The sequence below is a fragment of the Jaculus jaculus genome, chromosome 14 (genome assembly GCF_020740685.1).
Source record: "Jaculus jaculus isolate mJacJac1 chromosome 14, mJacJac1.mat.Y.cur, whole genome shotgun sequence".
NCBI lineage: Eukaryota > Metazoa > Chordata > Mammalia > Rodentia > Dipodidae > Jaculus > Jaculus jaculus.
Window position 1 is genome coordinate 76002787 of NC_059115.1, and position 144179 is coordinate 76146965.

At 40.7% G+C, this 144179-nt stretch overlaps 1 protein-coding gene and 1 long non-coding RNA gene across 8 annotated transcripts; both read left to right on the forward strand.

Moving 5' to 3' along the window:
• Positions 1 to 11448: 11448 nt before the first annotated feature.
• Tmem161b (transmembrane protein 161B) lies at positions 11449 to 73667 on the forward strand. 4 transcript variants are annotated; one of them, XM_045134370.1, is made up of 12 exons: positions 11449 to 11603; positions 35040 to 35143; positions 48621 to 48704; positions 52239 to 52336; positions 57001 to 57157; positions 61111 to 61262; positions 61728 to 61788; positions 62356 to 62496; positions 65064 to 65177; positions 70126 to 70300; positions 71166 to 71262; positions 72576 to 73667. In XM_045134370.1, the coding sequence occupies exons 1-12, from the start codon at positions 11601 to 11603 to the stop codon at positions 72851 to 72853; spliced, it is 1464 nt and encodes a 487-aa protein (XP_044990305.1). In that variant the 5' UTR covers positions 11449 to 11600; the 3' UTR covers positions 72854 to 73667. The 4 variants fall into 4 exon arrangements, with proteins under 4 accessions (XP_044990305.1, XP_044990306.1, XP_044990307.1 ...); XM_045134371.1 differs by lacking the exon at positions 11449 to 11603 and adding an exon at positions 34663 to 34682; XM_045134372.1 differs by lacking the exons at positions 11449 to 11603; positions 52239 to 52336 and adding an exon at positions 45789 to 45854 and having other exon boundaries at positions 35041 to 35143.
• A 24817-nt stretch (positions 73668 to 98484) lies between these two features.
• Positions 98485 to 123627, forward strand: LOC123454842. 4 transcript variants are annotated; one of them, XR_006633509.1, is made up of 9 exons: positions 98485 to 98791; positions 99040 to 99320; positions 105308 to 105458; positions 106583 to 106791; positions 112430 to 112499; positions 113369 to 113507; positions 114205 to 114268; positions 122804 to 122879; positions 123257 to 123627. It is a non-coding gene; the product is annotated as an uncharacterized LOC123454842 (long non-coding RNA). The 4 variants fall into 4 exon arrangements; XR_006633511.1 differs by having other exon boundaries at positions 123288 to 123627; XR_006633510.1 differs by having other exon boundaries at positions 113369 to 113399.
• Positions 123628 to 144179: the final 20552 nt, after the last annotated feature.

The following is a 144179-nucleotide window of genomic DNA, read 5'->3' on the forward strand; positions in this document are numbered from 1 at the left end:
GTCCTTGCATAAACATCCATCATAGACTACACTTACATGAGCATAGAAGATACACATCGACCACCTGATGTGGCTTCTGGATGCGATCATAAGATGTGGAACCCATAAGATGTATGCAGGTATTTCTGGCTTAGCATAGCACAGCTTTACAGTAAACATTGTAATAAGTAGAAGCACACTCAAAACAATTAAAACATAGTAAATTCAAAGTTATTTATTCTTATTATGTATGGGCTACAGCTCTGTATAATGAGCAGTACAGTACATTCTGTAACACTGGAATTACCACAACTATGTAATATTTTTAAGCCACGTTAGGATGGCTGACATCGCTAGGCAATAGAAAATTTCCAAATCCATAGTAATCTTATGGGACCATAATCATATATGTGGTCTGTTGTTGACTGAAATGTCATTATGTGGTGCATGACTATAATTCAGAATTTAATGTTTCCATTTTCACCTGGAAGGCAGGCGTTTGCCAGTATTACACGTTCTAGGACCCATTTTGTTTCCCATAATTCCTCAAATATTTGATGTCTACTGTTGTCGAATTTCATTTGTACTTTCTCCTCCAAAGGATGGAATGCACACTATTTGTAGCAGATGATATGATCTAAACTTAACTATTAGATACTCTCAGAATTTCTTTCACTGCTTGGGAACAGAACTGCTTCCTGTGAATATTTATGCTACTGTTTTGAAAAATATCAGTATGTTGGAATTTCTGTTTATTAAGATGCTAATATTAAGATATATTAATGTTAGCATCTGAATCCTAATAAGCCTAATTCAGTGTTTGAAGTCTATTACTTCTATCATACAGGAAAACCTTAGGAGAAAGATAATTGTATTTATTTTACAGAGGGGAGAAAGACAACCCAGACTACTAAAATTACTTAAGTGTTTGCAAAAGACAAAAACCTCAATAGATGCATTTAAAAGATGAAACTGGCTTGTATTAATAATTCTAGAGTTGGGAGGTCTATATAACAGGTGTCCTAATGAACTGAGCTCAGAAGTAGGCTTAATAGGCAGAAAAAAGGCTAAAGAATGTATAATAAAGAAGGAATGGGAAGGGATCAATTACTTCAAGCTCCTTTCCTAGTGGGATAAAGAAGGTGGAATTCCTTATGATGGGATATGCTCTAAAACCAGTCTATTTGTGGAGTCGGGCTCTCTCCCCCTCTCTGAAGTTCAGATAAACAACACATTTTCAGTTTGGGGTTGTTGACCTTTAGCATGAGTGACGGATCTGAGGAAGCTCAGTTCCAAACAATGGCACCCATACATTTTGTTTCATACTGCCCAGGCTTGTCTGACCCGTGTGTCAGTTATTTTCTCATGCCTGGGACAAAATGCCACACCAGAAGCAGCTTAAGGAAAGGGCTTATTTTCAGTTTCAGAGGGTAGAGTACATTTTGGTGGGTAGGACACAGCAAGTTTCGACTGTCACATCAACAGGTAGGAAGTACAGTGATGGTGGCAAACCTGCTCAACTATAAGACCTCAAGATTTGCTTCCAATGAGACGCTTGCTGAAGCTAGGCTCCACAACCTAAAGGTTCCACAACCTACCCAAAAGGTAGGTGCCGCCAGCTGGGGATTAAGTATTCAAATACAAGCTCTATGGGGGTCATTTTACATTGAAATTACTACAGCCCACAAACAAGTTCCTTCACTGTCAAGTTACTCAAGCTTCCCTTGTAAAGGACACAACAAAATAAAGAGCACCACATTCTCAGTTCACGCTAAGCTTTCATTACAAGCTACAAGTGGGCTTTCTCCTAACTACCTACTGGGTTCTGAACAGAATCTTAAAAAGTGCATTTGTCCTTTCTTAGATTCCCACCCTTCCCTCCCCCCCCTTTTTTTTTGCAAGTCTAACCTCTTTTAAGGGCTTCAGATTTCTTAACACTATTCTTTTGGAGCTCATGTTACTTTCTTTTAATTATCCTTGGTATGTTATTGCTTTCTTCCAAGGTTTCTGTCACTTTCAATTAGCCAAGCAATTCCTCCTTGTTGTCTGGAGTCAGGTTCCCCAGGTGCATTGCTAAATCATGGGAAAGGCAAGTAAAATTTTTCATGTTTTTTAAAATTTTAGTCCAATGAAACTTTTACAATGTGTCCAGTTATCTGAATTTTCTGCTTTGAGTAGTACATGGCTAAGGTTATCCAAAATTTGTATACTATACATGGCACTTTCACTTTACTTACATCCCCAGTCCCATTTTTTTTTTTTTTGCAAACTTCTAAGAAAAATTTAGTATCTATTTCAATAGTGAACATAGGTGATAAATTCCTAGTGACTTTTTAAAAAATATTTTATTTATTTATTTATTTGAGAGCGACAGACACAAAGAGAAAGACAGATAGAGGGAGAGAGAGAGAATGGGCGTGCCAGGGCCTCCAGCCACTGCAAACAAACTCCAGACGCGTGCGCCCCCTTGTGCATCTGGCTAACGTGGGACCTGGGGAACCGAACCTCGAACCGGGGTCCTTAGGCTTCACAGGCAAGCGCTTAACCGCTAAGCCATCTCTCCAGCCCCCTAGTGACTTTTTTGATTATAAAATCACAAATATTTTCTTATTATAAGTATCTTAAGTATCTCAAGATACAATTGGCACTTATTACTGCCAAACCATATTAAATCCTTCATTGCATTTAAAATATTAATAAAAAGTATACCTAATATTTTGATCACTGTATCATGAGGAAATGATTTTACTTATAATCCAATGCATTCTATATATTTTAATATTTTTGTTTATTTGAGAGAGACAGAGTGCAAGAGGCAGATACACAGAGCAAGAGAATAAGTGTGGGTGTTCCAGGACCTCCTGCCACTGCAAATGAACTCCAGACGCGATGCATGCACCACTTTATTCATCTGGCTATACATGGGTACTGGGGAATCAAACACAGGCTATCAGGCATTGCAAACAAGCAGCTTTAAACACCGAGCCATTGCTCCAGCTGCCAATACATTATATTATATGTGCTTATTTTGAAAGGGCTTATAGGCTTCACCAGACTGTTAATAGGACCCACTGCACAGAAAAAGTAAAGAATGTGTATCATACTCATGCTCTCCTAAGTATACTATGACTTTGGCAACATGCACACACACACACCTACCTAAAGTATTTGCAAAAATATAATGTAGCACCCGAAAAAAGGGTAAAATAATGCCAGGCACATAGCATGTTATTTATCTATACATCTGCAAAGATGATAACGGTTTCATTCAGATCCTATTTACATTTATCCTACATACAGATATTTTAAAAGTATATTTCCATGGGCTAAGCTCTACACTTACACTATTTGATACTGACTAGTTTCAAATGAGTATTTATGAATATATGGATGAAATATGTGCATGGAATAGAACAGAACAATAATTCAGTGAAGAGCCACTTGTATGTCTAGTTTAAGATAAAATGGGGGCCTGGAGGGATGGCTTAGTGGTTAAGGGGCTTACCTGCAAAGCCTAATGACCCAAGTTCAATTCCCCAGTACCCACATAATGCCAGATGCACAAGGTGGCTAGAGTCCCTGACACACCCATTGTCTGTCTCTCTTTACTTGCAAATAAATAAAATAATTTAAAAAGCAGCAAGAAGAAAATGAGGGTAAATATTTACATTTTTAAAAAAAGATAAAATGGTACCTTGGAAAGAATATAAAACTTATACAAATCATGGTAATTTTAACAGCAAGAATAGGAAAATATGCAAATTAGGACTGGTAGTCAAACCAACTGCCCAAACTCTCCTGTATAACCATATTCCAAAAGTTTCATGTTATTTCCATCTTTTTCCTTCTGTGGAGAATGTCATTTTTTAAAATTTTATATTTGTCATCCTATTGCTTGATAAACTATTGTGTTTTTACATTTTTTTATGTTTATTGTCTTCTCATTCTTTAACTTGAAAGTAGAATCTTGAAACATACTTTTGTCAATTCCTATGTCACTCAACATTTTGCAATGGGATTCATCCACATCTATAGACTTGTCATTTATTTTTTCTAACACACATGAGGACCTACAATGTACATAACTACTTTATTGTTGAAGGACAGGATTGAATCTAACTTTTGTTGTCTGGTACTATGAGGAATAATCTTATTCATATTTTTGGTTGTTTTTCAAGGTAGTGCCTCTCTCTCTAGCCCAGGGTGACCTAGAATTCACTATGTAGTCTCAGGCTGGCCTCGAACTCATGGCAACCCTCCTACCTCTGTCTCCTGGGTGCTGGAATTAAAGGTATGCACCCCAAGCCCCAACCATATTTATTGGCAGGCATTTTTTCCTGGGCAATAGATGACGCTAACCTTTAAGTTTAGTAGGAATGCCAAAGTGTGTTTCAACCTGGTATAAATTTAAATTCTTATCAGAAATGTTATATGTTCTGAAGCTAGGTGTGTGATCCAAGTCAGTCTGGGCTAAAGTGAGACTGCCTCAAAAAGTGCCCCCTTCCCAACAAAAAAATAAAAGAGAAAGAGAAAAGAAAAAGGCAGGGAGAGACATAAGCATTCTAGAGTTTGTCAGTATAGGATTCTTTTCTGGTGGTAGGTGTGAAATTATATCACTTATGCTTGGCTATTTCATTAGGATTTCTTCTGTATGAATTACCTACTAGGGGTAGACATAGTGTAGAATGCATTATCTATCTCTTTCTACACTTATTTTTTCTTTTCTATGTTTTTAGAAAATGTCTCACTATGTAGTCTGGGCTGCCTCTGAGTGATGAGATTATAGGCATGCATTGATACCACACACAGCTCTTTATACTTCCTTTTTAAATTGAACTGTGTAGTTCCTTTTTTTGTTTGTTTGTTTTTTGAGGTAGGGCCTCACTCTAGCTCAGGCTGACTTGAAATTCATTATGTAGTCTCAGGGTGGTCTCGAACTCATGGCGATCCTCCTACCTCTGCCTCCCGAGTGCTGGGATTAAAGGCGTGTGCCACCACGACTAGCTTTTTTGAACTGTGTAGTTCTTTATACAATATGAATATTAACCTTTTTGCTAGAAGTATCTTCCTAGCAAAAGACATGTTACAAAATACATGTAAGCACACCAAATAGAATAATAAGCTTCCATTCACTCATTACTCAGCTTACACAGTTAGTTGTTAAAAATATTGCTTCATTTAGACTATTATCCATATTCTCCACGTGTAGTTGTTTTGAAGTATACCCCAAACAACACAGGCCTACTCAAAGATCAACTCCTTGAGAAGTATAAACTGGAAATAGGCCTACCCAGATTCTAGTCATTATAATAACTCACTTGATTAAGATGACCTTGGATTACTGGGGTCCCAACCCCCTGGCAGAGCTGAATCTTTTTAGAACAAAATATTATATCAACCTTAACATATAATTTTTTATGGCTTTAAATGTTGCTTATTTACAAGAAGACAGGGAGGCAGAGGAGGGAGAAGAAAGTAGGGAGAGAGAGAAGAAGAGAAAGAGAGAATATAGGTGCATCAGGGCTTCTTGTAAATGCAAATGAACTCCAGATGCATGTGCTACTTTGTACATCTGGCTTTGTGTGGGAACTAGAAAATTGAAGCTGGGGCCTCAGGCTTTAAGTATATATATATTTTTCATATAAAATCAGACAAAACAGTTCTGTCATTAGATAAAATATAATGAAACAAACAACATAAAATAGTGAAATTTTATAAACAGAGAAGTAAATAAAAGAAGTAAAGATACTATGATAAATGACAAAACAAATAAATAGAAGCTTTCTATACTAGCAGGTTCTATAATAAAATAGAGCTTTATAAATAACTATAATTAGGGCTGGAGAGATAGCTTAGTGGTTAAGATACTTGCCTGCAAAGCCAAAGGACCTCAGTACAATTTCTCAGGTCCTACGTAAGCCAAATGCACAAGGTGGCACATGCACGTGGAGTTCGTTTGCAGTGGCTGGAGGCCCTGACATGTCTCTCTCTCCCTCTCTCTCCCCCTTTGCGTCATTCTCTCTCTCAAACAAATAAATAAAATATTTTTTAAAAACCTGTAAAGTCGGGTGTGGTGGCTCACACCTTTAATCCCAGCACTTGGGAGGCAGAGGTGGGAGGATCGCTGTGAGTTCGAGGCCACCCTGAGACTCCATAGTGAATTCCAGGTCAGCCTGGGCTAGAGTGAAACCCTACCTCAAAAAAACAAAAAGAAAGAAAGAGAGGGAGGGAGGGAGGGAGGGAGGGAGGGAGGGAGGGAGGAAGGAAGGAAGGAAGGAAGGAAGGAAGGAAGGAAGGAAGGAAGGAAGGAAGGAAGGAAGGAAGGAAGGAAGGAAGGAGGGAAGAAACGGTAACTGGATGCTAAGGATATGATTCATAGGGTAAGAACACTTGCTGCACAAGCATGAGGGCCTAAGAGGGCTTTGGTCTGAATGCAAGCACCCATGTGAAAAGCTGGCCATGGCCACTCACCCTGTCACCCCACTCCTATGTGTAGGATAGGAGAGTGGACAGGAGGACTGCTGGGGCTTGCTGGTTAGCCAGTCTGACTGAAACACAATGTCAGGTTCAGTGAGGGGCAGTCTCCAGGAAATAAAGTGGAAGAGCCACAAAGGACAATACCTGCCATTCTACACATACATGTGCACGCACAAATGCAGACATTTGCCCACATACATGTGCAAACACGATACATACACGCAAGCAAAAATATAGTAAGAATGCTCAAGAAAATAAAAGATCAGATTGAGGTAATGGGCAGGTAACAGAAAGAAATAGAACTAAACAGAAATATTTGAATAGATAGCAATTAAAAAGATAAAAACTGACATGCTTCAAAAATGTATGATTTAATAGATAATGGGCTATAAAGAAGATAATGGTGAACCAAAGGGAGATAAGATTTTATAAAATGAAAGAAAAGCAAAAATATTGAAAATATAAAGGGCAAGATATAGTAGTAAAGGCAATCAGGAGAGTACCAGAAGAAGAGACTAGAAAGAAGAAGCATTATCAGTATTGGGTCAGATAATTTCCCAAATTATCTGAGAATTTTCCAAAACACACTGAGAACACCAGACTCAGACTCAAGAATCATTAAAACACACAAAAGGAAAAACCATCACCAACAAAAACAACATGTTGTCATAGGTAAACCTAAGATAAAAATTTTATATGTGGTCAGAGAAAACAAGAAATTACCTTTAAAGAGACAGAAATAAAACTTATTTTTCAGGAAAAATAATGGAAGTCATAGCAAAGGACTGTATCTTCAAACTGATAAAAATAGCTACTAATTCAGTAAAAATGTTCTCGGCAAATGGGAATAAAACTTTCAGGATATAAAAATTCAAGAAGGGCTGGAGAGTTGGCTTAACAGTTAAGGCGTTGGCCTGCAAAGCCAAAGGATCCTGGTTCTACTCTCCAGGACTCATGTGAGCCAGATGTACAAGGTGGCACATGAGTCTGGAGTTCATTTGCAGTGGCTGGAGGCCCTGACGTGCCCATTCTCAATCTCTCTTCTCAAATAAACAAACAAAATATATATTTTTAAAACTCAAGAAGGGCTGGAGAGAGAGAATGGTGGTTAAGGCACTTGCCTATGAAGCCTAAGGATCCAGGTTCAATTCTCCAGGTCCCATGCAAGCCAGAAGCACATGGTGGAACATGCATCTGGGGCTCGTTCACAGTGGCTAGAGGACCTGGCACACCCATTCTCTCTCTCACTCTCCTCTCTCTGTTTTATTTAAAAATAAAATCTTAAAAAAAAAACTCAAAAAGCAAACATTCATAAAAGCAAATACTAAAAAGCATGTCTTTCTGGAAAAAGAAACATAGTCCCACATGGAAGCTCAGATTTGAGTAGTTACAGCTTACAACAACAAAAAGGTCAGAGCCGGGCAGGGGCGCACGCCTTCCATCCCAGCACTCGGGAGGCAGAGGTAGGAGGATCGCTGTGAGTTTGGGCCACCCTGAGACTACATAGTGAATTCCAGGTCAGCCTGAGCTACAGTGAAACCCTACCTCGAAAAACCCAAAAAGAAAAAAGTTTAGGTGTTTATCCTCTTTAATCTACGCTGACCTCACTCTTCTTTGGAGAATCTGTTTTTCTTTTACAGAAGGTGCTGGTAAATGGGGACAACCAAAGTCTTCCAACAAGACAAAAAAAGATAGCTGACTCCCTATCACGAGGTCAGCAACCCCTTGCACATCAGCCAAAGCCCAGATGAAAGCAGAGAACCTGGTGAGATGAGCAAGTGCGCTGCTTTCGTGAGAGCCTGACGAGCTCAACCAGGGAGACGGCAGTAGACACTGAGGACACTCAAAACTCGCCAGAGCAGAAATCCAAAAGCTGCTGAGAGCGCGACACTGAAGTAGACTGAAAACCCACCCACCAAGGCTCAGGATACTTTGCAGAAAAGGGGGCAGAAAGACTGTAAGAGCCACAAGATGGGAGGGACTACCCAGAGGCCACCGTCCCCACAAAGACCGACTGCTGCTCTCACAGTTCAGATCCCACAACTCCATGGCGAATACCAGCACCACAGTGAGGAGGGCCCTCAACGGAATAGGGCCGGGGAGGAGGGACATGAAGGTACCAACACATGTGTCCACACAGTTTCTACCTAATTTTTTTAAAAAATTTTGTTTATTTTTATTTATTTATTTGAGAGCAACAGATAGGTACAGAATGGGTGCACCAGGGCTTCCAGCCACTGCCAACGAATTCCAGATGCATGCACCCCCTTGTGCATCTGGATTATGTGGGTACTGGGGAATCAAGCCTCAAGCTGTGTCCTTAGGCTTCACAGGCAAGCGCTTAACTGCTAAGCCATCTCTTCAGCCCCTTTACTTAAAATTTTTTTTAAAAAACGTTAGCTAGGGGCTGGAGAGATGGTTCAGTGATGAAGGCACCCACATGCAAAATCTAATGACCTGGGTTCAATTCCCCAGTATCCATGTAAACCAGATGCACAAAATGGAGTATGCATCTGGAGTTCCTTTGCAATGGCTAGAGGCCCTGGCACAACCATTCTCTGTCTGTATCTCTCTGCTGCAAGTAAATGAATAAAATATTTTTTAAAGATTAAATATGAATGTGCATCATCTTGAGAATTTAGGAAATAGTTTATATAGAACATGGAATAAGTTAGTAAATAACTTATGTTTTCAAGACCCTAATATCACACAGAAAGAGGTAATTTTTGGAGGCAATTTGGTAATAAGTGTCCAAAAGATGAGGTCTAAACTTTATGGGGGAAAAGAATTCCACACCAATGGGTCTTAACAGAGCTAAGTTTTTGTTACTTACTTAGGGCATTTAATTTAATTTAATTATTACTCAGGATATTTTAATTTATCACAAGGACCTCATGATAAAAAAAAACTTTTCTCAAAGCTTGTTTTCATAACTCCGTTGCCAAAACTGCTAAGTATCTTTTAAACCTGTGTTATATTTTTTAAATCCCTTTCATAAGTCTTTTCTTTCTCTAAATCTTTTTCAAGATCTCTATTTTAGTAATGGAAAGGGGTGTGTTCTCTTACTTGAAGACAGGTAATCAATAAAAAATAAGTCATAAAATATATACCTGCTACTATTAAAAGCCTACTTTTACAAACAGATTTTTTTTCATGTTGTCATAGAAATAACTGAAATATGAACACCAAAGATTAACTAAGGAGTATTTATCAAATGCGCCATGCATCAAGTTAAGATAGAGCCCCATGGTCCATTAAAAGTTATAAGCTGATGACAAAACCTGACTGATGTTTTTTCTTAGTTTTTACTCTGGCAGGAATGGAGTCTATCCTGCTAATAATTCCCTTCTTAATTGCCACATCGAAGGAGATGCTCCCTGAAACTCAATAAGGCTGCCAGGTTTACGACAGACAGAAGAACGACAGTGTCAGAAAAAAAAAGAGTAAGACTTCACAGAATGTGTTCTTGCTGACAGGCTGATAGCCACTTTCCCTTCTCCACCTGTTTTTCCTCAGGATAGCAACTGCTTCCTAAAGATACAGCAGCAGACAACTCCAATCCCTCTCTACCACACTTAGCCATCTGCAGTTGCCCTGGGGCTTGTCTATTTACAATCTTGTCCCTGAATAGTGGGAGCAGAACCCTCAGGGAAGTTCTGGATTGATCAGCAGTAGGATAAGAGTCACCAACTATTCCTCAGCCCACGCTGCCACGTGCAGCTGTTTCTGTCAATAATTATGATTACTGTATGTCCATTTACACCACTTATCACTCACCCAAAAACTTTTAAGTAAAATCAATTAATGCATATACACCCAGCTTCTAACAGAAAACAAGGTCCCTGTGACTGCTTCTTTCCCACCCTCAGAACTCTTGAGTCCCAGGGTCTTTAGGCCATCTACAGATCAGTTGTCATTCCTTCCAGGTACTTTGACAGGAATGCCAACATGAAACACCCAGAGACACCTCTGCTTGCTCAACTTTCGGAAGCTCTGACGCTTAATTTCCTTCTCCAGTTCTAACTTCGTAACGAAACTTCGCATTAATGGCAGACAGAGGAGGCGACCTCGTGGACGACATTAAGACAGGCAAGATTTCGGTGAGGAGCCCCGACCTGAGGCACAGTCCTGGGTCGACAGCGCTCTGGGTGGGCATTTCAAACCCGCCTGCAAGGCCGGGTCTCATGGCAATCACAAGGCAGAGAGCAGACTGACCCGGGTTTGGAAGAGGGGACTCGCCAAACTAGGTGGCATATTGGAAATCTCACTTCTTTCCTTTTGATAGTCTTTCTTTTGACTCAAAACGAGACCATCCGTGTTGTCACACTTTAAACAAGGCAGAATTTTCTTCCTGGGTATCCTGTTCTTGTTAAGATGTCTTCTGGCTTCATTCAGCTGGTGACTGTCAAGAGCGAAGGAACTTCTAAGCAGCAGGTTCTACTGACCTAAGGGAGGGCAGAACTGGAAGATCCACCAAGGTGTGGAGCCCAAACGACAGGGGGACCGGTCTCACGGTAGAGATGGCGAGACCGCCCCCCCCCCCAAAAAAAGGAGGGAGCTTGTGTCAGGAAAAGCAACGGGCAGAGAGACAAGGGCGCTGGCTCAGCTGAGGCACCAGCAGAGAACAAGGATGGTCTTTATCGTCACTAAGCCGACTGGGCGTGAGAAGAAGTACTCCTACCGGGGCCGACGTCCGCGCGCCCGCCTCCCGCGGAGGAGGCTGCGCTGAGCATCGTCCCGCAGCCGCATCCCCGCGCAGCAGCATCCTCCTCCCGGCGGCGCGGCGCTGCGCGCGCAGGCTCCGCCCACCGCCCGCGGCGCGCATGCGCCGGGCCCGCGCTCTCTCAAGGTCAGCCCCGCCCCGCCCCGGCCCCACCTCGGCACCCGCGGAAGTCGCCGTAGAGGACGTCCTGCGTCTCCTCGCCTCTGCGTGACGTGCGTGGGGTCGCCGACGTCCGTCGGGGGCGGGACTTCCTGTCCCGCGCGGGGAGAACTTCCGGCCGAGCCGGAAGACCTTTTTCTCCTCGCGGTTTTGAGGACGCTTCCCTCCGCCGTCTCCCCCACCTTCGCCCCCGGCGCAGAGCCCGCAGGGGAGACGCGGAGGAGCGCGGAGGTGCCGGCGCCCACGACGTGCCCTCGGCGCCATGGTGAGTGCTGCCGTGGGCGCGGGCGTGGCGGCGGGGACCGCGGCGGGCGCCGAGCCGTCGCGCGCCCCGTGCTGGGCAGGGAGCGTCGGCGTGCCCGGCCGCAGTGGACCGCCTGCCCGCGGGTCGCCCCTTCGCCGTGGAGGGTCCGTGGCGCCCGGCGGACCCACAGTTGGCCTTGCCCAGGGCTCCATCACCTTGTCCACCCTGCCACCTTCTTCAGCCGCAGGACTGTGGCCAGAAATTTTAAGATCACACAATGTCTTCTGAGCACAGTGATCCCTTTCTTGGAGAGCCAGAAGACCATTTACTTAATAAGTAATAAGTAAATAAAACTTCAGCTTAATATTTTTTTAACCAAAAAAAAAAAGAGAGAGAAAACTCAGCCACTTCCGAATTGGAAATATCAATGATGTCAAATGAAACTGAAAATTTTAGGTTTTGTAGGAGCAAATATCGTTCAAAAGGAAATTGATTAAAGGTATTTAGGAAAGATAGCTGCAATGGGGAGAATACCCCCATCCCAGGATTTGCAAGCGTCCTACAGGTTGGGCAGAAAGAGGTTCCCTTCCATGGGGAGGGGTAAATGAAAATGGAAAAAGAACCTGATATGGGGAGGTGGGGTGAATGAGTACTGTGATGGCCATACCCCGAAAATGCTGTACTCTTGAAGCGAGCCGCTCAAAGGAGGAAACAGCTAAAGAATATTCCTCTGCTGTTTCAGGTTGAAGGCAGGACAAAATTCAGCGATTCGTAGAAAGAATCTTAATCAAACTTGGGTCAATAAGTATTTTATTTTGATCAGTGAGTCGCTTGCAGAACAAATCACAGGATTTTCCATGGCGGGTCTGCGTCTGGCGCTATCACAGGAAAGGAGGGGAGAGTGAGTGGTTCTCACCTGAGTTGTGTCTGCAAAGGTGATTGCAGTAGGCCATCCTCCGGAGCAGAAAAGGAGAGGGTGTTTTGTTGTTGTTGATCTTTGCTGTTTGCAAGATCACAGAGTTCTGGGAACAATGTCACTTGATTATATGAAAAATTTCACACCTTCCTTAGGGAGTCTTAGTTTCAGTTTGCCATGCTTTTCTCAAGGCCACATACTGCCGTGATCAGTAATTGTTAACTTTAGAATGACTTAACTCAGCTTTTTTTTTCAGGATAGATACATGTTTCTGACTAAAATTTAGTTTGGTTTCCTTGCCCTTTTCATTCTTAAAGGTTATTGTCGCTCTCCACTCCCCCCCCCCCACACCCCTTTTTATGAGAGAGAGGATTGGCGTGCCAGGCCTTCCAGCCACTGCAATTTTACTCCAAACATGTGCACCACCTTGTGTGCATGCGCAAACTTGCACTTGAGTCATCTTGTGCGCCTGGTTTACTTGGCACCTGCGGAGTCAAACATGGGTCCTTGGGCTTCACAGACAAGCACCTTTACTGCTAAGCCATCTCTCCAGCCCTCATTGTCCTTTCCATGTTTATATATCAAGCACATGAGCGGTATTGGAATCCTTATATTTGGCTAAGTACTTTACTACTGTTTTAAACAGTTCAGAATGGACATTTTGGTTTTGTGTGTGCGTAATTGATTATAAACTCATTTTATCCCCTCATTCTCTGATACCATACATAGACCAAAACTTCATAGATGCCTATTCATATAGTTAGATTCTTCTGTTGTGAGCAAATGGACAATAGGATTGCAATGTGTTCTAAATATACTGAGCATACGCTTAATTTTATGCTTTCAGGTTGTAAAGTTAATCTGGGGCGTGGGTGATGGTTCAGTGGGTGATGTATTTGCCATGCAACGCAGAGGAGTCCTGAGTCTGCGTCCCCAGCATCATGTGCGCACGTGCGTGCATGCCTGTAATTCCTGTATTGGAGAGGGCTCGGGGCTTGCTGGCCAGCTCATCTAGCCCTCTCTGTGAACTCCCGAGTTCCAGGAGAGAACTTGTCTCTTAAAGTAAGGCGGACATCTGATGCTGACCTTTGGTCTCCACATACAGCTGCACACACATGCACATGTAAAAATGTACTGTGGAAAATTTAATGAAGGAATACGATTATGATGTTCTATTATCTGTTTTGAAAAGTACAGGCTAATTTTAATTTTAGTCAAGTCAAGCTCTGTCATTCATGCTGACTCGAGGGAGAACAACAGGTAGAGCTACCACTTGGAATTGCAAGCATCTTGTGGTTTTTAAAATCTGTGTTGCAGTCCACAATAAGTTGCTGCTATGAACAGTGAGGAGGAGCTTTTAAATCTCTGCCATAGACAGAAAGTTTTTTTGAGGACATTGAGTTGCAGTATTGGGAAGAGATAGCATAAATAAGAATATGCAGTATGCTCAGAGTAGAGAAGAAATAAACTGATTTTAGATGACTTCTGAATTTTGAGAGTGTTAAGATACTTGAGCTTACAAAGGAATATTTTACGAATTTTTTTATAAAATGCCTATCTGTGCCCCATTACTGAGAGAGGAAATTGTTTTGAGTTTTGTGGTTGGGTTTGTTTTATTTTGTGAAAGAGATTCTTAACTTGACTCCATGCTGGCCTTGGAACATCCTGTAGTCGTTCTGCTTCACCTTGAGTGCTGGGATTACAGTGTGAACCAAAATGCTTGGCTCAGAATCTAATTTTTAGTGAGTTCTACAGTTAAGTCTGAAATGAGTACATCCTAATCCATTCCTAAAGAAAAATATAAAAATAAGAAACTCTGATGAATATATTTGAGGTTCTTTTGCAGCTGAGTGAAAATCAGACATACAGTTTGAATTTAACATTTAGCACATAGTGACAGAGGTTTGCGGTTCTTAGGGTTTTTTTGGCTTCCCTTTACTCTTGATTCTTAATTGCTTCCCCCCCTCTTTCTCTCTCCCTCCCTCCCTCCCTCCCTCTCTCTCTCTCAAGAAGCCTAGTTTGGGGATGGAGAGATGGCTTGATGGTTGAAAGAGCTTGTTTGTAAATCCTGCTGGCCCAAGTTCAATTCCTAGCTACCCATTTAAAATGAGAAGGTGTTTGAGCAAGAGACCATAGTATGTATGTGTAGACACACACACACAGTCAATCCTGAACCAACCACATATTAACTAACACAACATCAAGTCTCCAACTAGCATCTTGTTAAACAAATAGTTCCTAGTTTGTGTGTGCGTGTGCATGTGCGCACATGCACTTGTGTGTGTTATGTGTACAGGTATGTGGCATGCATGTGTGTATATGTTTTTATGTATGTGGGTAAATATGTGTCCATGTGTACAGAGGACAGCCTTGGGTGTTGACTACAGAAATACTGGCCACCTCCTTTGCGGTAGGGTTTCACATTGACCTGGAGCTTACCAGTTAGGCTAGACTGAGCAGCCAAGGAGCTTCAGGAATGCTGTCTCCACTTCTCCCATACTGGGATTGCAAGTGTACATTTCCTGACCTGGTATTTTTCATGGGTACTGGGGATTGAACTCTGGTCCTCATGCTTTCAAGACAAGTACTCTATACTTTGAGCTCTCTCTCCAGCTACCTCTCCACCTTTTTATTATGTAGCCTAAGCCGGCCGCAAAGCATTATAATACTCTCTTGCCTCAGCCTCCACAGTGCTGGAGTTATGGGTATGGGCCACAGTTACCAGCTCTGAGTGGTTTAAACTTTGAAATTTGATCCCATTAAATAAATTATTTCTTTGATTTACTCAGTGACAAAAGCTTAAAATGAATTAAGTTGATTTCAGAGAATATTCTGAAGTTATTTTTAAGAATCTAATAATTTCTTTTTGTTGTCACATAGTTTTATTCATGTTATTAAGAATGAATACAACTTGTCCCAGAGCAACTTGTAGGGATAAATGAGTGCAAACTACTTTTTACTTTCTGTATCACCTATTTTAGTCTGTTTTCTGTTGCTAGTGACAGACGGGGTAAATTATGAAGAAACAAGTTTATTGTGGTTCACAGTCCTGGTTCAGGGTAGAAGGACTTCCATCAAGTAAAGGCCTTCTTGCTGACAGTCCCAAAATCTTGTAATTACATGGCAAGGGACCGTGTGTGTGTGTGTGTGTGTGTGTGTGTGTGTGTGTGTGTGTGTTTTAAAACCACAAGTATTATCATAGGAGCTCCATTATAATGACTTTGACTAATTCTAATCAAATCTCACAGGCAATACTTCTAAACACTATGGTCATCTGGTTTCTACCTTCTTAATACAATGGAGATTAAACCACAGCATGAGTTTTGAGGTGGTGAGCCATAGTGCCATGTATTCTTGAGTTAGGTCAAAAACAATATTTTAATTTCTAGTAAAATGAATATTCTTTTGGGTTTTATTAATTTAATGTTTTAAGTTTTTATTTATTTATTTGAGAGAGCAAGATAGTGGACACAACCAGGGCCTCCAGTCACTTAAAACAACCTCCAGATATAAGAGCCACCTTGTTCCTTTTGGTTATGTGAGTCTTGGGGAATTGAACCTGGGTCCTTGGGCTTTGCAGGCAAGCACCTTAACTGCTAAGCTATCGCTCCGGCCCTTTTTGATTTTGATTTAAAGGAATGTAACTCTTGTTTCTTCCAGGCAAATATTTTAAAAGACCATAGTCTTAGTTCAAAGGTAGTTATCTAGTCTACCTACTCATTATTTTTCTACTATAGGAAAGGCTAGGTGCTGTTAGCCACATGGTACAACATTTGTAAAACAATAGGTATCTTTCAGAGCTTATAGTGGAAGCCCTGACATTACAGCTTCTTTCTTTACAGAACTGTATACCAATGTATTTCTAAATGGTGCATTTATCAGTTTACTTACTAGACAATATATTGATTGCATCCCAGTTTCAATAAGACAGAACTGTAAATGGACATCTGCGCAGCTTCTTTTGTTTAAAGTGTGTGTTATATGTTTATGTGAGTAATGCATATGTGTAAATATGCACATGCATGTGGAGGCTAGAAACAACATCAGGTGTTACATATTCCTCAGGTGGCTCTCCACCATTTTTTTTTGAATAAAATTTTTATGTAAGAAGAAAGAGTGTGAAGGAGCCAGATAAAGTGGGTGCACCAGGGCCTCCACCTACTGCAAACGAACTCATATGCATGTGTCACGTTGTGCATGTGGCTTATGTGTGTCCTGCAGAATCAAACTTGGGTTGTCCTTCGGCTTTGCAGGCAAGTGCCCTAACTGCTAAGCCATCCCTCCAGCCCACTATCCACCATTTTTGAGCAAGGTCTCTCTTTGGTCTGGGGCTCACTAAGTAGGCTAGACAGGCCAGTCATCGAGGCCCAGGAATTGACCTATCTCTGTCTTCCGTACCCTGGGATTATATATAGGCAGACACCACCATTGATCGCTGTTTTAGTGGGTACTAGTAACCTAATCCCATTCCTGGTGCTTGTGTAGCAAGCAAGCGCTTTACTGACTGAGCTACCTTCCCAGCATCTGTGTGCGGACTGGTTCCCCCCCACCACCATTGGTTTGGGGAACTGTCAAGAAGGTTGTATTTGTCATCACAGAGGTTAATTGCTGAAAAATAGGGTTAGTTTTATAAGAAACTTCTAAATTGTCTTCCAATGTAGATGTATCATTTTGCTTTTTATCTAGCCAAATAAGAGTTTCTTCTTGTATTTCTGTTCCAAATTTTTTTTTTTTTTAATTTGCAAGGAGAGAGATTGTGTGTGTGTGTCTGTGTGTCTGGGCATACCAGGGTCTCCTAACACTGCAAACAAACTTCAAATGCATGCATCACTTTGTGCATCTGGCTTTACATGGGTATTGGGTACTGAGGAATTGAACCTGGGATGGCACCTTTAACCACTTAACGCTCTCCACACCCGAAGAGTTTTCTTTTGCTCCTCATTCTTTAAATATTTATTTATTTGAGAGAAAAAGAAAGAGGCAGATAGAGAGAGAATGGGCATGCCAGGGCCTCTAGCCACTGCAGATGCGCTCCATACACATGCCAATTTGTGCATCTGGCTTACATGTACTCGGAATTGAACCTGGGATCTTAGGCTTTGCAGGCAAGTGCCTTAACTGCTAAGCCATCTCTCTATCCCTTGCTTCTCATTCTTGGCAGCATTTCTGTTGTTAGTGCTCCATTCACTGCCATTCTAATAGTTGTAGTATCTAATTGTGTAGTTTCTGTATCCTTCATGATTTTAGTTCTGGTGATACAGAGATCATTTGCCACCAGTATATCTGTAGTGAGCTACCTGTTAAGGTCTTTGGCCTATTTCTTCCTCAGATTTGTTTTATTGATGAGATATATGTGTTGCTATATTTTGGATAAAAGTCTTAATCAGGTTAATCAGGTATGTCTTTTGCAAAAATTTTCTCCTAGGCTGTGGGTTGTCTTCTCATTTTCTTGATAATACCTTTCACTGAACAGCATTTAATTATAATAAAGTTCAGCTTACCAACATTTTTTGCTTGTTTTCTTTTAAGTTTTTGAAGTTTACTCTTAACATCCTGCCACGTTTTCACTGTGGGCCCTCTCCTCAGTGGGATTCTGGTCTCCACTTTGGGGTTATAAGTGCGTCAGCTTTTGTGGGTAGGGACAATACTTAGGATACTCCTTCCCACCTGTAGCTCTTAACGTTATTTGTGCTCCCTCTTCCACAGTGTTCCTGAGCTGCATCAAGCTGGCTGTAAGTCTAGTTTAGTGTTGAGCTCTCTGTACCCTCTGGACTTTTGCTTTAATGAGCTTTGAGTGTCTTCAGTGTCTGTCACAATCTCCCTGGAGCTGGCTGTTAGGCTAGCAGTGAGAGCAGCTCTCATGTTTTAATCAGCACTTACTCTGTAATGTATCCTGAGCCCTGGCAGATGTGATAGAGGTGGCTCTTTTGGGGTTCGGCAGTTGGCTATCCTTTCTGGTCATATTGATGGATCTTGGTTCTCCCAGTTTTTGCTGCCATCTGTAAAAGAAAAGCACATTCTCCAATCAAGAGCAAGAGCAGCATGTGTTAAAGCACATAATGCGTAGTTATTTAAAAGGCTCTTTGACAGGGATAGCCATTCTTCAACAAAGACTAGCGGAGCTTCCCTTTGGTGTCTGATACCTTCTTACCCATAGGATTCTGACTTGTTTCTCATTACCAGGTTGGGTTCTCTCCCACTGAGTGGACCTCATGTTCCCTCAGAAAGCCATTGATTACACATGTAGCTTTGTGCCAGTATTGCACAGGTGTGTATATCTTGTCTGGGTCAGCACCATTTTTTTAAAAATGATCATCATGGTAAAGCCATAGATTCAACCCCTAGTACTGGAAAAGGGAGGGGAAAAACTATATAATTATATCTTCTATAGCTAATATATAGTTATATTTCAAGAAAATGTTACTAAACCTACTTGATACTTAGTGTAACTCATATTAGAACTTTAGTAATACTGTAAATTTAGCATAATGATTGACATTTCTTTCTCTCCCCCCCCCCCCTCTTTTTTTTTTTTTTTTTGGTGTTTTGAGGTAGAGTCTGACTCTAGCCCAGGCTGACCTGTAATTCACTATGTAGTCTCAGGGTGGCCTCAAACTCATGCCAATTCTCCTACCTCTGCCTTCCGAGTGCTGAGATTAAAGGCTTGTGCCACCATGTCTGGCTTATGATTGACATTTCCAACTCAAGTAAACATCTGCCACTGCTGTAATAATAAATCACAGTGCAGATTCCTTCATATCCCTTTTACCTTAACTGCACCTTGTTAAGGCATTTCTTCACACCAGAGTCTAAGTCTTCCTTAGGTTTAAGATGGGCTTACAGTGACAGTGGTGAGTCAGGAACAACTGAAGATGAGAAACTGAGGACTAGGATTTCTTAATCAGTGTAAGCATTCTGTGTCATACTTTTCTAAGCTTGTCTTACACCCATTTATTTAACTGAAAGCTCTAAAGATTATCTTGTTCCCTCTCTTCCCACTTGTAATCCCTTACTTGCAACTAGAACTTTGTTTCCTCTGAAGTTAGAGAACATGTCATCTTGTAGAGCACTTCGCTGTCACTAATGTAAGCTCAGCAGACACATCCCGTGAAAAGGTTGGTATTGGTAGGGGAGTTCTCAAAAGTCTACCTCTTCATGTTATTTCTTCATAACCATCAACTGTTTGCTTATCACAGAGATTTTTAGGGGAAAAAAATAGAAGATGTAGGTGATAATGATAGTCGTCACAATATATTCTTGGAAGTAGAGAGATTGCAGTGTGAAGAGGTGAGATTAGTATGAATGGTCACTGGAAAGAGAAGAGGAAACTTGTCCAGGGGAAAGGGCACATGAAGAGGGAACTTCAGTATGCTATTCTGTTCTATTTTAAATATGTGACTGCAGACTGCTACAGTTATTGCCACAGATACTATGGCTGCTTTCAGGTTTTAATTTTCACCCTGTTTTTGCAGTGCTGACAATTTGACCCAGGGTTTTATATATGCTAGGCCAGTGCTTAGCCACTGAGATACAGCCCTGTGTTTGCTTCCTAAGCAAACTTTACATTTTTATCTGTGATAAATCAAAACCTTTTAAAGTAATAACCTGAGCTATCTGAATTTTGTATGCTTATCCTTTACTTGGTGCTACCTGGTTTTTTTATCTTTATATGGTGATTGCTGCTGTTTGCCCTAATGTGCTTATCTCCTTACAAAGAGCATTGTCACTATTTCCTGCTTTGTTTTTCTAAAGAAAAAAGTCATGTAAGATTTTGTTCTACCAAAGCCCAAAGTCCATTAACTTGAATGTTTAGGTATGTTCATCATTTTAGACCACCTCAACCATTTATGATAGTTATAAGTAGTTTTCTACCAAATAGTTCATATGCCTGTGGTTTATGATGACCTGCATTTAAACATAAGTGTTATATCACTTGAGCTATTTGTTTCTGTTTAGCCTTATTCAAAAGAGAATCCATAAAACCATGGCTTTTGCCCCAGAAGTTTTGATTTTGGAGTTTTTGTTACAAGACCTCACCCATGCTATCCTGTAGCTCACAGTGTAGTCCGTGCTGGCCTTGAATTTAGCCCTCTTGGCCCAGCCTCTCAAGTGCTAGGGTGAGAGTTGTGTGCCCCTGGGTCCAGGTAAGTCTTGCTTTTATTAGTGGTTAAATTCACTGCTAGAATTTTCCAAGGTTTTAAAAATTAGCATGTTAGTTATACACAAAAGTGAGTCCCATTGTATTTCATGCATGCATATAGTGTATTTTTATCATGCTCACCCCCAGTTACAATCCCACTTCCCTTGTTCACCTTCCTCGTCTCGAACCACCTAGTCCCCTTCTACTTCCATGTCTTTTTGTTTGGATAGCAGTGAGTTTCATAGGAATGGTTTATAGGATTCTGGGTAAGGGATTATTTAGAGGAGCATAAATTCCTTATGGCTATGCCACTGATGAAAATTTTTCTCCCTCTACAAACAACCATTAGCTGCCTATATATACTCAGGGATTTCCCCCTCCCTCCCTAGCTACTGTTAAAGAATTTTGTATTTGATGTATACCAACATCAAATTGGTAATCTTAAATTGATGCTTACCAATTCTCTTCTCCCTTACTTTGTAAGATTAATATACTAGGAGAGTAAAGCTTCACTGTGTCATTAATACCAGATTCTTCAGTTGTTGAGGTACGTAGATGAGATGTGCCAAATTGAATATGGCTGTCCTGTACCTTAAGATTTTGTTTTTTAAAATAGAAGAGTCTAGACAACTAGGCTTGAGAGAACTTCACAACAAAACATTTTATAGTCAGTAGAGGAAGATAAGGAAACTGGAAACATTCATTATAATGATGCTTGAGACAGTTCTTTAAGATGAAAATTATGTTCTAACTTGATTTCAGCTAAAGTTAAGTCATTGCTTTTTCTTGGGTTTTATAGTTTCTCCATTGATCATTCCTGTTTTTGAGGTAGAGTCTCACTCCATTCTAGACTGACCTAGAACTCTCTTAACCCATCTTGGCTTCCCAGAGTACTGGGATTATAGATATGAGCCACCACACCCAGTTACCTAACCATTCTTATCCGAAGTGTTTACAATCAGTGTCATTCTAATCCTGCTTTCACTCCCTGGCATTCTAAATTTGTTGCTCAGGCTTGCCTACAAGTTAACTGTGTAGGTAGGCTTGGTGGCTCATACCATTAATCCCAGCATTGGGAGGTGGAGGCAGGAGGATTGCCTCAAGTTCAAGGCCATTCTGTGACTGCATTGTGAATTCTAGGTCAACCTGGGTTAGAGTGATACCCTACCTCCAAAAGCCTACCCCCCCAAAAAATAAAACAGGTTAACTATGTAGCCCAGGGTGGCCATGCACTCATTGTTCTGATACAGTCTTCCAGGTACTAGGATTAAGTTGAGCTGGTTTAGCAGTTAAGGCACTTGCCTGCACAGCCAAAGGACCCAGGTTCTATTACTCAGGATCCACATAAGCCAGATGCACAAGGTAGCACATGTATCTGCAGTTTGTTTGCAGTGACTAGATGCCCTGGCATACCTATTCGTTTCCCTCCCTCCCTCCCTCTTCTCTCTCTCTCTCTCTCTCTCTCTCTCTCTCTCTCTCTCTCTCTCTCTCCTCCTCCCTCCCTCCCTCCCTCCCTCCCTCCCTCCCTCAATAAATAAATAAGTGCATGCCACCATATCCTCAAAGAGTAAGCTGCTGTTTCGGTTTTTGTCCGGCGCTGAGGATTGAGGATTTCAAGCATGCCAAGAAAGCCCTTTGTTACATTCCCAGCTCCTCTTTCTTGTAATAGCCTCTGAAAAGAGAAAAGAACTCCATCATAAAGACCTTGTATCTGAAGTAGACTTCAAAACAAAAACAAAAATACAGGATTGTTGGACTTCATAAATCCTCTTATGATTAATTCCAAAATACCATGCATTGAGGTGAGAATGTTGGATGGCTATATTCACTACTTTACATTAATTTGGAACTCTGATTTCCTTTCAGATCTCTTAGACATCTTAGCTTATTTAGTCCTTATGAGGAAGGGATTATTCTTTATTACTACTACCAATAGACTATATTTCAGAGGCCTTGGTGGTGGCATAGAAATGTTAAAATTGCAATGCTGTTTGTGCCTTTAGTTAAAATACACCAGTTGGGTACAGTAAGATCTGCTTGGGAGTTAGAGATCATTTGCCAGCTCTTGTGATTTTATAGAGTAGCAATGAGGCCCAGAGAGAGCTTTTCTAATTGCCTGTAGCTAGTGACAGAACTGCTTCTAGTATGCTTAATTATTTAATGCATTAAAACAGTCATAATTAATGCATTTTCCTAATTGTTAGCATTAAGTTTTCTGGGCTTTTGCATGTGACTTTAAATTTACAATTAAGCCGAATTTTTTATGTAAATGTTTTAATGAGCTATTTTTAGTGCACTTACCAAGGTTGCAATTTTTAGTTGTTTCAAACAAAGTATTTGTGAGATAAAGCTACTGCATTTTATTGAGAGTGTTTTTCTCAAAAACAGACACAGCCTCTTCATTTGGCTAAGTGTGGTGGCACATGCTTGTGATCCTAGCACTAGGGAAACTGGGGCAGAAGGATCTTGATAGCCTGGGCTACATAGTGAGACTCTCATACACACAAAAGTAGATATACCTTGTACTCTGATACACATAGAAAGCATGATGCATTGTCCTTTCATTATAAGTGCTAAAGTTCATTGCTGGAGATACAGTAATAAATAAATTGAATGAAAAGATGGAGCAGTTTTTTCTGTATCCCATTATTTCATCAAAATGTAAATATAGGGCTGGAGAGGTTGCTTAGTGGTTAAGGCACTCGCTTGCAAAGCCAAAAGACCCAGGTTCGACTCCCCAAGACCCACGTAAGCACAAGGGGACACATGCATCTGGAGTTCATTTGCAGTGGCTGGAGGCCCTGGCATGCCCATTCTCTCTCTCTTTCTCTCTCTGTCTCTCTCTCTCTGTATTTCTGTATCTGTCTCTGTCTCTCTCTCTCTCTCAAATAAATAAAAATAAAGTATTCTTTTAAGTAAATATATTGCAGGCGTGGTGGCGCACACCTTAAATCCCAGCACTCGGGAGGCAGAGGTAGGAGAATTGCTATGAGTTTGAGGCCACCCTGAGACTAAATAGTGAATTCCAAGTCAGCATGGGCTAGAAGCAACTGTGCCTCAAAAAAACAATTAAGTAAATAAACATTTCAACTTAATTGATAATTACCATGGCATGTTTCTGGGAGTGAGGTGAGTATAGGGTGGAAATAAAGTAAATACAGTTTCTGTAGGTGAGATCCTTTCATTACTGTTCAGTTTTGCATGATGGTGGGTAGTTTGAAAGTCTACTTATTTTTTAGTAGAAACTGAAAAGCCATGGAAAATTTGATAGAGAAAATGAATGATGAAAACTGTGTGAACAAGATGATTTGTAAATATCACTTGTGTCTTGCTTTAGCAAGGAGCTTCATGGAATGTAGACTTGTTGGGTTATTTTCTACAATGTCAGGAAACAGGAAAAGTGGCAAAAATTTTGTGTGCCTTACTCTGTTGATCTTTTGCTTGGTACTTAGCAGTGCCATGATGGAACATTTATGCATGTCTTGGCTAGAAATGAAATGACTTGTTAATGGCTTTAAGCATACTTCATTCTTTGTCATCATTGTAATGATTGTAGCCTTGCTTTATATGAGATATTGCATAATTTATTCAAACTACTATAACTAGAAAATTGTCTTTTAAAATAAACAACTGTTAATTTCAACACCATTCTGTTAAAATGGTTAATGGTTTATGAATTGTATTTAATTAGAATGCCTCCTAGTCTTGTGAAAAAGTATGTTTATCTGTGCTCTGATTGCTTAGTCTTCCACTTGCCTTATCAACTTATATTGAAGAAAATGTCTTATTTCCAAATTTAATCACATTTGATAGATGACTTAATATCATAATCTTCACCAAAAAGTCTAGAGCTTGAATGTAATTATGCTAAATTAATATATTTTACTATTCTATAGGTCTAATTCATAAGAAAATTAGTATGTATTTAGGTATTTAATTGAGGAGTTATACTTTTTCATTTTTAGTTTTAAAATTAAATTTCTTATTTTTCTGAATTAGAAATTAGATTAGCAATAAGAACTTTTGTATTCCTTTTTTGGATTTTGAATTAGCAATAAGATTTATGCATGTACTTTTTCTTTTAAAGAAGATATATTGGTGAACTAAACTCTAAGCAATTCAAATTAACATTTGTCTACTTGAGCTTTTAGGTCATAGTTGGTAATGTTTCATATATGCTTCTATTTGTAGCATTACATGAACTATATGTAATTGGCTTTTATAGACAAAGATAGCAAAATATCAGCTATGTCACATGACTTAATAAGTTAATATTACAAGTTAGTTGCCAACCTTACTCTTTAACTACTTTTCTCCCAAATCTTTCTGATCTTTTCATTTCATACATGTCTCTTTTAGCTTTCAGTCCAGTTTACTGTTTCTAAGGGTTTAAGGTATTATGTTATAAAAACAGATCAAGGCAAGGCTGCTCTACTTAATGGACTCTAGTATACGGCAGAAATTCTACAAAAATAAACTTCTAGTCTATTCATTATTGTTTTATGCTACTTTTTTCCAGCATTTGCAGTGTATGGAAGGACTTCTGTTGGATTAAAAGTAAACTGCTCTTCATGCTATTGAAAGACCTGTTAGAGTGACTGTCTTCAAAACCCAGTGTGGGTTGGCCTGTTGTCATCTACCTGTTTGTTGATTTTATCTGGTCTTCCTTCTCAAATTTCTAGACCTCCTTTCTCACATTGATTTTGTTGGTAATAATAATAATTTGAGAATTTTGAAATAGTTTATAATGAGTTTTCCAGAAGAAATACACATACTAGGAAGGTATCTTGGCCTGGTTTTTCTTCTCTTCTGGCCAAGTTCATGTAACCTGTGAACAGCACAGTTTTCAAATGTAGTTCTTAACTATGCTTATTTATGCTTTCTGTAAGACAAAGACTCATAAAACTGTACTTTTATGTTTTTTAACAAACTTGTGTATTTATTTGCAAGAAGGAAGGAAGGGACACAGAGAGAGAGAGAACACGAGCCTGCTACTTTGTGCATCTGGCTTTATGTGGGTACTGGGGAATTGGGCACAGGCTGGCAGATTTTGCAAGGAGTGCCTTTAATCACTCAGTATCTTCCCAGCCCTACTGTTAGCTTTTGATCTAATCTCCTGATCATTAAGTAGTAACATTGATTCATTCCTTTTGCTATGTATTGAACACATGATGCAGGAATTGGGGTTCCTTGGAAATGCACCAGTATGTCTGTTTAGAGCCACAGAGCTTTTCTTGTCTTTATGTTAAGCCATAACCCTGAAGTTAGGGTGCAAAAAAACTCTGTCACACAAAGCATATTGAATCAGAGGCCTCTGTATTTCTTATGACTTTAATTCCAGCACCCTGGAGGCAAAGGTAGGAGGATCTCCATGATTTCGAGGCCATCCTGAGACTACTTAGTGAATTCCAGGTCAGCCTGAGCTTTAGTGAAACCCTACCTCGGGGTGGTGGGGGATTGAAGTGCAGACTAAATGGTAGAGTCACCGGCTTTATTAGACTGCAGATAGAGTTTAAGAAAAGGAGGAAATCAGAGCTTATGCCGGGAGGTATGAGTGGAGTTCGCTGAACTTTTTGCCCATGAGCTAGAAAGAGGGGTTTCCAGAAATAGGAAGTCCACCTAGAGAGCTGTATGTTCTGGGTGTCAGCTGAATTGATGAGTCTGAGGGGTGTCTGGTTGGCAGCGTAGGACTCTCCATCCTGGTGTAGCTTTCTGGGTCCATGGAGCTGTCCTTTCTAGGGAGAGAGTCAGGTAGGACCAAAAGATCCAGGGAGGGAACTTCTTACTGCCAGTACAGGCTCAAGGACATTATATTCCTTGCTTTTATGTTGGGGGACCCCTGTCATCCCTAAACTGTCTCACATACACCCCATTTACACATGTCTGTGTCATATGTATGCATGTATCTGTGTTCTAGCAACTATCAGGTTTTGCTTATTGTTTAGTTTCTTCAAGGAATAATTCCCTTTGATTTTTTTTTTTTTTTTTTTTTTTTTGCTTTTCGAGGTAGGGTCTTACTCTAGCCCAAGCTGAACTATAGTTTCACGGTGACCTTGAACTCACAGTGATCCTCCCACCTCTGCCTCCCAAGTGCTGGGATTAAAGAGGCATGTACCACCACTCCTGGCTCCCATTTGATTTATTTATTTCACAAAAAATGGGCGTGCCAGGGCCTTCAGCCACTGCAAATGAACTCCAGACACATGCACCCCCTTGTGCAACTGGCTCACGTGGGTCCAGGGGAATTGAACCTGGGTCCTTTGGCTTTGCAGTCAAATACCTTAACCATTAAGCCATTTCTCCAGCCCTCCCATTTTATTTTTATGTAATTACTTGAGTTTTATTTTTTTCCTTACATGGATAATTACTGTTCTTATGTCTAATTCTCTTTTTTCCTTAAATAAATAAAATAACTTACTACTCCTCACTTTGCTCTTGCATTTATGGCATTGTTTGGACAATGGAGCTAATTAAGTTCTTCTGATTTCTTTTGTCTTCCCTCCCCACCCCACCCCACCCCCGTTCTGAGGCTTGAACACACAGCCTTGTACATGTTAGACAAGCACTCTACCACTGAGCTCTATTCCCAGATCCTTTAATAACAGTGTTATACTTCTGAAATATTTTTGACTTGGCTACTCAACTTAAAATCAAGAAATATTTCCATAAACTTGCAGAAAAGTTCATTGTGTGTAACTCATACCACCAAAGTTTGGTCATGTGGGACATCTCATTATTTCTGCATCATGTTGTTTCTTTTCTGTTTGTGCAGGTAGGTATACTGACCTCAGGTTTTCTGCCTTTCCTCTTGTGACCTTGTGATAAATGATTTTAACCTAGTCAGGTGCTATCTCTGAGCCAATCTTTCTAGGTGTCCCTTGTAGATATAATTGCTCCCTTATCTTGGAGTATTGCCATAATGCTGGCACTGACCTTTAAAGCTACTTTGTATTTGTTTTATTAAACTTCAGGAGTTTGATAAAATCAACGTACAAATGAAACACATCAGCCCTTTTCTTTCACATTGAACTTAGACATCGATTGGTTCCAAGTCACACTGTAGAAAAGATTATAGGCAAATCAGTTGTATTTACATGTCAAAAGATAAAGTTTTTTCATTATGTTTAAACTAAAGAGATTATGGGATTAAAAGTTTCATTAGTTGAAAGATTATAAAAACAGTTTAGGGAGCCAAATAGAACACTTGTCCAGAACTACTTGTCATTAGAGTATTGTGTACTCTGAAGAGGTATTCTCTATACAGTAGTTTGTCATCATGCTGTAGCATCTTCTGAATGAAATACCTATCTTTCAGTGGCACTGGCTGCTTGCTTTCCTTTCTCTTTTGGTTTGTATTGATATGCATGTGTATGGATATATTCATATGTGTAACATGCATGCCACAGAGTGTATATGAGGATCAGAGGACAGCTTTCAGGTTGATCCTCACCTTTGCCCCCTCCTTTGAGGCAGGGTTTAATCTCATATTGTTCACCACTGCATTAGTCAGGGTAGCTGGCTCCCTGAACTTCTGGCAACTTTTCCTGCCTCTGCCTTCCTTCTCTTGTAGATGTGGCTGGGAATACCTACCGCCTGGCTTTTTGAATGGTTGCTGAACTCAGGAGCTTATGCATGTGCATGTGTACTTTATCCACTGAGCCTGTCCTCAGCACCTGCATGCCACTTATAAATCTCTAATCATCAAGCATTCTGTATGAATTTGGTTATTTCTGTATTAAGAATTATTTCCAGATACTTAACAGAAAAATTTGTTGGGTACAATTCATACTTTATGACTGTAATCAGATGGGTCTTAATGAACTTACATATCTATCTCATCTGCTTGGTACTTTTATATTTCACTCTACATTAATCAATAATAAAACTCTTACAAACCTGATGTTTGTCATTCTGTCTTGTGCACATTGATCATGCGTACCACAGTAGTGTGTTTTTTATGTTCTGAAAAGCTGATGCATCCAAGGCTCTCCTTGGGAAGTCTGTCTGATGCTTGTCAGCTTTCTTGAGTTTCTTTCAGTCTATCACTTTCCTGTCAGTAGCTCTAATATTCTACCAACCACTTGAACTGAAACATCTTGAAGTAACCTTTGAGACATTTTTGCTTTATTCCTACTCTTTATACTTCATGTTCAATCACATTCGAGTTTGATTTTCTTCGGAAGTCATCTCTTTGTTCATTCTCCTAGTTTTAACCACTTCTTGGCCTGAGGTTTTCTCTTAAATCAATTCATGGTATGTCTTATTTCCTGATATATTACTCCATCCCTCATCCCTGTATGTTTAGAAGATTCCAAAATGATCTTTTCATTAAATGTGTAAGTTAAGTACTTTCTGTGTTAGATTGTTGTTTTCTGTGAGGAAATACGGTAAGATTAAAAAAAAATAAGATAAAAATTTAAAGGAAGATTATTTTGGCTCGCAGCGTTAGATGTGTCAGTTTTTTGTCCACTTAGCTCCATTGCTGCTTCCCTTCAGTGAGGCAATATGTCATGGCAGGATAAAACTGTCTGCTTCATTGTAGAAAGAAGGCAGAAGGGCAGACAGGATGAGGTTAAGGCCAAGCAAGGACTCCCCTTTTCTGGTGACCTATTCCTCCAACCAATCTCTCTCTTTGTTCCTACTACCTCCCAGTAACATAATCAAAGTATGTCCACCAGTGGAGTATCCATTGATCTGAGGTCTGAGCCCTCATAATCCAGTTACCAGTTATTGATTGGATTCACCTGCTGGACATGAAGGCTTCAATCAGCACGTGAGCCTTTTGAGTGGGCATTTTACCTCCATGCCATAACACCTCTTTCTCTTCCCTGTAAAGATTCTCAGCAGTCTAAAGTTTGGTCTTCATCTTGTTCCTCACACTTCCTTACCACTTGCTAAAGTCTGTTTTGCGTAGCTTTTTACTGTTGTATGTACCTTCTAGCTTAGGTTAATGCTTGTCATTTAGCCTGGAACTGTCTTGCTTTTCTGTTTGTGTGGTTCTAGTTTCTGTTTTGGGCCTCATGAGTCCTATGGAACTTTTATATCCAGTTTTTAAATTTCTATGGCAGTTATCCATTATACGATGCAATTTGGAACTCAAATGTTATCATAAAATTTATTAAAAATTTTTGATGTATACATATAATTTTTTTATGATGGCTGCTTCAGTTAGCTTTTTCTTGTTTGGACAAAACATCTTACCCAAAGCAGCTTATGGAAGGAAACGGATTATTTATTTACTTATAATTTTGAGGGAAAGTTTCATCATTGTGAGGAAAGCATGGCATGAGCAGGAAGCTGCCACAACCTGAGTAGAAGTGCTCTGAGTACCCGGCTTGGAGCTTGACTAATAAACCTCAAGGTCTGCCCCGAGTAACACATCTCCTCCAACAAGGCTCTGACTCCCAAATTGTCATTATCTGGGCATGAAGTATGAGGTTTAATTACAACATGTTATATTCAGACTACCACAATGACATAATTTATACTTACAGTGGTGTTTAACATTTTCTTGAGGTACTGAATCACTTGTCACTATGTGACAGTATACATACCTACCTGCCTGCTTACCTGCCTCTTATCACCAAGGTAAGGTAGGCTGCAGCCCTACCTCTTGCCGTTAGCTCCAGTTCTCCCGTCACACTTGGGTGAGATGTTTCATTGATACCCAGTTGTTCCTCATTCAGTCATTACATGGAATCCAGAGAGATTTTTCTTGAATACACGTCAGATCATAATGCTTTCCATGGGTATTTTATTGCCTTCAGGTTAGGTTCTTAACCTGTTAGTTTAGTATTGGCCCATCATGTGTCCTATTAGCACCATTGACTTTCCAGGCTAGGTCTGCAGTTGTTGACTCATGCTTTGCTTTCCAAAATGACCTTTCCAGGTTTCTTACCCTCAGCAATTTCTCTCCTTTTGCTGTATTAAATGTTTAAATGTGTAGTCCCATCACTCTTTAATATAGTGTACTGTTCACTGTCCTAGTGATCAGCTGCTCTAGGAAGGCCAGGAACCTGTACTTTCTCCAGGTTGACAGTGTTCTGAAGCCCAGCTGGGCATAGTGGTGCACACTTTTAATCACAGCCCTTGGGAGGCAGAATTAGGAGGATCACTATGACTTTGAGGGCAGCCTGGAACTACAAGGTTAGTTTTAGCTCAGCCTGGGATAGAGTAGGGCCCTACCTCAAAACACCACCAACAAAACACACACACACACAACCCTACAGACTTAAGTGTAAAAGCCATTAAGCTGCTAATTAAGTACCTCGGTTCTAGCTATGTCTGTAGTTGGGTAGTTCTGTGATCTTGGTTGTTTAGATCCTGTATTCTTGATTGTAAATTGTCCAACACTGGTTTATATAAATGCTTAATATGTGAATTCTCAGGTTTACATTAACCTAGGTTGAAAAGACAAAATTTATACTTCTTTTTATAGTTAAATTTATTTGAGTCTTTCTTGAAGGCTGAGGAGATGACTTGGTGGTTAAAGGTACTTGCTTGGAAAACCTACTGGCCTATGTGTGATTCCCCAGTACCCACGTAAAGCCAGATGTACAAAGTGACTCATCCATCTGGAGTTCATTTGCAGGGGGCCGTAGCATGCACATTTATTCATTCATTCACTTATTTTCTCTCCCTATCTCCTTGCAAATAAGTACAGAAAGACAGAGAGAGAGGGAGGGAGGGAGGAAAGAAAGCCTTTCTTAACATGTCTACTATATCAAACACTAAAACAAATTGGAGAGGAAAAATGGGAAGGACATTGGATAATTGGGTAATATCCTTTGTCCTTTTATTTTTCTCCTAATGTACTCACTTGGGGTGATCTGAGTCCCCAGTTTACATGCAAATATACCTTCTAATGGTAAATAGTGTGTGTTTCCTTTGAATCTGGTTGTCAGCAGGAGAGCTAGATTAATGAAACATAGCAAAACATCAACTCCACTGAGATTGACACAGTATTCAAAGTTTGAATTTTATAATTGAGGTATTTGTATTTAAGTATTGGTATTTTGTTTTCAGTGGGTTGACAAGCAAGATAAAACAGTGATATTTGTTGTATTTTATATCTTGGAGAATTGTTTAATTTTTATTGGCAAGAAGTTTTTTAACCTACTCAGAAACTATTACTGACAGAAATTGAAATGGTCATTCTTACAGACACTAAAGGCAAATGACTTTTTTGGGGGGTTTTATGGCCTCAGGTTAATAGATGTGGAAAGGTTGAAACTTAAGTTAGCCCAGTGTCTCATTTTCTTGGGTGCTTATGAGCTATTTCATAAATTACTTCCCCCATTTCAGTTATTGAAAGAATCAACCTAGAGGAGTGAATGCAGACAGCAACCATCCCTTGGCTCAGGTCATTGTTTTGAAGCATTAATAAAACCATTAAGGCTGTTGAGTCAATGACCCATATGGTTGTGTGTTGTGAGATTTCAGCCATGATGGACTTAGTAGCTTCATTGCATTTCTGCTCAGTTTAGCAATTTTTTATTGTGAAATTTATGTTTAAATCTAAGATTAAATTTATTTAAGCATTCTCCTTTCATTAAAAATAATGCAAAATATTCATGATATTTGATTTTCAAACATGTCAAAGATTCTGCTTTTGTGTAAACTTAGGAATACATGCCAAGTTAGGTTATTGGAATGGCTAGTTTTTAAAAGATCATGTCTCTTAAGTAGATACTGTAATTGGTTCAAGTCTGATATGGACACTTTAATTGCAAATTGTATATTAGTGTCTTATAACTTAATCTAAGTTCAGTGTGAAAAATATATTAAGTTGATAACAAAGTTCTCAAAATTGCTATTTTGAAAGTGTGTTCCAAGGACTGTTCTATACTAGTGTGTGAAAAGAAATATCTTAGAGAAAATATTGTTTATGTTATTTTAAAATTCTCTTTGTAAATTCCTGTTTTAAAGTAAAAGTGACATTTTCTTTTGGTAACATATACTGACCTGACAGTGACACATTTAAGAAATACATTGATTTCTTTTATAAAATTGGAAGATTTCTATTATGTAATAATGTATTTGCAATAATATATAGATGAAATTTTAGAAAGGTATTTTCAACTTCCTTTCAAAAGAGGGAAAGGACATAGTAAAAAAAAAAAGAACTGATTAAGGTTACAGTTTTGCTTTGAATACTGTTCAGTACTACATTAACTAAAAATACCAAGAATTTACTAGCTTTTCTATAGTGTTTGCGTTTCTAAAAATGAACCTAATTTCCACTTTGCATTTATTTGATCAATCACTGAGTTCTCCAACATTATCTCTAGAATGCATTTTTCCTGTGGTCTACAAAAAATACCACCATGTTATCGTTTGGGATCCGAATTATTAGAAATTGGACATTAATAATAGTCTGTTTCCCTGATTTTTGTTAGATTATCTGTGTCTTAAACTAGTTTTCAGTTTTAATAGTAAGTCTGTCAGCAATATCTCGCTACAGTTAGTTAGTTGAAGGAAAGGAAGAGAGTTGGGCAAGATGACCCTATCCCTGGTTCATCATAGTCCGTCATATATTTCTTTTAGGTTACTCTTTCTGAAGTACCATTTAATAGTTGTGACTTTCATTAGCCATGACTGAAGTAGTTTCTACTATTAAGAAAAGCTACCTGTACTGTAATAATTTTCATGTTTGTGAGAGATTGTACTAGGTGACTTTGAAGAGTATGTGTTGTTACCACTGTTTACACAGTCAGGTTGAGGTTCACATTGCCCACAAAACTTTCCCTGACTAAAATCCAATCTTTGCCTTTCAAGTCTATAATCTCAGTATCCAACCTTCTGACTTAAAGTTCAAGGGCTCTCTAATTGCATTCAGGCTGTGAGGATTACAGCGCTTCTATCAGACAGTATAGAAAAAGTAGGATAGTAAATTCAAGTGTTAGGAAATGTGAAAGAAAAATAAAATTACCTTTGATGTTTGGTGAAGTTAAAAAATGATCTGAACTATAATTCAGTTGGTGGAGTTCAAGGCATTGAAATATTCACAAGTAAAAGTATACTTGGGCCAGGTGTGTTAGACAGATAGCCTGAAACAGTCCTATTTGAAGCACCACTTATAGTTGTTGCTTTTGAGCATCTATATATTTTCCTTTTTCTAAGTAGGTGATTGGCCCTTTACTAATTGACTTGTGAAAACTCTGTGTAATACCTGGTAAGTAAATTTTTGACAAGTTACAGATATTTTTCCTGATCTTTTAAAAAATATTTTTATTTATTTATTTTAGAGCAAGAGAAAGGGAGAGAATGGGCATGCCAGGGCCTCCAGCACTGTAAATGAACTCCAGACACATGTGCCACTTTGTACATCTGGCTGCATGGGTCCTGGGAATTGAACCTGGGTCCTTTGGCTCTACAGGCATGCGCCTTAACCACTAAGCCATCTCTCTAGCCCCTTTGTCATCTCTTGACATAGTTTATATTGCTTCTTCTTCAGAAATTAGATTTTTTTTTTTCCCAGCAGGTTTTGGCCTAAAGTTTTATCTGTTAGAAGACTAAAAACACTGTTTTTTGAAAAGAAAGTTTTAATGATTTGTGAGTAGAGAGAGGGAAAGGGGAGTAGGGGAGACATGCCTGGGTCTCTCTCAGGTACAGACTTTGCTTGCATCTTCAATACAGCTGCCTTTACAGGAACTTAGGCCAGTGGGCTTTGTAAGCAGCTGCCTTTAACAAAGTGCTGAGCCATCTCCTCTGCCCTGAAGAATTTGTTGGATGTTGCTGAAGACCTGCCCACTAAAATTTTCTTGCCTGGTTGCCTTTGGTTAAGTTCTGCCATCAGTCTGCATAGTCACTGTTCTTTAGGTATTAGTACCCATTTAGAACGAGAAGCCAGGTTTGCTGGTTGGTTGGTTTGTTCTTTGTCTTCTGTTGTGGAGAGAGGCAGTTTTGTCATGAAGTCAAAGTTGGCTTCTAATTCACTCTCCCAACCTCAGCTTGCTGGGTACTCGCCACCAGCCTTGGCTTGGTAGAGCACTCTCAGTCCTTGCCATGCTGCTGTCTTCAGTGCAGAGTAGATCAGAGAAGGGTGAGGACGCCACTACTTGTTTCCTCATACTGATGCCGTAATTTATTATACTCAGTATTTCCTGGCAATGTTTTTTGAATGTGTGTCTAATTTACTTAACTTTTGTTCACATGGATGTGATATTTTGGTAAGTTATAGAAGATTATGAGATGATAACACACACTGTTCTTTAAGTTTACACTAAGCATGTTTACCTAAACATACTTATAGCTAAATGCAATATTCAGTATTCAATAATAAATATTCAAATGATTGTTCTTAAAATGCAATTTTTTAAATGTACAGAAAGTTTCCTGGTGATGTCCCCAACTCCAAATTCATGCATTGTTAAATTTATTTTTTGTTTTATTCACACAGGGTGTGATAGGAATACAGCTGGTTGTTACCATGGTGATGGCTAGTGTCATGCAGAAGATTATGCCTCACTATTCTCTTGCTCGATGGCTACTCTGTAATGGCAGGTAAGGAAAGGATGGGTTGGATGAGATGGGCACTTGTTTTTTTGTTTTGTTTTGTTTCTTTTGAGACAGGGTTCCATGTAGCCCAGGTTGACCTAGAATTCCCTATGTAGCTGAGGGTTGCCTTCAACTCCTGACCTTTCTCCTTCCATCTCCTAAGTACTGGGATTATAGGCATATATTACCAGGCCAAGGTAGTGACTGGTACATTCGTTCTCTCTTTAATTTATAACCCTGATTAACTTCGTAGACATACTAATTCTAGTTTCTAAAGGTATAATAAAGGAGTGTTAATGAGAAAATCTTGTTTACTTTTTCCTCTTGTCTGACACGTTAGTAGTTGATCTACATAGTAGTATAAAGGTAATAGGGTCAGGGAAAAGAACTCAGTCACCATCTTGTCTCTTTTTCTTCTCTCCGGCCATTGAGGAGACTTGTCTACCTGTCTATCTTTTCTAGAATGTCTTTTAAAAACTTATGTTAGCAAGAGGGTAAAAACCAAAGTGCTTAAATGTTTTCACCATCTTTGGAAAAAGTTACTAGAAATTTGTCCGTTTCGGTGTTTCCATTCAAAGAGGTTCTTTGTTTCATTGCAGAAAATTTTATTTACACTGTTTAATTCATGAGGAAGAAAGGTGGAGTTACATTGCAGGATTTTTACTTTATCTGTGGCATTATAAACTCACTGCTCTGTAATGCTTCCTCACAAAAGACCCAGTGTTCCATGCAGAGATATCTACAGTGAAGTGAAGTCTGAAGTTAAAAACAGTTGATATCATTAGGCAAAAGATTTTTTTTTTTCTTACATCTGTATACAGAAACTCATGTTAAATTTTTTTGTAATTCTGAAAGGTACGTGACAAATTTTGTACCATGAGAACTTTGATTTTTCATTCCAAATAAATAACCAAATTTTGTTACTGCTTTCTGTGCCCACGTTCTTTTGTCTCTACCTTTTGATGCTGGAGCACAATGAGCGCTTTCCTATGATTGCACGCATATAACAAATCAGCCCGTAATTTAGGGTCCTTCTGCTCACAAAACTTCAATTTCTTGCAGAGAATTTATTTTTAATTTTAATTATTTATGCTCTCTAGGCTTTTTCTTAGTAATATTCACATATAATCTATTCAGACTTAAAACTATTTTATAATGATACATTTGTGTGAAAATATAAGAGTTAGCTATTTTTACGAGCTAAATAATGACTAAAGTTGTGATAAAGTTGAGAAGCCTGTATCAGAACTATTTGTAAGTACAAATCTGTCATCTTTACTGCATAGGTTTAATATAACTGCATAACCTTGTTTGTTTGATCTATTTCTTATAGATCACGGAGTGGTAAAATATTGCCGTGGTAAAATATCATTCATTAGTTCTAAGTAAATTAATTTGGAAAGTATGTGGAATACATTAGGGTAGCTTATTTTTGCCAGCTTTGTTCATTTCTGAAGTCTCTGATTGTGATCCAGTGACATGTTCAGATCCCCTTTGGCTGTGGAGTTCTGACCAGTCTTGTTTTGTGATCTTGTGCATTTTATGTCCTTACATATGGTACTTTCTATCTATTTGTTTCTGTAAAACCTATATTCTTCATTAAAAATTAAGGCAAAGACCACTAAGCTATGTACTCAGCACTAAGAGGTTTTTGTGTTTTTTTGACAAGAAGGTGTAAAGAATATTTTTTTTATTAAAAATTTTTATTTATTTATTTGAGAGCGACAGACACAGAGAGAAAGACAGATAGAGGGAGAGAGAGAGAATGGGCGCGCCAGGGCTTCCAGCCTCTGCAAACGAACTCCAGATGCGTGCGCCCCCTTGTGCATCTGGCTAACATGGGACCTGGGGAACCAAGCCTCGAACCGGGGTCCTTAGGCTTCACAGGCAAGCGCTTGATCGCTAAGCCATCTCTCCAGCCCAAGAAGGTGTAAAGAATATAAAAGGAACTAAGTCTTTAAAAAATAAACATGAAGTTTATTTTCTTTGTGATCTTGTTTTTATAAATATAAGTCTCTTATACCAACTGATTTTTGAGGCCAAATGAGATCCTGTTTTAGTAATGATACTTTTCTATAATAGCTTCATCTTCTTGATGTTTTGTTTTGTGCTTTTAAGGTTGTCTACTTCTTAAAATGTTAGTGCTGAAATTTCGAGGTCATAAAAACCACTTGCTTAGTGTTGTTACTAACTTGTTTGCATAAAATCATTGATAAGCTTTTGGAATAATTACTGTTTTACTTACCCTTTTCAGTTTGAAATGATGCTATTGTAATATTGGAAAAAATATCAAATCCCTTTTCAATTGCTTATGGACCATTGATCATAAATGCCACTTATATTTTAAACCATCCTAGCAGTTGAGTTAGAGAGAAATTTGAAGGCATATTGGGCTCTGTAAAATATTTAAAGAGTTTAAGGGAAAAGGTTCCTGTGGATATTTTATAAACTATATAGATATTACATTAAGCCAGGCATGGTGACTCATGCCTATATTCCCAACATGTAAAGGGCTGAGGTGGGAGGATTGCTGTGAGTTTGAGGTCAGCCTGGAGCTACACAGTTAGTTTCCAGGTCAGTCTGTACTAGAGAGAGACTCTAACTCAAAAACTAACAAATCAATAATAAATAAAATAAATATCTTACTACTAATAAATAAAATACATATCTTACTAAAATAAATAAATAAATGCTAAGTTTTACAGGATGACTTGGGGATACTTACCTTTAACAGAACTGTCTTGTAAGACTATTCAAGTAAGTATATGTGTAGATACCACAATAGGATTAATCATGAGTATGTTGAAGAATCTTGCTTCTTTCAGTTTTTATGTATACATCTCAATTTTTCCTCTGCTATCACAACTAGGAATCATAGATAAATAGTTCATAATTTTCTCAAGAGTTCTGACTTTTGTATCACATTAATTTCTGTCTCTATATCTCACTGCCCTGTGATCTTTTGAAATCGGGATGTTAGAGTGCTCAGCCAAGCTTTCTTCCCTGAAATGAAGATTTTTAAATGGCATCTGCTTGAGTGTATTGACTTTATGGGTTTTCTAATAAAAATAAATTCCTTAAGGAATAAACACTTACACCTAAATAAATAAGCAACCTTTTTAATATAAAAAGTTGGATAATTTTCTGTCTCTTACCAAATAATACATATGTTCCTTAGGTTTTTTTTTTTTTTTTACTTTTATTTATTTATTTGTTTGCTTGTTTACTTATTTTTGGTTTTTCCAGGTAGCGTCTCACTCTAGCCCAGGCTGACCTGGGATTCACTATTTAGTCTCAGGGTGGCCTCGAACTCACTGTAATCCTACCTCTGCTTCCCAAGTGCTGGGATTAAAGGTGTGTGCCACCACGCCCGGCTTGTTCCTTAGTATTTTAATGAACAGTATTTTTTCATTTTAAAAACTATGCAAAAATAATGTGGCTTAATTCCATTAATATTACCTTTATATCTGTGTAAAACATACTGAAAAAAATTTAATTTAGTATTAAGTATTTGGATCTGTATAACCTAAGCAAAACAGGAAAAATTCTGTTGAGGCTTGTTATGATTTCTAAAATATCAGTACATGAAATTAATAAGTTTGTCATTTCTGACAGGAATCAAGGTCAAATGAAGGAATCCTAGGTCATGTCTTTTTAGGTGTAATCTATACAAAATTATGATTCAAGGATTCAGTTTTCTTTTAAGTGGTGACTTAGGGATTCTAGCCTTCTGTTTTGTGACTGTTGTATTTTTCCTATGACCTTAGAACTTTCTGTTAGATGCTATGCCAGTTGAAAGTAAAAAGAATGTGTTGTATGTCAAGAGATTCTGAGTTATCAAACTTAGCAATAGCCTCGTCATCCACTACGTATGCTCTGGTCCTTGGACTAGCTCAGCTAAGGCACGGAAGAGGCAAAATGTGATTTTCATTGTACCTAGATAGTAAAAAAGATTGGGGAATACCTACTTCTTTTCTGAAATTGGTGATATTACTTCCATGTTTGCACATAGGGAAACATGTTGTAAATGACTGGACCCAAGACTACGTGATCAGAAATGTAACAGATCCAGATCCAGATCTCTTCCTTTGTAGTTCTAAGGTGCATTGATCATCCCTTAGCCTCTCTCTTATCTGTTTCAGTTGCCTGTGTTCCCCCACAGTCTGAAAATTCTAAGTGAAAATTTTAGAAATAAACAGTTTCATAAACCTTAAATCACATTTTGAGTAGCATAAAGAAACCTTACTCCGTCTATTGTGCTGGAGAAATGAATCTTGTCTTTGTACACTCTAAGCTACCTGCCATGAGTCACTCAGTAGCTGTCTCAGGTGTCACGTCTACTTGTGTGGCATTAAAGAGTTGTGTTCTAGTCACCTTTACATCGGAGGTCATTGCGCCTCACCTCGATCTCCTCACCGAGCATTGCATTATCTCCTATCATCACGTGAAGGGGTGGGTACAGTACAATGAGAGTAGTGGTATCAACCTAACTTACCAAAACCTCCTGTTATAATTGATTTATTTGTTACTTACTCTTTTCATTATGTCTAGCTTATAAGTTAAACTTCACCAACAAGTGTATATGCATAAGAAAAAAAAACATAATATACAGGGTTTGGTACAGTTTGTAGCTTCCGGCACCTGCTTAGGTCTTGGGAAGGATCTTCTGAGTATAAGGGGTGAACTACTTATGGCTGCTCATGTGCTCCCCATTGTGTCCTGGAACTGTCACATGAAAAAGTTTTAAATTTGATGGCAAGACAAGTACAACTTTTTTTTTTTTTTTTTTTTTGCAACCACTGTGACTTCTTGTTGACGGTTTGCGGAGTAATTTAAGCTTATTTTCATCTTCCTCCTTTTCTTTTTGCCATTCCTAATCTTTTAGAACAGATCGTATGTGTGTGCTTGTAATTAGTTGTAGCTAACATATTTCCCTTCACTTGCCATGTCTCAGAGGTACTCTGGTTGTTTAGCTGTCATGTATTAAAATCAAAAAGAGCATCAACACTGATTTGATTACCAAAAACATACAGTATGAAGTAGTTTAAAAACTATTTTCTACTGCTCAATCAATACCTTATCCCTTCCCATTTGAAATGAGCATTTGTCTTGTCCCTGAATTGCAAGTGTTTTATATTCCATCCTTCTAATTTTAATAGAAAAAATACACATTGATAGTCTGAAATTCCAAAATGTGAAATCATCCAAAATCTAAAACTTTTTGGACACTGATGTGATACCACAAGTAGACATTCCACCTATACTTGATCTTGTTTCTCAGGTAATAGTGAAAGTGTAGGGTGTGTTGAAAATACTTTGTAAAATTACTTTCAAGCTGTGTGTTTACAAAACATAAAAAATGGGTTTCATATGTAGATTAGGTTCTCACTGCTAAGATATCTCATGTGTATGCAAATGATACTTCTGGTCCCAAATATTTTGCATAAGGGATAAATCAGCCTGTTGTTAAATGTTAGTTTTCCTTTATTAAATGAGTGCCAGCCTTTGAGAATGAATTTGTACTTTCAAAATACAGTATATTTATTGGTAGCATCTTTTTGTCTTGTAACTTGGGAAATATGTTGTTGACTTAGACGGTGTTAAGACCCCCATGTTTTAGACTGCCAATGTTCTTCTCCCAAGAGGACACAGGACCTGACAAGTTACATTCTGTACACCTTGTGAATTGCATTTCCTAACAGCTCATTTGTAGCCAAAGTATTCTTTACTTTTGATTGTAATTAAAGGTACTTTTTGTTTTGAAGTTTGCTCGGCCCCTTTTTCCGTGGAGAGGTAAGTGGTAGGTGACGTGCTTTGTACATTCAAATAGTGGGTTTGCATGAAGCCCCCAAGGCTGCTTTGTCTTCATAGGAGCTTCCTTGGTAAGGCTGCTCTCATTTCCCTTGTTGTCTAGCTTTAAACCTTATGCATTTTTCTCTTCTCTCCATTTTCCTAATCTCTCACTTTGGTCTTGTTACCTCCCTTGATATGTCTGTCATCCAAAATATCTTTTTATTATTTTTATTTATTTATTTGAGAGTGGCAGACAGAGAAAGAGGGGGAGGGAGGAGAGAATGGGCACGCCAGGGGTTCCAGCCACTGCAAACGAACTCCAGATGCATGCGTCCCCTTTGTGCATTTGGCTAACGTGGGTCCTGGGTAATCGAGTCTCGAACTTGGGTCCTTAGGCTTCACAAGCAAGCTCTTAACTGCTAAGCCATCTCTCCAGCCCCAACGTATTTTAGATAGGCATGGTGGCTCATACCTTTAATCCCAGTGCTAGGAGGCTCAGGAAAGAGGATTGTCAAGAGTTTGAGGCCATCCTGGACTACAGAGTTGAGTTCTAGGTCAGCCTGGGCTAGAGTGAGACTTTCTATCAACTCCTTCCCCCCATTCCCTACTAAAGAATTTCATGTCACCCTTATTCAACCTGTCATTTCCCTCCATCTGTTGCATGTTGCTGTATCCAGCAGTCTGCAAATTCCCTTTGGCAAGAGAAACCTGCTATTCAGATGCATAGTAGGTGGGATCTGTATCTGCAGCTACTGCCTTTACGGAATGCCTGAGCCCTTGCTCTCCTTGCCTTCACGGTCTTCATCCCCAACCCCAGAATGTTAAACCTCTTTTGTGAAAAATTTAAATAACAGCAGATTATTTATGTATAACATGCTGTTTTAGCCACTTGTACTAAAATAGTCTAGGTTATTAGTATTTGTGGGTTTTTTATCTATATAATTTATTTTTTCTAGTTGCTAAGAATAAAAGGTTTAGAATAGAAAATAAACTTGCCTTTAGTTACTGCCGTCTTAGTGAGGGCTGCAATTACACAGTATCATAGACTAATTGGTTTATAAAAATCAGACGTTCATTTCTCATAGTTCTAGAACAAGTTCTGGTAAGGGGCCTTTTCCAGGTTACATACTGCCAACTTCTCTTTGTATCCTCTCATAGAAAGAACAAGCCAGCTTTCTAGACTGTTCGCCAAAGGGCACTAATTCCTTTCATGTCCCAGTTACCTCTCAAAGGCCCACCCGTAGACTTCGTTACACCATTGACTAGGTTTCACCATAACAGTTTGAGAGGACAGAAACATCTATCTGGCACATTACGGTGTCTTATTCCCTGAAGGAAAGTTTAATAGATTATGTTTAATAGATATTTTTGCTATTCTCTCAATGTGATGCTTTTGCATATTTGCTCACATTTTAAATTTCTGGTAGTTTTACTGTGTAAAATTTTAAGTAGTTTGCTGGAAATGCCATTTCTGCTTTTTAAAAATATTTTTATTAGTTGGGTATGGTGGCACACACCTTTAATCCCAGCACTCAGGAGGCAGAGGTAGGAGGATCTCCATGAGTTCCAGGTCACCCTGAGACTACATAGTGAATTCCAGGTCAGCCTGAGCCAGAAGAAGACCCTACCTCAAAAAAAAAAAAACAAAATATTTATTTGATGTATATCTCTCAAATACATACATTTTATATATGTATACACACACATACACACACATGCATACATACACGCATACATACATTGGAGAGAGAAAAAAAGAGATGATTAGAAAGAGAAAGAATGGACACATCAAGGAATCCTGTTTCTACAAATGAATTCCAAAAGTATGTGCCACTTTGTATATCTAAAACTTTATGTGGGTACTGGAATATCAAACCCTGGGCCATCAGGCTTTGCAAGCAAGTGTCTTTAGCCACAGAGCCATCTCTCCAGTCCTTAACTTTTTAAAATAAGTCTAGGTCAGTAGTTCTGTGTTTTCAACTACATGTTTTTTCAATGATATTCAAACAATTACAGTGATGTGATAATTTATGTAGGTGGTTTATATGAGAATAATCATTGCACAGTCGTTTCAGTAAAAATTTAGTAAAGTACAGTAGCAGACTGACTTTATTGTCTGAACTAACAATGTGAACTGAACCTAAGTCCAAAAATGTCTCTGTAGCCAGCCTAGTTAAACATCATTAGATATGCTGAAATGAATATATCTAACTTAAATGCAAGAAATAAGCTTATTATTATTATTATTATTATTATTATTATTATTTTTGGTTTTTCGAGGTAGGGTCTCACTCTGGCTCAGGCTGACCTGGAATTCACTATGTAGTCTCAGGGTGGCCTCGAACTCTCGGAGATCCTCCTACCTCTGCCTCCCAAGTGCTGGGATTAAAGGTGTGCGCCACCACACCCGGCTATTATTATTATTTTTTAATTTGCTTATTTGAGAGAGACAGACAGAATGCGCATGCCAGGGCCTCCAGCCACTACAAACAAACTCCAAATGAATGCACCACCTTGTGTATCTGTCTTCTGTGGGTCATGAAAAATTGAACCTGGGTCCTTTGTCTTTTCAGTCAAGTGCCTTAACCGCTAAGCCATCCCTCCAACCCAAGCTTAGTTTTTTAGTGAGAACCTTCAGCACTTTTTTCCCCATTTCAAAAGCAGCATATATTTACAATGTGGAAATACAAATTGATGAAAATGTAAATATAAGGTGGTAGCCTATATTCCCATTAGCTAAAGGCAACCACTTGTAAATTTTGTTGTACTTCCTTCTCTTTTCTATTTATATTTTCCTCTTATAGATTGTGATATATTGTACAATTTTATGCTGCTTTCGCTTAGATAGTAAACTTTTTTCACTAACAGCATTTTTGTGGCCATTTAACTTGTTTAATAAACACTTGTATGTCTCTTAAGCCTGTGTTAGGAAGGCACAGTGCAGCTGTTACAGGCATCAGTCAGTTTGTCCAATTGACAGTGTAGTAAATGAGAACCATGTGCTGTAGAATCAAACTGAGTGAGCGCAAAATACTGCGGGTTACTAAAGAAAGTCGTGCAAATCTGAGTTTACCTGTTGATTGGCTGTCCAAAGTACTTGTCTCCCTGCTGTTTACTCTTGCCTTGTGCTCATTCACAGAACACAAAATGAAGTATGAAATGTGAATGGAATGACTTCGTGTGCTTTGAGACGATCTTAGTATAGAGCTAAATTGAATACTGTTGCTGTGAAACTGCGTAACCTGTGCCTTTCTTATCTCCTTATCTTCTCTGTGATGTTTCTTCTTGAACTAACCCTCATTACCTTTTTAGATTCCGAAATATTATGTATTTTCCTATCTGTGCTTCTGGACATGCTATTATTCCTTGCTTGAAGCTCTCGTTCCTCCAATTTTCTTGCCCTTTGGGTTGCTGACTAAGTGCTGTTTCAGTAAAGTGTTTTCACACAATGTCTAACTAAGTTTTGCTTATCATATTCACACCACTCATTGGGTTCTTTGTTGTGATATCACAATTTGTAGTATATTTTTCAATTTTTTGATTGGTTAAATTCTATCCTGACTGGAATAGAAGCATCAAAAGGGCAGGGATTTTGGTTTTATTGGGCATGATTATGTCTGTGGCCTCACAGAGTACTTGCTACGTGGACTCTCCCTGAGTGGCTGTGGAATGAGTGAATGAGGAAGAAACTGAAGTAGGCGGCCCTTAAAGCACCCAGCGTCCGTAAGAGTTCAGCTCTGAGAAATACTGTAACGAAAGAGCATGGACTGACCCTTCATGATCTAAGAACTGTGGGAGGTATAGTACATTTTAGACAAAAGGGCTTAAAAAGTAAGATGTAGCCGGGCGTGGTGGTGCACGCCTTTAATCCCAGCACTTGGGAGGCAGAAGTAGGAGGATCACCATGAGTTCGAGGCCACCCTGAGACTACATAGTTAATTCCAGGTCAGCCTGGACTAGAGTGAGACCTTGCCTTGAAAAACCAAAAATAATAATAATAATAAGAAGAAGAAGAAGAAGAAGAAGAAGATGTAGCAAACATGAGTAAACTTTTAAAAAAAATGGCTTTTAGAAGATGTAAGGGTCTTACAATTTACCAGCACTTTAAATGCAACTTAACTTGCTTTACAGATATTTTCACAGATGATGTCATTATTTCTTCGAATTGTCTCGTCTGTCGTTAGATGCACTATCTTTACAGCAGTGGCCCAGTACTAAGATGATGCATTATTTCTCAAAGCTGAACAGCCACTGATATTCTTTGTAAATGAGTTATTGCTTATATGTTCTTGTGAATATTTATGCACTCATTATTATGTAGATTTTGTACTTGGAATCCCATTTCCCACATACCAAGACCCCAATATTAGGTCTGGGGTAGAGCTTTCCTAGTCTTCATGGTCTGCATGTGTGTTCCCAGTCCCAGGGGTAACAAGGAAATTCTGCCTGCTTCTTTTGACTTGTATAAATATGTATCCTTTGTGTGGGCTATAAATAGAGGTATAAATAGGGCTACTTTTCCCCCCCCTACACTTTAATTTCTTGTGGCTAATTTTGCTATTCACAGTGGCCTCAAAGCTTAAGACTGAATGTAATCCTAAGTAAACAAAAGTTGGGAGATACATTTATGGTGAAATTCACAGAAGTCAGGAAAGTGTCATGTTTATAATTGTAGGTATTAGATAAGTTTAATTCAGGCATGAGACATAGTACTAACTGGCTATGAATTTAATGTTAATGAATTATCATATGTTATATACAGTATCTATAAACAGAAACACACAGAATTATGTGTTGGTAGTTGATAACAGTGTTGTGACAAGAGTCTTGTAGGAACCTAACCCTGTATTTCCCCTAGGAGCAATGGTTCCATGTTCGCGGCGACTTTATAGAACATAACTACCGCGAATAACGAGACTTGACTGTAAGTTAAAATTCTGGACTTGAGTAGGAAATTCCTCCTCACCTGCCAATTGTAATTTAGGTACCTGGGCTGGGATCGATAAATACACACTGTTATTTATGAACCATTAAACTAAGGGGAGAGCTGAATTATTTTGGTTCAGTGATCCTTTTTGAGCACTTACTATATGCCAGTAACTATTATTGTGCAGTATACAGAAACCAAATAAGTCATAAAACCTTCAGGAAAGCATGCATAGCATTCCTTTAGTCTAATTGGCCAACATCACCCAAGTCTGCTGCAATTGACTTCTGACACCAAGTGCCTGGAGTTAACGCAGACCTCCCAGGTCACATGTGTGCCCGTACTTCATGCACCCCTTGTAAGTTCTTGGGGTACTCGGACCACCTTCACTTCTAACTGCCTGGCTACAAATCCAGGGCGTTCCATGGTCCCCTTAGGTTCATTAATCCACATAGAATGTTTTGCAGAGCTCAGAGAGCCTCTGTGCATAGGGTGTAGTTTTGTTATAAAGGATACACATCGGGTGAGGTCTAGGAAGGTCAGTTTCTCTGAGTGTGGAGTCAGAAGTCATCCCCCTGTGGGCACACCTATATACTAACCAACCAGGAAACTACTCGGAGCTTAGCTGTCAGGAGTTTGTGTGGAATTTCACTCATAGAAACAATTTTATGCCATAGGTACTATATCAGTTATTTATTAATTGATTGCATTCAATCACTGGAATTTAGGTGGCCAAAAGTCTTAACCTTCTAATTATGTCCTTGGTGTTTAAAGTGGGTGACCAGACCCCACACTGGACCTATTTATTGGCCTGTCTACATTACCTCTTTAGTGTAACAAAAAAAAAACAAAACCACAACAACAAAACCCTTTTATAATTTTGGGATTAAGCTGAGAGCAAAGAACATTTATTCTTTATTATACTACTGGGAAGCTGCCTTGAAACCCGTGCGAGTTAAATTAGAGCAAAGGTGTTTATAAGTGGATGAGTATATGCAAAAATACCAAGAGATCAAAGAATTTGTGAGAAATGAAATGTCATATAGTTAAGGTAGAATGTTTTTATTTTAAGTGGAGAAAGATTGAAAGTGAATATGGACATGTGGGCTGTGGTTAGACCATAAGCGCTTGAAGAAGCAGGAAATAACAGCACTTTACACACTTGGCCTTATAATATGTTTTCATTGCAAACTTTCAGTCATAAAAGGAGATGGAATAGTACAGTGAACTCCTGGGTTCTTATCACAGTAGCCTGGCAGGCTTATTTCATCTGTGCTTCCCTTTACCTTCCCTACCTCAGCATATCATGTTGTAAATTCTGAGGATATCATTCACACCTAAATACTTCATTGTGTATCTTTCTAAAGTATGTAAGCTTTTGAAATATTACAGTACCAGTGTGGTATGGTGGCACACTCCTCTGGTCCCAGCACTTGGGTGGCAGAGGCAAGAGGATTGCTGTGAGTTCCAGGCCAGCCTGAGACTTACAGTGAACTCCAGGTCAGTTTTGGCTTGAGCAAGACCCTCCTCAAAAAAATAAAACAAAATCCTGTTGTCTTCTTAAACTTATAAATTCTAATTCTTTAATATCAAACATCCAGTCACTACTCAAGTGGTCAATTCTGTAGTACTTTCAAAATAGCAGGCTAGTTTTGGATTTTGTTTTCATTGGAACGTTTTCACATAATCTAGATTTTTGAGGTTTAAAAGTTAGAAAGTTTAGAATACTAGGTCTGTTTCTTTCTGTATAACAGCAGGACCTTGGAGTCCTTATTTAGTTTTCTTACCCTTTTTTTTTTTACACTGTGAGAAACCTTGTAATAGATTTAAACAGTCATGTACTATGATAAGATTTCTATTATGGGAAAATAACGAAGGGTGGGCTCAAAGTGGCTTCTTGGAGGAGGATGTCCAGGAAAAGTAGTTAGGAGTTGTGAATCACAACTGCAAAGGAAGACAGTGAGCAAAGGTCTGAACTAAGGGCTTTGTAGAAGAGCAGACAATTTAACATTTTAAGAGTTGAATAGGGGCTGGAGGGATGGCTTAGCATTTAAGGCGTTTGCCTGAAAGCCAAAGGACCCAGGTTCAATTCCCCTGGACCCATGTTAGCCAGGTGCACAAGGGGGCGCATACATCTGTGGAGTTCATTGTAGTGGCTGGAAACCCTGGCATGCTCATTCTCTCACCCCCACACCGTCAAATAAAGAAAAATAGAACATTTTTAAACAGTTGAATAGAACTGATGGTAACATACAGAAAGAATACATGAAAGATGAGATTTGAATGTCAAATGGGGATGACTGGTGAATAGTGGGACCGCTAGATAGAATAAGAAGTTCTGTGTGAGCTGCTGGAGCTTGGGAGGGAGTGAAGTTTGGACATTTTGACTGTATGGGGAAGGAAAGAGTGCTTATAAATTTGAGAGAGCTCAAACAGCTTTCTTTTAAAGATAACTGTCAATCCTTCATATGAAGCATGGGTGGAAAATGACTGCTTTTGCCCACTTGCTTGCAATATATAGCTTAGGTTATTAGAAATGTATGCATACAACATAGCAGGGCCTGGCATCTAGTAAGTGCTTGGTAAGTGTTGGCTGGATTTGAATCTAAGCCCTTTCAGGGCTGCTTTGAATTATAGTTTTCACCTGATATTTCCCTACAGTGCCTGCATAAATTGGAAACTCAGTAAATATTTGTAGAGTGAATGAATAATCCTAGTGAGTTTAAGTGCTTTGTTTGAAAGCTGTTTTTTTCTCTCCCTTAGTTTAAGGTGGTATCAGCATCCTACAGAAGAGGAATTAAGAATTCTTGCGGGGAAGCAGCAAAAAGGGAAAAGCAAAAAAGACAGGCAAGTCACATTGATGAGCTTGTAAAGTGCTGAACATTTTACACAAGTTATGCAGTCATATTTTTGTGATTCAAAGAACATTTATCAGTTATGCTATACATAAGTTGATAAATTTGAATTTGGAGCTCATGCAAATTCCAGTAAGAGAAATTAGTTTATAAGCACAAAAAAAATCATTGTATTACTCAAAAAATTACTAACTTTATTCTTGCTTAAATTATGGACACGACATAGTCACAGTAAGTAAGATTTAGCTGGGGTTTGGTTGACAAGAGTTGTAACCCATGTCTTTACCCTCCAACTCTTTCAAAGATGCCAGTTAATCTGGGTTGTTTCCTATTGCTACTACTTCATATCATGTTGGTGGATAATTTGGCCTGTTTTGTGCTTCAGTCTCCTCATTTTTAAAGTAAAAGAGGTGGGCTTTAGGACCTGGCAGGTGCCCTTCAGCTAGCCAACCCCTCCCCGCCCTCCACACACGGTTCTGGGCAATGAGTCCTGGGCAATGAGTCCGTGGCCAGCCACTGAGCTTTATGGCCAGCCCTCAGCTTTTGATCTTTTCTCTGTTTAAGGTTCATGATGAGAAGTGCCTGCCAAAAAGCCTCCTTGAATGAACTTTCTGTGAACTGGAAAGACTGCACTGAACATAGTCAATTTGAAGAATTCTTCCACTTTAAAATTACATGTCTCTCATTAATCCTTAGAAATGTACATGTTGATAGCCTCTCTGAATGGGGCTCTATTTCCTCAACTGAGATTCCAGAAGAGTTTCATATGTCTTCTCTCATTCTAAAATCATAATTTATAAAATATTAGTGCCAATAAATTGTCCCCAGAATTTTTTTTTTTTTTTTTTTTTTTGGCTTTTTGAGGTAGGATCTCACTCTAGTTTAGGCTGACCAGGATTCACTACACTATGTAGTCTCAGGCTGGCCTCAAACTCTCGGCAATCCTACCTCTGCCTCCCAAGTGCTCCCAATTGTTGGATTTTTTTTTTTTTTTTTTTTTTTTTTTGATTTTTTGAGGTAGGGTCTCACTCTAGCCCAGGCTGACCTGGAATTCACTATGGAGTCTCAGGGTGGCCTCGAACTCACAGCAATCCTCCTACCTGCCTCCTGAGTGCTGGGATTAAAGGTGTGCGCCACCACGCCCAACTTTCCAAAATTTTTATATATATCATCAAATTATACTAACTTTGCCTGATAAATTTATAAAACTGCTTACAAAACGCTTTTTTAAACATTAATGATTAACTGACATTAAGAATTTGAAGACTGATATGTATTATCCTCATTATAAATACATCTTGAAGTTCATGGGAATGGAATATTATAAATCTTTCTTTTTAAAAAATTCAACAGTTCTTTACCAAAGTGTTCTTGTCCAACATTATATTATCCAAGATCATTTTTAAAATATTTATTTAGACAAAAAGAGGTAGGGAGAGCATGGGCACACCAGGGCCTCCTGCCACCGTTAACGAACTCCAGACACGTGCTAATTTGTATATCTGGCTTTATACTTTAGTACTGAGGAATCAAACCTGGGCCATCATGGTTTGTAAATAAGTGCCGTTAACCACTGAGCTAGCTATCTCTCCAGCTTCCCAAGACCATTCTTACATATAGGTGCATACAGCAACCCTCTGTTGGTCAGAGGTGGTAAATGAGTTGCTCAGGTTCATATATTTAAGGGTCAGGATTTAAATCCAAATTAGGTTTTAATTTGTTTTTTATTTTCAGTTCTTCAACATCTGCCAGTCATTTTACCATGTTCAACCCTTGTAGAATTTAGTTCTTTAGATTCCTTTCTTCTCTTTTATTTTTGTATTTTTGAAAATTTCATACATATATATTGATCTTATTTACCCTCATTACTCTCTTATCTACCTCCAGTAAAACCTTTTTCCCCCCGCTAATCCCTTTTCTACTTTCTTGTTTCTTTCCTTCTCTGTGTGTGTGTGTTTGTGTCTGTGTATAAATCCCCTCTCCCTCAAATTGAATTAGGGTTGCTTACTTGAACATGGATGGAAGTTTATTTACAGCTTACTTAGTGGCTATGCCACTAAAGAACATGATTCTTATTCCCATAGTAACCTTTAACTGCCAGTACCTACTTTGGGTGGCATGATGTTTTGCAAGCCCCATCCATGATGGAAAGTTGATGTGATCACTCTTTTGCTACAAACCACAGCTATTTTGAGTTTCTAAGTGTGTACTGGCCATATTGTGTCCACAAGAGAGCGTTGCACAGCCCTCCTCCCTCATCCTCTGGCTCTTTATTTTTCTGCCTCTCTTTCATTAGTGAAGTTCCCTGAGTTTTGCAGGTAGTGTTTTCAATATCCTATTTAGGGTTAAGAACACTGTGCTCATTTATTCTTAGCACTTTTGCCAGCTGTGTATCTCTGCATTTGCCACTTGAGCAATGGAGGCTGAGAGCACCATTGATCTATGAATATCAATATCTAGAAGGCAGTTTGACAGCCTGTCCATTAGTACAACAGTAATGGGAGGTTGCTAGGTCCTATGGCCTCTCCTAGCCATGGACCTTTAACTAGGCATGAATTTCCTCCTGCAGAGTGAGCTTCAAATCCAATCAGAACATTGCTGGTTAACTCCACAACACTTATGCCATTCTTGCACCAGCGGGCACTTGTCAGCTAGGGTAGTTGTGAAGTACACAGGTTCCGAGCCAGCTCTCTGTAAGACTTTGTGCCTCCAGCTATCTACCAGTACTATGAAAGGTGGGAGGCTCGAATTCTTTTTCGGTGCTTTGTAATCAGTATTATTTTTCAATAATTTGTATATATTGCTTTGTAATTACAAGAAGATGTTCTGGTGATACTCTCTTGTTCCCACTAGCTATAATAATTGTTTCATATATTTACATGAAATATTTTACTAAGATTTTCCCAGTTTATATTTATTCACAGGTAAATGTAAAATTGCCAGTATTTAATGCAGTGTTACTAGAGTTTAGTTTATTACTTGCTTTATTTACTTGCTTGTTTATCAAAAATTAATTTAGAAATGGTACAAATACACCTAAAGAATTTTTCTGCTTTCCTCGGTCTGTAGAGTTTTTCCAGAAACAGCTCCAGGGCTTAGACTTTCTCATGAATATTAACTTTAATATCCTTCCAGCTCTTATAGATAGTTACAGATATAGTCATATGTTTATGTCTATATACTTGTATATGTATGTCACTTCAAAGAAAATTGCATTTTTGTCTTCACTTCCTTTAATATTATGCCAAAAATAAGTGTGAAATACTGTACCAGCACCCAAGATTTTTTTTTTACTTTTGCTAATTTTGGTGATTCTTTTGTTAGCAATCTATGTAGTCACAAAATTTTAAATCAGCATTTTGTAGTTCTTAGAAATTGCTTTTGAGTCTCTTACTTTGTCTAGGGTGAAATATTGCACTTCATCTTTCACTGTGAAATTTTAAAATCTCTCATATTTAGTGTAACAGAAGCCCTTGCATAACAGTGTAGGTAACTTGTTTTTGTGTTACCTGTCTGATTTTTATAGGAAATATAATGGTCACATTGAAAGTAAGCCACTAACCATTCCAAAGGACATTGACCTTCATCTAGAAACAAAGTCAGTTACGGAAGTGGATACATTAGGTAAGGGAAATCTCGGTAAAATGTTCTGAATACCCTAGTTTTATAGTAGTTAAAGTACGTTCATTTTATCTCTCATGGCTAGATTTTCTTCTTTTGGCATACTTTTCTAATCATGAAGTACCTTACACAGAACATGAAATTTAATACCCAAAATCCTCAAAATGAACTTAGGCAGTCAAAACTACTTTAATTGTATGAATTTCTTTTTCTATTCACCTAATTTGTAGTATTATATTCCCCGGTTTTGAGAAGAGGCTGACTCAATATTGTAATATATATATCTTAAGTTGAAATCACCATTTTATATTCTGAAATTCTAAACTTATTTTAGTTTCCTATACTAGCCTACTTCTTTACAACATGACTTTCAAACTCTCTTTGTAGGGTGAGTGCAATAGCTCAGTTAGCAAAGCACCTGCCTCCCTTCATGCATGCGGACCCAAGTTCAATCCGCTGCATCTATTTAAAAAGCCGGGCGTGGCAGCAGTCAAGGTTGTCCTCTGGCCATGACACACAGTAAACCCACACACATGACCCTGGGTACATACACAAACTGCACTTGTGTATTTTTATTAATTTGCCTATATTTTCTGCAACTCAACTTTATTGTAATATTTCAATTTAAAGAAAGGGGTTTTTGTATTAAGTGGGATTAGTAATCAGAAAAAAAAAATTAAGGTTCACCTTTATAACCCATAGAATATCTGAATAAATCATTTAGTTTTTTTTTCCCCATTTCTTAGTCTCTGTAATAGTATAGTGATTGCAGTGATTTTAAGTATAAAATGAAATTTATATCAAATTATTTGAAGCCTAGAGGCAAATGTCATGTAAGGTGGTATTATCTAAAACACTGGGTTGCCTCACTATATATCAGAATGATTTGAGGATATCTTCATAAAATTAAAGATTGCTTACTCTTCCTTAGAGAGTAGATAAATAGGTTTTGCTATTTGTATTTTAAAATTTCTCTAATGTTTAATTTGACCACTGGGTTACATGAAAAATAAGAAAATAAAATAATATTAAAAGTAATTTAGGTAATACATAAAGTAATTTTGTATAATTTGTGTTTTTCTGGAGGTCATTCAGACCAATTTAAAAAAAAAAAAAACTTAACAGAAGTTAGGCATGGTGATGCACACTTTAATCCCAGCACCCAGGAGGCAGAGGTAGGATTATTGTGAACTCAAGGCCAGTCTGGAACTCTAGAGTGATTTCAGGTCATCCTGGGCTACTGTGAAATCCTACCTTGAAAAACAAATCAAAAAAGTAACAACTTTATCTAATATCTTACGTATAATTATTTTATAATGTAAAGTGACACTAAAATATTTGAAAGTTGAGTGTAACTTCTTCAAAGATGGTAAATATGTCTAGAAAAGAATCTTCTGGAACCTAAAATACCAGTGAAGACCAGAGTAAATTACTTTGTTTTACTGAGTTCTGTATGTGTGCTTACTTCTATAAATGCTCACAGATCTCTAAATGCAAAGACATAAACACATTTTCATTGATTTCCATTACAGTTTTTATTAATATAACTAATACTTATTGAAAAATCACCATCTGCTTAACTTTGTTACCTCAAAAATGTTGAGGACCAAATATTATACCAATATTAAGTTATCCTAAGAGCTATGAGTTAAGTTACTGTTACTATTTTCCACCCCCTTCTCTATTAGAAAAATAATTAGATAACTTAGACAGGATTATATAATGAATGTAACAGTGCTAATGACTGAGAAGTAGGCTTAATTTAACAATGGAAATTAAGTAATGTGGCTATAGCATATAGTTTGTTGATTTTGTGGTTTTACTTGCACAATTTTGAGAAATATGTGCAAAAGGTACCAGTTTATTAACTGGCTATTTACTATCAAGAACATTCTTATCTAGAATAATAGTGAAATATTAAAGTAATCTCTGTAAACCTATGCTGTGCATGTATGGTGTATGCATATTTGTGAAAAGTGAAGAATTTTCTCTCTAAACTTTTTTCTTCCTTTTGGATTTCCAATAATACATTAAAAAGCACATTTGTAATGATATTACTAAATATGAAAAGAACACGTGACTATATGAACAATGGGTTGAGTGCATGTTCAAGAATATAACTTGTGCATTGGTTGAGTACATACACAGTTGATGTCCTAATAACTATCTTAAAAGTCTATCTCAATTATAAGAACCTCTTGAGGAACATGAAAACTTTGAATGTCACCCTGCTGTTTACTGCGAGCTCCATGGAAGAAGCCTGCCCGTGGGCAAGCATGAAGAAGTAGAATACTTACTTCAGTTAGTGTTCATAAAAACCGAAGAAGAAAACAAACCAAAAACAAAAGACAAGCCGGGCGTGGTGGCACACGCCTTTAATCCCAGCACTCAGGAGGCAGAGGTAGGAGGATTGCCATGAGTTCAAGGCCACCCTGAGATGACAGAGTTAATTCCAGGTCAGCCTGGACCAGAGTGAAACCCACCTTGAAAAACCAAAAAAAAAAAAAAAAAAAAGACAAAAAACTGAAGACATTTAAATCAATGAAGATTTCTATATCAGTTTCACTATCCTCCTTCTAAAAAGTTATTCCAAAGGTTGAGTGTAGATATGTCTGTGTGCCACCCCTCATGGAAGAAAAGGATTGAGGAAGAAATTCCACAACCACTTTGGGATGAGGCGAATGTTGTGAAGTAGGGTATCCAGCTTTTTCTTTTCGGCTTCTCTGGGCCGTGATGGATGAGAATTGTCTTGGGAGTCACATTCAAGTGAAAAGCTGGTCAGTTAAGAGTGGTAACAAAGTAGAGCAAGTACAAAAAAGTGCAATAAACAGATTTGGATTCTTTTGCATATGTTTGTGTAGTATGTGTGGGGTATGCACATGTGTACACAGGTGTGTGCACCCTGTTTCCATGCACGCAGAGGCTCGAGGGGAGTGGTGGGTGTCCCCTAGCTCTCTTTCACTTGTTTTCCTGAGGCAGAGTCTCCCTGAGCGCAGAGCTGCTGGTTTTGGTCACACTTGCAAGCCAGGAGCTCCAGCGATTTCTGTCTCTGCCCCTCAGGACTGGGGTTGTAGATGGGTGTGACCATACTCCCATTTTACACAAGTGGTGAGGATCGAACTCAGTCCTTCTCAGGCCCTCCTGCTTGCCTTTGAGGTGTGCTAAGTCATTGAGCTATTTATCCAGTGCTAGATTCAGGATTTTTTTTAACGTTATGTTTAGGGAAAAAAATGGTTTTTTTGTTGTTGTTTGTTAATGTTTTTGGTTGTCTTAATTTAAGTGGTATTTTAATTTTAAAATACTTCCTCTATAAGGATGTTTTGTCTTTAGGTATTATTCATTACATCTTTAGGAATTTTTCAAAGTAGTGTTGATCACTTTATTATGTGTGTCTAAGAACATACAAATTGATGCTTATATATGTGACATCCACATTTGTAGGAGGCCTAGAAATCAATGTTGATAGTTTGGATCATACTAGAGGAAACAAACCATAATATTTATACTTCGTTAAAAGTTTAAATCAAGTGAACTGCAAAAGGCAATGGTACTGTAGTTACTATCAGCATTGTGTGTGGGTGTAGGCACACGGATGCCACTGTGCACTGGGGAGGTCCTGTGGTAACCTCAGGCCTTGGTCCTCAGCTTCCACCCTATTTGAAGTAAAGTCTGCTCTTTGCCGCCACCTTCCATTTTGCCATAAAAGTGCTGGGTTTACAAATGTGTATTACTGTGTCTGCCTTTGCATGTATTCTTGGGACCAAGCTCAGGTCCTCCTCACACTTGTGTAGCAAGCACCCGTTTTATTTCTAACATGAGTTATGAAGAATGAAATAATTTTTTAAAAATTTTTAAATTTATTTATGTGACAATGACAGAGAAAAAGAGGCAGATCGACAGAGAGGGAGGGAGAGAGAGAGAGAGAGAGGGAGGGAGGGAGAGAATGTGCACATGAGGGCTTCCAGCCACTGCAAACGAACTCCAGACGCATGCGCCACCTTGTGCATCTGGCTAACGTGGGTCCTCAACAATCGAGCCTCGAACCAGGGTCCTTAGGCTTCACAAGCAAGTGCTTAACCACTAAGCCATCTCTCCAGCCCTGAAATAAGTTTTTGAAGGGTATGATTTTATGCAAAGTTAACATTACATCAGCTTTTCTTACAGGGAAGAGAGAATAAAAAGTGGCCTTATTTCATTTACTGTTTTTGTCTACAGTAGCACTAGTTTTCCATTAAAGTGGCTAATAATGTAAGGCTGGTCTCTGTTACTTCACAGAAAGGAACTATACAAATGTATTTTTTTGTATCCTAAACCAGATTGTGTTTATTAAACTTTAATCATAGCTAGACCCACAATTTTGTTTGACTTATAAGTTCTCCTAAAACATAGTTAATCAGTTAAGAAAACACCAATACATTATAATCATATTTTAACAACAGTTTAAATAATCTGTGGTACTCACTTCAATCTTATTTGAATTATTAATTAAAGAGCTTTCTAAATATAATTTTGCATGCTAAATTTGAATGTCTCATGTCCTTTTCTATTCTTATATCTGTAAATTTGACACTGTAAATCAATTTAAAAAAAGTCTTAGCATCCTTAGTTGTATGCATATGTCCTCATAAACTGAACATGTAAGTGAAACTTTACCATTTCTCTTTCAGCATTGCATTACTTTCCAGAATACCAGTGGCTGGTGGATTTCACAGTGGCTGCTACGATCGTGTATTTTGTGACTGAAGTCTACTATGATCTCATGAGGCCTACGCAGGAGATGAACATCAGCTTAGTCTGGTGCCTCTTGGTTCTGTCTTTTGCAATGTATCCTTCAAAGCATCATTAATGTATAAATTTATCTTTTATAGTTAATACTACTAGACCTCACCTCCAATGTGAAAAAATATAGGTCATTAGGGAACTTTTTATTGTTGAATTCTTGGTTATGTAAGTTTTAAAGCAGGGGTAGTTTTTATATTAGGAGTAATGTAAATACAGGGAAAGATGCTTTCTCTCCACTTTGTTTCCAATCTGGTGTCATGGCAACAGCCTGCCACTTTCATTTTTAAAAGCCTCTATTTGATGACATTTTAATTTTGGGTTTTTTAATTAATTTCCTTCTCTTCTTCCTTCCCCAAATAGAGACAATATTGTATTAAATTTGTAATCAATTTTATCATTTCATGCCTATCAGGATATTATTTGTATCAAAACATTCTAAACATTAACAGTTCATAAACATCATTCCACTTTGTTGGGGGGGTTCGAGTTTTTGAGGTAGAGTATTGCTCTTACTCAGGTTGACCTGGAATTCACTATATAGTCTCAGGGTGACCTTGAACTCAACAAGGTGATCCTCCTACCTCTGCCTCCCAAGTACTGGGATTAAAGGCATGCGCCACCACGCGCGCCCGGCTTGGACTACCCTTTGCAGCCCTCAGTTCTCTGTAGACTTGTGTAAGGCTTTGTTCCTGAGCCTTCTTCGCTGTCATCCCGAGAATCCTTGGTGTTGCTTTCTGGGTCCCTTGAACTCTTCTTAGTTATTGTCCTTTTGGAAGACCACATTTTTCTGTAGTATCCTTAGAAAAGGAACTGCTTAATTGGTAGTTTGGATTAGTAGAAATTCAAATAAAGAAAATGATTTTTTGCTCAGAATTTTGAAGTGTTGAGAAACTGGGTGACCTTTGCCTTGCGTGCTGTACATACGCTCTCTCAGAGCTTTTCTCTTGGCCTTTGGTATTCTGCAGTTTCATCACTAAGTTCTAGGTTTACCCTGTACGTAGAGAAAAGTCGTATCTTTTTTGGGTGGTAATTTCCTGCCTTACTGAAGGTCTTGTGCTGGGGCCACCCGCTCGAAAATGCAAGCTCTTGAGTTTTTGGAAGATATTGTGAATTGTTATATTGACATTCATCCTCATTTTCAATAATTTTGGAATACATATTGTTTAGAAAGTGAAATCTACACCAATATAATAAGATTCTCATACATACATATATATGATCATAATATTTTTGTACTTTTTGGTTTTCTGAGAGCTGTTTTTATCCTTCTCGTAAGCTTAGAAACCTATTATGATATCCATTGTTCCAAATTCCTCGGGTTTGAGGTCAAAAATCAGGAATGAAATAAGAAGGTTAGTACAGAACTGGGTTTCTTTTGAATTATTTGTATAATTTAGTTTGAGTTCATTTAGCTGGGAATGTATTAAATTAAATTTTGTTCTGAAACTAAAAAAAAAAAAATGATAGCTTTTGTTTTATTTTAATCTGGCTCCAGCTCGGAGTACATGCGACTAAGTTGCAGGATGTGCTGTAATAACTCACAGGGAGAGAGTGCTTTGGCTAGAGGGGATGCTAAACTGCCTGAAGGAGTTTCAGGTCAGTCTTCCTGAAGTAGAAGAAAAGGAAAGGGCAGTTCAGGAGATAGATTATGACCTGAGACAGAGGAAGGGATTGGATCTAGGAGAGGGCAGATGCATTATTCTGATTGAAGAAGCAGTTTGGGGACTATTATGTTAAATTTGGAGATGTGAGTTGGCCGGATTGTAGGACTGCATTTCAGAATATTGTATGTGTATTTTATGTTGAGTTACCGGGACAGTTTGTTCTAATGTTGAAGAAACTACTGAGCTATTTAATTTATCTAGTATGCAGTATGAATTGAGTCAGGATTATATCATCTTTGGTACGGGATTGTATTAAAAGTTAACTGATATGGGTAAAATTATGTTTTATGCCTGGGACAGATTGTTTAATTTTGTTTTTCTTTAGTATTGATACGTTTTACAACTAATATTCTGTTGTGAAGCAGTAGATAAAATCTTTGAAAATTTCATTCTGATCTTTTGACATCACTTTGGGCCACTGTTTTATTTTGTTTTGTTTTTTCAAGGTAGGGTTTTGCTTTAGCCCAGGCTGACCTAGAATTCACTATGTAGTCTCAGTGTGGTCACTAACTCATAGCAATCCTCCTACTTCTGCCTCCCTCCCGAGTGCTAGTATGAAAGGCATGTGCTACCACACCCAGCCAAATACATTATTGTTAGTCTAAGCAAAGGAGTTGAAAGTTGTCTCTTTAGAGATTCTAGCTTCCATTTTCCAAAACATGAAGCCATGTCTTTCAACACCCACCCCTTAGGGACCCCAGGCAGTGAATGAGATCATTTTCCTTACCTTTGAGTAGAACTCCATTGTGTAAATGGCACATCTTCACTATCTACTCATCAGTTGAGGGACATCTAGGCTGGTTCCATGTCCCAGCTATTGTGAATAGAATGGCAATCAGCATAATTGAGCAAGTATCTCTAAGGTAGTAAGAAGAGTCCTTAGGATACATGCCTATGAGTGATATCTAGTATGCAGTATGAATTGAGTCAAAGGCACGTGTTCCTCCAGATACAAAATGGCCTAGGTATCCACATTGCCTGACACTACCTACACAAGACCATCATAATAGGAGGAAAAGACCATGGCATCAAAATAAAAGAGAGACTGATTGAGAGGCAGAGGGGATATGATGGAGAATGAAGTTTCAAAGGGGAAAGTGGGGGAAGGGAGGGAATTACCATGGGTTATTGTCTACAATTATGGAAGTTGTCAATAAAAATCAATTATAAAAAATAATAATAGTAATAATAATAATAATTTAGCCTCTACTTTCCCCTAATGCTCAGTACCGTAGAACAACAAACATTGAGAGTGTTGGAACAATTTCCTTCTGTTGGGACAGTTCTATTTTGTATAGATTTCGTATTTTACTGCTATCTTAGCATATATGACCTGTAGGTACTGTTCATAATTGGTGGAGGCATAAAAATGGATAGTTAGGTGAACATGCTTTGGAATCAGACTGCCTGCACTGAAATCTGAGCTGCCTTCACCTGGCTGTGTAGCTTTTAGGTTTTTACTTACCATGGTTTGTTTGTTTGTTTGTTTGTTTTGTTTTCTTCTATACATGACAAGTACTAAATAACTGATTTCTAGTGCTAAAGATAATACTTTTGTAGAAGTTGTTTTTCTAGGTTTATTTATTACTTACCTTTTTTTAGTTGATTGATTTATGCTCTTGAGAAGAGCCCTTTGGTATAAGATCCAAGTTCACGTTTTGGGTTTTGTTCTGATCTAACCCTGATGAAATGAAGTAGTGTGTGCTGAGTGGGTCGCGCACAATCACACTGAAATTGTGGCCGGTGTAGAGTAGTCACTTGAAATTTACTTCTCTGGAGATTACTTTCTTTTTTTAAACTTAATATGACTGATAGCTTAAAATACATTTTTATTACGCAACAGATAGCTATTAGTAATTTCACATTTTAAATTGATGAATGATTACTGTGATGTGCTAGGTAATTAATTATAAATGTAAATCTTTCTGATAAAAGTGCCCAGTAAAGAGTTCCCTAAAATAACCTCTACCCTGATTTTTCATGTCATTTAGAATCTACTGACATAAAATTCCTATAATTACCTCCTATTAAATTTGCATCATATATATATAAGAAATACACTCTCTAATTACAACTTAATTGTGACATACTTTTCTTTAACTTAAGAATGTTATACATCAGCTTCTCTTAGATTTTCTGTGTTTTCATGCCGTATTTCCTAAAAGACTTGGGATTTGCATTAGTTTTCCATTTCCTTCCAAAGGACATCAGAAAGCAGATAGAATCAGTGTAAATAGTGGTCAGATTCTCATGAAATTCACATCCTGTTGAGTGGTTATGTGCAGCTCCCACAGAGTTACTGGTGGTTTTTCCTAAACTTTCCTTCTGCAGCAAAGTTCTATTTTCATTAACTGCACACTATTTTAAAGTAGAAGATGGTGGTGAGAAGTCAGTCTGCGTCACCTTTGGGCTTTTTTTCTTCGTCAAAGCAATGGCAGTTTTGATTGTAACAGAGAATTACCTGGAATTTGGACTTGAGACAGGTAATATAACTGAAGTTTCAAAATTAGTTTGGGTTTACTTAGTGTAATTGTTTTTTACTTTTGTGTTAAATTTTATCTGATAAATGTTTAAGATTAGAGTTGAGGCTCTAATTCTATTAACCTATATTACTCTGAAATAATCTCACTTGTTTTTATTTTGTTGTTATTTATGTTTTAGCCAAGGTTTTTATTAGTCTTTTCCCAAAAATACTATCCCTGCATTTTTCCTTCTTGTCAGCTAAGTTTCTATAATGGTAAGGCTTGCTCCCATAAAGAACGGAAATTACACACACTCATGGAATATGCACATTCAGAGACATCCTGCTGATAACCAAATTTTACTGCATTATGGCATAGTAATTAACATATGTAAGAGCTAAGCAATTGAAGTTGCTCTGTTTCCTTTTATTTCCAAGGTTTCTATATTTCATCCTCATAATAAGTGTACTTTCTCTTTTTCTGTAGGGTTTACAAATTTTTCAGACAGTGCGATGCAGTTTCTTGAAAAGCAAGGTTTAGAATCTCAGTAAGTTTTTGAAAAGTTAAACATTTTTTTTAATAAGTTAAATTCAGTTTAAATTTTCTGAAGTAAATTATTAATGTTTAATCAATGGAAAGAATTTATAGTTGGACTGTCACTTCTACTCTCCCATTCTATGGTGTTAGGATCAAATCCAAGGCTTCTTGCCTGCTAAGCGTGTACGTTACCACTGAGTTACAGCCTCAGTTGTGGGTCATCACTTCTAGAAGCACCTTTACTCATTGTTTTTAGTGCTGTTTAGAATTAGAATCATTCATAGAATCTTTATGTCAGTGTGTTCTTCCTTACTTCCACTACCTGCAGAGGTGAAATTTCATATTGGAGCCACTTGTCAATTCTGTGTTGAACATAAGCTTAGACAGTTAAGAGTTGTCACTAAGAGATGCCTGGTTTAGCTTAGTTCTCCAAGGTCCTGCACAGGTTCTTGAGTAAGAACAGTCCTTCTATATACCTTGTCTTAGTGATGTTACTGTGATCTGAAAGGTAATTCATTAGAAGATAAAAGTTCTTAGAAAGTTAACTGTAAAAATTTGTATTTTATTTTACTTTTAGGGGTCCTGTTTCAAAACTTACTTTCAAATTTTTCCTGGCTATTTTCTGTTCACTCATTGGGGCTTTTTTGACATTTCCTGGATTACGGCTGGCTCAAATGCATCTGGATGCCCTGAATTTGGCAACAGAAAAAATTACACAGTAAGCGGAAAATGTACATAAGCACATGCAGATAAATATATGTTTTCCATCTTAATGAAGGTATATTATTGTGATAAAATCATAAATTATTATATTAAAATTAATTCAATAACTGTTTGATACCTCACTTATAAGCAGTTTCTCTTCTGTTCTTTTTAGTTCAAAGGCTTATGACATTTCAGTCTACATTTCAACAGATGCTATATAGAAATTTTATTTTTATAAGTGATTTACAATTATTTAAATTTTACATATTTTATTCATAAGAGATATTTGCCTTTTGTAAGTTGTTAATATTTCCTTAAATTGTTGACTCTTGAAACAATTGATTATTTTGAGATAGTATACTATAACACAGATTGTTTTTAACCACCACATTGAATTTTATCTCTACCTAATAGTTCAGAGCCCTTTACTATATTCTTTATGGTTGTCACAGGGTTTTTGTTGTCTGTGTGTATGTGTGTGGTTGTATGTTGTAGTCGTCGTGTGTGGGGGGGGGTATGTGTATATGTGTGTGTCTGTGTGTGTGTTAGACACCTTGGCTGAAAGAAGGCAGGCTTATATTTACTTCAGCTCATATACAGGTCCACTACTCATTCTTGTCTTATCTTTGGTGGTCGTCCAATTTGAGAATAGTCCATCGTGATACACATTTTTACAGCCATGCAATTTCTGTAGATGATTGTGTTTCTAATTTTGTTCTTTAAAACACTGTATTTAATGAAGTTAGTTATTTAATCTTTTTACACTCACATCTCTCTTACCTATATTATTTTCCTTTAATTTTCACTTTTTCTACATATGTTGTTTGTTTGACCATTTCTTACCTTTCATTACACACTCCTTCATCCCATTTTTCCTCCTTTTACTTAGTGTGCTCTTGACTATGTCCTTCCCCACCACTCGTCTCTCTAATGGTTGCTTTTAAGACAAAACCTGGCTCTCCCCCCCTCCTCACTACATACACACACACACACACACACACACACACACACACACACACACACACACTTCAGTCCACTAACCCCAGTGTTATGATTTAAATAAGCTGAAAAGGGTGGGTGGAGGGGAGCCCTTCACAAGCTACTGAAACGCTGTGGGCTGCTCCTTGATGCTAGAGTGTTCCCTAGCAACACTGCATCCCTAATACTGCCTCTTTCCTCCCTCACCCAATGCTTTACCAAAGCTGTGGATGAAAGAATGATTTTATAAAAACATAAAGCATTTAGTGATGGTTGGAGGGAGGGGTAGGCATTTTAGTGTCCTTTTCAGTAAAATGTGGCTTCCTTTAAGCTTCTCCCTTTGAGGATTTGGGGTTTTGTTTTTTTGTTTCATGCAGCCCCTCATTGTATTATAGTACTCTGCTGATAGAGCAGTGTGGGCAAGCTGGTGCTGCTGTGAGTAACTTGACTGGCACAAAGAGTGACATTGTCCTCACCCTCCTAGCTAAGCACTAGGACTGGTGCCGTACTAGGATAGAACCAGCCTTCCTGACAAGTGTGCATGACTTCCTGTTCCAGCCCTGTTTCTTCACAGTTGACTGCCATTTGCCTATGTAGTAGTACTTTAATATGTTCATATTTATGTATTTATTTTAAACTCACTAAGCCCTCTGTGTGGTTTATAATAAAAGCAGTATATTTTACTAAAATAGTCTCAGAATTAAATTGATTTTTTTAATATAAATTTTTACCAGCCATCTGTTTCTGTAAGATATAAACTATGGGATAGAAACCAGTTTACAATGGCATTATAACTCAGCTCTAAAATCCTTTGTTGTATTACATATATGGCCTTATAAAGAGTAAAGGATGAACAAATTTTTTTTAAAAATTTTAAAAGAATAAAACATGGTCAAGTATGGTGGTACACATTAAGGCATAAGAATTGCTGAGAGTGCTTTTATTCTAGGTTATATAGCAAGATCTATTTCAAAATATTAAAAATAGTTACTTTACTTGATTTATAAAGGGTAATGAGAGTAATTTCAGCTGTGTCATCATAGCTTAAGAAATAAAGATATGTGAATCATTTGTCACTTTATTAATATAATTTTAAGCAGACACAATCAATTACATTTTGAAATGTTCCTCCATTGCAGGTTGTTACATTAAGTTTTATTTTCATATACCTTCTAGAACTGGTTAATCACTATTATTTACTTGTAGATAATGAGCAAGCATTTTGTTATCTGTACTGAAGAGTCTGAGTTGGTATGTCTTTATCTACCATTGGATTCATTCAGTATATAAAACTGGAGAATGATTAAAGTGCCTATTATTAAATTAGGAATTTTATAAGGGATTGTTAAAGAATACATCCTAGAATAGAACTGCATAAGTCTTAGGTTCAGTTTTAAGTCTGCCTCTAACCTATTAAATTTTACCATGACCAAGTCATTTAGCTTTCTGGGTCTAAAGGTTTTCATGTGAAAAATTAAGATAGCCTTATTTCTCCAGGACTAAAATGTTAAATGACAAGGAAAAAAATGTAATGCCCAATTTCCGGTAGTTAAAGCATTTTTTTGTTCTGTATTTTTATGTTTATTTCTTATATACTTTCAGAACATTACTTCATGTCAACTTCTTGTCACCTTTATTTATGGTTCTTCTCTGGGTAAAGCCAATCACTAAAGACTACATTATGAACCCTCCATTGGGTAAAGAAAATGTTCCTTTGTAAGTATGGGTATTTGAGAGCTAATTTTTGTTTTATTGTAAATCAAAACTAATTTTGTAAATGTTATTTACTATTTTGTTTCTTGATTAAAATTAAGGCACTGTATTTTTTGAACATTAATGGAAACATTGAAAGATAAGTTATAAAAATTGAAGCTGAAGGCTGTCATTTGACCTTTTTTGTTCTTCTTAATGAGTACTAATGATCTACACTGATACTAGCTTACACACTTAAAAGTGTTTTCTCCTAATGTCCAGTTGTCTTCTAACAATTTTTTATTGTTATTTTGCTTAATTATTATTTATATGGTGAAAGTCATGGTAGAAAACGAGTGTCGGTGGAAGCAAAGGCATTCATGTTCTTATACTTGGAAACTTTGATCCTTCTACTTAGAAATTGTTAACATTTCCATATAGCTTCATACTTGGCTTTTGGTTAAAGTATTGTTCAAACAAATTGAAGACATAACATTTTTTATACCTAAGTACTATGACTTTTATCCCTAAAAGATGGTATTTTCCTATAATGACAATATTATCATCATGCCCAGGAAAATTAAAAATAATACCTTAACCTTATTGTCTAATACTTGTTCATGTTTTTTCAGCTAGTAGGCTGTATTTTAAGAGAAGAAGATGGCAAGGAAGCAAACAATTTATTGCAGGGCATTCATAACTACTTGATTTGCTGTCTACATAGAACTGTGTTACAGTAATGGAAAGGTTCAGACAGAACTGGTTCCAACACCAGCTTTGCTCCTCACTAAAATTGTCAGCTGAAATAGATTATTTAGCTACACTAAGCCTCTGTTTCCCCATCTGGAAAATGAAGGTAGTAGTATCTGCCTACAGGGTTGCCATTGGAATTGAATGAAAGAGCACATGTAATGCAGCCAGCTGCAAGTAAGTGCTTAATGAATGAATGTTCCTTTCACAACATTGTCTCATCGGAATTAAAATAGAAAAAAATCACTAGGCCTTAACTCCACAGTTTGTGTGCACTTCTTTTAGATTCTTTGTAAGTTTGCTTATCCTGGAGTATAGAACCAGTAGTGACCATGACTTTTTTTTTTTTTAATTAATCCTATTGAACCAGGGAAATATCCACTGAAGAAGTAAAAGTTATTCTCCATGCTACTAAACCTCAAAAGTAATATTAACTTGTTTCCTTAAGTATTTAAAAGTAATTTTACAGAGCCTAATATTCTAAACAAAAATTCAGAGAAACTTGTAATTCATGTCTGTAATTTTAAAAATATTTTCAAACTTTCCTTAAAGTTAGGTCATAGAAGTAGGAGTTTATATTCTCATTTGTTATCAGATTTTATGATGTCTAAGTAAATTGGGACAGAAATAAAACTGGCAATACTGGTACATCTGTCATATAACTATTATGCAAGGTTTTGATGATACTTCACAGTTTATCTAATTCATTTGGATAGTAATTGTCTATTTGTGGTTGCTTTTATGATTTTACAGATGAAATAACATATGCAGAAGTTAAAGAATTTGGCTAAGATTATTCAGCCTTTTTTGGTGTGTATATAGAAAGCATTTGGTGAGGGCTGGAAAGATGGCTTAGCAGTTAAGGCTCTTGCCGATGAAACCTAAGGACCCAGGTTAAATTCCCAGTACCCACATAAGCCACAGGCAGTATATGCGTCTGGAGTTCATTTACAGTGGCTCAGGGCCCTGGTATGACCATTCATTTTCTCTCTCTTTCTCTCTCTCTCAGAAAATAAATTTTTAAAAATAAAATACATTTTTAAAAAAGCATTTGGTGAGCCAAACACATCTGTGATCCCAGCACTCGGAGGCTGGAAAGGAGGACCCAGGCCAGCCTGGGCTGCATCGTGGTGTTCTGTCTGTTCCCCACCTCCAAAGTTTATTTCCTACTTTGTTTCTATACAGCAGCCTAGGGTGTTATTAATTTTCTCCCTTTGTCCCATCTTTAGTTATATGCTGTTTCATAAATAATAAAATGAAAGTTTATATTCATCCTTATATTTTGATACATCACTTGAAAAATAAAACATACTTAAAAGATTCTGTATATACTCATAACCTGAGAAAAGAAAACAGAAGAGGGTGTAAAAATATACTACTGTGTCAGACTCTTAGGAGAATGTCTTTTCCCTGCTCTTGTTCCCTCCCTTTACCTTTCCTTTTCTGCTTCTGAGACTAGATCTGATGTAGCTCAGGCTGCTTTGAATTCAGTTTGTCCTTGAGGATGACCCTGGTCCTACTTTCTCCTTCTCCCAAGTGCTAGAATTACAGGCATGTGCCATTATACCTGGTTTAAAGTTATGTTTTTTGGGGGGTTGGGGATTGAACTTGGGACTTTATGCTACACAAATACTCAACTGATGCACATCCCTCATCCTTGTTTTCTTTTGTTTTCTACAAAACAGCATGCTGTGCTGTAGCACAGGGTGTTCTAGAACTGTTGAGCAGCCTAGATTGGCCTCCAAGCCACTACGGTCCTGTGCTTGCCAGTGCAGGGCTTCCCTGATGGCCCCTTCTGTGTTTCCCCGTGTTCTATCCCAGCTCAGGCTCTTCCTGAGATTCCCTGCTTGACCAGATGTTGCAGTCAGGTTCACATGGCGGTTAGAAATCATTCAACCAAAAGCAGTTTGGGGGGGGGGGGGGGTATTTTGGCTTACAGGCTTAAGGGGAAGCTCCACAATGGCAGGGAAAACTATGGCATGAGCAGAGGGTGGACATCACCCCCTGGCCAACATAAGGTGGACAACAGGAACATGAGAGGTGTGCCAAACACTGGCATGGGGAAACTGGCTATAATACCCATAAGCCCAACCCCAATAACACACTCCCTCCAAGAGGCATTAATTCCCAAATCTCCACCAGCTGGGAATCTGGCATTCAGAACACAGTTTATGGGGGACACCTCAATCAAACCGCCACACCAGATTATCCAACATGTATGTCACTTTAATATGAAGTAGAAGACACTTGTTAATAGCTATTACACTCTATCCTGAACTTCCCGTCTCTTTTTGCATACGTTATCCTTGAAGGCTCTGAGACAGCCATCTTCAGAATGTTACCATTCTGTTCTTCTTGTCCACTCCCAAGTGCGATTTTCTGACAGGTTCCCTGGAAGGCTTCACTACTGTAGACGGCCTTGCATGTTGTGTACCATTGCTGTCACATAACTGGCTTGTTCATTCATTGTTCCTATAATGGAAATGTACTGGTAACATAATATGCCTTTATCAAATGCTTTTTCACTGGAGTTTTACATCCATGGGCGCTCATAACCTTATAAAAGGAAACAAAAGACCACATGTTATAAAACCTTGGTGCTATCCCCATTGCTGACCCCTATTTCAGAAATAGTTCAGACAGAATCATAGGCCTTTGTTCTCTTTCCCTTCTCAGTAGCACAGCTTTATATATTTGGCCCTAGTTCCCTACCTAGGTACTGACTACTGGACAGAACAACTAGGTGGCAATGGAACCTGTTCTGGAAAGGACTGTTGTTACAGGATTTTGGGGGTGTGTTAAAATTATTTCTCATTCCTATTTTTATATCCATTTACTCTCATTTTTGAGAATCAGGGAGCCAGCCCCTTCTTAGTTCCAGATCCTATCTAGCAAATCATCGCATGCATTTCAACAGTCATATTAAGTACCTCATAGGTGCTAGAGATTGCACTGGATGCCAGGCATTGTTCCAGTTAAAGCTTTTAAACTAAAATGTAGTCCTGTGCTAAAGCAGAAAACAGTCTTAAAACTTTAAACCACAAAAGGACATGAGAAAAATCTATCTTCATACTAAAATGTTTTATGTTTTGTTTATTTGCTCTTTTTGGTTTTTTTCAAGGGAGGGTTTCACCCTACCCCAGGCAGACTTGGAATTCTTTCGTCCCAGTCTGGTCTCGAACTCACAGAGATCTTCATACCTTAGTCTCCTAAGCGTAGGGATTAAAGATATGTGCCACCATGCCCTACTCCTCTTAGTTTTTGTGTGAGTTTGCTAGTTTGGGGAGGGACAGAGTCTCACTCTAGCCCAGGTGATTCAGCCTCCCAAGTACTGGGACCATAGCCGTGATCCACCGCCACAATCAGATAAATAACTTTTATAATATGCCAAGTTTCTTATTTTCCAGTACTCTCAATTAGAAGCAGAGCACACATCCCCCCATCCTGTCCTATCAACCAAATAACATGCAGTGAAGCTAGACTCACCAGTTACAGGTGGTTGTTGACTTGACTTGATCTACAGGTAACCTTAGCTTCCTTCTTGCTCCCCCTAGTCTGCAGTCAGAAAGCACCCAGTGCCCAGGTCACACTTGATAATTTTCTCTGGACGTGGATGGATAGACAGAGGATCCCAAAGGGGTGGGGAGATGGCTCGGGGCTAGGCGTGGTGCTTGCCAGGCAAACGTAAGGGCCTGAGTGTGGGTCCTCAGCACCCACATAAGAATTCCACACACGGTGGCACAGAACTGTAATCCCAGTGCTGGGTAGATGGGGAAAGATGGGCAAATCCCTGGGACTTACTGACCAGCTAGTCTGATGGCCTGTAGGTTCAATGAGAGACCTTTTCTCAAAAGATAAGCTGGAAGGTAACTGAGGAAGACACCTCATGTTGACTTCTGGCCTCCGAACACAGGCATATACATAACTCCACCCAAACACCTAAGAGCCAAACACAGAAGCAGAGCAGGAAGTGAGGTCCCAGATCTTTCTGTGCTTCTAGACATCTGCTCCACTTTCACAATACACGTATGTGTCTAACTCCTTTATGCAAGTGAGACTATTACATAGGTGAGTTATTAGCAGTATGGGATTCTTTTAATTTGGATTTCTAACTCTAGCTAAGTATAGGTTTGTTGTATTTTTTGTGGTGAACAGTGTCTTAGAGCTGCTATGATAGCATATTGTCGTCTTTGAGAGCACCATATCAACTTTTACTCTATAGAATGACAGAAGCTACATTTGATACTCTGCGACTCTGGTTGATAATCCTGCTGTGTGCTTTGCGGTTGGCCATGATGCGAAATCACTTGCAAGCATATCTAAACTTGGCCCAAAAATGTGTCGATCAGATGAAGAAAGAAGCAGGCCGAATAAGCACAGTTGAGCTACAGAAAATGGTAAGATTTGTAGCATAGTTAAAATGAAAAATAAAGCATTTGATTTTCTTTAATTGACAGTGTATCATCTCATAATATTCCATGGGAAAATCTTGGGCTGGTATTTGTCAAAGAAACCTTCATCTGATTTTGCTGCTACGAAAGGGTCTCAGTTTGTATTCCTGCTGTGTGAACCCTAAGTGTCATTGATTGTGCTGTGGGCGGGGCAGGCTGTGGTATGCCACTGGTACCAAGTGAGCCCTCTGGAGTTGATTTGAAAAACATTGCGGCATATTACCCAGACAGGATCAGTAGAAAGATAGGAAACTCAATGGCTAAATTTATTCCTCTTAACATTACCTCATGGAGATTTTGGAGAAAAATCTAGTAATCTATCACTATCATTTTTTTTTCAGATTAGTATAATAGTTTTGATCATTTATTACCATCAGAGACATTTGTCGAGGTAGCACGTTTTTAAGTGTCTTCATATTATCTGTAATTTGACCTCATATGTTTATATAAAATGAGGATGTAACATTTGTATTTATGAAGTGTTTATGTTCACATTCACCTGTCTGTCCTTGTATTTTACTTGGGTATTTTAGGTGGCTGTCCTTAGAAATTTTACTATTTTCTTATATCTTTGAAATATTTATAATAAATTTATTGTAATATTTTCAAATTCCAAGAGCTTATTTTAGCTTGAACCTTTCCAAAGTACCTTAGGGCATATTTATGATGAAGGGATGAGCTTAATAGTGTTTAGCTTTCCTCTTATTGAAGGGTTACTTTTCTCTGAAGCATTTCAGTTTGGTGACTGTGAAAGCTTACTTTGCTCATGACATGTGCTGTGTGAGATGCCCACAACTGCTGTTGGTTGCAGGTGGCCCGAGTCTTCTACTACCTGTGCGTCATTGCCCTGCAGTACGTGGCCCCTCTGGTGATGCTGCTTCATACCACCCTGCTGCTGAAGACGCTGGGTGGGTATGCCGCCGGAGCTCGGAACCTTCTTGTGTCCTACCTGTCCTTACCATTGCTTCCTGTTACTTGCAAAGATATATATACCTTTTAAAGTATTTCTCTTTAAAGACTTTTTAAAGTTTTAGCTGTAGAAGTTGGTATCATCTTGATTTTGAAGGCATAGACTTAATGTGGTTTTATAAATATGCTTTACTTAAGAATTGTTTATTAGGGCTGGGAGATGGCTTAACAGTTAAGATGCATGCCTGCAGAGCCTAAGGACTCAGGTTTGATTCTCCAGGTCTCGTGTAAGCCAGATGCATATGGTGGTACATGCAACTGGAGTTCATTTGCAGTGGCTAGGGGCACTGGTCTGCCTATTCTCTCTCCCCTCCACCCCTTTTGCTTCTAATAAATAAGTAAATAAAAATAAATCTTTTAAAAATAATTGTTTATTAAAGGGTAATTCCCAATTTATCAAATAATGGTTAGTAAGCACTATTGAATATATTCCCTTTTGTGTTATTAGTGAGTGGGTTAAGGTTCTGTTAGTGCCTAACATTTAGCTGTAAGGTACCTTAGATGATAGGATTCTCTGGTGAGCTGATTTCAGATAACTTCTGTTGAAAGGGTAAGTTTTTACAAAGGAACAAAGTTCCTCTATGTGGACTTACTCAAGAAGTATCCATTGTTGCCTTTCTTTCTCTTTGCTTACAAGGGGTTTTAGAAACCCAGAGATCTAAAAGTACTACCAGACTAGGGTTATTTGAAACTGTAGAACTGGTTGATGGGTGTAAAGTCCTTTAGGAATCTGTGCACCATAAAGGGATAGGTAGCTTGGTTATAAATTATGTGACTCATATCCTATGCAAGGTAGGAAAATATATGGTGAAAAAAATCTAAAAGCTATTATTAGTTTCTCACATTGAAATCATGGATAGTTTCTGAGAAAGAAATTTATTCTAATGTTGTAGAAGTAGAAAAGATTTCTAAGAAGTTATTGAATCTGTCCCTATCACTCCAGTAAAGGTAGTTGATTCATGTCTTATACAAGGAAAAAATTTGTTTTTATTATATTACCAAGTTTTACTACAGCGATTGTCAGACTTGTTGCTTTTATGCATGCCTTTACTTATGAGGAAGCATTCTATAATGTGGTCAAATTAAGAATATTCTTTAAATAGGCAGGAAAACTGATATGTTACTCTATTTTCAACATAAAGTGATTTATTATAACAGTAAACTTTATGTTCATAATTTCAAATATAAGTTGAGTTTTTTCTCTTGTAAGACATTTGGAAATTACTCAAGTGTTGTGTCTTGGATCTTCTAGGTAATCATTCCTGGGGGATTTATCCAGAAACTATGTCTACTTCACCAGGGGATAATAGCCTCTCCTCCAATTCTGTTTACTCTGAATTACCATCCCCTGACAGGAGGATGAAGGTAACTGTTACACAAATCACAGTAGCGCTGAGCGGCTTGGAAAACATTTTCACCCCTCTCCTTTTCCGAGGACTCCTGTCATTTTTAGCGTGGTGGATTGCTGCTTGTCTCTTCTCTACTAGTCTTTTTGGACTTTTCTACCATCAATATCTGACTGTGGCATGAATCTCGGTCACAAGAAAATATCCAAGTCACACATCAAATTCACATGTTTGTGTTCTTAAAAAGCTGACAAAAACCAGAAGAAAACAAAAGAAGAAAATATTTGGTTATCTATTTAAATGCTTCCTCTGTATTCTCAGGGTGAATGAATTAATGTTATAATATTTTTTTAAAAAATCAAAAGATAGATAGTTAAGTCTGTGGCATTGGAATTTTTAACTCACTGGATTGGCTGGTGTGAGGGCTGTCTGTGGGCAATATTACTCAGTACCTTGGTGTACAGTAGCAACCTCCAGCAGTCTTTCAAGCTTCTCACATAAACTCCAGTTACTGGGTACTCTTCGTGGTGTCAAGGTACTGTTAATCCTCATGATGGCCGCCTATAGAACAATCTTCACACTGAGCCACACTTCAGGGGAGGGAAAGGACTAAAGTCACTTCTGTTGGTGCTAGGCTAGTCTTACATAATAAAAGCCAAATCCAACAGAAAGGAAGAGATAGCTGCTGTATATTACAGTAAGGAAAGCTGTGTAGTCACTTAAGATTGAATCGAGAGGTACATGCTTGAAATCTGCAAGTGCTGCTGCTCAGAGCAGCGAGAGTTGTTTCACAGTGTGCTCTACCCAGCTCGACAGCTCTCCACGGTGATTGGCCATGGGAACATTTGCAGTCTTGCTGTTAGTTTTGGGCCTACCATATTTCATTTTCGTTTATGCTCCTAAATAGTTACTTTTAATCTAAAAATATTTATCAATATTGATGAAACTTAAAAAATTACTTTATAATCCTGCTGACTACTTGTATGTATTATGTATATATTATATATTAAATATATAATATATTGAGGTTATAAAAGATGAAAATATTGATTCCTTGTAATATTTTTAGTTGCTGAATGTATGTTTGAAAAGTGGTTTGAATGAGATGTATTTGTATCTAAAAATTTTATTTCTGTTTGGAATGAGATTAAAGTACATTTGGAAATTTCAGCAGAGCATGTAATTTATTTGCTGCGCCGGCGTGAGAGTGCTTAAAATGTGAGTGCTGAGGTGATTTCTCCCAAATTAAAGTTCTTTTTCTGTCATGTTGAAAACTCATAGTCTTCCTCTTCAACAAAACTTTCATATGTCCTTTAGACCCTTATTCAGTGGAACTAGCTTTAAGCTTCTAGTGTATAGATTTAAATATTATGTTTTGTTTCATAGGTGAGAAATTGAGGTAATCTAGATTTTTAAAAAATCAGGTCAAGTCCAAAGTTACGGGTTAAGCTGATAAAGGGAACAACTAAGACATGGATCGGGACTTCTTTCTCAGCCGTGTGCATGTTCTTCCACATGACTGCTTGGGGAGGCTGCGTGCGTCTTTTAAGAGTTTGAAGCTCTTTTTAATTACTCTTGTGGCTTAAGGTTTGCATTTGATTGATGCCAGTGCAGCAAATCCTGATCTTTTGATCTAGATTTAAATATTTTGGAAATAGTTGATATTATAAAGAAGTGAATTTCCTCTTTAGCTAGATAAAACTAATTTAAGTGAGTTGTGAATATGGCTTAATCTTACTTCATTTGTATTTCTACCAGAAGTACTCAAATATCTTCAAACATAACCAACACCATTAACACAAGTATGTGCTTTATAGTGAGATGATGCCAAGGTCTGTCTCTCCTTTTGTATGTGCAGGTTCTGAGACACTCAATTAGGGAGGCTCTCACCTGGGACTTGTGATCATACTTACTAGGGACCCACAGCTTTGAAAGTTAGAGTCTGTGTTTCACATACCGTGCAGAGCAGCAGTATCAGGAAGACGCGCCCTTTGTTGTTGGGTGGGATAGCATGCATTTAAAACATTTTGACATAACGTGTGCTGTGATGCATCGTGTGTGTAGGGTGTGTATGTACACACACGTGTGGAGGCAGGAAGAGAACGCTGGGTGTCTTCTTTTCACTGTTTTCTTAAGACGGAGTCGATTACTCAACCAAGACCACTGCTTGCACGGTGCCTACTCGGCGTGCCAGCAAGCCCAGCACTCCGTGGATGTCAGCACTGCACAGGAGCGGGGTGGCAGGTGTGCATGACCACACCTCGCCGCTTATGTGGGTGCTGGAGAATCAAATGTGCACAGTCTCCGACCATCATGCTTGCACAAGCACTCGGTACTGTGGGTTTCTAAAGTTCTATTGGCTTGTTTTTTTGTTTTTGTTTGTTTGTTTTGTTTTTTTGAGGCAGGTCTCACTCTAGTCCAGGTTGACCTGGAACTCCACTCTGTAGCCCCACACTGACCTCAAACTTAGAGCAATCCTTCTACCTCGGCCTCCAGAGCGCTGGGACTAACGGCATGTACCATGCCTGGCTTCATGCATTATTTTCAAAGAACTTTCCTTAAGTATACTTGAACTAGGGCGAACTGCACATTGCTTAATGTTGCTTACTTATGTTATTCTTTTAAAGCAAGTTTGAACTAATTTATTTAACAATCTTGTCTTTGTGCCAGAAATTATGTTCTTTAATTACAAAAGTGTTTTATGTCATGTGAACCAAACAATATTTTAATGTCCCCTAACTAAACTGGTTGAAATCTTTTGCTTTTTATACTAGTCTGTACTCAACAGAATATGTTTCAGATGGCAGTTATTTTTATTATATATGTGTTTGGCATATTAAGCATGAGCATTAATAATACTTATTTGTATGGTTTATACAATTTTATTTAATAATTTCTTAACCTTCTTTCCTTACTACACTGAAAAATCAAATGTCTTCCTATTCCACTCATTTGTCTGAAATGAAAAGCATGTAGTTTCATCTTAATATTTATGTACATTTTGATTTTCTTTGATATGTACCCCAAATTCCAGTTGCTGTCCATGGAATGACCAATGCATGCAAGTATAATGGGCCCATTGTCTTATTGTTTCTGATACAGACACCATTGGTAAAGTGGTGTCATTTCTCCTAGAGTTATGATTCAGAAGAGATAATCATCTGTTAATGGAATTGTTAGGTCCAGGAAGCAATAAGTAGAATTCATTATAAAGTCTGTAATTGGAATAGCACTGGGTAGATTTTATTCTTTCAAGTGAGAAATTTAAATTCTCAGTATTGTGAAGCATAAAATCTTAACATTCTCTGAATTCATATATAGATTCTGAGCCATCACATAATTGAAAATACTCTTCAAGATCTATGGCTTTTTTTTTTTTTTTTTTTTTTTGCAAAATAAAAGTAAGTGATTTTTTTTTAATGTAGTTCATCTTGTATCTTCACAGAACTTTCAGTGGCTTAAACCATCAGGTGTAGACACACTAGGGTATGTAGTCCCTCAGTGCCCATTCAGCTCACGTCCATTCTCAGGCTTTGCAAACCAAATTGCTTATACACCCCATAGAAATTCTGGCATGGGCAATGAAGACGATCAGTTGCTAGTGTCAGCATTTCTCTTCATTAGAATAGTAAACATTTTTCACTTATTTTTGTTTTCTTCCTAATTAAAGAAAAATAGATTTTTTTAAATTATTTATTTATTTATTTGAGAGCAACAGACACAGAGAGAAAGACAGGTAGAGGGAGAGAGAGAGAGAATGGGCGCGCCAGGGCTTCCAGCCTCTGCAAACGAACTCCAGACGCGTGCGCCCCCTTGTGCATCTGGCTAACGTGGGACCTGGGGAACCGAGCCTCAAACCGGGGTCCTTAGGCTTCACAGGCGAGCGCTTAACCGCTAAGCCATCTCTCCAGCCCAAAATAGATTTTTTTAAATGTCTGTCTGCTATTGCCATTGAATTCCTGTTTAGCTGCAACATATATATGTTAGGCCTATTTTTACTTCCCTTCTTTTTCTTCCATGTAACTTTACATGTGTTTATTCCTTTCCTTTCTCCCTAAAACAGAGTTTATTTCTTACATGAGCCAGCAGCTTAGTCTTATAGAAACAATGCTATCTAAAAATCAGGAAACACCCCTTTTCTGCCTATAGTTTAGGGGTTTTTACACTTATTGAGGCGCTTAGCCTATTTAATAAGATACAACTATATTGTCACTATCATAGTTGGCCTCAGTTTTATCATCTGTAAAATTAATAATATGTTAAATAGTATGGTAATTCAGTTCTACAGCAATTTTTCTTCCTGTTAATATGAGAAATACTTATGTCTCTTTTAGGCCATAGGGATTATTACAGATTGTTAGGGGGATACTTATTTATTAGTAGTTGAGGTTCATTTCAGAGAATCTTTGGGAATATTTAGGTTTTACTCTATTTGGTCAGTAAATGTACAGTACTTAAGCATTAGTGGGGACTGTTCTATGTGCCCTAAGAGGCAGCAAGACTAAAAACATGAAATCATAAATTACTTTATTTGTATGTTTACTTGTTCTTTCCATCCTATTTTTAGCATTTCCTTCAAGCATGAAATGAAAGCTTTTTTTCCATATTTTCCAATTTCTATCTTTATAATAGGCAATCCTTATAGCTATTTTGAGTAAGTCACTGATACTTAAAGTTAATGTTCTGTTAGGTCTGGGCACCAGAGAAAGAACTGGATTATAGAAAGGTATAAAATTATCCTCAAAATTTTAATCTTGACAGTTTTTTAAACCCAGCAGTAAAATTTTAAAAGTGCAATAGCATTGTGCAGGAAAAGGAAAAAGTTATTTTGAAAATTTTGTTCTTTTTTTGGTACATACCTATTTTTTTATAATCCCCAAAGTGGAGACTCTGCCAGCTGTCAAATATGTGTATTGGGCTGGGCATGGTGCCACATGCCTTTAATCCCAGCACTAGGGAGGCAGAGGTCGGAGGATTGCCAAGAGGTCAAGGCCACCCTGAGACTACATAGTGAATTCCAAATCAGCCTGAGCTAGCGTGAGACCCTCCCTCAGAAAACTGTGTGCGTGTGTCTTAATTATACATTCCATAGGTAAGGAATAACATCAGGGTGGATCTGTGAACCCACTGAGTCCACTACGTGACAAATGAACTCAACACTCAAGAGATAGAGGCAGGAGGACCAGGAGTTCAAGAGCATCCTCGGCTACATGTCAAAGTTGGAGGTCAGCTTGGGCTATGTAACACTGGCTCCAAAAAAAAGAGAGACAGAAAGCATGACTATAGACTGGTTAGAAACGGACCTCAATTTCTGTAGCACGGCAGCAGGCACTCTGCGTTTCTGTCAACTTAGAACCAGCGTCCAGAGGCTCCTGAGAGGTCTGAGTACTTTTGGTACCCCCCCCCCCACACACACACACACCAATATTCACTCAGCATTGACAGGCTGTGCCTGAGACCCTTTGGGGAAGGCTAGGAGAAAGATGAACAATGTTAAAGGTTGGGTAGCATTATATACTGCGATTGTTCCCCAAGGAGATGCTACCACTCCAATAAAGGTGTCCTCACATGAGAGATGGTTCTCAGAGCTGGTGGTGGTTTGTGATTCTTTGTGGTAAAATGAATAAACATGATCATGAGTGCTGTATTTGCTGTGAAGTGTTTATTCAGAACTTGAAGGTTTTCAAGGTAACATTTTAAAAAAATTAAAGACTCTTGAGTAGAATGCCTAAATAAGATGCATGACTTTAATTGAATGACATACTTCAAGGTGATTTTTATTAGTGTATAAGTGTTAGTCTGATACAGTTAGTGTGATTAGTGTGATGCCAGTATATAGTCCTGTGCAGGTTAGAAACATGTGATTCTATAACCCCACTGATTTAGCTATTTATACTGTTAGCTATAAAACTAATGTTCTTAAGGGTTTTGTTCTTCTTGGTGGGATTTTTTTGTTTGTTTTTGGTTTTTTGAGGTAGGTTCTGACTCTAGCCCAGACTGACCTGGAATTCACTATGTAGTCTCAGGGTGGCCTTGAACTCACAGCAATTCTCCTATCTCTGCCTCCTGAGTGCTGGGATTAAAGGCATGCACCACCACAACCTGCCTTGTTCTTAAGGTTATTTTCAAATATAAGTCTTAAATATTTAACTAAAAGGCATTAGGATTTTGTGGATATACATAAAACAATTTCACATTAGAACATTGTAGGATCTTAATAATTTTGTGGAATTACAATATGCAAAAGTCACATAAGGAAAGTTTTACTCTGAAGTTACATGAAGAGGGGCCTGGAAGAGATGGCTCAGCTGTTAGAGATATTAAACCTGAAGGAAGTGTGGGTCTTTGTTTCGTAATCAGCATCACTGATCAACACAGGTGTGGGGCTCTTAGACGTACTGAATGAGAGATTCGGCTATTTGACCTTCCAAAGGGGCTTTGACCAACCAAAAAGCCTGCTCCAGCCGAATGTGTTTTGGGCAAACATGCATCCCCATTTCCCAGTTTTATCTCAGTGACCAAGAGAACAGGAAGTGTTTGAGACTGTATTTTCAGAATACCATATTTTAAAACATTTACTTGTTATAGTAAAAAATATAACCAACAATTCCTTAAGATAAATACTAGAAAATAGAAATTTCCAAAGTTGTAGAAAAGCCTGGTAATATTCATAGATATATATAAACATTTTGTTTTGTCCCCAAAAGTTAAGATTTCTGCTTGGTTTCTGAGCAATCAAAATCTTAATACAATGTTATGTTTGTGCTGCCAGACAGTCTTAACTATTCTCAAATTATGCTATGGATTCATTCTTACACTTTTTAAAATAACTGTTGATACTTTTAAAGTAAATATGTATTCACCCAAATGTGTAGTAGATACAAATGTAAGGAATGTTTTGCTCAGGTATTTCCTCATTTTTACAAGTTTAAGTTACATATTTGGTCACTTAAAATGTTTTCATTAGAATATGCACAAATATTTTAACTTATTTAAGTCGTACTAGGACTTTAGAACCACCAGTCTTGAAGGATAAAGTGAAAGATTACACATGTCAGTCATTGTGACTGAGGTATTGAAGCTGTGGGAATTGATAGTGACTCTTCCAGTTATGTCTTCCAGAACAGCAAAAGCAGACCTCCAAAACTTGTGGCTTAAATCAGCGACTCTATTATTTGTTCTGATTTTGCAGGCCAGCAGTTCAAGTAGAGCACATTCCAGTGATCCCAGAGGTTCCAGTGATCCACATGGTATAAATCGAGGTGATTTGGTGGTATTCAGTGGGCTTTGTGAGGTCCAGACGGCACTGCTTACATGGTAGGTCTGTGATGATGACTTGGGAAGCCAGGCTCAACCGCCCTTTCCAGTCCATGTCTGAGGAACTTGTCCTGTGGTCATGGCATTTAACATGGTTACAGGGCTCCCAGGGCAGAGGGAGAATCGGCCTGTTCTTTTAGAGGTAGGGCTGGAGTGGGCATTGAACTAGGGTGGTCAAATGCAGTAAAAGAGCAACCCAGGAAGAGTGGGGTAACAGACCAAAACTCAGTGAAGACATGCCTTAGAAGTAGGAGTCATCTGTAGTGCCACACCAGCTCCTTATAAGAAAATTGTCACCGTTCTAGAAACACCCATTTTCTGAGAGGCATTTGTACATCGATGCAAAAGGTGCCATATTGCACAGGGCAATCAGAGCTGCCTTGCCAATTCTCTCCCCACCTCCCGGCCTATTTCTCTCGGAAATAAAAATAAATAAATAAAGTAATAAATAAAGTAGCAAGGAGTCCTTTAAAAAAAGAAAATGCCAATACAGAATGGGCATGCCACGGCCTCTAGCCCTGCAAACCAACTCCAGATGCACTGACTATATAACCAGGACAGGATGAAAAGGGTTAAGATCCTCACCCCAAATGTGATTCACATGACTGATTACGTGACCGGGATTGGATGGAAAGGTTGAAGGTCCTCACACCAAATGGGATCCACCATGACTGACTACATGACCAGAATTGGATGAAAATGGTCAAGGCCCTCATACCAAATGTGATTCACATGACTGACTACATGACCAGGACTGGATGGAAAGGGTCAAGATCCTCATACCAAATGCGACTCACATGACTGACTACGTGACCAGGACTGGATGCAAAGGGTCAAGGTCGTCACACCAAATGTGACTCACATGACTGACTACATGGCCAGGACTGGATGGAAAGGGTCAAGATCCTCACACCAACTGTGACTCACATGACTGACTACATGACCAGGACTGGATGGAAAAGGGTCAAGATCCTCACACCAAATGTGACTCACATGACTGACTACATGACCAGGACTGGATGGAAAGGGTCAAGATCCTCAAACCAAATGTGACTCACATGACTGACTACGTGACCAGGACAGGATGGAAAGGGTCAAGATCCTCAAACCAAATGTGACTCACATGACTGACTACGTGACCAGGACTGGATGGAAAGGGTCAAGGTCCTCACACCAACTGTGACTCACATGACTGACTACGTGACCAGGACAGGATGGAAAGGGTCAAGGTCCTCACACCAAATGTGACTCATATGACTGACTACATGACCAGGACTGGATGGAAAGGGTCAAGCTCCTCACAACAAATGTGACTCACATGACTGACTATGTGACCAGGACTGGATGGAAAGGGTCAAGATCCTCACACCAAATATGACTCACATGACTGACTACGTGACCAGGACTGGATGGAAAGGGTCAAGGTCCTCACACCAAATGTGACTCACATGACTGACTACATGACCAGGACTTGATGGAAAGGGTCAAGATCCTCACACCAAATGTGACTCACATGACTGACTACATGACCAGGACTGGATGGAAAGGGTCAAGGTCCTCACACCAAATGTGACTCACATGACTGCCTACATGACCAGGACTTGATGGAAAGGGTCAAGATCCTCACACCAAATATGACTCACATGACTGACTACATGACCAGGACTGGATGGAAAGGGTCAAGGTCCTCACACCAAATGTGACTCACATGACTGACTACATGACCAGGACAGGATGGAAAGGGTCAAGGTCCTCACACCAAATGTGACTCACATGACTGACTACGTGACCAGGACAGGATGGAAAGGGTCAAGATCCTCAAACCAAATGTGACTCACATGACTGACTACGTGACCAGGACTGGATTGAAAGGGTCAAGGTCCTCACACCAAATGTGACTCACATGACTGACTACGTGACCTGGACTGGATGGAAAGGGTCAAGGTCCTCACACCAAATGTGACTCACATGACTGACTACGTGACCAGAATTGGATGAAAATGGTCAAGGCCCTCATACCAAATGTGATTCACATGACTCACTACATGACCAGGACTGGATGGAAAGGGTCAAGGTCCTCACACCAAATGTGACTCACATGACTGACTACGTGACCAGGACAGGATGGAAAGGGTCAAGATCCTCAAACCAAATGTGACTCACATGACTGACTACGTGACCAGGACTGGATTGAAAGGGTCAAGGTCCTCACACCAAATGTGACTCACATGACTGACTACGTGACCAGGACTGGATGGAAAGGGTCAAGCTCCTCACACCAAATGTGACTCACATGACTGACTACATGACCAGGACTGGATGGAAACGGTCAAGCTCCTCACACCAAATGTGACTCACATGACTGACTACGTGACCAGGACTTGATGGAAAGGGTCAAGATACTCACACCAAATGTGACTCACATGACTGACTACATGACCAGGACAGGATGGAAAGGGTCAAGGTCCTCACACCAAATGTGACTCACATGACTGCCTACATGACCAGGACTGGATGGAAAGGATCAAGGTCCTCACACCAAATGTGACTCACATGACTGACTACGTGACCAGGACAGGATGGAAAGGGTCAAGGTCCTCACACCAAATGTGACATTCACATGACTGACTACATGACCAGGACTGGATTGAAAGGGTCAAGGTCCTCACACCAAATGTGACTCACATGACTGACTACGTGACCAGGACAGGATGGAAAGGGTCAAGGTCCTTATACCAAATGTGATTCACATGACTGACTACATGACCAGGACTGGATGGAAAGGATCAAGCTCCTCACACCAAATGTGACTCACATGACTGACTACGTGACCAGGACTGGATGGAAAGGGTCGAGGGCCTCACACCAAATGTGACTCACATGACTGACTACATGACCAGGACTGGATGGAAAAGGGTCAAGATCCTCACACCAAATGTGGCTCACATGACTGACTACATGACCAGGACTGGATGGAAAGGGTCAAGGTCCTCACACCAAATGTGACTCACATGACTGACTACGTGACCAGGACTGGATGGAAAGGGTCAAGGTCCTCACACCAAATGTGCAGCGAAGGCACTGATCCCTCTAGACCTTCTGGTTCACTTTCTTTGGAAATAATAGTCTCACTTTCAGAGAAAGTTTCTCTTCGTTGACATAAATTCATTGTGCATGATAATGGGATTCATCAAAGTGTTTTCTTCCTATATACCATGTACTTTAGCCATATTCACACCCTGCCCCCTCTCTGTATTCTTCACTAGTCTTTTCCTGTCTCAAATGGTCCGGCTTCCACCTTCATGTCATAGATCATGTCACTAAGAACATACGGGGCCTCTGAAGAAGTCCAGTGGCAAGCCTAATAACATACGTGTGATAGACAGCATTTTTCCTAAGTGGAGAAAACCTCAAGGATTCTCCCTCTAAAACAAAGAAAGACACTTCAGTCCTCCATTATTCTATACAATGCATAAAGTCTTAGCTAGAGTAGTGAGGCAAGAGAAAGAAAGGATAAAATGGGAAAGGAAGAAGCTCCCTATTTATACACCATTTGATCCTATGCTGAGACCCTGAAGACTACCCGCAAACTCTCGCACTGATCAATATTTTAGCCACGTGAACGCGTATGTGGAAGGGGCAGGATTTGAGGGTCTGTCCATCACCTCCTTATTCTATGAGAGTCTCTTGCTAAACCAAGAGCTTGCCATTTTGCTGACTAGCCTGGAACCCCTAGGGCTCCCTGCCTCCCCCTCCTCATTGTTGGCCTTAGGGCCAGGCCTAGCCTACCACACCCAGCATTTTTATGTGAGTAGAACAAAATGCATACCTGTCCCATAACCCAAAATCTGCATCTGTGTACTTAACCTAAGAGTAATAAAAAACGTACATTAAAACCTGTCAAGAATGTTTGTGGAAGATGTATTCAAAATAGCCTTCATAATAGAGGCTGTCAAGGTTACCAGCAATCGCATACTGGCATATTCGTACAATGGAATAATATGCTGTAATAGAAAGGCACATGGTGCTGATCCACACAGAACCTGGATTAATGCTGAAATCTGAAGCCTTCTATATCATGGTGCATAGTGTAAATTTCACTCATATGAGTTTATCAAATAATAATGGTAAAAGAGGAAAGTGGTTGTGAGGAATGGTAGAGCCAGAGGTACCCTGAGAAGATGTGCAAGGAAGACTGAAATGAAAATACTGTTCCTTGTCTAGATGGGCTCCGGGTGAAATGGATGCATCATCTGTCAAATTCCCATGGATGTGCACATGCTGGTGCATTTTCCTGATTATAAATGTTTTAACCGGTCTCTGTCACTGACCTGGCTAGACTAACTAGCCAGCGAGCCCCAGGGTGTCCTTGGCTCTGCCTCTCCAGCAATCAGGATCACAGTGGCAACACCACTGTGCCCGGTTTTCATGTGGGTGCTAGGGATGCCAGTAAGTCCTCACACTTGGGCCGCTAGCACTTCACCTACTCAGCCATCTGTCTTCTTAGCCCTGTGAACCACCCCCACCCCCAGCAATGCTAAGGCTTCATTCAGTGAAAGTGAAGCAGAGAAACAAATTCCTTGTGAAAGGAAGAGATCCAGAACCAGAGCCTCCCCATGAATATTTTTTTCTCTTGTTTTTTTTTTTGTTTTTGTTTTTTTGTTTTTTTTTTGAGGTAGGGTCTCACTCTAGCCCAGGCTGATCTGGAATTCACTAGGTAGTCTCAGAGTGGCTTTGAGTCCATGGCCATCCTCTTAACCTCTGCCTCCCAAGTACTGGGATTAAAGGTGTGTGCCACCACGCCAGGCTCCCCATGAAATATTTTTAGTAATACAGAATACAGATTTCAGGCTGGAGAGATGGCTCAGTGGTTAAGGCACTTGCCTCCAGAGCCTAACAACCCATTCCCTAGCATCCGTGTAAACCAGGTGCCCAAAGTGGTACATGCATCTGCAATCAGTTTGCAGCAGCCAGAAACCCTGGTTCACATATCTGTGTGAATGTAAATGTGTGCATACATGTTAAATATTTGGATCTATTACCTTGCTCTTGGAGAAGTTAGGAATGTCTACTTTTATGTGTTTCTCTAGGCAGCGAGAAAGTGGCCTATCATGATGTGCTCTGTGCCCAATGCTTTGGCATTTAGGCTCTCCTAAGAAGTCCAAAATCTGAGAAAGAGACAATGTTGCTATTTCAGCTTACCTAAAATCATTACTGGTTGTGAACCATCCATTTGCTGTACCATAAATATGTTATGTAAGCATACGTGTGTGTGTGTGTGTGTGTGTGTGTGTGTGTGTGTGTGTGTGTTCATATAGACTATAGCAATGTATGTCTAATACAATAGTAAAGTACAAAATCCCAACCACACTCATTGCTGAAAAACATGTGAGATGGAAACTGACTCACCACCATTGGGACTATAAAATAGTGTAGTCACCTTAACGACAATATGACAGCTGCTTATAAAGAAGAGACAGTCACACCAAAAATCTCATACAAATGTTCACAGAACCTTTATTCGTAGTTACCCAACACTTGGATGCAAGAAGTCCTTTGACAGGTGTGCTTTAGCTCCAATCATAAACGTCCCCAAAGGCCCACATCCTGAAGGCTTATTCTCCAGCGTGCCATCTTTGGTAGGTGGTAGAAATATAAAGAGATGTTCCAAGGAGAAGGAAGTCTTGGGAAGTGGGAGGGGGGAAAGCATGTGTTTAAGGGGAAGTCTGGCACATCATTCTCCTTTGACCTCCCTTCTTTCCTTCTTTCCTTCTTTCCTCTCTTCCCCTTCCTTATGTACCTATTTGGCCATAATTAACTTCACTACCACAGGCCCAAAGCAATAGAGTGAATTGGTCATGGACAGGAACTTTCAAAATGGTAAGTCAAAACAAACCTTTCAGTCTATAGTTTACTTATCTCACATATTTGCTGAGGGTACCAGGAAGCTGGCTAACACAATAGGTAAATGTGTAAAAAACGTGACATACATTTGAGTGGTACTTAGTGATGAAAAGGAATGAGTCATTAAACTCTGCAGTGACTTGAGTGGGTCTTAGTTGCATATTGCTAAGTGAAATAAGACAATCTGAAAAACTGCACCATGGAATCCCTTGAATGCACATATAGACTTCTAATGCTGTTCTTTAGTAAAAGAAAGTAGAGTGCTTTGGAAAATCAGCTTGTTCTAGGAGTGGAGCAGAAAATATATCATAAACCTGTAGTATCATGCCAGAATTTAAGAAAGAGCTGAAGACAAAATGAAAAACCATCAGCAGCCACCAAACAGAACAAAAACCCACAGAACTAAAATCAAACAAAAGAGAAAAGTAATGGGCTGGGGAGATGGCTCAGCTATTAAAAGGACTTGCTTGCAAAGCCTGCCTGCTGAGTTGAATTCCCACACAGCCACATAAAGCTTAATGAAAAGCAGTGAATGCATCTATAATCCCAGTGTGCCTACAACATGGTACATGGAGCCAGGAGCATCTGGAGTTTGCAGGCCAGCCAGTCTGGAAATTCATTTTCACTGTGGCCAGAAACCCTGCCTCAAAGATGGTGCAACAAAGATAGACACCTCGGAGTTATCCTTTGATATTCATGTGTGTGCCGTGGTGTCTCTCTCTCTCTCTCTCTCTCTCTCTTTCACACACACACACACACACACAGTTTTTTGAAAAAGCAATTAGACAATGTTAATGGATCATGGGTCCTATTAAGAAGTGGTCCCAGAAGCCAAACTGGACTGATTTTAATAGCACAGTAGATAAAGTTATATCAGATTATAAATCTATGAATAAAATATCTGGAAGTCGGGCTGGAGGAATGGCTTAGTGATTAAGGCATTTGCCTACAAAGCCAAAGGACCCAGGTTCAATTCCTCACAAGAGGACACATGTGTCTGGAGTTCATGGGCAGTAGCTGGAGGCCCTGGCATGCCCATTCTCTCTCTCTCTCTCTCTCTCTCTCTCTCTCTCTCTCTCTCTCTCTCTTTCTCTCTCTCTCCCTCTTTCTCTGTCCAACAAATAAATAGCAAAATATCTGGAAGTCAATATCAGTATAAATAAGTAACTTTTGTGGCTTGACTGTAAGATGTCCCCCATAGGCTTATGTATTTAAACACTTGGTCTCCAGCTGGTGTTGGAAAGGCTGTGGAACCCCTAGGAGGTGGACCCTGGCTGGAGGAAGCGAGTCGTTGTGGGACAGACCGTGAGGGTTTACCTCCTGAAGCCTCATAAAACCAGTTTGTTCAAGAGGTAAAATAGCAAAAGAAAAAAAAATCAAGCTGAAAAGTATTTTAGAAAATACTTGAACAGTCTTCCTCAGAATTTTCAAAAATAAAAGAAATTTCCTAGAAACATGAGCGAGTAGACAACATGGTGAGTAATTATAGGATGGCAATTAGAACAGAACCACAGGATATTGGTTTAAAAAAGGGGGGGGGGAATCTGAAAGAAGTGTGGGCTTTAGGTAATAAAATGTACTTATGTGGGTTTCATTAGATGAAATAAAATAGTAATAACAGGGAATGCTGGGTTCTTGTTGAATGTGGCTAAACTCCACTTCTGACATGATGCTCCTTACTAGATAGGATCAGTGCTGTGCCCTTGCATGCAGAAGTCCAGAAGAACTAAAGAGCCCATATGGCTTCATCAAGTTCTTTTATAAGAACACTAATCCCATTCATGAGAGTGGACCCTCTTGAAGGCCCTGCTGCCTACTATTACCACTTTCTGCCTTAGGTTACAACATATACCTTCAAACCAAAGCAGGGCTTCCTCCTCAAAACATGGATGCCTGCCTTGCTAAGCCCATCCAATCCCTTTAGGACAACAATTTTAGAAGGGGAAAGGATTGTTTTTCAAATATCTAAATAAAAACAAACATAAAATTTTATTGAGTTTCAAGTTTCTTCAATGTCCAGATGTATCCAATTGCTTGCTGCAGACTAATCTGCACTTTCCTGCATATTTGGTGAGAGTTCTGCCCTGGAAGAGGACTATGAAAGAGTCAGTGTTAACTTACTTTTATTATAAGTGCTTTTATGTATTTGTCCAGCTCAGTATTTCTTTACCAAGGTACTATTGACACTCTTGGCAGGGAGTCTTTACTACAAAGTAGTTCCAACATTGGCAGATATTTTGCAGTCCTGGCTCTTCACTCACTATTGGTACAAAACAGATACACACCCCCCAAACTGACATAATCAAGAAATGAGACCAGACATGTACTCACATGCACTCCCAGCTGTCTCCCAATAAAGCACGGCCCTCCTAGTTCCTTTTATGTTCCTGGTAGTTTATACAATAGTGGCTTCCTAATATGTCCTTAGTTTCATCTTAGTTCATAGGGAGACTCACGGAGTACAGTTTACTGCAAATATTTCCTTCTATATAAATATTTTAACCTTGGACAATAGATTTGATTTATGATCAAAAATACATCCTTATTAACTGTGAATTTTTTAGGGGGGCAGTTAGTGACCCAAAATCAAATGCTGCTTTTATTAAAGGATATTCTTCAATTACTGAAATGTCCTTTGAGTTAATCGAAGCACATAACCCTTAGAGACAAAATTATCTGAAGCAACTGCATTATACATGTTTAAACTGAGTACAAACACCAAACATAAAATGGAAGAGTGCTACTGACATCTTAGCTGTATATTTTCTTGGAATTTGTGTTTCAGTAAAGCAAGTTCTAGGTAAGAGGTCTAGGATCATATAAAAACATCAGCCTAAGGGGCCATTGAGTGAACAGATTCACAGCAGGTGACATGTGCACACAATGGTTTCATTCAGCCAAGAATGGTATCATATTGTTTGCAGATGGAACTAGAGAGATCATATAAGTAAAATAAACTCATCTATATAGAAAAGTATCATGTTATCTCTCCTACACTGAAACCTGGGTGAATGTGGAGGGCCTGAAATTGAAAGAATGAGTGTTGAAAAGGTAAAAGAGAAGACGTGGGGAGAGGCTGAGGAAGAAGTGGATGAGCATTGCAGATGTAGAAGAGGAGACATGGGGAGGTTGAGATAGGAGTGGATGAGCGTTGGGGATGTAGAAGAGGAGACGTGGGGAGGTTGAGGTGGAAGTGGAGGAGTGCTGGAGATGTAGAAGAGGAGACGTGGGGAGGTTGAGGAAGAAGTGGATGAGCGCTGGAGATGTAGAAGAGGAGACGTGGGGAGGCTGAGGTAGAAGTGGATGAGCGCTGGAGATGTAGAAGAGGAGACGTGGGGAGGTAGAGGTAGAAGTGGATGAGCATTGCAGATGTGGAAGAGGAGACGTGGGGAGGTTGAGGAAGAAGTGGATGAGCGTTGGAGATGTAGAAGAGGAGACGTGGGGAGGTTGAGGAAGAAGTGGATGAGCGTTGGAGATGTAGAAGAGGAGACGTGGGGAGGTTGAGGAAGACGTGGATGAGCGTTGCAGATGTAGAAGAGGAGACGTGGGGAGGTTGAGGAAGAAGTGGATGAGCGTTGCAGATGTAGAAGAGGAGACGTGGGGAGGTTGAGGAAGCAGTGGATGAGCGTTGCAGATGTAGAAGAGGAGACGTGGGGAGGTTGAGGAAGACGTGGATGAGCGTTGCAGATGTAGAAGAGGAGACGTGGGGAGGTTGAGGAAGAAGTGGATGAGCGCTGCAGATGTAGAAGAGGAGACATGGGGAGGTAGAGGTAGAAGTGGATGAGCATTGCAGATGTAGAAGAGGAGATGTGGGGAGGTTGAGGAAGAGGTGGATTAGCATTGGAGATGTAGAAGAGGAGACGTGGGGAGGTTGAGGAGGAAGTGGATGAGCATTGCAGATGTAGATTAGGAGACGTGGGGAGGTTGAGGAAGAAGTGGATGAGTGTTGGAGATGTAGAAGATAGACGTGTGGAGGTTGAGGTAGAAGTGGATGAGCGTTGCAGATGTAGAAAAGAGACGTGGGGAGGTTGAGGTGGGGAGGGTGAGATAGAAGCAGTAATAAGGTGAATGTGATCCTAGGGCTTTACATGCATGTTTGCAAGTGTCGTAATGAAATTCTTTGCTTTGTCCACTGGACATGTGCTTAAATAAGTCTGGACCACAAGGTGCATCATTAAACCTGCTGCACCTTCTGATGCTCCACTATCCCCGACTGTACCAGGAAGGACATAGCTTTCACTCAACCCCACAGGTTATTGGAGAGGTTTTCTCCTTCTTGACTGTGTTAGCATGTGTGTGTGTGTGTTGCATGTGTAGCAACCTGTCTGCAGTGTGAAGCAGCCAAGACCAACTAGAGATTTGTTTCTTTTATTTTTTAATATTTTTTGGTCAGTTTTATTTATTTGAGAGTGAGGGAGAGAAAGGCAGATAGAGAGACAGAGAGAGAATGGGCACACCAGGGCTTCCAGCCACTGCAAAGGAACTCCAGATGGGTGTGCCCCCTTGCGCATCTGGCTAATGTGGGTCCTGTGTAATCGAGCCTCAAACCGGGGTCCTTAGGCTTCACAGGCAAGTGCTTAACCGCTAAGCCATCTCTCCAGCCCGAGATTTGTTTCTTGACGACTAAAATAGTGTGAACTTCTTTGCGTGCATTTTGTCTTGATGTTTGAAGTTAGATTCTCATTTGTAGTGGGATTAAAAAACTCATCTCCTTTGTCCACCAACAAAATTAAGAATTCACTTTCAACCCATCCTATGTTTGGCTTGAAGGTAATGATTAAACTTCCAAGTGATGTCTATATAAGCATGTAGATTAAAAAAAAAAAAAACAACAACAAAAAAAAAAAAAACACCTTACTGTGGCACTTTTGCTGGTTTGGGTAGACCCTTGTGGAGGTACTGGCTCCAGGCGTGAAGGTGCCTCCCACAGCTGTTTCCCGTTGGGTGGAGGCCACGCTCCTGACTGTGCCAGCTGGTGGAGCTAGAGCTGTGAAGAGAAACGGTGTGTGTCTTTGCAGCCTCAAACTCATAAGATTATGTTTTATTATTATGCATTCTTTGAAGTAAATAAATTTAAATTGTGCTTTAAAAGAGGGACATAGAATGCTTCCATTAAGGTAATCTCAGCTGTCCAAGGAAATGGAAGACATTATTACATTAGCCTGGTGTAATATCTTCTTTAAGAAACCAGTATTCAGCTTGATTTATTTTTTTGGTAGTGAACAATCTTGAACCAGAGTTGATACCATATGACATAATCTGAATGGAATCCACTCAGTGACATGCAGATGAAAGAAAACTAGAAAATTGTCAGCAAGGGAATGATTTTGTCCTCTGCAGGTAGTAGTATAAGCCAGAGAGTATTCATCTCAACTCACTTTTTCAACTTCATACTCCTTTTTCTCTCTGTCTTTTATTCTTCCTGACAACATGGTGCATTTGCATTCAAGGACATTCTTAAAGACTTGTGTCAGCAGTCTCCCTTACACCTTTAAATGGCTTCCTTCAAGTTTATATACAGGACCCTGGACAGATAGCAAACACAAGTGCGCTCACATGCACACACACCTCCTTGAATTATCTAAAATATAATTATTTCTTCATCTACGAATTTCCTGTGCTGTGCGTATCTAGTTCTGTTGGAAGGTGAATGTGTGCGTTGCATTCTTTTGTTGTTTTTGGTTCCCTTCCTCCCCCACCCCCACCCCGTACATGGTGAACAACAAAAACAAGGAGAAAGGGAAAAGAAAAAGAACAATTTCATGCCTAAAATTGAAGGTGATTACTGTCATTTTGCCAATGTGCTTTTTATATGTTTGCAGTGGTTAAGAAAGACTTTATGGTTTGGAGCATGAGCACTTTAAAGTGATTCAAAATTATTGAGGAGCCACAAATGTTATAAAGTGCCTCAATTTGTTGCTCACTAGAGCTGCAGCAGAGCTTTTAGTTCTCCACACAGCCTGCAACTGATCTCAGTCTTCCCAGGTGTCCCTAACTGTACACGTGGGGACTCAAAACGAACCTCGCCAGAAACGCGCCATGGATAACAGCAGCCGAGTGTCTGTTATAGAAGCCCATATGCCGCAAGAGCAGCCTTCACAACCAGGTATAGTTTTGGCTAATGTTGCAAACTCAAAGTAGTTTTCTATTATCATTATCATTATCATTATCATCATCATTATTATTATTATCAGGCTTTGCAATCAAAAGGAACTACTGCTTCAGCAAACTACTGGACTGACAGATACTCGATATGGTGCCTGTATGGGCATAAGGAATCAGAATAGAAAAGGAGGGATAAGAGTTGGCAAGGTGACTTTAACACCACAAAAAGGAGCAAATGGTGGCACACGCATCTGGAGTTGGATTGCCATGGCTGGAGGCCCTGGCACGCCAATTTTCTCTCATGCCCATGATCTTGTGCTCTCTTTTTCTCTCATAAAACAAAAAAGACCAGTCTGTTGGGCTTGCCTCAAAAAACTAAAAATAAAAAAGTAAATGAGCAAATGGCTTTTCAGTTCCATTAAAGCACATGAGAAACTCCAATTTTAAAAGCTGATGTTTCCAAGAAGCCAAAAGTTTGTAAAAAGCAGATTTTACTGACATCTTTCTGCTTTGCAATTAGTTTGTATTGCTCTTGCTGATTTTGATATTTCATATTTAAGCACAAATAAGCCTGTTTGTGTAAATGGGGGAGGGGAGGCATTATCTTTGATATTAAAATGATCTGACGATTTAAGTGTTGGCCTGTCATGCGGATTTCCACTGCAGTGCATCTGTAATTTTGCTTTGTCATGTGACTTCACATAGCCAAAACCCATCCTGAATGTGGTCCCTTGTGTGTTGGCTGCAAATAGCACATTTGAGTCTGTAGAAAGAGGGGACAATCTTTACTTGGAACAAAACTGAAGGCTTAAGTGTTCAAGGGTATGACTAATCCCCGGAAGGAGCTACCAGGTCTCCAGGCTGTGAGTGTCTGGCAACATTAACAGCTTAGTTCTGTGGTTGCTTAACTCAGGTGACTCTTGCCTGGGCCGAGGTGGGGGTCCACATGTCAAGATTGACCGTGGGCTTTTTCTTACTCTTTGGCCATCATCTGTTCCATCCCAACACAAGCTACACCACTGTAGAACAGGACTGCTCTTAAATAAAGCTGACTGACTCGTTTTAAAACAAGCTGTGAGCTTAGCTTTTATGCATTGTGGATATAGTGTTTGCAGTGAGATTTATTAATGTAATTACTTCGAATGCCCGCAACCCCATACAGGTGCGACCCCTTGTGTATCTGGCTTATGTGGGTCCTGGGAAATCGAACCTGGGTCCTTTGGCTTTGCAGGCAAGCACCTTAACCACTAAGCCATTTCTCCAGCCTCCCCTGATATCAGCTTTAATTCCGTGATGGGAAGGGACGTGCCAGTGCTTTAAATGTGAACATGATTTCCTAAAACATTCCAAGTTCTCCTTGGAGACTCTCAGCCCAGGATTGACTGTCCTTGTGCCTACTTGGATAGAAACAGGCTTGACTGAAGAGCCATGACTTCAAGTACAGTTTAATCACTTAATTCCTGATTCCAATTGAAACCCTAACCCAAGCCCCTTCAGATGGTGGAGGACCTCTGCTTGATCTGTCTGTGGCTTGTACAGTCACTGATATTTTCAAGGGAAGTCTCACGATTATCAAAATGGAAATTAATTTCATAAGCTTGGGACTGAACTCAAAAAAAGTTCATTGTTGTAATCTACTGCTGCTGATCTTTAAAATTTGCTAAGAGTAAACAAGCTGGGACTGTAAGAATGGGCCTCGGTGGGGTCTGGTACACAGAGCAGCGGTGAGCAGAGAGTAGGGAATTCGGGAAAGATGGTGACTGGAGAAAAAGGCTCCTTCAGGGACATTGCCAGAGAGCATGTTTTCTGTGTAGCTCTTTATTCTTATAAGTGCTGAGGTGAACCTGCTGTTTTCCACAGAACGTTATGAAGTTATCAGGCATTAATTTGCCAAATTCAATAGCCGAAGAAAAATTTTAAACCGTTTTTAGGTGCACAAAATTCTGACGGATAACATGCTTGAGAACTTCATCTCCTCCTGCAACTCAAAGCAGAACCAGGAAAGTTCCCACAGCAGTCTGGGCCCTTACATTACTTTAAAAACCAACCTTTTTATCCACACAAAGTAAAAGCTACAGAAAAGTGCAAAAACAGATCACAATAAATGAAGCCTGTAGTCTAGACTCCTTGCCTGAATTATACACTGAAGATGATTGCTCTGCAGCCACTAACTAGCCACAGACCGAGTGACATGGCATAATACGCATAAGCTTTGCTGCTTCTTAGGACCCTGTGGCTACCTGGAGCTCATCTGGCAAGTTCCTTATTGTACTAGGTAAAATAAGGCTCAGAGAAATAAGATGGCTCGAGATCACTAATGAGTCGAAGAAGACATGGGATTAGAATCTCTCAGTGTTCATCTTAGTGATTTTGGGCATTCTAGCATGCTTAGCACAACAATTACATCTAAAGTGTGAATGTGATGATTGCTCAGGCTGTTTGTGTCTTCTTGTTGATGAGCGCTTCAAACACAGCACAGTGGTCCTTCAACTTTCCTGTTATCAAGTGAATGAAATATGATCTCCTATATATAAAATCAGGTATACACAATGATAAACTATTCTTTTTAATCCTTGTATATATAGACTCAGAATTTAAGAGTGATGGGTCTGGTTAGGAAGTACTTTCTTTTTGGTTTCTTAAGGCAGGGTCTCACTCTGGCCCAGGCAGACCTGGAATTAACTTTGTAGTCCCAGGGTGACCTCAAATTCCTGGAGATTCTCCTACCTCTGCCTCCCAAGTGCTGGGATTAAAGGCGTGCACCATCTTGCCTGGCAAGAAGTACTTTTTTGACAGCTAGAACAAACATGGAGCATTATTGGTGCTAATTGATGATTACTAATTATTATATATTATTTATATAATGTATTACATAATTATTTTATATGATAGATTTATTTATTTACTTATTTGGGAGGAGAGAGAGAAAAAAGTGAGAAGGGTTGTACCAGGGCCTCTAGCCATTGAAGCAAATGCCAGATGCACGCACTCCTTTGTGCGTCTGGCTTTCCGGGGGTCCTGGGGAACAGGCAAGCTGCTGAACAGCTGTGTGTTTGGCTTTCTTGTGTCTGATACATGAGCTGAAATCATTTGGTGGCTAACAAATTCATCAAAAGTATTTTCATTGTCAAATAATTTTTGTCAGAAAATACTGTTGAAATATTTTCCTGAATTTAAAGTTTTTTTATGTCACATTTTATATAACCATTTTTATGTAACTGCAAGATGGTTTAAAGCATCATTGAAAACCCTGTGACTTTTGAGCTATAGATTTTATTTAGTTCAAGCTTTTAACTTACCCAAACTAAGACCTGTGAAGGGTAAGAGTTGTAGGTTCCCTTGACCATCTGACAGCAGAGAACAGGCCAGGCTGTGTGTATGCACAAAGTTAAGCGCACTAAACCTGTAAACTTGTTCACGACCAATGCAGATTGAAAACACCAGCTTGACCTGTAAACGTCTGTATTGCTCACCAGTGCTATCCGCTCTGCTTTGTACCTCAAAATACTAGGACATTATCTCTAGCAAATCAGACAGCTCATTAGCATATACTCTTAATATCTATATTTGTACATGCCCCCTCCTTTTGATCAACTGTGTGGAAATATAAGCTATTTACTTTTTCAGAGAATTTCGGAAGTCACAAAACTCTTAAGTTGGGGGAAAAGACTGTGACACTGTTTTCTGGGGAAATTACTTGACAATGAGAATACTTTGGATAAATTTGTTGGCCAACACATGATTTCAGCTCAGACATCAGACACAAACAAGCAGAACTTGATTAGCTTGGTAAGTAATCAGGTAGATGGCATTCTGGAGTATCTTAAATATTGTCAGAGGAGACACTTCTAGGAAGAAGTCCCTGGGGTGGGCCTGTGACATCTGTCTGGTGGTTCATGATCCTCCGGCCTCTGAGGTGCCCAGACTTGGGCACCGTGGCCTCCTAGGAAGTCTTTTGTTTTGAAAGCATGGTAGCACGTGACAGTAGGAGACAGTGGTTCCCCGCGCTCACCCTCCACCACCCAGAGGGAGACTTGGGGAGGAAATGCTGCTGTGACCTTAAAATCTGTCCAGGAAGTTGGCTTCTGGGGAAGGGTGAGTGCCAAGTGATGAATGTGTGCTTGGACCACTGTTGGCACCCTCGAGTGGGCTATCATCCACGCGTGGGGTTTCTGGGTGATCGTCCACGCTCGTCTCACACACACACACACACACACACACACACACACACACACACACACACACACACGGCCCTGGACTCCCGACTCCCTTCTGGGAGCCCCAGGGATCAGCTGTAGGTTTTAAACACGCCGCTGCCCACCCGGGACCTCAGATCCTGTGGCCCAAGGGTTCCCGGCTGAGAACCGGCCTCCAGCTCAGCCTCCCGCGCCAGCAGCAACGGGCGAGCTCTGGCCAGCACTTCCCAGAGTCCTGACAACTTTGATCACTTTCTTCCTGGGAGCCCAGGGAGGAAAAAAATAAAATCGCTTCTCAACCCTTCGGGGCTGGGAGACACAGGCTTGGCGCGAGGCATCCGCAGGTGGGCCGCAGGTCGGGGGTCATGGGAACTCAGGGTGTAGGTGGGCGAGGCACAGCTCCCAGCTCTGCACTCGAAAATGTGCTAAAGGACGGTGCTTGGGGTCCTTCTTTTTTTTTTCTTTTTTTACTTTCCCATTTTATTTTCCCATGGGGGAGGGCACATGCACCTGCCTTTGTCCTGAAAATCCTCTGCTCTCTTTCCCGCACCTGCAACGCCCATTGCGCACTCTCATGCGATGGCTACCTGCACAAAGGGACACTCAATGGTTAGCGTCCACCTTCCCTAGGGGACTGTGGTCCTGAGACTGCAGAAATGAGGTTCCTCTCTCTGCTCAGCACTCTTCGGGCTTTCTTGCATTGGGAGGATACCCACCGCCCTCCCGCACGCCCCTCAGTGAGAAGTCCTGGAGAGAGGCGGGCCTAAGCCCCACCCAGATCTTCGCTTTGGTTTCAGGATGCCTTGTGGGGGACCCTCCTCCATTTTCACGCGAGCTTCACTCACATTTCATTTCTGTTATGAATTCCCCAAAGCCAGACAAGCAATGGGGGAGGGACCGCGGAGGGGGAAGAAGAACTCCCAAGATACAGATTAGATATTTATTTTTGGTAAAGAAATGTTAAGTATATAATTTTAGACTTTCTTCCGAATTAGGATTCCGAGGCTATAGAAAGTCTATCTTTTTTAACACCTCCTCCTTGCATATGGCCTAAATTGCTTCTAATTGCGTGGCACACAGTGCTGGAAATGAAGGGCTCTCCGCGCGGAGCCTTCATTCTTTCGCAGATTTAGATCATGTCCCCAGAGGAATATCTTTTCTGACCGGGGAAATACTAGAAAACTCGCAAACGGCCTACAGTTTTCTTCAGGGGTTTGTGCAATGCGGGAGAGATGTCCTGACAGTCACACAGTCACGCCCTAAGGACCGCGCTTTAGACAATACGCCTCCTAATAATCACCAATGTTTTTCAATTGCGCCTTAGCAAACACACTTTTATTTTGAAACTCGGCTTTCCCACCCTCTCATTTCGCAAGTGTAAAATGTTTTGTGAGCCTCCTCAAAAAGTAGCCACTGTCCATTCCCTACTTGCCCTTGCCCAAGGCTTTGGCGGCCCTGAGCTCTCCTGGGGCGGCGGGCCAGCTCCACCAGGCGCCAGCACAGGTCTCTGCCACGCAGGAACGCGACCGAGCAACTTGAGTTGGGGACTCCAGGAGTCTAGCGTTCTTAAACCACTGGGAGTGACAAGACCAGCTAGAGCTTGCTAAGGACAAGCGACTGAGGTGTGGATCGGTTATTGGGGTTTTCCCCCCTAAGATGCCTTCTGCCTGCACCCCAGAAGCTAACTGACCTCAAGTTACTGAAAGCTCAAATCCATGGGCAAGTGGACAGCTCTGAGGCGGAGACACAACTCACTTCCTCACCAAGTTACAGTTTCATCTTATCACTTCCCCAGAACCGAATCATCCTAAATACATAGAAATAGAGTGAATAGTTTAGGCCAGAAGCGATTCCTCAAGAGTGACCCCCATGCATTGACTTCTCAGACACAGGGACTTTTTCTTGTGTGTCTTTAAGAAAACAGCCATGCCCCCAAGTACCAAGGGAAGGCCCTTCAAGACAATGAACTCTAGAAAGTCCAGGCAAGACCAGGGTGAAGAGAGAATTCTGCGGGGGAAACTGTGGTGACTGCCAGTCACTCCAAGGGACTCTCTCCCGGGGCACTGCCCAAGAAGGTAGAGGACCACTTACATGGAACACACTTCCCGTCCCCCCTTCTTAGGCAACACAATAAAACACCTTAGTCTTTGAGAAGTCTAAGGCTTTGGTTATCATAAAGGCCCACTACTATATATATACCTTTGGGTTCTGCAGTGGCCTGTAGAATGCTTTCTTCCACCCATGAGAAAAGAACTGTGCAGTCAGAAGTGCTCAGTGATGGCATTACAAATTGGTCATAGCATGAGAAGTGTGCCTCACTGCCTGGCCTGAGCTGGTCACCCACACCATAGAAGACAGAACTCTGTCTTTGGAAGGCCCCTTGTTAGCCACAGTCCCTAGACTTACTGGTCCCTTGAAGGGAAGTGTGGCCTCACAAGTAAAACCCACCAATTAGGAGATGCCTTTCTAAGGAGGTTTAAAAACTGAGGAGCAAAAGCAATGATTCTGTTCAACGTGTAATTCTGGTGATTTAAACTAGATGTTTTGGTGGCCAAAAGGATAATTGCTAGGAAACGAAATCAACATTAAAGTAGAACCAGGTAAAGATCCAGCCACATTTTGGAGTCCAGAAAGAGGCTTTCTTTTTCTATTCTTTTTAGAAAGAGAAAGGATAAAAGAGGAGAGAGAAGAGAGAGCAGAAAGGGGGGAGAGGGGAGAGCGCAAGAAAGAGAGGAGCGTATTTAGCAAGTTAAGAGGTTAAATATTTGAACAGATTCGTAAATATATAGACAGCCTTTGTTATTCGGGATGTGTAATAATGCCTTTTGTGATGCTGTCTGGCTGGGAGGCTGGGGAGTCGAGCGTGCCTGCCACCTTCTTCAATGGAGAATCAACTGGAAAGCGCCTGGGTCCGCAAAAGAAAAACAGAGCAATCCTTTGGAGGAAGAGGAAACTGCTCTCTCCCCTGCCTTTAAAAACAAGAAGGAAAGAGAAAGAAAACAAAGGAACGCAGTCGGCATGGAAAGATTATTCACCCCCCACCCCCGTTGCTGTGATTTTCCAGGAGCGTGGTGGAGAGCCATCGTTGGGCTGAAGTAATGTCCAAGTATTGTCTAAGCCGATGACAAGGTACAAAACTGTTATCTGCTACTCATCTGTGATTTCTTTGAACCCCACTCCTGTGTCTAATGAGGGGGTGTGGGTTTGGGTGTTCAGTGCTCGGACGCGCTTGGTAGCCGAGTAGGGTGGGTTTCTTTTTCTGGACCACTGCACTGGATGGCATCTGTCCGCTGCCCGTGCCCGCGGGCGGAGGACGCAGGCTGCGGGCGCGTCCCGCCCACAGGCGCGCGCGTGCGTGCGTGCGTCCATGAGTGTTGTACACACGCACCCGCAAGTGCGCGCCGCGCAGGGCGCCGCGGGTCTTCGCCCCCGCCGGCTTCCTGCCTCTATTAGCATTATGCAAATAGAGTCGTTGCTGGGTCTTTTCCTGGAGGGGGAGGGGAGCAGCCATTGCTATTCTGTTCTAGTATTTTCTGGGGAACCTTGTCACTGCGTGTGAATATATTCGAATGCCTTTCCTGGGGCCGGTGTGTGTGTGTGTGTGCGTGTGTGTGTGTGCGTGTGTGTGTGTTGGGGGACAGCATGGACTGGTCGGTGGGTGTGTACCTCGGCGTGTGGGGGAGCTTGCAGTGTCTGAGGTGTTGGTGAGGGATCTGTGTTCTCCCCGGGAGCCCTGCCTGTCCCAGCCGCACGCGTTTTGTGTTCCCGAGGTGCGGTTATGCGCGGATTTACATATGCGTGCCTATTCTCCTGCCTTCCTGCATTGTCTTTCTTCACCACCCACACCTTATGTATGTATGTATGTATGTATGTGTATATATATGTATATATATATATGAGTGTGTATATATGTGTATGTGTATATGTATGTATGTATGTGTGTGTATATATATATATATATATATATATATATATATATATATGGTCTCTTTATCTTTTCGGCCAAGTGCCACTCTTACTGCTGGAAGCATGTTTATTGATGTGATCATCTGAAATGAAAAGTGGTCTCCCACGAAGGGGATGGAAGAGAAAGGCGCGTTCATCTTTCTTAATAGACGGGGCAGTGCCGGTTGACTGGATCACAGGGTTTCCGCACTTTCCGCGTGTGAGGCTGCGTGTGCTGGGGGCGGGGCGGGGCGGGGCGGGGCGGGGGACCGAACCGCCGCTCGGAGCCGGAACAAAGATGGGCCGCCGCGCCCCCTCGCGGCCTCGCTGCGCACTGCAGCGACCGGGCGGCGGGGCCCGGAGACCGCAGAGCCGTCCGCAGCGACCCGGGTCACGAGCCACCTCGCGGAGCCGGCCCCCGGCCTCGGCCACTCACGGGGCGCCATGCAAATCACCTCCCCGGCTCTCCCGGCCCGCGTGCGCCCAAGAGGCCGTCCCGAGCGCCCCGCCGCAGCCCCCGACCTCCCTGCCCCGCCCCCTGCCGCACCCCCCCCCCCCAGCATCTGCCGGGCAAGAGGGCAGCGCGGGAGCTTCATGCATATGCATGGGCATGGGCATGTGCACACGGGTCCTCCCCGCCCCTGGGGGTCGGAGCGCCTCGACGTGCGGCTCCCAGTTCCGGTCCAGGCCGCCCCGCGCCCCGCGAGCCTTGCCTTTGAAACCCTCTCGAAGGTCAAGTTTGAGGCTTGCAGAGTTGCAGCCAGAGGCGTCGAAAATGCAGGGGTCTGCGGGGAGGTTGCGCACGCAGCCCGATTTTGCAGGGCAATGGCCTTCTTCTTCCCCAGATGGATGCTCTGCGCCGCGCACTGCAAGGGGCACATCCAGACGCAGGATGCTTGCAGAAGTTTATTTATTTAGTTAGCTGGCTTTTTTTTTTTTTTTTTTTTTTTTTTTTTTTTTTTTTTTTTTTTTTTTTTTTGCAGGCACAGAGCCACACGGTGTGTACATTAGGCACCAGCAGGACCTTAAGCCACAAAGCACCGGGAGGTCCGGCGGGCGCAGGGGGAGAGGGATGCGGGCGCGCGACCTGCTGGAGGCGGGCGGGTAGGGTGAGGCGGCGAGCTGCGGGGGAGCGCGAACGGGGTTGTCGCTGCTGCTCCAATCCGTCCTCTGGGCCCCCTGCTCTGAGCTGACCTTGAGACACACGCGTGGGGCAGGTGCCACCGGAGAAAACCACAGCCGTGCGGAGCTTTGAGATCCTTGCACGAGGAAGGGGGAAACTGCGAGGCGACCTTGTTCCAAACGTCCTCCCTGCGCCGCCCCCCACCCCCCGCCCCGAACCCTTCCCGGGCCTGCAGTGGGGATGGGCGCCGGCCCCTGCGCTCCCGCGTCTGACACGCCCAAGTGAGGAGAGCCAGGGCGCAAGGTCACAGCGGTACCCTGCCAACGTCTGTCCGTGCCGCGCGCCTTCACGGCGTGGGGAGGGGGTGGCTCTGGACTGCAGGCGCGCTCTGCACCATTTCCCAGGGGGATCACACCGCGATTTCCAGGGGCGCGGGAAATGCGGGAAGGCAGCCGGGGGCTGAGTGGTTCCCGCCCTGCGGGTGGGGGGTCTCTCCTCTGGCAGGAGGAAGAGGAGGAGAAAAACGTGAAGGCACTGGAACACGGATGGCCATGGCATCTTCCAGGACGGTAGTGAGTTAGTGTGTTGCCACAAGGCCGCCGTGAAGCCATCAAAAGTGAATGGACGATCATGAAAGCGATGTTGGATGAAATGGCAAAAAATGCCTGTGCCATCCGTGCCCATGGTACCTACATGGCACACCGCAGAACGCAGCAGTCTCGTAACTACGTGGTAGGGAGCACAGACCCACGTCGGTGTATTCCAGCAGCAGGGGGAAGAAGGGACCTCCCTCCGAGTGGTGGACGTGTAGGTGTATAAATAAAGCTTACTTATTTGAAAAAAAATAGAATATGGGCAAACGCGGCTTAGTATGGGAAGGCTTTATCGAGGACACGCTGAAGCTACGTGATAAGCGGAACTTCTTTGTAGGATGAATAATCAACAATTTTCCTGACGGCGAGAAAGAAAAAAAAAATATTGATTATGAAGCTTTTATAGTTCAGAAACAAAATCTCAATCTATATACAGTCAACTTCCCTTTTCTGTATGAATATACTATATGTAACCTACATACAGTGAAATTCACGCCGTTTAAGGTTCACAAATGCACTGTCCCGTCATATCCCCGCCGGCAGGAACCAGAGCGCTTATCTCATCAACCAGAGTTGCCCAGCGCTGCCCTTGGAGTCCAGGCTCTGCCTAGTCCTTTAGACCCTGCAGGCCACTGATGGAGTCCCCGTCCCCCTGCTGTTAGCCATCTTTTGAGAACGTCACACGCACGGGGTCGTATAGCATGTTGCTTTTCACACCAGGCTCTTTTCACTTAGCAGGATGAATTCGTCGTCAACTGTGCCACCGGGTGTGGGTCAGCCGTTGGCCATCCCCTTCCTGCGTGGCTCTCGCGGCTCACAGGGGCCTCCTCATCCACTGATGGACCCGTTGAAGGCTGTCTGAGCCCCTCTGGATACGCAGTTTCTTGATTCCAGGCGCTGAGTTGATTATTGTCTCAGGTGTGTTCATGTGCAATGTGAATTTTCTGTGAATGATTATGATGCTGTATAGTTGAAAGTGTTCAGACACGTCTCCCTAGAAGCTAAATCTACAATCAGCTATTAAATACTGTGCAGTGCTGAAACCTATCCAGCCAAGTGCATCAGCGAACACGCGGGTTCACCATTTTTTCTGGATTGCTCTGTGCTGATTCGGTTGTGGTGGGTGGAAGGAAAGAGGACTAGCTGGAGACACGGCTGATTGTCGGGAAGTGCGGATTGACATGCAGGGTGAGGACCCGGGATTCGAACTCTGAGCATCCATGCACTTCCTTGCCTGGGACTACACCTTGCTTCCAAATATTTCCTAAATCCTTGGTGAAACGATTGACCTTTGCCCTGTCGCATCCAAATTGAGCTTGACCAGCACACAAGGTTCCCTCAGGTTGCTTCCAGCATGAGGGCTGGACCACCAGTGAATGGGTCTGGATTCTGAGCAGGGTTCACAGTAATTCCAGACCTTCGGCCCTTGGCGTTTGGTTTCCTTTCATTCATTTCCCAATGGTATTCTGAGAAGTTGACGGCTGCGTGGCAGAGACTGAGTACTGAGCTCAAGCACCCAGTAAGCCCATGGTTATTCATGTAAGGATTTCTTAGTCTGTCTCAGAGTCCCAACATCAGATACCAACAGTTTGTGAATTACTTGCTGCTGAGAAATTGTATTATTTATTTATTTATTTTAAAAGCTCTAGTCCTCTCGATATTATGTGAAAGCTCTCTTTGTCAAAGGAAGCTGGCCAGCAATAATGTGCAAGATGGCAGGAAAAGAAGTGAAGAAATAATTCACAAATGATTACCTTCTGGGTGTGGTTCCGAGAGGATGGGAGGAGAATCCCAGCTGGAAAACGTGATAACATTGAGATCAAAGCAGCTCTGTTGTGTAATCCTCATGCCCTTGGCAGAACAGGCTGGGTTTTGATTTTAAAACTGTATCCATTTGCTACATGCGAGACTTTGAGTGTGTCATCCCTCTCTTTCCTTCTAATAAGCATCTTCCTCAGGCAAGAGACTCTGGCAAAAGAAGTTGCCCCAAATATTGGACTGAAAGGCTAGTGAGGAAACAAACTCTAGGAATTTACTTTGGATAGATTTCAAGGAAAAGTCCAGGAAGTTTATAATCAAGAGATGTAAATGCCACATTTTGACTTGAAGGCTGTGGGCCATGCAAGTCCATCACTTACAAAAGAGCAGAGGAGTAAACCCACTGCCATTTGTGATTTTAATCCTCCAGCAAAGTTCACCTCATGACCTGTAAGCTTCTCATTAGTCATGGCAAATTGTACTGATCATGGAATCTACTGTTTTCCTTGTTAATTATAATATATCCAAACTTCTTGGTTTTTAGGGCACTCTGAAGATTTCGAGAAAGTGGTAGAGGAAATTTCTCCTCATAAACTAATTTACAGGTTCAAGTAAGAGACCTTGGAAGAACACCTCCTAAGCTTTTTTTTTTTTTTTTTTTTTTTCTTGTGTTGAGGTAGGGTCTCACTCTAGCCCAGGCTGACCTGGAACTCACTCTGTAGTCCCAGGCTGCCCTTGAAATCACAGTGACCCTCCTACCTGTACCTCTTGAGTGGTGTGATTAAAGGCTATCACCACCATGCCAGGCTACCATACTAGGTTTAATTTTATTATTTTTTAAAATTTTTTTGCTGACCTGGAATTTACTATGTATTCTCAAGATGGCCTCAAACTCATGGTGATCCTCCTACCTCTGCCTCCTGAGTGCTGGAATTAAAGGCGCATGCCACCACGCCCGGCTCCTCCTAAGTTTTGATCAACACATATTAATTGCTCAGCATGATTTTCATTACAGTATTTATGTAACATGCATATAATGTGTTTTGATCATGTTCTCTCCCCATGACCTTCTCTCCTCCTCTCAACTCTCACTGATCCTTTCCTCTTGACAACTAGTCCTGCTCCTACTTTTCTCCTTTTATTTTGCGTGTGAATATGTGTGTGGTGGGGACCTGTGCATGCGCACACACGTGTGATCTGTATGAGTGGGGGTTGACAGTGCTCCTATGCGTGTGGCCACCCATTATGTGTGGGTGCACTTGCATTTACGCACACGTACATGGAGACCAGAAGTCAACATTCAGTATATTGCTCAACCACTGTCCACCTTATTTTTCTGAGACAGGGTGTCACCCTGAACCTAAGCCTCAAAGATTTTATCAGACTAGCTAGCTGGAGATCCTCCTGTTTCCATCCTTCCCAGTGCTCAGACCGCAGGTGCTTGCCACTATGCCTGGCGTTTAAGTGGGCAATGGGGATCTGAACTCAGATCCTCATGCATGCGTGGCCATCATGTTCTCCACTAAACCACCTCCCCACCTCTGTGTGGGGCTGTCCTAGTGGGTGTCGTTAGGGTTGCTCACAAGGGCATGGGTCGGGTGTGTTTACATGGGACGTGGCTCTCCCTGGTGTGGGCAGTGGCTTGGTGGATAAAATGCCAAGCACATCATTCTAAGTACCTGAGGTTGGATCCCCAGACATCATGTGAAAGCTGGAAGCCGCGGCAGCCTTCTGGAATCCTAGTGCTCCTACTGCAAAAAGGGAGGTGGAGTCAAGAGAGTTGCCCAGAAGTGCTCAGACAAAACTGTTAACAGCAGGGAGAGACCCAGTCTCAAAGAAGATGGAGAGGTGAGTACCTACCTGAAAATGTTTCTTTCTTCCCCAGGACCATTGTCTGTGTATCACCCTCCTAACTTTCATCATGATAGCTGCCATGGTACTTCATAAACATGCTTAAGCTAAGACGTGCAGACAGGTGAGGCTCATCCAGCCAGTGACGTAGTGGCTGTTTTCCATTTGTGCTACTAATAAATTGGTGCAGTCTTAGAATCAATATAGTTATTTCTAATGAAAATAAAATAAAGCATAAGAAAAACATAGGCAGAAACACCTTTAAAGAACCACCAGTTCCATGATCATGGATCAAGCTGGTAAAGCTTCTAAGCACTGTCTTTTAAAATGAGATTCTGTTCAGGAGTGTTACAGTTGCATAATATAAATTGGTGGCTCTGGCTTTTTAAACTCTGGTTCTTTCTCCTGTAAAGCAGCATAAGTGAGTGCCTTATCATAACGGTGGAATAATGACATCTCAAGGCCTGTGTGCTGCATTCACAAGTAAGGAAAGTCCCAGAATGGGGTTGACTCAGCACTACCTGACCGGGCTGCTAATGCGCTGATGAATACCATTGCCCCTAGGAATTAAATACAGAGGTGCCCACGGCTTGTGTAAAGTTCTCGGTGCCATTTGAAAAAGGTACTTGGAGAACAGATAAGGCTGATTTTTTTTTTTTAATTTTAATGTTTTACTCATCGGTTTAAGTACATTTATGGTTTGCTTTGTAAAATGTCAACACACATCCCAAATGGATAACATTTAAAAAAGATTAAATTTCCTCTATTTACTTTAATATCATCTAAAAAATGTGGTCATCAAGGCCTACAGGTTCATCAGTTAAGATAGTTCATTCAAATGATTATTAAAAAAAAAAAAAAAACCTAAGTACATTTTCTGTTATTTCTAACATTGTCCCAAATTCTCATTGGATAGGATTCCCACAAGGTAGTGCTAAAGGGTTCATTTTAGTTTTATGCACTTAGGAAGGGTTCTAAATGGAGCTTCTATCTACGGAGTGGCCAAATGATTGCTGAGAGGGGATTATCTGTCACCTGCTTGCTATAATGCTCATTTTTAATATTATAAATATTATTATGCATTTGAATGTTATTTAGCCAATAATTTAAAATGCTGTCAGGCAGGGAAGATGTCTCTGTTGGTGCCCAATCACGATGAGGACTTGCAGTTCGGATGCCCAGCACCCATGCCAAGCCAAAGAGAAGCAAACATCTTTAATCCCGAAGCCTGAGGGGACAAAGACAGGAGGATCCTGCAGACCTGTGGGCGGTCCACCCTGGCACTCACAGTGATGAGCAACAAGAGGTCTTGCTTCAAAGAAGGGGAAAGGTAAAGACTGACTTGAACTTCATCCTTTGACCCCCACATGTGCTCCGTAGCATGTGTGCATCCACACACACACACACACACACACACACACACACACACATACACACACACTCTCTGACTTATGGAGATTAAAAATGAAAATGCTTTCACATAAATTGCTCCATTTCTTGTAAATCATTTCATTCAATCTTTTTAAAAAAGATTTTATTACTTAGTTAATTAGTTAAGAGAGAGAGAGAGAAGGGGCACATCAGGACCTCCAACCACTGCAAATGAACTCCAGACGCAAGCACCACCTTGTGTATCTGGCTCACATGGATCCTGAGGAATTGAACCTGGGTCCTTTGGCTTTGCAGGCAAAATGCCTTAACCACTAAGCAATCCCTCCAGCCCTCACTCAATCTTGTAAGAAAGATGGACACTGACTATTCATTTCACGGTGAAGGAGACTGAGAGTTAAAAATACTTAAGATTCCTGACATTTTAGAGTGTGTTTACTTAGTGCCAAGAAGTTTCTGTTCTAAGTACTTTACAAGTTTTCATTCATTGACTCTACACAGCAGCGATAAGGAATAGATACAATTACATTCATTTTGTTTTGTAGATAGTGCATCAAAGGCCCGAGAGATGGCTTAGTGGTTAAGGTTACCGGCCTGTGAAGCCTAAAAGAAGGGAGGCGATGTTGGGAGCTATGAGCCTAACCTCGGCCATGTTGACAGAAATCGCCATATAGCAAGTTAAGTTTCTATCTCCTCATCTAAATGCTCAGTTACCAGAAAAGAAGAAATCGTATGCTTGGGTGATAACCCCCCCCCCCATGCTGCTGGTAACTCTGTGATCTTTGGCCTGATTACGTCCCCTTCCCCCTACAACCTTATATAAACCTACATGTGAGAATAAACTCTTGAGGCTTTGACCAGAAACTAGGCTTGGTCTCCTTCCTTGTGTCTGTTTGCCTCTTCCCATTCAGGTTAACTTCCTCTTGGGTCCTTGTTCAACTCTCCGCTGGCTGGGGCAAGTGGCGCCCCACGTTGGGATCTATTACAGTGTCTGAGGCCCTGGTGTGCCAATTATCTCTCTCTAAAAAATAAAAAAAAAAATTAATAATAAATCCATCCAAAGTTGACAGTGAGTGGTGGAGGCATTCCACTCATCTCCTGTTCAGATCCCACTGCCTCACCTCCACCACTTGCTGCCCAGAAAAGAGTCAGCAGCTTGCCCCAGGGCAAGGTGTGGGGCCTTGAATTAGATCACAACTCTTCAGACTCTATGCATTATGTGTTTGACTGCAATAGTTCTCATCATCATTTGGCTTGACTCCACATTATGTTTTACAGTGTTGCATAATCCCTCATGGAAGGTTAACTGTTTTCAGTGCAGGCTAGAGAGAAAATGATTCCTTGTATGCATGGATTATATCCTCCTATAACTGGATGTTCTCCCTAAGAGGAACTACTGAACATGTATTGAGTTGAATCAAAGTTGTAAATTCTATGAACGTTTTAGGCCTTAAGACTTACAGTTAGAATATTCTTTGACATAGAAGTAATGTGGGAAGTAGATTAATAAGCCAAGAAGGGAAAGGACTGCTGTGATAGGAACAGGCCAGGTAACACTGTACCCTCGTTGCTTACACAGTCTTTACTATGTGCCAGACACACTCTCCGTGGGACAGCCCACTTTGTCCTTATAACATTGTGTTATTATCATCATTTGATGATTAAGCAGACTTGGGTGAAGATATTCTCTTCTTCTGGGAATGATATAGTTAAGAAATTTAGAAACTGTATGGTTGGTTTAGAGACTGAGAAACTACACAGTCTACTGGAGACAGGTTGGGGCTCTGAGAATCCCCACTCTGGGAGTTCAGCCAAAACATTGCTGCCTGGGAGGCTCAGTTGTGCTGTTAGCTTGCAGGTCAAGCTCACCTGTTCTTTCAGCCCTTATTCTTTCAATGAAATGCTAAGGTACTACTAAACTTTCAATAGACAATCAGTCAGTTTTGGACACTTTCAGTTATAGATGGAGACAGCTACAACATACTTGTGATGTAACCAAGGTGTTGTCAACTTGATCTGTCTAGTAATCCACAGGAATCCCTTTGGGGTGGATCCTTGAGGTGGCTTCCAGGAAGGATTAACTGAAGGAGGAAGTCCTTCCCCCAGAGCAAACCCTTCCCTAGAGCGGGTGGCCCCTCTCAGAAGGGGACTTTATATAAGGAAGTGCTGGGTGAAAAGAGCCCTTCCTTCTTCCTCCCACTTGGCTGCCGGAGCTGCTCTCTGACTTCCAGCGTGGACTGAAGACCCATGTGGATTGAAAGCTGGTGGCTCCTCAGGAAGCTTCCAGGCCTTCAGTGCTGGATTGGGACTACTAGGCACCTGGCCACTGGACTGAGCAGCTACTGGGTTCCTTGATTCTCAGGCCTGCAACTGCTATTGGACTACCATAAGCTAATCCAATAAATTCCTTTTTAAAATATAACTCATTTCAGCGGTTCTGCTCCTCTAGACACTAATACAATACTTAGCCCCTCCGAATTCAGCCCTCAGTTGAGTTTCTCACTTTTGGGGGCTCCTGTGCATACCAATGGATGCTTTCTTCCTTGTTTAATATTTTTTTCTTTACTATCTGGATCCTGTTTTATAAAGCCTATTACATACATTCTTCATACAAGCCTTCGCTTGTCTCATGGGGCCCAGAACTGTAAGGCTTTACCGTCCTCTGGGCAAGAACTCATTCCAGCACAGCTCACCAAGAGCAGAGCTATTGCTCTTCCTCCCGTTTCTGACCAAAGCATGCACACTATATTAGCAATCCATTAATAAATGTGTATGGGTTTATGTATAAAAAATGGGAGAAAGTGATAATACACGTCTTATTCCCAACTCAAAGAATTTTTTTTTTTTTTTGATGTAGGGTCTTACTTTAGCCCAGGCTGACCTGACACTATATAGTCTCAGGCTGGCTTTGAATTCACAGTGATCCTCCTACATCTGCTTCCCATGTGCTGGGATTGAAGGTGTGCACCACCACATCTGGTTTCAAAGATCTGTTAATAGTTTTTCCCAATGAATTTTTTAAAATTATCTTTAGGCATTTCTTTTTCTCCATGTCCTCCATACTTACTTCTCTTCTCCCCATCTGTCTGCATGCTAGTGTCCACATCTTTCTGAGATCTTGCTCTTTCGCTACGGGTGAGAGGTTTGGGGTGTTTCCACAAGGCATTGTGTGATGAAACTTAATCCTTATTTGACATGCTGAGAAAGCGGAACCATAACTTGATATGGTGTTTGGAGGTGGGGTCTTGAAGATGTGACTGAGATTAGGCAAGGTGCTAGGGTGGAACCCTCATGATTATATTGTGGTCATTTCATAAGAATATGAGAGATCAGAAACACACACACACCTCATATTGTCTTGGACCTCATCAGGACTCTGTTAGCAACAAAATATTAACAGGTGTAGCCCTTGATCTTACACCTACAAAAATACATGCCACCATAAACTCAAGTATTTCATAACAGTAATCAAAAAGGCTAACATATCCTCTTGCTTAAAAACATTGGGCAGATTAGGTGGTCTTACTATAACCATATTTTGCATGTTTTTTCATCAGTTCAGCTTCCTTCTTGCAGCCTTTTACTATCGTAGCTGAATTATTTCATTCCTAGGAGGAGCATGTATATCTTAGGGCCTTTGTGACTTTACTAATGTTGCTTTGCTCTGTCTGGAATTCTGTTACCTCTTTTTTTAACTTGGAGAAATGCATTCATCCTGCAGGATAAAGTTCATTTGTGTTTCTTATTGCAACCTGTGATCCTACAGATAGAATTAATTGGTCATTTCATTAATATATACTTCAATTTTCACAAAAGAGTCAGCATCTGGTGAATACTTAAGTGATACAATCCAAGTATCTAAGAAAATGAGAATTAGAAGTCTTATAAATTTCTAATTTAAGTAATTTTATTATATATATTCATATAATTTGCCCAGTTGAGTAGTTTAAAAAATAAAATGTGTACCTAAGTGAGAATTTTTCTCCTTAAAAGAGCCACTTCCTATATCACCATTACGCTGCCATTGTTTAAACAAGTTTAAATTCTTCAGTTTTCCAGATTCTACAGTCCAATATTTTTATTACTCCCAAAGAGAATATATAATTATATTTGAAAACCAATTTAATTTTGGAAATAGTTCAGTCTTATTTGGCTTAGTGTTCTCAGTAAAATCAATGTGAAAAGCTGTTTTTGGTCCAAAAAGAGGTGAAACTATCAAGTGATGATATTGATTTTGTGAGCCTTACAGAATCCAAAAATGGGATTTCTAGACATAGTGTCAGTGATGGAGTCTCAGGTGATAAGTCGTTGCTGAATGCGGTGATGCTAGGTTTGACACAAAGTTGAACATCATGTTATATTTGTGACCAAGCAATCTTGTTCTTATCTATGAAGTCACAGTCTGCATATCATGTCCAATATTCTTGCTGAAAATATCTAGCAGTAGACTAATGCTTTTCAAATTCATGGTAGGCATGAATCCCCTGAGGCTGTTGTTAAAGTTAGATTCAAGAACATTGGTATAGGACCCAAGAATCAGCATTCACACCTGCTCTCTGGTGGAGAGCCAGGGTCATCTATTGAATACTAAAATTCTAGGTTCAGTAGCCCTGTTGAGCAAGTTAAGTCTTGCTTTGCAAATGGTAGCTATTACTACCCACATTTAAGATACACCGGGGTTAGTTTGGTCCTAATCAAACACTTATTTGTTGCCTGGAGAGATGGCTTAGTGGTTAAAGCATTTGCTTGCAAAGCCAAAGGACTCGAGTTCAATTCCCCAGGATGCATGTAAGCCAGATGCACAAGGGGGTACACGTGTCTGGAGTTCTTTTGCAGTGGCTGGAGGGCCTGGTATGCCCATTCTGTCTCTTTCTCTCTATCTACCTCTTTTTTTCTCTCTCTCAAATAAATAAGTTAAATTAAATAATTAAAAAAAGAAAAGGTCCATCCATTATAAAAAAAAATTATTTGTGTTCAAGTATATGTGAACTATGCTTTAGGACACGGCCTTTATGGATGAGCAAAGAGACCAGGCCCTCTCGTCTTTTCTATTGGATGCTTTGTAGGTGAGAGCTTTTAATCGCTGAGTCACCTTCCCAGCCTCTAGGTGTTTCTTTATTCAGAACATTGAAGCAATTTCTAAGGGAAAAATGATAAAAGAATTTAAGTGTTTAATCTAACTAATATTACATGGCAGGTATTATCTCATGAGAATGATCAAAGTACATTTTGATATATTCAAAGACGCTATTTCTGATGTGACAGTTTTTGAACCTGATGTACACAAGTACAAAACGATATTGCATAGTCTAAAACCTAAACAGCTAAGAAGTAATCAGAGGATTGAATTTCACAGCCACAAAAACACATCTGTGAAACATAACTTGGGAGTGTAATAAAGTCAAATAGCTTTCATGTTAATAATGGATATTATAAATAAAGATGAAAATGACTGTTGCTTTTTTTTGTTGTTTTTTAGTGTTTAAATGCTTTCATTAAGGTTGCCCATTTAACTGAGAATACTCAGGTTATTTGTGACATACACACTTCTTGAATGCCTCCTATGTGTATTTTACTAGGAACTAATGCCAAAAAGATGAAGGAACTAGAGCTGCTAAGCAATCCAAGGAGTCGTAAAGCAATTACATGGTATGTTGTGTGTCAGGTAAATATTCCAGGAGTTAGTTATTTCAGATTGTAAAATAATAGCAGTAAATTGGCAAAATAGTAGCAAATGTTGAAAAAACTTCAAAAGGGAAATGTATATTATTGAAAATATGACCACACGAATGTTCTTATGTTGTATTTTAAGTTTCCATTAAACCAATTCAGACTATAATTACTTCTGATACTTTGGTACACTTTTAAAAACTATAGGACTAACTCTTGATGGTCAAGTTACATGCTAGTCACTTTGTTGCAGGGGGTGGTGCATAGGAAATTTAAGCAGCATTTCACTGTGTAGCCCAGGCTGACAGTGACCTCAGCACGTAGCCCTGCTGATTTTATCTTGCAGAGATTCCAATGCCTCGGCTCCCTGAGTGCTGGCATTACAGATGCGACTTTTAGTTCAATTTGCATAGGTCTGTTTGCCTGGGCTGAATTTTAGACGCCCAGAATAACTGTGTATGGGGCGTGTGTCTTTCTGTCCCTACTTCTCTGCACATGCACATGTCTTCAGCCTGGGAGTGTAATTTTCCAGGGAACTGGCCTTTGTCTAATATGGAAACACCTTTTATACAAGTAAGGAACCAGAGAAGTGATAGGTTGGACAGCTTAGAATCGAAGATATTTAGATGTCTGGAACTTAGAAAATGTTGTATCCCTTAAGGCAATGTATAACCGCTTGCAATCTTTTTCTGTTTATGTTTATTTCATTGCACTTCTGCCAATAGGAAAACACGAAAGATACTCTTTGCTCCATGTTTAGTTTAAGTATTATCATCATTTTTTTTTTTTTTAAAGATCTCAGGTCTTGCTAGCTTTCTCTCACTGAATTTTTTGCTTATGGTTTTCAGATCCACTAATACCCGAGATGAAGGAGGGAAAGTAAGTGACACTGGGTGCTGAGTTCAAGAAGGGAGGATCATATTTTCTTAGTCCCATAAGGGGCTTGCCCATAACAGCAGACAAGGTCACGTGTGATAGGATGTCTGGGTGAGCAGACATGGTCCCTGTCCCATCTGGGGCCCGGTGAAGGGGCAGCGTCTCAGGCCATGGTGAGCTAAGGCTCTGGAATCTTGGGGGCTGCGAAGAAAGGGCTGCATGCTCAAACTTTGGCTGTTGTCTTAGAATGGAGGGTGGGGCCTGTGATCATGAACACGCAGAATGATAGTCTTTTCTCGCTTTTGTGGCTCATCTCTTATTTACTTACACAACTCCAGAACAGACTTCTAAACATGCTTTATGTGAACTTTTCCTTAATTTTAGCAGGAATGGGCAGAGCCAGTTCAATTCAATCACACACATACATATATGTGTGAGTGTCACAGTAATGTATACGTTTTTACCTGAATTTGGTACAATCCAATAAAATCTATACTTTTTACCCATTTGGTACAAACTACAATGATTAGACTTCCTTTTTTTTTTTTTTTATGTAACATTTCCCTCTAGTCCAGGCTGACCTGGAATTCGCTATGTAGTTTCAGGTGGCCTCGAACTCATAGCGATCCTCCTACCTCTGCATCCCAAATGCTAGGATTAAAGGTGTGCGCCACCACACCCGGCAGACTTCTTACGTTCTAATTGATTACTTTGCATTCTATTCATCTTTCATAGGTTTTTGCCAGGTGGGATCATGTAACATTTCATTTTTGGTCCTCCTTTTTCTGTTCCACATTTTAAACTGTAGAGTGAAAAAGAGGAAATCAACAGAACTCGAGTTGAAACAACGCTGACCATTCTGCAAGAAGTCAGTAAGTAACCCACAGAAGATCGAAAGGATGGGATTTGGTTGCATTTTATTAATAGGAGGTCCACTCTTAATGGTGTATTGTTACTTTTGGTCTCTTAGAACAGCTTTCATGCTCAATTTTTTTTTTTTCCACTGACGGATACTGTTAACTTGCTCTTAAAAAAAGTTTTCCTTTGGTTTCTCTTATTCTACTGTTTTTTGGGTTTTTTTTTTTTTTTTTTTTTTTTGATTTTTGAGGTATGGTCTCAGTCTAGCCGAGGCTGAATTCACTATGCAGTCTCAGGCTGGCTTTGAACTCATGTCAGTCCCCCTACCTCTGCCTCCCGAGTGTGTGATTAATGGCATACACCTCAAGGCCCCGTTTATTCTACCATTTTGTTTCATGTGTCAAAAATAATTTGAGGGTATAGGTGTGTATGTGTGTGTGTTACGTGTGTAGAGGTGTGCATGCACATGTATGTGTGTATGTGTGTGTGTTACATGTGTAGAGGTGTGCATGCACATGTGTGTGTGGAGGCCAAAGGACATTCTCAGGTGTTATTCTCAGGAACACTGTCCACACTTCTCTTTAGACAGGATTTCTCAGTGATTAAGAGCTCAGCTAGATTAGACCGGCTAGCCAGTGAGCTCTAGGGATCTCCTGTCTCTGCATTCCCAGCACTGAGGTTGTGGCGCACATACCATCATGCCCAGGATTTATGTGGGCACTAGGGATCGAACTCAGGTTCTCATACTTATGAGGCAGCCACTTGACCAATGGAGTTATCTTCTCAACCCCACTGACTTCTTTTTATAACTTATAATGTTGGAGTTATCAGTCTCTTACATACCTGATAGGTCATTGTTGATGTGTAACCCAGGTACAACCTGAGTATCACGCTGGGTGTCCTCTGGATGTACAGTGCTTCCTTGTTTTGACCGTTGAGACTTTGATTCTTTTTTTTGTTTGTTTGTTTATTTATTTTTATTTATTTGAGAGTGACAGAGAGAGAAGGAGGCAGATAGGGAGAGAGAGAGAGAGACAGAGAGAGAATGGGTGCGCCATGGCTTCCAGCCACTGCAAACGAACTCCAGACATGTGCGTCTCCTTGTGCATCTGGCTAACGTGGGTCCTGGAGAATCAAGCCTCGAACCGGGGTCCTTAGGCTTCACAGGCAAGCACTTAACTACTAAGCCATCTTTCCAGCCCAAGACTTTGATTCTTAATTCAGTCTTGAACATCAGCAAGTGAGCATGCATTCATTGTAAGTTTTCGTTAACAGTTCAAGATAGGTTCAGTGAAGATAATGAAAGTGATATATTTTATGTGGTTTTAACTGCTTCTTAGGAAGAAGTCTGGTACCACCAGTTCATGGTCAGTCTGAATGACCACCACAAGTAAATGTGGCTAGTGGGATTAACTTTAATTTACTCTTCCCCTCCTCTCTCCTCCTCTTTAGTTCTTCTTTCTTTTTCCTGCTAGGGATTGAAACCAGGCTTTCAAACATGCTAGACAGGTATTTTACTCCTGAGTTATATCCCTAACCCTTCAATGATTTCTTCACTGTACTTTCTATTGTCAGGGTTTATATGGGGTAAAATTTTTCTTAAGTCCTTATTGGACTATTTAGAGTGGCAAATAATCTTTTTGTTACAGGTATGAGGAATAAGTCTGGGAAACTGGCCAGCATACTGACATCTTTTTGGGCATTTTAACAATAATGGGTAGGATATTTATTATTGGTTATTCTAAGAAATCCAAGGAATATTGCAGCTATAATTGTGCTGATTCAATTTTTCTTCCTGGTTCTCTCTGACTGTATTGCACAGACAAAGCTTATTGTTAGCCCTATTTTACTTTCCAGTGTTTTATATTTTTGGAGGAGGGAACTTTTTGTTTATAGATATAAAAGGATATTATAGCCGTATGTATAATGTATGGTGTATCCTGAAATGTTTGGTAAGGTATTCCACACGGTTTTCTCAAACCCCCCTCATGCGATTCATTCACATATGCTATGCTTATTTTCTTCTGCCCTTGTCCTCTCAACAGTTTAGTATTAATATTTTTCATCAGGTTCATTTGTTCCTCTTCTGAACAAATTCAACTAGTGTAAGAGATATTGAAGAAAGTCACTCAAATAAGAAAAGAGACAGAGTTGGAAGAAACAAAAGTATTATTTGTCATGCAACTTAACTGTTTCATATGCCAATTATTACAGGCTTTTTGTGTTTTCTCTTCTCAAAAAAAATTGAAAATAATGATAAACCCCTTTACAAGCAAAGCATGAGTCAATGGTGGGACACAGTTTTCTGTTATCACAAGTTCTTTTAATAGAGTTTAAAGAGAGTTTGTCCTCAATAGAACAGATGTGGACCACATTGGATCTGAAATATCTATAGAGTATTTATGAGTTTAAGGTATTTAGGTATATCTTTCAATATTTGAATAATGAATATGTCTAAAGAATCTTGCTCTTACACTCTTCCAACATAATTTGTTGTTTATTTAGCTAACTTCTAATATCTGTTTTGGATTCCCTAGCCTTATATTTGTATACATCTGAATGCTTTTCAATTTATAAGTGAATGAAACCCAATCAGAAATGCACTGTCCTGGAGGTGTTAATTCCCAAATCTCCATCAGCTGGAAACCTAGCATTCAGAACACCTAAATTTATGGGGGACATCTCAATCAAACCACCAGATTCTGTCACTGGCCCCCATAAATTGATAACCAAACATGATGTAAAATGCAATGCATTCATCCAACTTTAAAGTCCCCATAGTTTTTATCAATTCCGATGATGTTCATACATCCCCATAGTCCAAGGTCTTTTAAATGAGCCATAATACCAAAAAAACTCACCCCCAAACCCATAATGGCACAGAATAAACACTCACACTGCAAAAGATGGAACTGGGCATAGCAAAGAAATATTAAGCCAGTACAAGATTTAAAACAACTAGGGCAAACATCAAACTCTGTAGCTTCAAGTCCAACAACTCTATCAGTGATAAATCTCCAAGTCTGAAAATTCTAATCAGCTACAAATCTCTGGCATTCCAATTCTGTCCTCCAGCTAGGCTACTTACAGTCCTGGAAAACTTAATCTGGGGCAGGCAGTTCTCCTTGGCAGCCATCTCGTGGTCCTAGCATCTCCACTGGGTCTCCGTTGCAACCCACAGTTCATCCTCACAGTTCCATTGGGTCTCCATTCAGGCATCCAGCAAACCTGTTTCACACTGCCCATGGCCATTTCCAAAACACAAACTGCATTACAAACTCAATGACCCTCTCTTTCCTGCATTTCTTATACTACACAATACCAGGTAGGGAGCCATTTTGTTAAGCCAGCAGGAAATAAAGCAGACTTTGAAGAACAGGACACTCCTTGAGCACTCAGGCCCCTTCAAAAGAGTCTACATTCTTCCTGTTGCCCCAGTGCAGGTCACCTGGCCCAATCTCAAAGGCTGTAATCTCTCAATTGCAGCTGAATGGGCAGCAGTTCACCCAAAGATTTTTCTTTCTGTGCCATATCCTTCTGCTCACACCAGTTAATTTCTACACAAAGCAACCCTGCACAACTTCTCAGGACATGGGCATAACAGCCAGCTTTTCACACAAGCTTCCTCTAGCCCAGCCCAAGCAAAGCTGTCTCTTACACTCATAAGCAAAACCTTATAGTCCATAGTTCTTATTGCATTCAGGTCTTTCAACTCTGACCAGAATAGTCCGTCAAGCTGTACTTACAGCACAGTAAGGCATCTCTTAGGCCAAGGTTTCAAATCCTTCCACATTTGTCTTGAAGATCAGCTCCAAACGGCCAAATCCACACACTCGAGTGTCTAGCAGCAATCCCACTCCTCGGTACCACTTTACCGTTGCAGTCTGGTTCACATTTCTGGTAGAAATCACCCAACCAAGAGCAGCTTGTGGGAAAAAGAGGTGTATTTTGGCTTAAAGGCTCTAGTGGAAGATCCATGATGGCAGAGGAAAACTATGACATAAGCAGAGGGTGGACATCAACCCCTGACCCACATAAGGTGGGTGATAGCAACAGGAGAGTGTGCCAAACACTGGTAAGGGGAAACTGGCTATAACACCCATAAGCTCACCCCAACAATACACTCCCTCCAGGAGGCATTAATTCCCAAATCTCCATCAGCTGGGAACCTAGCATTCAGAACACCTAAGTTTATGGGGGACACCTGAATTAAACCACCACAGATAGCTAACCCCACAATGCACGACCCATTATCCCCATGGAGTTAACTGGCATCCCCAGTGAGGAGGAGCCCTTCAGGAGGGGGAAGCAGGGATGAAGGTAAGGATGGTACCAACATGTGCTATTTACACACTGAGTATGTCCATAACTAATTAAAAAAAAATAGTAACATGTCTTTTTGCTGTAATGCTTCCCATGGGCAGTGTGGGAATTGGTTGTCCCTCTGGAGGAAGGATATATTACTCATCTTCCTGTCTCCAGAGTCTGGAGTGGTGTTTAGACTACTTTTGTTGGTGTGTTGAACCAACAGTTACTGGGGATATAGTAAGAGTAAATAAACATGATAAAGCAGACTGGAACTGAAAGGGAAACTAGCTCCCTGCTGGACAGTCCTTACAGTGCTGGAAGACAGCAGCCACCAACAGCATGAATAGCAGAGGACCCTGCAGAGTACAAAATCAACCAGCTCGAGAAGAAGTATACACTTGCGCAACAGTGACACACAGTCTCTACAGGTAACCAGCTCTTCTCTGATTGGACATGAGGCCTGCTCAGTGCCAGATAACTCATGTCTGGTACTGGAAACCAAGTCAAAATCCTACAGTCAGGAAATCCAGACTTTAGAGAGAAGCCCCCACTGATCTCTGGAGAAGAGTGTGTTTGCACACCAAAAATCTCTCAAATAACTTTGCATACATCCTTTAACCCAACCAAATTCTTGACTGGAGAATCTTTACTTGATGATGGACGAAAAGGGAGGAGAGCCAGATCCACTGATAAGACAAGAAGATAACATACTGTCCCAAATGAGACTAGCTACCTGTACCACATCTGCCAGGGCCCAGGTAAAATTGCAGAGGAAGCAGCAACATGAATACTGCTCTCACTGCTAGTCTGACAACCAGCTCCAGGGTGATGGTGACAGACACAGTGAATAATCAAAACCTATCAAAGCAGAAATCCAGAGGCTACAGAGAACTCAACACGAAGTCAGACTTCCAACAGGCCTTCCATGGATCAGAGAACACTGTGGAAGAGGAGGTAGAAAGATTTTAAGAGCACAGCCCTCCACTCTTAACCCAAACAGACTGAGGCTTATATGACCCCACAGTGAATACTGTAACCTCACTGAAGAGGCCCCCTGTATAATGGGAGCCAGATTGAGGGGATAAAAGAGAATCACTTGCCATATATATGGCATTTGGTGAAAATAAGCACTCCATGAATACAGTGCTTCTCTCCAAACTATAGACTATTCTCATGGCAACACTGCATAAGGAGCCAAAACAGGATTGAATATACTTGCTTAGAGAAGTTTGTTCTTAGCCACTTGTCTTTCAGTGATTGATTAATGGCAAACTCTCTTTTATATAAACATCTGACTCTGGTAGTTTACCATATATTACGTTGTATTGTCTGTCAGTTATCTATCTATCATCTGTCTATATCATCTTCCTTGCAACTAGATTATAAATTCACTGAGGCTACCTGAGCTCTTATTATCTCTCATTCTGCACATATAGTAAGGGTGAGCAATGACATTTATTGTTGGGTTCATGATTCATTGGGTATTTTCATGCATGACTTTCTGCATGTTTTCCTCAAATGTAAATTTGGGAGAATCATATTTTCTGTGCTATTGAGAGGTGCTTTGGATTTTGTAAGAATTACTCAGTAGTCATAAAAATAAAGTAAGAGTAAGCCCTTAAACAGTTTTAAACATAAGAGTTTGAACACTATTTGAAAGCTGAAGTTACACAGGTTTGTAGTTTTGTCCAGTGTTGCAGTCAGGTTCGCATTGCTGCTAGAAATCACCCAACCAAGAGCAGCTTCTGGGAAAAAGAGGTTTATTTTGGCTTACAGGCTCAAGGGGCAGCTCCACAATTGCAGGGGAAAATGATGGTATGAGCAGAGAGTGGACATCACCCTATGGCAAACATAAGGTGGACAATAGCAACGGGTGGGTGTGCCAAACACTGGCAAGGGGAACCTGGCTATAACACCCATGAGCCTTCCCCCAATAATACACCACCACCATGAGGCATTAATTCCCAAATATCCATTAACTGGGACCCTAGCATTCAGAACACCAAAGTTTATGGGGTCACCTGAATCAAATCACCACATCCAGACATTTAAATCCTGGATGAGCTATCCCTTCAGTTTTAAGAATTGTGTGTAAATTGTCTTCTTGCTTTCTTATATGGAACTTGCAGATTTTTCCTTCATGGTATTGTTGAGGGCTGAATTCGATGCTTAACTCTCAAGGATACAGCCAGAGCGTGGCATGTACTCAATAAGTGTGAGCTTCTTCCCATGCCTGGGTTCTCTGTCCAGTTCTCTCGACAACATGACCCATTTTACAGGTGCCAATAATGAGGCTGTCCTTAATTAGGATTTCTCCATGAACTCCAGACTTGTTTTTCTTGCCTTCTGGAGATTTACATGTTTGTATTCTCACTTCCCCTTAATATTTGACATGCTACAACCCTGTTTTATGGGATGAGGGTCCTCTTTGTTTTTTGAGAGTTAATCTCATATGGCCCACACTAGCCTTGAACATACTGTGTAGCAGAAGTTGAGCTGGGAATCCTAATTCTATTGCCTACACCTCCCAAGGGCTAATCACTTTCTTGTTCTCTATGTTTATTTTGCTGACATCTGGGGAAATGGACTTGCAGATCAAAGTATAATGACAGCTGTCTTTAACATGTCTAGATGGATGGTGATTGCTGGCCAAATCAGCACCTTCCAGTCTCCCCATGATCTGTTCTCACAGCCTCCACGTCCAGGGCAAGTCCACGTTCTCAAGAAATACTATGCCAAGTCTTCTCTGGCTTTTGATCATAGACTCTTGCTCACTGACATCAATTTCAGAACTTTTTAAAATCATCTAGACAGGCATAATACAGTTGACTAAATTAATTCTCTCAGGGCTGGGTGGATGCTCAGTGGGTAAGGTCACTTGCTGTTAATTATGCATGAGGGCCAGAGATCGCCCACATTTAATTCCCCAACACATAAGTAAAAACCTGAAAACCTGGTGCTGTGAGGGGAGGGAATGAGACAGGAGAATCACGGGGCTTGTTCACTAAAATTGACAAGCCCTGGGTGGAGGGAGAGGCTATTGCAAGGGAATACAGGGCAGGAACAGAAGATGAAACCTGACACTCTATGCCGACCTCTGTAAGTTTCAGCGGGTGCACACATCTGCACACACATGCATACACCCCCCAATTCTATGAAATAATCTTATCCCAGGTCTGCCACCCACTAGGGTAACAGTCTGAGTTTGATTTCTTTACTTTTTTCCGTTGCAGAACTTGTCTTGTTACCTAGATGTTTGCATAAACTTACTTTACTAGCCAAGATTCAAAGTGAACTTTACCTGTCTGGGCTGATGACTCCTGATTTCAGTGGTGCCAGCCTCTGACTCGATACGGTGTCCGTGTCTGGCCCACATTTACCATGTTCAGAAGCACAGACACCATCCTGGAAATCCTCACTCTTACTAGCAGCACTGTAGTTTCTTCTGACATCAGCTTCTTTTGGCTGAAACTAACAGAAAAAAGCCAAAAGTAGCTCAAGTGACAGGGACTTAACTTTTCCTTCCATCTCATAAGATCATCAGTAGGGGTTTTCATCGTTCTGTCCATAGCTCTGCGATGTCGGGGCTCTCAACTGACTTCTGGTGGGTTTCTTGACGTTTTTCTCTTGAACATAATATAGCTGCATCAGCACCAACCATCACGTCTTCACAGCACAGCTTGCCACAGAAGGAAGGAAACGAAAAGAATTTCTCCTGTACATCTCCCCACCCCCCCACCACCAAGAAGGAACAGCGGCTTTTCCCAGATAACTATCAAGGCTTTCCATTAGATCTCATTAACTAGGACAGGGTCAGTGGCTTATGTCCTAGTGTGAGTGCACCCAGGAGGGTAAGCACCTGCTGTTTCTAGTCTCTAAATGTGTTAGTGAAAAGCAGAAAGACTGAGAAAGCTCTCAGGTACATTTCTGCCAAGCCCACTTCCTTCACAGCTCTGGCCTGCTCTTAAACATTTATTGTCAGTGAACGTGGTTAAATCTAGCTCATTGTCTGCTCTATGTTTGTCTCCTGCCTGACTTCATGGGCTGTTTCGTGAACGTAGAAGAGACCCAGCCCATGGCCCTGAGCATGCCTCTGCTCATCATTCTTGGATCTAATTCCCATAAGTTCCCACCAGACGCCAGCATCCCTGCTCAGCTCCACAGCTGCCGTCTTTATGACACACTCCTCTTTCCCTCCATCAGTGGTAACTTCTGTTTACTCCCCATCCCCCGATTTCCAGGTTATTCTCTGTTCATTATAGAAGCCGGCCATCCTGGACATGACATTTGAATTTTGATTACTCCGAAGATACAAAGGTATGATTAAAAGATATTTTCACCATTGTGGAGATGTGGTGCAAACCCTGCTGGTACAGAGATCGCACGCAGGAGTGAGCCTTCTCACTGCAGAGTGAGTCGCGCACTGTCTAGGATGGAGACCTTCCTTAGGCTTCACTGTTCCTCCCCTGCTGGAACACAGCCAGTTAAGTTTTGTGAACCCAGTTAAAAGCCATGATCCATTGGGAATATGGTTGTCAATCAAGAGGTAAAAACTAACATGAATATTGGGAAGTGTTGTGTAGCAGATGCCTTGGAATTGCAGAGGGGTAGGTGGCTCTGGGGGCTCAGGAAGTCAAGTCTGGGAGGCCTGAAACTATAGGTCACTCAACCACTCCCCTTGTTTTGTTTATTAGAAACTGAAACCTTCTTCCTGGGTGGGGGCAGGAAGGAAGTTCCGAAGACTCAGGAAGTCATCGCGTCTGGGAAAGGGTTTCAAGATCCATCCTACGTCTATAAGAAGGGGAAACAGGAACATGGGGAATAGTATCACCTGGAGCTTCCTGCAAGTGGCGCAGTGCGCTGGAGAACTGGAGAGCTGCGGCTTCTGTGTGGCCACCGTGTTGAGGTGGGCGCTCTGGTGACACAGCAGCCTGGGGGGAGCAGACCGTCATCCAGGATGGGCGAGACCTCTGATCCGGCTGCATTTGAGTCACCTATTGCTCCTGCGTGCAAACCCTCAACCTGCTCTGTAAGAAACTCCAATAAACTGGTTGGTTCACCAAAATTGGTTTCCTTGTAATCGTCCTCTGGTCTGTTGTCTGTGCCCTGTCTGGAGAGAAGACGTATGTTTGAGTCACTCCAGGGAAAAGGTTTCCAGTGACAGCAAGGTAGTCAACTTTTGGTCTGAAGAAAAGCAGAGGAAAGTGATGATTTTCCAGAAAATATAGTTTATCAAATAGCAGTAGTCTGGGAAGCTAATGCACATGTATTTTTGAAATGATGGTGTAGCACTCATTGTAATGATTTTTTCATGTTATTGTTTATGCACAAACCCCTTGATGTCAATAAGCTTCCAGAAGTCAAGAAACAAACCATATCATGTGATGTGGTGGCTTTGGAGACAGAGAATGGAAGTTAAGGACCATTTCTGCATGTTCCTCAAGACCATGAAGTCTTTGGAAAGAAACATGGGAATGCGGGCCTTCTGGTTGACCTCTTGCGAGGTAATAAAAATGCGCTCAGGTTACATGGATGGATTCAGTGCAATAACACCTGGGAAGATGTCTTGTCAGCTTCACTACTATAGTATGAATAAGTGATCTCCTTTACTCACATCTCAATAATACCTACAAGAACAGTTACTCAGATGAATTTCTTTTTCGACGTAGAGTCTTACTCTAGCTCAGGCTGACCTGGAATTCATTATGTAGTCTCAGGGTGGCCTAGAACTCACAGTGATCCTCCTACCTCTGCCTCCCAAGTGCTGGGATTAAAGGCATGTGCCACCATGCCTGGCTTCAGATGATTTTTTTTTTTTTTTGGTTTTTTTTGAGGTAGGGTCTCACTCTGGTCCAGGCTGACCTGGAATTAACTCTGTAGTCTCAGGGTGGCCTTGAACTCATGGCGATCCTCCTACCTCTGCCTCCCGAGTGCTGGGATTAAAGGCGTGCGCCACCACGCCCGGCCAGATGATTTTTTTAATGAATGACAAAACGAATGAAGACTATAGCAATAGTGTACTTACAAGAAAAAAAAAAAAAAACACTTTTCTATCCACAAGAGTGTCTCTAAGGCATTTATTTGAATGCATTACGAAAATATGGAAATCAATAAAAGTCATTATTAAGAACTAGCTATCAGCAGATTACATCAAGATTAACACGAGGCTGGATGCCCTCTCCTTCACACTGGCTACTCACACCTCTGGGGCTGCACTTTCAGCTTACAGCTCCAAGGGAGACCTTCACAGGCGCCACAGCTTTGTCACCCCTCTGGGGCCATCTGTCATTTCATGGGTCCACTATCATCCATAATTCTCTTTAAAGACCTAATAAAGTTTACTATAAGATGCCTGTGCTATGGATTCCCTTCAGATAAAACATTTCCCACTTCTTTCTTGAGTGTTGTACTTTTGAAAAGGTTTACTGTTACCAGGATGCCAGGGATTAGGTTTACACCTCTGCAAGGCAAGGAGCAAGGGACTACTCTGTCACTAGAAAGGGATTCCAGAACCATGAGAGTCTGCAAATAACCTGACTCTGCTTTGGGAGCAACCAAACCTAATATTCAGTGATGCTATGAACAGTGCACGTTGTATATTGTATAGTTCAACTTCTCCTATGATAACTCTAGTAAAAAGAATGATTTTCTTCTCTCAGGAGAGTGTACACTTGTCCAGTTAGATAATTTGTGGGCATTTACATAAACAATATGTTATTGAAATACTGGAATTGGTAACCAGAATAATTTATCCTGCTATTCCACATTGGCGTCATCATTGAACATTATGTTTATGTTAGGGTTTTATTGATGGTGGTGTCTATTTCCCTTCGTTCTTTCCTTCCTTTCTTTGTTTCTATTTACTTTTGGTTTGTTTTGAGGCAAGTTCTCACTGTAGTACAGGCTGACCTGAAACTTACTCTGTAGTCCAGGCTGGTCCTGAAAGCATAGTGATGCCCGTATCTCAGCCTCCAAGTGCTGGGGTTAAAGGTGTATACCATTGTGCCTGGATTTTTATTATGATTTTTTTTTTCATCAAGTGATTCATATTGTTAAAACAGTGAGGTTGCTAACAATTGTCCCTGCTCAGAGATCTTGTTGGCCCTATTCTGAGTTTTCTGCTTCCTACCACATACGGGGCTGTGGATTCTCTGCCACCACTCACTCTATGCCTCAGTGTCCTTGATTTCAGATTTAGTATCCTACAGCACTTTGTCTGTTTGCGGATGGGGTTGTGGGTATTTGAGGAACCTGTTTTTGACACAGATAGTGATCACGTCAGTGGAGCTGTGACTGGCTCCTCTTGGGCAGCAGGTTCTCTTCCTCAAGGCTAATGTTAGGATGGGGTCCAGGTTGTCAGGAGTCCCAGGTGGACATCATCCTTGGTCACTTCCTATTAGTCTCTATATTCTTTTGCTCTAAAGAAAAGGTATTTTCTTAATTTTCTCGATATTCCTTATAAACAGAATCAGCTGTGGATGCTGTCACCCTTCCTGACCACATGGGATGCTTGATTTTTAGATATTCCTTGGAGAAGAATAGAAATGTTTCTATTCCATCCTTCTAGGGCAGCAAGGGGAGAAGTTGAAACAAACAGTTATATTTCTCCAGGAAAACAGGCAGCACCCTGTGCCCTGCCACTCTCACACACTGCAATGCTAGGAAACCCTTTCTGGATGGAATCCCAGCTAGGCTTGCACACACAAACTCCTCGAGGTACATGCTTTGAGTGTATAATAAAGAACAACCCATACCAGCTGACAGAAAGCTGGAAGAAGCCATTCTGCATGCAGTTCAAAGGGAGAAAGAAATCACCAGTGAAGATACTCAACAGTGGACACTGCAAGCCTTATAATTGGCCAGCCAGCCCAAATGAGCCAATGGGTACAATAGTGGCACGTCTGTCATGGTGGAAACCAACTGCCCTCTAATTGGACTGGAGGCCCGCTCCATGGGAGGGAATACATCCCTGATACTGAAAACTTAATATGGGGTAGTCATGAGCCCTAGGGGTGTAACATTTGCTGCTGCCTGGCTAAATGTATATACTATGCCTATCAAACTGCCCAATAAGCACTTCTGTTAATGTTCACACCCTTATATTAATGCTACTCTCACTTCTGGTAGAGAATCTTCTCTTTTCACATGACAGTGACCTTGGGATGACTCAGAAGGCATTATGGTGCTGGAAAGAAGTGACAGGAATGCTCAGCACTGCAATATCTCCATCATACCTTCCAAGGTTCAGGGTCCATTGTGGAAGAAGTGGCAGAAAGAATGTAAAAGCCAAAGGAAGGGTAGGACTCCTTACAACATACTCCCCCAGACACAAAATGGCCTGAATATCCATGCCCTCACATTGCCTGACACTACACAAGATCATCTGAAGGAAAAGATCATGACATCAAAATAAAAGAGACACCGATTGAGATGGGGAGGGGATAAGATGGAGAACCGAGTTTCAAGTGGGAAAGTGGGGGAGGAAGGGTATTACCACGGGATACTTTTTCTAATCATAGAACCTGTTAATAAAAAAAAAATGAAAGAAAAAAGAAAGAACAACCCATACTGTGAGCAGAGAACTGACAGACACATAACTGTCCTCTGGAATTTCTTACCTAGACAAAATTTAACCATAAAATAACTTTTGTACCACAGAAACAAATGATTGTACCAAAAAACCCTCAAGTGATTACAAGTTACAAATGAGCATTATGTGAGGACTGGAAAAAAAATCTTATGTATCCAAAGATATAATTTTTAAATAAATCTTTCTGAGTTAGTAGCCTAATTTAGGCTGATTTTTAGTAAAAGTGGCAGAGTCACCAAAACAACTTTAAGCTAATTTGTTTAAATGGAAGTAGTACCTTATGCCTGGCTTATGCAGAATTTAAATGAAAAGAGAGAATAAAAACCATTCTGTGCAGTTAAGGTGGCAGGCTCCACTCATTTATAAAAAGAGAAGATGTAATGTCAACAAAAGAAGTCCTGAGGTATAGTGTTTGGCATTGAAAATGCTATATAGATGAAAAATAGTCTATTGGTAACAATAATAGATACATAATGCTTATTCAAAAATCTTTAATTGCAAAATCTCTATCATTTTTTTCCCTCAGTGATTCACATCTTACTAAAATGTACAAATGAGTGTCATTTCATGTTCTGGATCGTGGCCTAGAGTTCTAACTCTTTGACAGCCTTTCTAGCAACCTGAAGGAAACTTTGTCAATACTGTACATGCGTCTGAAAGGCTGCCATTGGAAAGTTTATTACTGAAAGCCATGCACTCGCGAATTATCTTTGTCAGATCTAAGAATCTCTTTTGCATCTCTGAACTTCTGCGCCATTGCGTCTCCAGGGCCTGCAGTGACGGCAGGACAATTGCACGGTGCTCCCTCTGCTCTTCAGTTCTGTTTCTCAGGGTCAGGGTGACCTACCGTGTGACAAGATGAGCCACTCATTCAGTTGAGCCCGATGTCCTTTGAAAGCTAAGAAAAAGAATAAGAGTATCACGAAGTTATTAGTGCACTATATATTTTAAGCTATAATGACAGTTCTGAGTGAGACGGTCCTGCTTAGGAGTCTGCCACTTCTTGCTGAAATCACCCCGCTGGAGTTTGGTGGAGAACCAAGAGTCCGTAGGCCTAGAAATTAGGGCAAGTGATTAACAGTGGAAACTTCATTGATTTAGAAGATGAGATTCATTATTCAGTATGAGTACCACCAGGTTATTTTTTTTTAAAATTATTTATTTATTTATTTGAGAGCGACAGACACAGAGAGAAAGACAGGTAGAGGGAGAGAGAGAGGATGGGCGCGCCAGGGCCTCCAGCCTCTGCAAACGAACTCCAGACACGTGTGCCCCCTTGTGCATCTGGCTAACGTGGGACCTGGGGAACCGAGCCTCGAACCGGGGTCCTTAGGCTTCACAGGCAAGCGCTTAACCGCTAAGCCATCTCTCCAGCCCACCACCAGGTTATTTTAAAACTTAAAATGCCATAAACTGATGAAATAGTCCACCAGAGCTTGTTTTAACACCTCTCCCAGCATGTGAAGAGACAACAAAAATAAAAATGGGGCTAGGCAGATGGCTTAGTGGCTAAGGCACTTGCCTGAAAAGCCAAAGGACCCAAGGTCAATTCCCCAGTACCCATGTAAAGCCAGATGCACCAGGTGGCACATGTGTCTAGAGTTTGCAGTGGCTAGAGGCCCTGGCACACCCACTGTCTTTCTCCTTGCTTCTCTTTCCCTCAAATATGTAAATAAAATATTTTCAAAAGTAAAAATTAACAAAAGAAAACACCCCACACACCCCACATTTGAGTTGGTTGACCCTATCAGGTCTTAAAATTTCCTAGTCACTTAACTCCACCTTCTGACCACCGCTAAATCAGCAAGTACTAGTGTAGATGTCCTTTACTTGTCTTTCTTACACTGATATTCTACAGGCTGTGTCTAGTGAGGCTCTGACCCATTCTCTATGTCCGTTTCTGTTCCTTGCACAAGTGGTGGTTTGAACGTAAGATGCCTTCCCTGAGTTTACATGTTTGAATATTTAATGCGCAATTGATGGGACTGTTTGGGATGGCTGTGGAGCTGTTGGGAGATGGACCTTTGCTGGAGGAAATGTGTCACCAGGAGTGAGCCTTACTATTTTGTACAGTCAAGCTCCACCTGCCAGTCCACTCTCTCTGCTTCCTTCCTGCTGATGTCAAGATGTGAAGTTGGCTATGCGTCCCTGTCTTGTTTTCCCTACCTTGATGAAATTTCCCCTCAAAAACAAACAAACAGACAAAACAACAACAATAGCAAAATAACCTATAGGCCTAAAAGCAACTATTTGCTTCTGTTTCTCATCAGGTGCTTTTGTCCCACTAATTAGCAAGGACCTGATAACTAATCACTGGGCCATATTTTGTTCTTATCTGCTTTCTCTCCAGTGTCAGCTCAGGCTGGACTCTGAGCCCAGTGATCCGGTCCTTTCACTAGACTGTGTCTGGAGTCTGTGGCACAAGCTTAAGGGCGCTAACAGGCCAGCCAGCGCTGGGTGCAGATGGAAAGGACAAAGTAGGTCCAGGCTTGCTACTGTTTATGGTAAACAACCACCGAGAACTAGTAGGATGTCTTGGAGTATTTTTTTAAAGTTATTTTTGTTTATTTTTATTTATTTATTTGAGAGCGACAGGGAGAGAGAGAGGGGTGGGGGCAGAGTACCAGAGAGAGAATGGGTGCGCCAGGGCCTCCAGCCACTGTAAACGAACTCCAGACGCGTGCGCCCCCTTGTGCATCTGGCTAACGTGGGTCCTGGGGAACCGAGCTTCGAACCGGAGTCCTTAGGCTTCACAGGCAAGGGCTTAACCGATAGGCCAACTCTCCAGCCCAGTATTTTTGACTAAACTTGCAAAACAAATATTTTTTAAATATCTTGGAGAGAATTTTGTAATAAAAAAAAAAATACTGCCCATCATGACAGTGGACTCATAACTGCGGGAGAGCTCCAGGGTGAAATCAGGTATGAACCGAGGTGTGTGTGTGTGGGGGGGTCCAGTACTGGTAGGCCTTAAAGGACCTCCAGTGGGTGGGCACGGTGCGCACACTCGGGAGTGTGCCAATTCCTAGGGCACAAGAGCAGGCTGGGTGAGCTGCTGCCAGACACCGCGGACTTCAGGCCAGCGGGGCAGGCTGGGGACCCAACCCACTGGGCGGCTTGGGCACACCGAGCGGGCAGCGGGACCCAGGCTGCCACACCAGCGCCTCTGGCGTGGACACAAGCGGATCCCCTTGCTGCCCACCCCAAGGACGCCAGCGCCTTGTGCGTCTCCTCGCTGCCAGCCGCCCAGCTGTCCACATGGGTCTCACGCACTGCCCACCCCCTGTGCCGAGCCCCGGATCCCCACGCCTCGGGCCCCCACAGTGCCAGGGTAGTGCCCACGCTTCTCGCTGTGCCAGGCCCGAGCTGGTGATAGGAGCCCCAGCGTTCTTCCCCCTGAGCCTGCCAGCCTTGACCAGAGCTATGCAGACAGACGCAGAGGACGCCCTGAACGCAGCAAAGCGAAAATGCAGAAGCTTCTGAGAGCGCGACACGGAAGCAGACTTGGAGAGCATCCACCACAGCTCAGGGTTGGGAAGAGCGCAAGAGCCACGGGGTGGAGGGACTATCCAGAGGCCCTGCACCACTGCCTCCCTCACGACCCCGAACCCCCAACCCCTGGTGAATATCAGCAATCCCACTGAGGAGGGCCCTCAGGGCTGTGGGGGCAGGGAGGAGGGAAACGATGGTATCAGCATGATGTGCCCATACAGAGTTTCTACTTAATAAATAAACAAACAAATCCTGTTGCAGGGCTGGAGAGAAGCTCAGTGGTTAATGCATTTGCCTTCAAAGCCCAATGACCTGGGTTCAGTTCCCCAGTGCCCACGTAAAGCCAGACGCACGAAGTGGTGCATACATTCTGCAGATCAATCGCAGTGGCTGGAGGCCATGGCATGCTTGCTCCCTCTCTCTCTTTCCTTGAAAATAATAAATAAATAAAGAGATATTTTTAAAATAATGATTTAAAATCAGTAGATCATGAGCACTACATATTTGAAGGACTTTCTTAAAAAACATTTCCCTGCCCCAGCGCTGGATTTGTGTATCAGGGCAGACTGGGCTCTGCCGTACTAACGAATGCCCTCCACGTCTTAATGGTTCACATCAACACAACTCAGATTTATTTTCCACTTATGCAAAGGAGGTGCTGGTCTTCAGAGGAATTAGGAAGCCAGGCGACTAAGGTTCATCATCAAGCGTGCTTCTGGACCACCTCAGTTCAAGAGACTTGGAGAACTGAACTCACTGCCAAGTGTCTACTAAAAATGGCATGTAGCACTTACTTGGTCATAGGATGCCCATGTTCGTGTCTGCTTGTAATTTTATACTCTATGTAAAGATATTTTATTTATTTTTTGCTTGGAGAGAGAGAGAGAGAGAGAGAGAGAGAACGAGAGAGAGAGGGAGGGAGGACGAGAATGAGAATGGATGTTGCAGGGACTCTAGCCAGCGAGATTGAAGTCCAGGTGCATGTGCCATTTGGTGAACTGGCTTAAGTGGGTAATGGGGAATTGAATCCAGGTAGTTAATCTCTGCAGGCAAGCAGGTTAACCACTGAGCCATCTTTCCAGTCTCCCGTGTCTGCTTTTAAAACCAGAATACTTGAGAATCACTAAAATGAACCTGAGGGATTGTCTGAGCATTGTTTTGTGGTGCCAAGTTACATGGTGACACTGTTATTCTCCTTTACTTTATTTTATCCCCCTTTATTTTATGTGGCTTTGTCACAGCCGCCATTTCCCACAGATGCCCTTAGCTTTCCTGTTAATGCCATTACTTCCATGAAAGTGTCCCTAGAGTAGCCTTCTCCTTTTCCGGTTCTTTAATGTGAACATGGAGGGCAAGGAAAAAGGGTTAGCATTCTTTATCCGGCTATGGAAATTCAACAATCCCTCCTCCGTCCAGTGGTCTCCTTGGCGGTCCTAACCCCTGCTGCGTGGGTCGGGTACACTCCGTGGGACATTCTTTTCTTGCTCTGTGACTTGCACCGACCCAGCCTGTGTCAGTGACTTCGTGGCCCCGAGTCTTCTCGACAGCAGTGCCTGGACCTCATCTATGCCTGGTCTCCAATTCTGTGTTCTGTTCTCCCGCAGCGTCCTCACTGTCCACTGTCCCACAGCCCACACTCGCCTCTGCCCTGGCCTGCACCTTCATTACAGCCTCGCCTGTAGAGGTTCTTTACTCTGTCCACGTCTTTCACGTTTGCTTTTCTCTATCCATCCGTCATTCCACGGTGAGCTAATTCAACGATGCTTTTCCTGAGTCCCCCAAGCTCCACACTGACCTTGAACTTGCAAAGCCTTCCTTGCTGGGCCGAGCAGCGAGTGCTGCTGGGGAAAGCTGTGTGCAGCAAATTCAGGCGCCTTCCCCTTATAACTGGGCCATCACTTCTGCTCAGCATTTCTTTTATTCATCTCGCGCTGACTCACCACTCATCCCACACAGCAGTTTTCCCAAACATTTTTAACTCTCTTGAAGATTCGAGCCCTGTTCCAGATATGGCCCCGAAATACCTCTCCAGTTTCATCTTCCTCTTCTCCCCCGAAGGGCCTCCTTTGCCTTCCGTTTTCCCAACTTCATGCTTGCTCAGTCCGATACGCTTGGCGATGAAAATGCCGCCTTACACTGGTTTTTCTCTTCCAAAAGAGTCCTTGATTGGCTGTGAACATCAGTGTGTGTTTTCACTGCTTTCTATTTAACTTAGGAAATAATTCCTTTTTTTTTTTTAATAGCATCTCATGTAGTCCCGATCTGGAACGCAGTATAACTGAGGCTGGCCACGAACCCCCCGGATCGTCCTTCTTCCAGCTCCTAAGTGCACCAGGCTTCCTTCCATTTTCATTTTATGCAGGGCTCACTGTGTAGCCCAGGCTGGCCTTGAATTCCTTTTTTTTTTTTTTTTTTGAGGCAAACTCAACAGACTGGCTTTTTTTTTTTTTTTTAATTAATGGGAGTGAGCCAGAGAAAGCAAGAGCAAGAGCAAGAATGAGAGAGACAAAATTGGCATGATAGTGCCCCCAAATACTGTAATCAAACTCCAGATGCATGCACCTCCTTGGGCTCATGTGTGACCTTGTACATCTGGCTTACGTGGGATCTGGTGAGTCAAACATGGGTTAGACTCTCCAGGCCCTGGCTTTGAACTCTTGACTCTACCGCGTTAGTCTTCTGAGTATCACAACGACAGGCAATATTCAGCAGGCCTGCCCTTGTGCTTTGCAACTTTTCTTGAACACTATTAATATGTCAAAATTATACTAAGTAATGGTCTACTTTTTAGATCAAACAAATTCATACATTATTACTTTACTAGGTTGAACCATGTAGCCCATGGAAATGGTAATAATCCCTAATTTAAAGAAAATAACAATTATGTTGAGCATTACACTGTCACCATACAAACTGGTGAGCTATTAGCATAGAAGAAATTTAGCCAAGACAAAACATACATAGGTGCCTTTTGGTCTGTAGTAAGCATATTCCCTAACATATTTATGGGTACTGATATTTTATTTTACCTCTTTTAATTTACTGTATGTTTTCATCTATTACTCATTTATCTTATCTATGCTTTAGTTTCTTTCAAAAATATTTTTTATTTATTATTTGCAATCAAGGACGGGATTGTGAGAGAGACAGAGAAAGAAAGAGAGAGAGAGAGTGAATGAGGATAAATTTTCCTGGGCCTTTTGCCTCTGTAGATGAACCCCAAATGCATGCACTGCTTTGTGAGTCTGTGGGTACTGGGAAATCAAACCTGGACCTCCAGGTTTTGCGTTCAAGCACCTTTAACCACTGGGATATCTCTCCAGCCCCTATTTTACTTTGTTTAAGCTGCTATAACAAAATACCAAAGATTAGGTGGATATACACATGATTATTTCTCACAGTTGGGAGGCTGGAAGTCCAAGATCAAGGTACTCACGGGTTGTTTAGTGAGGGCTTGTTTTCTGGTTCATAGTTGGAGACATCTAATTGTACCCTCCTGTGGGACAGAGCAACTCTTTGAGGACTTGTTAAGAAGATTTGAATTCTATTTATGATGGCTTTGAGATTACAATGTTCTCAGTTCCTAATGGGCCCCCTCCTAGTACTAGGAAAATAGAGATTAGAATTTAAGTATATGAACTCTTTTTAAAAATTTAAAAACATTTTGTTTTTGTTTATTTGACAGAGAAAGAGGGAGATGGAGAGAGAGAGAGAGAGAGAATGGGCACCCCAGGGCTTCCAGCCACTGCAAATGAACTTCAGACACTTGTGCCCCCTTGTGCATCTGACTAACGTGGGTCCTGGGGAATCAAACCTAGGTCCTTTGGCTTTGTAGGCAAACGCCTTAACTGCTAAGCCATCCCTCCAGCCCTGAAAACAATTTTAAAAAGGGCTAGAGGGATGGCTTAGCAGTTAAGTGCATGCCGTGAAGCCTAAGCACCCAGGTTTAAGGCTCGATTCCCCAGGACCTAAATTAGCCAGATGCACAATGGGCCGCACACATCTGGAGTTCTTCTTATATAGATTCGGAAGCCCTGGTGCACCCATTCTCTCTCTCTCTGCCTCTTTCTCTCTCTTTCTATCACTGTCAAATAAATAAATAAAAATAAATAAAAATTTTTTTTTCAAGGTAGGGTTTCACTGTAGCTCAGGCTGACCCGGGCTTCACTCTGTAGTCTCAGGGTGGCCTCGAACTCCTTGTGATCCTCTTACCTTTGCCTTCCAAGTGCTGGGATTAAAGGCTTGTGCCACCATGCTCGGCTGCATATCAACTCTTAAATGCTACAGATATTCACAATAGTTATTTACAACTATTTGCTTGGGGCCCAAATCATTGATCAACCCAATTAAATGACAATGCGGCTGAATTAAAGAACTTGTTTGATTCCGGCATGGTGCTGCTGAACCTGTGATCCCAAGTGGTGCTAATCACTAACCCGACACTACACTTGGAAGGTGGAGGCAGGGGAATTAAGAATTCCAGCCTGGGCTAAATATTAAGTGGGTCCAGCTTTGGCTAGAAAGGAAGGATGTGTCTTAAACAGGAAAAAGAATAGATGAAGAAAGATGAGTGATGTCTCAGTTAACGGACACTTTGATATCTGAACTCATTGTTGCTTTGATTTTAGTTTTACAGTTTATTAATTTTAAATATTTAGTTATTTACAAACACACGGAGAAAGACAGAGGGAGATACACACAAACACGTACACAGAGTGGGCACACCAGGGCCTCTTGTAACTGCAAACAAGTTCCAGATGGTTGTGCCACTTTGTGCATCTGGCTTTATGTGTGTACTGGGAATTTGAATCTGGGCCATCATTGCAAGCAAGCCCCTTAACCACTGAGCCATCTCTCCAGCCCCCTAGTTTTATTTTTAATTGTTGTGAAAAGTACTCAACATAAAATTATAAGTTTTTTTTTTTTGTTTGTTTTGTTTTTTCGAGGTAGGGTCTCACTCCAGCTCAGGCTGACCTAGAAACCACTCAGTAGTCTCAGGGTGGTCTCGAATTCATGGCAATCCTCCTACCTCTGCTTCCCGAGTGCTGGGATTAAAGGCGTGCACCACCACGCCCAGCATGAAATTATAGTTTTAACCATTTGAAAGTATATTAATTCTGTAGTGTTAGTATATTCATATTGTGTGCAATACATTTCCATTTTGTTTGTGTCTTGCAAAATTGTCTGTATATCCACTAGGCAATAGTTTCCCATTTTTCCCTTCCCTTGGTAACCATTACATTCTCTGTTTTTAACAGAATGCCAACCTAGATATCTGCTATCAGGAGAACAGTAAACAGTGTTTCTGTGCTTGAGCCTCACTTGTTTCGCCTGGAATAATGTCAGTCTTCAAGGCTTCATCCAAACGGCAGCATGTGACAGGGTTTCCTTCGCTTTTGAGGCAGAATGATAATCCATTGTCATCTAGCATCACATTTTGTTTATGAACCCACCTGTCAGTAGGCATTGAGTTTGTGTTCACCTCTTACACAGTGTGAAAACTGCTTCTATAAACATGGGTGTGCAAATAATTCTTAGATCCTGTGTTATCTTTGGTTACTTGATCTGTATTTTTATTTTTATTTTTGGTTTTTCAAGGTAGGGTTTCACTCTAGCCCAGGCTGACCTGGAACTCACTATGTACTCCCAGGGTAGCCTTGAACTCATGGCAATCCACCTACCTGTGCCTCCCAAATGCTTGGATTAAAGGCGTGTGCGACCACACCTGCCTGTATATATTTTTTTTTAGACAGGATCTTCCCATGCAGCGCAGGCTGGCCTTAAACTCACAGCGCGCCTCAGCTTCCCGAGTGCTGACATCGCAGGCTTCCACAACCACTACTTGCTCAAGACCTTGGGTTTTATTTTACTTCTAAATTAGCCTACAAAGCAGGAGGTTTCCATATGGGGTTTGTATACGTCTTTCATTCTAGTTGCTTCTCCCCACCTCTTCCATCCTTCCTTGCCCCCCTTTGTCCGCGTTCCCTGTGGCCGGCAGCATTGCCCTCCCCTTCACTTCGTTCAGTTATCTTCCCCAGGGGCCTCCCTTGAGGCGTCTTGTTTTCCGGTCACCGGGGCCTTTACTTACCCGAAGAAGGCGTTTCTCCTTCGCGTTAGCCCGCAGAGGCAGGAGGGGCCCGGGCGCTCCATGCACCGGTCGCTGCTCGCAGCCGCGGCGCGCTTGGAGATGAGTGTTCCCCTCTGCTCCCGGCCTTCCTCCGGTTTCCGTTACCCTCCCTGCTAAAAGAAACTGTATAGTTTTGTTTGTTTGTTTATTCTTATTTATTTGAATGCAACAGAGAGAGAGAGAGAGAGAGAGAGAGAGAGAGAGAGAGAGAGAGAGAGAGAGAGAGAGAGAGAAAGAATGGGTGCGCCAGGGCTTCCAGCCTCTGCAAACGAAACTCCAGACGCGTGCGCCCCCTTGTGCATCTGGCTAACGTGGGACCTGGGGAACCGAGCCTCGAACGGTGGTCCTTAGGCTTCACAGGCAAGCGCTTAACCGCTAAGCCATCTCTCCAGCCCTTTTGGAAACTATTCCCTCTCTCATGTTCCTTCCTAGGTTCTTTGACTCTATTCGGTACGCACACACATTCTCATGTAAGTGTACATATATAAAAATTAGAAGCTAGGAGTCATTTATGAGAGTATTTATCTTTCTGAGCGCATTACCTCACTTAACATAATATTTTCTTGTTCCATCCATTTTCTGCAAATTTTACAATGGATTTTTAAAAATACTGAATAGAAATCCATTGTGCATATGTGCTGAATTCTCATTATCTATTCATCAGTTGATGGATAATCTCTTGTGAATAGAGTAGGAATAAATGTAGATGTGTAAGTATCTCTATGATAGGATATAGTCTTTGAATATGTGTGTGTGTATATATATATATATATATATATATATATATATATATATATATATATGCACGCACACACACACACACACACACACACACTCAGGAGTAGTATAGTTGAGTCATATAAAAACTGTATTTTTGGTTTTAAAAAATATCTATTTTCAGACACTGCAAACTAACTCCAGGCACATGTACCCCCTTGTGTATCCGGCTTTTGTGGGTCCTGGGGAATTGAACCTGGATCCTTTGGCTTTGCAGGCAAGCACCTTAACTGCTAAGCCACCTCTCCAGCCCCACTTTTAGTTTTTTGATAAGTCTTCTCATTAATTTCCATAATGGCTGCACCATTTATACTCCTCTCAAAAGTGAAAAAGAATGTTCTAAAAAGAATATAGAGGAAAGATTATCCTCAAATTTCCTTTACTTTTGTATGTGTATACACATGAACACAGCGGCCTCTAGTGCACCCATGACAAAATGTTAATTACATCTGCTACTTTTTGTGCCTCGCTTGTGTGAGCGCTGGGAAATTGAACCTTGGTTGACAGACTTCTCAAGCAAGCACTATTCACCACTGAGCTATCACCTCAGCTCCTCTTTTTCTATATTATTTTATTTAAAAAAATTTTTTGAGGCAGTGTCTCATTCTAGCCCAGGCTGACGAGAACTCACTCTGTCATCCCAGTGTGGCCTCAAAGTCAAAACGATCCTCCCACCTCTGCCTCCTGAGTGTTGGGATTAAAGATGTGCTCCTAAGACTGGGCGTGTTGGCACACGCCTTTAATCCCAGCACTTGGGGGGTGGCAGTGGTAGGAGGATTACCGTGAGTTCAAGGCCACCCTGAGACTACACAGTGAATTCTGGGTCATGCTGTGCCAGAGTGAGACCCTACCTCAAACAACCAAAAAACAAACAAACAAAAAAAAGGTGTGTTCTACCACGCCTGGCTCCTTTTGCTGTGTTCTTGTTAGCATTTGCTGTCATTTGTTTTCTTGATGACAGCCTTTCTAACTGGGATGAGATGGAATCTCAGCATAATTTTTATTTGCATTTTCCCCATTGCTAAGGATTTTAAGCAATTCTGAAAATGTTTATTGGCCACTTGGGTTTCTTCTTCTTTTGATTGTGTGTGTGTGTGTGTGTGTGTGTGTGTGTGTGTGTGTGTGTTTGGTAGTGCGGAGGATCAACCCAGGGCCCGAGTATACAGTGTCAGCACTCTACCACTGTTCCCTTGTTTAGTTTATTTTTGAGTTCTTTGTATATTCTGTATAGTAATCTTGTGTAAGATGCACAGCTGGCAAAGATTTTCTCACATTTCCTGTGCTATCTCTTCAGTGTGTTAGCTGTTTCCTTTGCTGTGAAGAAGCTTCTCAATTTTATTAAGGTCCCATATGTTGACTGTTGACCTTATTTCCTGAGCCATGACTATATCTTGAAGTGTTTTCTCTACTTTTTGCTCTAGTTGCTTCAGTTTCAGGTCTTAGGTTAAAATCTTTGATCCATTTGGATTTGATTTTCCCTTTTGCAGAGTGAGGTAAAGATCAACTTTCATCCCTCCACATGTAGATATCCAGTTTCCCCAGCACCATTTGTTGAATAAACTGTCTTTTATCCAAAGCACTTTTTAAAACAGTGCCAAAACTCAAGTGGCAGCTGTATGTGGTAGCTCATACCTTTAATCTCAGCACTCAAGAGGCTGAGGCAGGAGGATCACCATGAGTTCAAGGCCAGCTTTGGCTACAAAGTGAGTTCTAGATTAGTCTGGGCTTATATATTACTTTGTAATCTAGTCTGGATATCATTACATGGTACTACAGTACTTTTAAAATGAAGGTTCTTTTTAAAATATATTTATTTATTTAACAGAGAAAGAAGGAAAAAGAGGGAGAGAATGGGCATGCCAGGGCCTCCAGCCACTACAAATGACCTCCAGATGTATGCGCCCCCTTGTGCATCAGGCTAATGTGGGTCCTGGGGAATAGAACCTGGGTCCTTTGGTTTTGTAGGCAAATGTCTTAACTGCTAAGCCATCCCTCCAGTCCCCATCTTCTCCTTTCATCTGTCACTCTAGCCACAACTTCCAAGCCATACGATGTGCTCCCTTCCCATGTTATTTATTTATTTATTTATTTTATTTTCTGACATAGGGTCTCACTCTAGCCCAGGCTGATGTGGAATTCACTATGTAGTCTCAGGGTGGCCTTGAACTCACAGCAATCTTCTGTATCCCAAGGACCAGGATTAAAGGCATATGCCACTATGCCCAGCCCTATGTGCTTTTCATATTTGGCTTTCCAACTGGAATTTCCAATGCTATTCTTTGGATATGAAATGATTTTTTCCCCCTAAGACTCGTGTTTTGAAGACTCGGTCAACTAGCAGGTAGAACCAATCACCAAGAGATATAGGATGATGCACTCTCTCACTTCGGTGCTGTATTAGCACCTACTCGAAGGAAGTATGTCATAGGAAACATATCCCTCTGCAGATATCACATGCATGAGTTTGATATTTTTTAAAATTTCCGTAGAACTTTATATCTACTCATGTTTTGGCAGTTTTCATGTTGCTTTGAAGTTGTGTGTCTGTTTTTAGACTTTAAGCTTCCTGACTGGCACTGGTTGTTTCTTATTCACCATTTTTTTTTCTCTAGCACCTAACATAGTATTTGAATTATCATGGTTATTGCATGATTATTAAAAAAATGATGTTTCAGCCCTGACTCCGGATTCCTTCGTGCTGGTAGGTGCACATGTGCAGTATGAGTAGGCCTGGATTCCTGACTCCCGGTTTCCCCTGCTCCCAGTTCCCTGCCACTGGTTTGGGCTGCTAGGACCCTGAAAACATGCCCTGTGAGTAGGTCGAGGCTCCGGATTTCCCACCACCCAGTTCCCCAAGTCCTGGTTCCCTTGCTGCTGGTGTGGGGTGGCTGGAACCTCACACATGTGTGCAGTGAGAGTAGCCGCTGGCTTCCTATTCTCTGGTGTGTGTGTGTGTGTGTGTGTTTGGGGGGGGGTAGAGAACCATCAGATTCCCACATATGTTGTTGATACAGGGATTTGGGGGCTAAGGGGTGGGGTCTTAAGAACTTATGAACCACAGTTATGAGTTCTGACTTTCCTTTGATAAGAAATCCTGCTTGCTGGGATTAGGAAGCCACTGGGAAAGTGCCCACAGGAGGCAGGAAACCACCAGGGAAAGCCTGCTCACCTGTCAGGTAGACACAGGTGAACCCACATGTGGCCTCAGCAGCCTGCTCTGACTGGTGCCAAGCCATGTCTACAGCTACATCCACTTTCCTATGTTTCTGCCCCAGTTGACTCTGCAGACTGACACCTCCACACCAGCCACCTCTGTGGGCTCTTGGGTAGGCCTGTTCCCCCTCCACCACCTTGCCACCAACATCTCCCAGCAGGATTCCTCACTCCTTCCTTGGCACCTTGCTCTTGCCCAAGACAAGGAACACAGGAGCATCTAGCAAGCCCAGGGGGATATCGGTGCAACACCACAACCTGCTCCACTGGGGTACAGAGGGGAGTAAGGGCAGATGCCACTGCTCCTGAGCCCCACAAGCAAGAGTAAGACTGTGAATGTAGGCTGATGAGATTCTGGAACTCCAAACCAGCTCTCAAATCAGCCACCAGCCCAGAGATGCTGGTGCACTTGCAACCTCCACAACCTGTACATCTGGGTTATAATCCTTTCTCACTCCAATCTGGAACAAAGGTAAAACAGAACAGTCACTAAAGATCCTACAGGGGCAAACACAAGCTTCCTTTGTTACCCAGAGATGGGTAGACCATCATGCAATAAAAACAACTAAAGTTAAAAGACTGAGGTGGGCTGGGGAAGATGGCTTAGATGTTAAGGAGTTTGCCTGCAAAGCCAAAGGACCCCATTTTGATTTCCCAGGACCCACGTAAGCAAGATGCACAGGTGGGCACATGCTCCTGGAGTTCATTTGCAGTGGCTGGAGGTCCTGGAACAACCATTCTCTCTCTCTGCCTAACAAATAATTAAATAACATTTTAAAAAAGACTGAGAAATCTCCCCCAACAATGCCTAGTCTCACAATGGACACTTACACTAAAAACAGAGGAGGCAACAGAACTTGATTCCTAAAATGAAAGCACAATTAGCTTATGACATAAGTTCAATGAGATGCTGAACAAGAGAATGGAAGAATTGGAAGGAAAAACCAACAATCACATAAATGAAATCCACACAGCCTTTGTCACTAGGCTTAACTTTATTAAGGAAAACCAGAGAAACCTCAAAAGAGAGATAAACGAATTGACAATGAGTCAACCAATAGAAGATCTCTACAATTAGCCAATTAAGCTTAGTGAAGACATGATCAAGTGCATGAGTGAATTCCAGGAAGCTTCAAGAAAATCAAACCACAACCCAAAAGTGGACCTCAAGAAAGAGAGGGATTTAATGCAGAATAAAACAATAGAAAACAAACAAACAAAAAAAAAAGAGCTTTTAAAAGCTTCTCTAGAAGCCCTCACTAATAGAGTCAATAATGAAGAAGACAGAACCTCTGATCTGGAAGACAAGTCAGAAGAAATTGCTCGGGGGTCCAAAAACTTTGATAAGTTCAAAAAATCATGTGAATAGCATGTGAGACAATTGTGGGATACCATAAAATGTCCAAACATCCAGACCATGGGTATACAATAAGAGGAAGAAATGCAGGCCAGAGGCATGGAAAACATATTCAACAATATTATTAAAGAAAAATTTCCAAATCTCTCAAAGGCAGCTGATCAAGATATAAGAAGCTCACAGAACATCAAACAGACAGAAACAAAGAGAAAAGTTTCCAAGGTATGTCATAGATAAAAATCTAAACAATAAAATTAAAGAGAATGTACTAAAAGAAGCAAGAGAGGAACAACTCATTACATACACAAGAAATTCCTTCAGAGTTTTTTAAAATATATTTTTCAGTGGGCATCATGGAAACCAGAAGGGCTTGGAATGGAGCACTGAAAAGCCTAATAAACTTTCCATGACAAAAGCCGGATCTAACATTATATGAACGCAAAGCCAAACCTAGAGAATACTTCAGGAAATATTCCACACAGAAGAGTTGAACAACCAACCTCAAGAGCCTGCAAGAGGATGAACATGATAAGCACAGCTAGAGCCGGCACCAAACCCCATAAACTCTCCAGCATGGCAAGGATTAAACCAAACCTCATAGTTATAATTGTAAGTATTAATGGAATTTATTCAGCCTTAAAAAGACACAAGTTCATAGGATGGATCAGAAAATGGACCCTTACATCTGCTGCCTTCAAGAAACTCATCTCTCCATTCAAGATGGACATACCTCCTCAGGGTGAAGAGATGGAAAATGATTTTGCTAGCAACTGGAAATAAGAAACAATCAGGTATGGCTATATTAATATATGACAAAATAGATTTCAAACCAAAAATAATCAAAAAGGACAAAGAAGGCCACTTTTTACTCATTAAGAGAATGATCCAGTAAGAGGACATCACAATCATAACTAATTGCACCTAACACAGGTGCACCACATTTTATAAAGAAAAGCCTACATGATAACAAATCAGAAATAAATCCGAATACTATCATAGTAAGGGACTTCAGTACAGATCATCCAGGCAGAAAATTCACAGGGAAATAATAGAGTTTAACAATGCCATAGATTAACTGGCCCTAACAGGCATCTACAGGACATTTCACCCCAATTCTACAGAACATACCTTCTCAGCAGCTCATGGAAACTTCTCCAAAACTAGATCATGTATTAGGGCATAAAGTATGCCTACATAAATTCAGAAAAACTGATGTAACTTTCTGTATCATATCAGACCACAGTGCTTTAAAAGTAGCTATTAACAACAAGAGAAACAACAGATATTGTACCAGTTCCTAAAGACTGAACAACACACTACTAAAGAATGAATGGGTCATGAAGGAAATCAAAAGGGAAGTTGTAAAATTACTTGAACTGAATGACATTCCAAAACTTATGGGGCACAATGAAGACAGTCCTAATTGGGAAGATTTAAGCACTACATGCCTTTGTAACAAAGACTGGGAGATCTAAAACTAATAACCTAAACACCTGTATAAAGGTATTGGACAAAACAAGAACAACCGAACCCTAAGAGTTCCAGACAAAAACAAATAATTAAGATCAGAGCAGAAATTAATGACCTGGAAACAAAAAATTAGGAAAATTAACAAAATGAAGAGCTGGCTCTTTGAACAACTAAAAATGATTGAAAAAAACCTGGCCAATTTGATCAAAGTAAAAAAAAAAAAAAAAGAAATCTCAAGCTAACAAAATTAGAAATAAAAAGGGAGAGGAATCATCAGACATCCATCAAATTGGAAGAATCATTGGGACATATTACTGAAAACTCTACTTCTCAAAACTGGATAACCTGGAAGAAATGCATGTATTCCTAGACACATACCACCCACAAAAACTGAGTCCAGAGCAGGTAAAGCTTCTACACAAACCCATTACATCCATCCAGATTAAAAATGCAACAAAAAAATCTCCCCCACAGAGTAAATCCAGGACCTGATGGATTCTCAGGTGAATTCTACCAAACTTACATTGAAAAACTGAAACCACTTTTTATCAAGCTTTTTCACATAATGGAAGAAGTGACTACCCCCCAACT

Coding starts and splice junctions, on each gene's coding strand:
- Tmem161b (XM_045134370.1), top strand. Junction 62,497..65,063: donor GCAACAGAAAAAATTACACA/GTAAGCGGAAAA, acceptor ATATACTTTCAG/AACATTACTTCATGTCAACT. Junction 71,263..72,575: donor CCTGCTGCTGAAGACGCTGG/GTGGGTATGCCG, acceptor TGGATCTTCTAG/GTAATCATTCCTGGGGGATT.